The following is a 144179-nucleotide window of genomic DNA, read 5'->3' as shown; positions in this document are numbered from 1 at the left end:
CTTCAACAAATACAGCACTGCTCCTCCCCTCTGCTATGAATCACTGCTAGAGCAGGCTTCTGTTTAAATACTGCAGCAGATGTGTATTTAAAGAAAATCTGTCATTTGATTTCATGTATTATGAACCAAACATACCTTGAGAATGCTGTGGCTACACCGATGCAGAAACATATCTTGTTTAAACCTTGAACTGAGTGGTTCTGCTCAAATATAAATTATATAATGCACAACCTTGGGCATTATATAAAAGCTGGATGCCTACATAACCACATTACACACGGAGCTTTCTGAATGATCCAGACAGGACTAGACAACCTGAGCTGGATGACTTATACACAGCAGCAATTGATTACTTCTGCCTATCAGGGACAACCCAGTGATGAGTATTCTTGGGTTATGCTGGGCGGGACAAGGCTAGAGCAGTGCATAATTAGGGTGAGAAGAAGCGCTGAGCTAGCCAAAGGAGCGAGAGAGCCTCAAATCATATCAAATATCAAATTTTATAATTGTTTTTTCAGCAAAAACACTTGGTTCAGGGATTAAACAAGATATGTTTCTGCATCAGTGTAGCTACAGCATTTTATAGGTATGTTTGGTTCATAATGCATAGACTGAAATGGTAGATTTCCTTTAAGACGTCTTACACAGGAGTGCACCAGCTACGAACCTTCTCAGTCCTGCTGCTACTAACAACACCTACAAAGGTATAGTTACACAGTTCTCCAGGGCAGCTAGCTAAAACAATCTGAGGTTTGACAATCTATAAAATAGTGGTTTATACATTTACTTTGCAATATGATTTTTGCCATACACTTAGTAAAAGTTTTTTGTTTGTTTTACTTTGTTCGGCGGAACCCTGAATCAGGAAGCTGCCCTAAGGATCCTCGAAACCATGATTGAGAAATGTTGCTCCAGTAGTAAAAGGGAGCAATCTTGTATGTGTCTACCAAGGACAATGCTAAAGAAATGTAATTATAAGCTACATGTTATTTATAGTAACGGTTACATGGCTACATCTGGGAAGCAGATAGGCAGGATAACCTATAATGAACAAAACAGTCTCAACTTCAACATACCCTATGTCATCATATCTATCACATATCCATAGGTTGGTTGCGCAGTGTAAGTCATCATTTTTATAGTTAAGAATAAACAAGACTGGAAAAGTGTCGGTCTACATTTGTCTCTATAATATTAATGATATGTTGTATATATGCTTTATTTTAGTGGTTCTGGATAGTTAGCCATGGGCGACTCTACTGAACTGGAAGCGTTAATTTAAAAAGATGTGTTTATGGGAGATGTGAAGAAGGTGATGAAAAGCATATAGTTTCTGTTTTAAGGACAAATATTCATACCTCACGGGTCACTGCTATATTTGAGTCTCTCTGCTTAACAGTTCTGACATTTAAACTATATGAATATCCTGATTTATGGGCTGTTAAACTATTACAATCTGTTGGCAGTTTGGAGCTAGAAACAACAGAAAAAATATTGCTGCAGAAAATAAGACCTTTTTTTACTACAAGAATTCGTAACATGATTATCTCTGAAAATGGAAATAATGTTAAAGTCCTGGGAGGAATAAATGGAATATTGCATAGTTTGTTCTCTTTTCTTTTAGGAACATTTCCAGGCTAATTCAGCTGGGTAAGATGTGTTCCAGTTTTATGACCATTGTGTATTGTTATTAAAGAATGTTGCAATTTTCAGGAAATCTACAAATACTGGGAAAGTGATTTTTTTGCTAAATTGTCCAATGCCCATTTAACCCATACTGAACATAATTGCAAACCACTTTCATATGAAAATATGTTATTTTCCCCCATAAAAGGTGTTAGACTAGGGTGCTAGTAAAATCGTGTGACGAGGGTCAGACATCAAAAGAGCAACATCCCTAGGAGGACCCTGCATGATCTGTAAATTTTATCAAAAACTCATCGCATAAGAAATGTCTTCAATTTACCCAAGTACAAAATGCTTAATGACGTACCATAATTGTCTATAATAATAATATAGGGGGCAATGGATTTTAATATATAAGGCCTCTTCCACACTTCTATGTCTGCTATACCGTAGGACACAGGTAGACATGGGCAGAATATGGGCAGGAATAGCACTTCCTCACAGTGCAATGAGATACAGTACAGTACACGGAGGACACATCACAGCACGTTGACCTTGCTCAATAGACCTTTTATGGGGGCCATACGCTAGCCCCAACTTGTGTGGCAAGCTTATGGCCCCAAACACATCCATGTGCATGAGGGCTCAGACAGAGTTGCCCCCCGAAGAAAATTATTACAGGTTTGACAAAGGTTTTTCTTCTTAAAAGCCTGCAAGAAATGCTGGTGGAATCTATTCCCCTAATGAGGGAGCCTGACTCTATTAGTTACGAAGAAGTCGAGGTGACTAGATATCCCTCACATCTTCATGGTAGGAATGCTGTCCCATGTATTTGCAGACCGGAGGACTCATGAATCTGGGGAAAAAGTGTCCTTGTTGTCTATGTGTGGGACACATCTGTTTAAGATGGTAAAACTATCCTGCTTTCTCTACCTCTTCCTCTACCTCAAAAATTCCCCTTTTACCTGGCCCCCTGGCATAAATGCAGTCTAAATTTCTTGTTTCAAATATTCATATTAGGGGGAAGGAGGGCTTCAGTGGTGAATTTCCTGAGCGTGAAGACACTAAACAAAGCTAACCCTTACCAACTTGGTTACAGCCTGAGCTCAGGGAACATCTGAATAGCCAAACTACTCTATGGAACCTGGTCTGTCAGCGCCACACTCATTCCCTACCTTATTCTATCTACCCTATGAGTGCCTCTCATAGCAGGCTTGGATACTTTTGACAAGGAGGACTTAGCGGCCCTGCGCAAACAAAGGGGATAAAAACACCTCTCCCTACATCTCTTTTTGTCACAATTCTGCCATCTAGGGGCTATTGGTGTATTTAAGATGTGGCGCAAGAGGACATGCAATCTATTTTGAACACCTTGCAGAAAACCCATTTGAGCCTAGGCTGACCTTTTTTGCATAGTGGACACAAACTATGTTTCTGAGTTTCTGTTCCAGATCTTTCCAGGGGCCTCCTATCAGCGGGACCCATTCGTGAATTTACTGAATCAGATTTCAAAGATTTATTCCTGGTCGATTTAATGCATCCATTGTCCTATAAACCCTGGATTTTGCCTATAATAATAAAAATAATAATAATTATTCTTTATTTATATAGTGCCTACAGATTACAAAGTATTGCAGAAAGCTTGCCAAATCGGTCCCTGTCCCCAATGAGGCTCACAATCTAATCAACCTACCAGTATTTTTTGGAGTGTGGGAGGAAACCGGAGGACCAAGAGGAAACCCAAGCAAACACGGAGAGAACATACAAACTCTTTGCAGATGTTGATCCTGGGACTTTAACCCAAGTGCCCAGCGCTGTAAGGCTGTAATGCTAACCATTAAACCACTGTGCTGCCCTACCTTCCCCTTTGGTGTCTTTCCCTAAACTGTACAGAACCTTAGAGCAGTTTTCAGTTATTTCAGGCGAAGATCTTAATCATGCCTAATCAGAAGCACTGAGCATCTCAGTGCCGGACTCAGTTATGAAGCTGCTTGCCCTGAACTTTGAATTCAACTGGCATAAAGATAAATTGGCCTATTTGGGCATCCACTTGTCGCCCTTGATAGAAGGGAGCAAACTGCCCCCCTATTTTGAAATCCCTGGAGCAGGACTTGGCAAGATGGGCTTCTTACAATATTTCACTCTTACCCAAATTATTATATTACTTTTGCACCCTCCAAATTGCAGTCTCCAAACGAGTATTTGATTTCTTCAAAACTAAACTATTTTGCTTTATTTGAGGGGCGCAGGGACCAAGATGTCCACGCCGAACCCTCCTAACCCCAAAGAAATTGGGAGGCCTGGGAGGCACCTGCTTAAATAAGTATTATAGAGCTGTCCAATTAGCTTGTTTAGCCCCCTTGCATAGCGAGACTAGGGCTCCTTTATGGGTTCAGATTGAGATTGTCCCAAGCTCCCCCTGAGTTCCATTTTATGGCTCCCGGCTAGAAAGCTCCCTGCAATCCTCTGCCCTGCCTTATCACACTGTTGAGCATTATGGGATAGAACAAGCAAAGGGAATGCTTTTGTGTCTTCACATTGCCCTTTAGCCCCTCTGTTTAACAATCCAAAGTTTTCCCCCGGTTCTGGAGTCATGGGATTACTTAGCACGTGTAGGCATCAGTACAATGAATCAACAGTAAGAGTCTCTTACCCCTGAGGAAGTCTTCATTTGGAGACGGAACGTGTGGGGAGTTCTCCATTATTACCGGACCGCCCTGTTGATTCATTGTACTGATGCCTACCCGTGCTATTCTGCCTTCTGACCATTGATTTGTAATGTATACTCACCTATTCACTTTATAGTTACACTTTGATTGTCTTGGCAGATCTATCTCCATCCCTCTAGGAGTGTTAGATAGCTTGGGCTTTGTTATCTTTATACTGTATTTGCATAACACTAAGGGCTTGGTTACATTTCATGGAAGAGGTGTTTGCTTGGTGAACCTTAACCGGTTGCGGCAAACACTTGACTAATGTATGCTTTTTAATTGTTTTTAATCTGTCCCTCATGCCTTGATGGAGTTTTTTTTAATACTGTTGAAATAAAGATTTATTGCATTTTATATAATTTTGTCCTTTGGCACACCCCTTTTTTTCTTTTTAAATATTCTATACATACTTAGAATACGTCATCTCTTGGATATTTGTTATGTATCTTAACTATGGTGTGTAACTTTTCCATGGTTAAGATTTGCAATAAACCTTTTTGAAAGATAAAGTGAAAATAAGAAAGAAGGTGTTTCAGAATCAGCACACATTTGCTCCACATCAAACTCTGTTGCACAGTTCACAATGGATTCCTCCGCCATTCCCAAGTAAAGCCCAGAAATGTTGGGTGTATGGTGGAAAGTTACCCATCGTACACATTGCCAAATATTTGAATATTTGTGTCTTGAAAAATAATAAAGAGAGTATACTTAACTATCTCCCCGCTTCCTTTCAGCTGTTTCTGTTTGTTGAATCAGTATAGGCATTGTTGGTGTTGTTTTTCACATCTGTGATTCAGTGATTTTCAGAGATGCCTCTTGGTGTGTCTTGGTGCACTCTTGGTGTGTCTTTAAGCACATTTAAAATGGATGCGTTTTGCTGATAAAAATCAATTTTTCTTCATTTCTGGAAGCAGGGCCGATTCTAGCATATTTGCTGCCTGAGGAGAATATTAAAATGCTGCTCCCCCTCCTGTTCCATTGGCCGCTCCCTGTTTAGTAAATTCTTTAAACTTTACTAACAATTAACATCCCCACAGACAAACTCACTGACACTACAGGTTCTGAGGCATTAGTGGCATCTAGTACCTTATAGATGACAATCTCTTCCATCAGTAGGACTTTATTCCGGGTTTTTTGACGTATCACGGCCAGATATCTTCAGCTTCATGCAGCACAGCTCCACCCGGCCTCCCTAAAAATACCACAATCACTTAGAGTATAAAGTCTCCTGGATAACAACACTGTGCTCCTAAATAATATATACCCCTCACAACACAACTGACCTCACTCTCCACACATATAAAACATTTATAACACTTTATTAGGCACACCTGTCCAACTGCTCGTTAACACTTAATTTCTAATCAGCCAATCACTTGGCGGCAACTCAGTGCATTTAGGCATGTAGACATGGTCAAGACAATCTCCTGCAGTTCAAACCGAGCATCAGTATGGGGAAGAAAGGTGATTTAAGTGCCTTTGAACGTGGCATGGTTGTTGGTGCCAGAAGGCTGGTCTGAGTATTTCGGAAACTTCTGATCTACTGGGATTTTCACGCACAACCATCTCTAGGGTTTACAGAGAATGGTCCGAAAAAGAAAAAACATCTAGTGAGCGGCAGTTCTGTGGGCGGAAATACCTTGTTGATGCCAGAGGTCAGAGGAGAATGGGCAGACTGGTTCGAGCTGATAGAAAGGCAACAGTGACTCAAATCGCCACCCGTTACTACCAAGGTAGGCAGAAGAGCATCTCTGAATGCACAGTACGTCGAACTTTGAGGCAGATGGGCTACAGCAGCAGAAGACCACACCGGGTGTCACTCCTTTCAGCTAAGAACAGGAAACTGAGGCTACAATTTGCACAAGCTCATCGAAATTGGACAGTAGAAGATTGGAAAAACGTTGCCTGGTCTGATGAGTCTCGATTTCTGCTGCGTCATTCGGATGGTAGGGTCAGAATTTGGCGTCAACAACATGAAAGCATGGATCCATCCTGCCTTGTATCAACGGTTCTGGCTGGTGGTGGTGGTGTCATGGTGTGGGGAATATTTTCTTGGCACTCTTTGGGCCCCTTGGTACCAATTGAGCATCGTTGCAACGCCACAGCCTACCTGAGTATTGTTGCTGACCATGTCCATCCCTTTATGACCACAATGTACCCAACATCTGATGGCTACTTTCAGCAGGATAATGCGTCATGTCATAAAGCTGGAATCATCTCAGACTGGTTTCTTGAACATGACAATGAGTTTGCTGTACTCAAATGGTCTCCACAGTCACCAGATCTCAATCCAATAGAGCATCTTTGGGATGTGGTGGAACGGGAGATTCGCATCATGGATGTGCAGCCGACAAATCTGCGGCAACTGTGTGATGCCATCATGTTAATATGGACCAAAATCTCTGAGGAATGCTTCCAGCACTTTGTTGAATCTATGCCACGAAGAATTGAGGCAGTTCTGAAGGCAAAAGGGGGTCCAACCCGTTACTAGCATGGTGTACCTAATAAAGTGGCCGGTGAGTGTATATGCTATATTTATATTCTATCTGAATTATAGCATGCACAGCACAGCGGGCCCCCGAATAGTCCACATTAGAGCGGCAAATTTCGCTGCTCTTTAAAGGGCTCCGCATTCTGCCGCCTGAGGCGAGATTTTCATCTCGCCTAATGGCAGAAGCGGCCCTGTCTGGAAGTGTAAGCAGCTGTATTAATGGTTTGCTCAGCGGCACAGACTTTCAGAAATGAAGAAAAACGGATTCAAACCAGCCAAAGGCATGGTAAACAAGCAAAAACGTATGCGTTTTCAATGTGTTTATCAACGCGCAAAAGAAAAAAACAAGAGTACACCATGTGACTGTATCCTTACTGAGCCATTGTTTTCTATGGGTGTTTTCACATTTCAGTTGTTATTCGCTGTTCTGTGGTCCATGAAAATTTTTAAACCTGTCCTATTTTTTCACGGATGGGTATCATGGAAGTTAATAGAAGTCTATGGGTCCACGAAAAAAACTAATGACAGGTCCAATTTTTTCCACTAATAAGATTGGGAAACAAGGTGAAGGGAAACAAGTGAAGGGAAACAGAGACAAAACAGAGGCCACACGCAATGGATGCGCACACACATGCCAGTCTGAATCCACTATTTGTTTGAGACATTTGGGACAATTCCCAAAAACAATGGCCCACAAGGGTGCCAATTTTTTGCCAGACTTTGTAAGTTCTTTTCAGTGCAAACTGATTGCATGTGTACTTAAGAAGTGACACATTTCTGGTGAACGCGAGAACTACTCTTAATGTGACACAAATTTCTGTACCTAAGGGGGCATTACAGTGCTCAGTTGGACCTTGCACCACATTTAACGTGCAATGTCTCACAGAAATGTGTCGCACTCCTCATGTTAAGGTGCACCAGAAAAAAAATTAATCACTCTGTCGGAGCAGTGCAGGGTGCGCCACATTCATGAAGAATATTACAAAGGCAAACTGTTTGCACTGCACTGTATGCACTGTTCTTAGTAAATGTGCCCCAATATCTCCAGTTGTTTTTGGAGGTTGACTTTCAGACATAGGTTAGTTTTCCAGACATAATAAGCAAATGTGTAATAAAAATATTATTTTCTTTAATATATTGCTGAACTTCAGACACTGTCTAATTCTGATTCTCCAGTTCTAAACACCTGCTAGTAAGTGTTCAGTCTAAGATTAGTAACTATTGGTCTGCACCTTGGAATTTTGAACAACAACCATCTTAAAGTAGTAAAAGTATTGCCGAATAAACGTCCTCTGTCATGATTTGTTTGTTTTGGCTTTAACCGAATGTCAAAAAATAGCTTGTCCTGGAAAATTGGCATCACCAGTCTGATGCTTGTGATTCAAAGCTAAAGCTGGTATAAAAAAAATGTCCTGGACAAGTAGACAACTATGAACTAACTGAACACTGAGGATCTACATGTTTGTTATGGAGGTTATTCCATAAACACTGGACATTCAGGGCGCTTTCTAGACTGCACCTTAAATTAGAAAAACTCTCCTACAAGAAGACATGAAAGGACATCCTTAAGCTACATTCCAACAGGAATAGCTCTCTTTCATCTGTTAAAGTAAGAAAGAAATGCTATAGGTCCACATTTCACACCTAGAACTTAACCCCTTAAGGACGGAGGGTTTTCCGGCTCATTTCTCGCTCTCCAACTTCAAAAATCCATAACTTTTTCATTTTTACGTGTACAGACCTGTGTGAGGGCTTATTTTGTGCGTAACAAATTTTACTTTCCCGTAATGTTATTTATTTTAACATGCCGTGTACTGCGAAGCTGAAAAAAAATTCCAAATGTGGAAAAATTGAAAAAAAAACGCACGTGCGTCACGTTCTTGTGGGCTCAGTTTTTACGACTTTCACTCTTCGCTCCAAATAACACGCCTACTTTATTCTTTGGTTCGGTGCGATCGCGGTGATACCAAATTTATATAGGTTTTATTGTGTTTTAATACATTTTCAAAAATTAAACGAATGTGTACAAAAAAGAAAAAAAATTTTTTGCCATCTTCTGACGCTAATAACTTTTTCATACTTTGCCGCACGGAAATGTGTGAGGGGTCATTTTTTGCGAAATGAGGCGACGTTTTCATTGCTACCATTTTAAGGTCTGTGCGACATTTTGATCATTTTTTATTTCATTTTTTATGTTATGTAAAAAGGTGTAAAAGTCGCATTTCGGACATTTGGGCGCCATTTCCCGCCTCGGAGGTCACCGCCGGCCGTAACCGTTTTTATATTTTGATAGATCGGGCATTTTGGGACGCGGCGATACCTAATATGTCTGTGATTTTTACTGTTTGTTATGTTTTATATCCGTTCTAGGGAAAGGGGGGTGATTTGAACTTTTAATATTTTATTAATTTTTTTTATTTTTTAAACTTTTTTTTTTCTTTTTTTTTTCACTATTTTTTAGACCATCTAGGGTACAATAACCCTAGATGATCAGATCGCTCCTACCATATACTGCAATACTACAGTATTGCAATATATGGCGTTTTTGCAGGTCTTACATTACAATGAGCCACTGGCTCATTGTAACGAACCTGCATAAACCATGTAGCCTCGTGTCAAGAGAAGACCCGAGGCTACCATGGTAACCGATCGCCGCCCCCCGATGACGTTCGGGGGCGTGGGATCGAAAAAAAGATGGCGGCGCCCGCGCGCCGCCGTCTTTTAAACGCCGCCCGCGACTTTGCGGGCGGCGTTTAGAGGGTTAATAGCCGCGATCGGTGCAAGCACCGACCGCGGTTATTAGCGGTGGGGGTTTTGTGCAAAATGCAAAAACCCCCACCTCTGTATGAAGAGGACTCAGCCCGTGAGCCCTCTTCATACATCCCTTATACCTAAGGGGTTAAAGGAAATATACCATTTGTTTTTATGTATTCTAAACCAAACATACCTTGAGAATGCTGTAACTACACTGATGCAGAAACATATCTCTTTTAATCCTTGATCCAAGTGGTTTTGCTAAAAAAAAAATATAAAATTCAGGACCTTGGTAAAGCTGGGTTGCATACTGGCTGCTGAACATTAAACACATTACACAGAGCTTCCCAAACTGTCCAGACAGGACTAATCAACCTGAAATGGATGACTGATACACAGTATCTGGGGGATGGTTCAGCGATTGGTTACTGCTGCCTATCAGGGACAACACAGTGATTACATCATTCTCTGAAGCAGTGCATAATTAGAGGAAGAGGAGAAGCGCCATGGCCTTGTCACAGGAGCGACAGAGCCTCATTATCACAATGTTATCATTGTTTTTTCAGCAAAACCACTCAGCTCAGGGATTTTACAAGATAGGTTTCTGCATCAGTGTAGCTACAGCATTATCAAGGTATGTGTGGTTCACAAAACATGAAAACAAATGGTAGATTTCCTTTAAAGGAAATCTACTATAAAATCATGCATAGTAAACCAGGGGTACATTCTCATAGGTCCAAGCGCTGTGACTGGCGAAATCTTTTTATATTTATTATCCATGGCCATTTTACTTCTAAAATCAAGCCTAAGCCTAAGCTATACTAGCCCCTCTGTGATCTGGCTTTATAGGCTGTTACACTGTTTCACCATCCCTACTGAACTTCAAATTCCAAACATCACTTCAAGTTTCCCTGAGTCTGAGACAGCCTATCCTAACTAGCTCTGCTGGACCCCATACTCAGGCAATATAAGCCACCATAAATTACTGCACACATTTCACACAATGAAGAATAACTACACTCACATAACACATTAATATATAAAACAATATCTAAAACATTGGACTTCACAATTACATTTCAGATGCAATATTAAAGACATGTGTTACCGTAATAACTATATCCCAATGTTTCTCATTAATTATATTAACTTTCTTTCCTACACTGTGTCCCAAATTCTGTAACTTTTGTATATAGAATGTTACAGGTGAATGCCACATAGAGTTACCATGACAAATGAAATAGTTGTGTAATGAACTTTGGAGACACTACAGTAATAAATCAGCTGCCAGAAAGTCTCAAATGTTTCTTAAAAGTAATTCATGAACATATTCATTATGTCAGAATGACACAAATTCTGTTATTTTTGCAGTAATGCATACAACATGCACAAAGTAAATGACCCCATATGTGCTGTATGTCACTGCAGCCAGTAAGCATATCCTCACCGAAATCATATGCAAAAATGAACGATACAAGCTAATGAATAGACTGGGCCCTATTGGGCACATGAAGTTATGTGGATCATGATAATCTCTGTACAGCTCAATGGAATATTATGAAGAAATGTATCAATAAAAAATATGAAAAGAAACAAGACGGTCGTATTGTCTTTACCTACATGATGGGATAGATATCCAGGGCTGGATTATAAGTATGTGTAAGGCAAACAATAGCCACCCCACCATCTAATAACTCACACAAGCCAGTATCCACCGTGAGCACCATAAACAGAAAAACCTTCAGAACAATTCTTTTGATGAAGGGACAGAAGAGGGTGAGCCTATCGGATCTCTAGTGTTGGCTTATACCGGACTGCTAGGTGGACTTTTCTCTACATTCACCTTCCAATTTCCCATTTGCTTGAGCCTCCACCTAAACACTGTGATTGTGTTTTTTTTTAAAAATCTTTCACAAAATACTGCGAGGACTCTCCAGTTAGAAAGGTTCATTAGAGTTTATTACTCAAAATAGTGGTGGAGCAACACTATGCAAAAAGGAGATCAGAGTCCCAATCAGGGTGCAGGTCTTAGATACAGCTGACTCAGTCTCCATAAGGAGGACTCATACTCCCTGACCCTAGTAAAAAGCCTCTCGCTCTGCTAAATCAGTTCCCTACACTGTACTGGAGAGGCAACGAAAAACACTGCTGCCTACTGCTGGGAATCTGTTACTTGTGGAATAGATGTACTGGTTAGGCTTTAACCGGTTCGCGACCGCTGTGTATTCACGGCGGCGGTCGGATCGCGCTGCATGGAGAGGGCTCACGGGCTGAGCCCTCTCAATAGCCGGTAAGTCTTTGCTGCATTTTGCAGCAAAGGCTTACCGGTAACACCCGCGATCGGTGCTAGCACCGATCGCGGGTGTTTTCGCAGCGATGGCTGCCGGCAAAGCTGCCTGGGCGCCGCCATCTTACCTGGGATCGCCGCTCCCCGTGACGTCATCGATCCGTCTTCATGGTAGCCTCGGGTCTTCCGAAGACCCGAGGCTATTTCGTTTTAACCCCTTCATTACAATGTGCTGATAGCACATTGTAAGGAATGAGGAGGAAAATCCCCATATACTGCCATACTGTAGTATGGCAGTATATGATAGGATCGATCAGACAACCTAGGGTTAAAGTACCCTAGGGAGTCGGAAAAATAGTATAAATAAAAATTAAAAAAAGTTAAAAAAAAAAATTATAATAAAAAAACCTAAAATTTCAAATCACCCCCCTTTCCCTAGAACTGACATAAATATAAATAAACAGTAAAAATCATAAACACATCAGGTATCGATGCGACCGAAAATGCCCGATCTATCAAAATATGATAACGGTTTTTCAATGCGTTTAACCCCGTAACGGAAAATAGCACCCAAAGTCGAAAATGGCACTTTTTTGCCATTTTGAAAAATATAAAAAAATCGATAAAAAGTGATCAAAAGGTCGTACAGTCCTAAAAATGATGTCATTGAAAATATTATCAAATTTCGCAAAAAATGACACCATCCACAGCTCCGTACACCAAAGTATAAAAAAGTTATTAGCGCCAGAAGTTGGCAAAATCAAAAAAATAATTTTTTAGGTTTTAATTTTTGTAAATGTATGAAAACATTATAAAACCTATACAAATTTGGTATCCCCTTAATCGTACCGACCCAAAGAATAAAGTAGACTTGTCATTTGGGGCGCTCAGTGAAAGACGTAATATCCAAGCCCACAAGAAAATGTCGCAAATGCGTTTTTTCACCATTTTCATTGCATTTGGAATTTTTTTCCCGCTTCCGAGTACATGGCATGGAATATTTAAAGATCACTATGAAGTGCAATTTGTTACGCAGAAAACGAGCTGTCACACAGCTCTTTACGTGTAAAAATAAAAAAGTTATAGATTTTTGAAGGTGGGGAGTGAAAAATGGATATGAAAAAACAGGAAAAGGCCCGGTCCTTAACCGGTTAAATGGGTTTTTCCACAAAAGAGAATTCTCACATTTCAATCCCCTAGTGATGTTAACACAATAAAGATCATTTTAACCCTTTACTTTACAATGTTACTCAGTTTTATTGCTGTTTTAGCTCCTATAACTCCCTATGCTGCTCAGTGCAAAATCTCAGGGTGTGGGCGGGGCCTCTCTAAGCAGACACATTACTGTATTATCTATCTAGTTCTGTGGGGTGACAATGTGATTAAATTATCAGGGTACAAGGTGTAAATACACTTTCATCTGGCTACTGACATTGTCCTAACGAACTGACACATAGAAAAAGAGATGAGACAGAACAGAGATGCATGAGTTCACAAATAGGCGACAGACCGAGGCTGACAGCCTTTTACACTGTTACACTTTAGCTCTCACAGATATGTGCCTGCCTTCCCCTTTCCCTGGATCATGTATATCCTTATAGCTTGTAGCTTCCAGCCTCTCTCTCTCTCTGCTCATGATCTTCTGGCAGGAAGTGAATCAGTGAGTGTCTCTGAGCTCCCAGCAGGGGGCGTGGCTACAGCCACACAGCAGAGAGACACAGAAATCTCATCTTCATGAACTTACACAGAAATCCAAGATGGCAGCCCGACCCGAAGTCAGAAGTTAAGGGGGAACTGAAATTGTGTACACCAGGACTGATAGAGACATGTTGGATATCTGTGAAATGCTAGAGGGAATTAGAGAATGTGTTATTTTGTTAGCCTGAGTACATATAAGAAACTTGGCTTTGTGGGAATACCTTTTTAATTCCACATCCTGAAAGTCATGCTTGATGTCAAGGGGGAAGCCTAACAAGGTAGCAAAAAGAGGCAATGTTTCCTTCTCCCATCTTGCAAAACATATTTCCATATTTCCCAGTATCAATACACTAATGGCTATAAGTCTCCACACGCCTTCACGGCGGCCTTAATTGTTACAGTCTCTTTAAGGAGAACTCTTACTTCCTGACCCAGGTACATAGAGAACATCCAAAGAACACTCAGGGAAAGATCACTTCTGAAAATTTGTGAGGATTTATTCACCCAAGATCATGGTGCAATATTTCAACTGCTCAATGGAGCTATTACAAAAACATTCTTATGATTTATTATACTGAAACCATAAACAAAGAAGAGGAAATTAGTTACATAGATTTCAATACACATCGTCTAACCATATGTTTTAGAAACAAAATAATAGTTACATTTTGTAGTATGTCCCAAAATGCTGAAAAATATATTAGTGTGATATTAGCCTAGGTATAATACACAGCTGGGGAGTGTGTACGACACTGTAGCATAATACAGCCAGGAGACCATTCACAGTTACATTTCCCGTTAGAATCTGGCAGCCTTTTTCTGCCCTCGGGGTATAGTACTTTGACTCTGACTTGGATTTGTTTGGTGTTGTGGCATCCTCATTTTCAGAATTCCTTTTAGCCCTACATTCCAAAATACCCCAATGCATTTCCAAGCCCAGATGTTGTTCATGAGTCAATTATTTGGTCATGTATACAATTACTGGTTAATGGTTACACCCAATCATTTGGCCAGAAAGAGCAGAACACGTTGTACACCTTATGTGCTTATCAATAGAAATAGAAGAACTTTCCTTTGGAAGATCATATACAATGTTCCTGTGATTTTTGTCACTGCAGCATTGCCTATAAAATGTCAGCACTTCTTCTTTCATTTTGAGTCTACAATCCTTTCTTCATGAATCAGAACATATAATATAGCTTTACACACAGTCCACCTTGTATTAAAACTCCCTTAAAATAAAATGTGGCTTAATGTTTAAAGTAAAAGTAACAATAAAATATGTAAGGTTATCATTAGAGATGAGCGAACACTAAAATGCTCGGGTACTCGTTATTCGAGACGAACTTTTCCCGATGCTCGAGTGCTCGTCTCGAATAACGAACCCCATTGAAGTCAATGGGAGACTCGAGCATTTTTCAAGGGGACCAAGGCTCTGCACAGGGAAGCTTGGCCAAACACCTGGGAACCTCAGAAAAGGATGGAAACACCACGGAAATGGACAGGAAACAGCAGGGGCAGCATGCATGGATGCCTCTGAGGCTGCTTAATCGCACCATTATGCCGAAATTATGGGCAACAGCATGGCCATGACAGAGTGACAGAATGAAGCTAGATAGCATGTAAAACATCCAATAATTGACCCTGACACTATAGGGGACGGCATGCAGAGGCAGAGGCAGCGGCAGCAGGCTAGAGAGTGGCATGGCGACATACCCTAATTGGACTCAGGCTTCAAACCAATGGGTGTCAGAGAGGAACCAAAGGAGGTGAGCAAGAAGCGCTCAAATAATATCGGTACATGATAAAAGTTTGCCAGTATATTTTGTGGATTACACAGCAGGGTGGCGACAAAGTTAACATGGAAGCCATGAAAACAACCCAAAATTCTGCCTGACACAGCTCGTTTGATAAGGGGACCATGTATGCTTACAGTTCATGCCAGTCGCTGCACTGGCTGCCAGTCTCCTTTCGAATACAGTTTAAAATAATAATAACCCTCATCCATAAAGCTCTGTATAATGCTGCACCCCCCTACCTCTCCTCTCTTATCTCAGTCTATCGCCCAACCCGTGCTCTTAGATCCGCCAGTGATCTTAGATTAACCTCTACCCTAGTGCGGACCTCCCACTCGCGTCTCCAAGACTTCTCTAGAGCTGCACCAATTCTATGGAATGCTCTGCCCTGGACTATCAGACTAATACCTAACCTCCAAAGTTTCAAACGTGCTCTTAAAACCCATTTCTTTAGGCAAGCCTATAACACTCATTAACTGCATGAAGTTTTAACTCTTCTACTAACCCGTCCTGTGTCGTCCTCCCATCTGTTATCCAGCAACCAACAGGCACCAGACTTCTCTGCAGTCCCATTCACCCTGGACCTGGTATATAAGATGACGGCTGAGTGGTTCAAGCGACAGCAATTCCATTTATTATATTTTGTTCTATTCCCTAAGAAGAATGGCTTGACCGTTAAATATTCTTTTACCTCGTGTTACCCCATCATCTTCATAAACCGTAAGCTCTGGCGAGCAGGGACCTCACTCCTGTTGTTCCATACAAATGTTGTGCTCTGTTACAATACATTTGTATTTGTTTCCTATGATTTGTAAAGCGCTACGGAATATGATGGCGCTATATAAATAAAGATTATTATTATTATTATTATGGAGGCAGTGAACTAGTAGTAGATTAAAGGTGCTGCAACTATGTTAGTTGGATCTTGGGATGGAGCTGGCGCTCTGCAGCCAGGCGAGCTTTTGCCAATCCAAGCCCCTGTCTCTAGGCTACTCCCCAAACAGCACTTCTAAGAACCTTTTGTATAAGATCAAGTGTAGTAGCGTTCTTATAAGTTTAGGATATGGCGGGTGAGGGGAATGTAAACAGATGCGCAAGAAGCGCTGAAATAATATCCCTAAATGGTAAAAGTTTGCAAGTATATTTTGTGGATTACACAGCAGGGTGGCGACAAAGTTAACAACTTTGATGTGGAATGCCCTGTAATAGCTCTTGGGCGGTGTGCCTTTTATCGCCTAGGCTCAGCAGTTTCAGCACCGCCTGCTGTCGCTTAGCGACGGCACTGCTGCTGTGCCTAGAGCTACCGACTGATGGCGCCATGCCCACGGATGGTAATTCGGAGGAGGAGGAGGTGGAGGAGGGGTGGGAGGAGGTATAGTAGGCCTTTGAGACCTGGACCGAGGTAGGCCCCGCAATTCTCTGCGTCGGCAGTATATGACCAGCCCCAGGGTCAGACTCGGTCCCAGCCTGCACCAAGTTAAGTGTAGTAGCGTTCTTATAAGTTTGGGATATGGCGGGTGAGGGGAATGTAAACAGATGCGCAAGAAGCGCATGATGCGCATGGAGCTGGCGCTCCGCTGCCAGGCGAGCTTTCGCCAATTCAAGCCCCTGTCTCTAGGCTACTCCCCAAACAGCACTTCTAAGAACCTTTTGTATAAGATCAAGTGTAGTAGCGTTCTTATAAGTTTAGGATATGCCGGGTGAGGGGAATGTAAACAGATGCGCAAGAAGCGCATGATGCGCATGGAGCTGGCGCTCCGCTGCCAGGCGAGCTTTCGCCAATTCAAGCCCCTGTCTCTAGGCTACTCCCCAAACAGCACTTCTAAGAACCTTTTGTATAAGATCAAGTGTAGTAGCGTTCTTATAAGTTTAGGATATGCCGGGTGAGGGGAATGTAAACAGATGCGCAAGAAGCGCATGATGCGCATGGAGCTGGCGCTCCGCTGCCAGGCGAGCTTTCGCCAATTCAAGCCCCTGTCTCTAGGCTACTCCCCAAACAGCACTTCTAAGAACCTTTTGTATAAGATCAAGTGTAGTAGCGTTCTTATAAGTTTAGGATATGCCGGGTGAGGGGAATGTAAACAGATGCGCAAGAAGCGCATGATGCGCATGGAGCTGGCGCTCCGCTGCCAGGCGAGCTTTCGCCAATTCAAGCCCCTGTCTCTAGGCTACTCCCCAAACAGCACTTCTAAGAACCTTTTGTATAAGATCAAGTGTAGTAGCGTTCTTATAAGTTTAGGATATGCCGGGTGAGGGGAATGTAAACAGATGCGCAAGAAGCGCTGAAATAATATCCCTAAATGGTAAAAGTTTGCCAGTATATTTTGTGGATAACACAGCAGGGTGGCGACAAAGTTAACAACTTTGATGTGGAATCCATGAAAACAACCCAAATTTCTGCCTGACACACCTCGTTTGATAAAGGGACGATGTATGGAGGCAGCTATATGGACGACTTTTGGAGGTAGCAATGGAGACAACGTGTGGAGGCTGCTATGGAGACAATTTAATTTGGATAGTGCCTGTATGTGGCAGTCCCAAACATTTTTCAAACCAGAGGAGCAGGTAGGTGGCCCTCCAGTAAAATGGAATAGATTGAGTGCCTGTATGTGGCAGTCCCAAAAATGTTTCAAACCAGAGGAGCAGGTAGGTGGCCCTGCAGTAAAATGGAATAGATTGAGTGCCTGTATGTGGCAGTCCCAAAAATTTTTCAAACCAGAGGAGCAGGTAGGTGGCCCTCCAGTAAAATGGAATAGATTGAGTGCCTGTATGTGGCAGTCCCAAAAATGTTTCAAACCAGAGGAGCAGGTAGGTGGCCCTGCAGTAAAATGGAATAGATTGAGTGCCTGTATGTGGCACTCACAAAAATTGTTTCAAACAGAGGACCGGGTAGGTGGCCCTCCAGAAAAATTAAATGCATGAAGTACTATAGCAAGAGCCAGTGGGCCCTGTCAAAAAATAGCCATTTTCCTCTGCTTTACTGTACAAAGAGGAGGAGAAGGAGGAAAATGAGGAGGAGGAGGAGTGGATCAATTATTCAGGTTGAGCTTCCTTCACCTGGTGGAGATTGGAAATTCTGAGAAATCCAGCCTTTATTCATTTTAATAAGCGTCAGCCTGTCAGCGCTGTCAGTCGACAGGCGTGTACGCTTATCGGTGATGATGCCACCAGCTGCACTGAAAACCCGCTCGGACAAGACGCTAGCGGCAGGGCAGGCAAGAACCTCCAAGGCGTACAGCGCCAGTTCGTGCCACATGTCCAGCTTTGAAACCCAGTAGTTGTAGGGAGCTGTGTGATCATTTAGGACGATGGTATGGTCAGCTACGTACTCCCTCACCATCTTTCTGTAAAGATCAGCCCTACTCTGCCGAGACTGGGGACAGGTGACAGTGTCTTGCTGGGGTGACATAAAGCTGGCAAAAGCCTTGTAAAGCGTACCCTTGCCAGTGCTGGACAAGCTGCCTGCTCGCCTACTCTCCTTCGCTACTTGTCCCGCAGAACTACGCACTCTGCCGCTAGCGCTGTCAGAAGGGAAATACTGTTTCAGCTTGTGCACCAGGGCCTGCTGGTATTCATGCATTCTCACACTCCTTTCCTCTGCAGGGATGAGAGTGGAAAGATTTTGCTTGTACCGTGGGTCCAGGAGAGTGAACACCCAGTAATCGGTGCTGGAATAAATTCTTTGAACGCGAGGGTCACGGGATAGGCAGCCTAGCATGAAATCTGCCATATGCGCCAGAGTACCAACGCGTAAGAATTCACTCCCCTCACTGGCCTGACTGTCCATTTCCTCCTCCTCCAACTCCTCCAACTCCTCTTCTTCTGCCCATACACGCTGAACAGTAAAGGACTCAACAATGGTCCCCTCTTGTGTCTCACCAACATTCTCCTCCTCTTCCTCCTCATCCTCCTCCACCTCCACCTCCTCCGATATGCGCTGAGAAACAGACCTGAGGGTGCTTTGGCTATCAACAAGGGAATATTCTTCCCCTGTCTCTTGTGACGAGCGCAAAGCTTCCGACTTCATGCTGACCAGAGAGTTTTTCAACAGGCCAAGCAGCGGGATGGTGAGGCTGATGATGGCGGCATCGCCACTGACCATCTGTGTTGACTCCTCAAAGTTACTCAGCACCTGACAGATATCAGACATCCACGTCCACTCCTCATTGTAGACTTGAGGAAGCTGACTGACCTGACTACCAGTTCTGGTGGAAGTTGACATCTGGCAGTCTACAATCGCTCTGCGCTGCTGGTAAACTCTGGATAACATGGTCAGTGTTGAATTCCACCTCGTGGGCACGTCGCACAACAGTCGGTGAGCGGGCAGTTGGAGGCGGCGCTGCGCTGCCCTGAGAGTGGCAGCATCTGGGCTGGACTTCCTGAAATGCGCACAGATGCGGCGCACCTTCGTGAGCAAATCAGACAGATTGGGGTATGTCTTGAGGAAACGCTGAACTATCAGATTTAACACATGGGCCAGGCATGGCACATGTGTCAGTCTGCCGAGTTGCAGAGCCGCCACCAGGTTACGGCCGTTGTCACACACAACCATTCCCGGCTTGAGGTTCAGCGGTGCCAGCCACAGATCAGTCTGCGCCGTGATGCCCTGTAATAGCTCTTGGGCGGTGTGCCTTTTGTCGCCTAGGCTCAGCAGTTTGAGCACCGCCTGCTGTCGCTTAGCGACGGCACTGCTGCTGTGCCTAGAGCTACCGACTGATGGCGCCGTGCCCACGGATGGTAGTTCGGAGGAGGAGGTGGAGGAGGGGTGGGAGGAGGAGGAGGCATAGTAGGCCTGAAACACCTGGACCGAGGTAGGCCCCGCAATCCTCGGCGTCGGCAGTATATGAGCAGCCCCAGTGTCAGACTCGGTCCCAGCCTCCACCAAGTTAACCCAATGTGCCGTCAGCGATATATAGTGGCCCTGCCCGGCAGCACTCGTCCACGTGTCCGTGGTCAGGTGGACCTTGTCAGAAACGGCGTTGGTCAGGGCACGGATGATGTTGTCTGACACGTGCTGGTGCAGGGCTGGGACGGCACATCGGGAAAAGTAGTGGCGGCTGGGGACCGAATACCGAGGGGCGGCCGCCGCCATGAGGTTGCGAAAGGCCTCGGTCTCTACTAGCCTATAGGGCAGCATCTCCAGGCTAAGCAATCTGGAGATGTGCACATTAAGGGCTTGGGCGTGCGGGTGGGTTGCACTATATTTGCGTTTCCGCTCCAGCGTCTGGGGTATGGAGAGCTGAACGCTGGTGGATGCTGTGGAGGATCGTGGAGGCGACGATGGGGTTTTTGTGGCAGGGTCCTGGGCAGGGGGCTGACTAGCAGCTGACACAGGGGAAGGAGCAGTGGTGTGCACGGCCGGAGGTGAACGGGCTTGTTGCCACTGAGTGGGGTGTTTAGCATTCATATGCCTGCGCATACTGGTGGTAGTTAAGCTAGTAGTGGTGGAACCCCTGCTGAGCCTGGTTTGGCAAATGTTGCACACCACAGTCCGTCGGTCATCCGGTGTTTCCTTAAAGAACCTCCAGACTTCTGAAGATCTAGCCCTCGCCGCAGGAGCCCTCGCCACGGGAGCTTCACTAGTTGACACATTTGGCGCTGATGCACCAGGTCTGGCCCTGCCTCTCCGTCTGGCCCCACCACTGCCTCTTCCAACCTGTTCTGGTCGAGGACTCTCCTCCGTCTCAGAAGCACTGTGTTCACCCGGCCTCTCAACCGAGCTTGGGTCTGTCACCTCATCATCCTCCGATCCCTCAGTCTGCTCCCCCCTCGGACTTCCTGCCCTGACAACAACTTCCCCACTGTCTGACAACCGTGTCTCCTCATCGTCGGACACCTCTTTACACACTTCCACTACGTCAAGAAGGTCATCATCACCCACAGACTGTGACTGTTGGAAAACCTGGGCATCGGAAAATTGCTCAGCAGCAACCGGACAAGTGGTTTGTGACTGTGGGAAGGGTCCAGAAAACAGTTCCTCAGAGTATGCCGGTTCAAATGCCAAATTTTCCTGGGAGGGGGCAGACTGGGGGGGAGGAGGCTGAGGTGCAGGAGCTGGAGGAGTGGGGATTTCGGTGACATGGGTGGACTGCGTGGAAGACTGACTGGTGGTGGACAAATTGCTCGAAGCATTGTCAGCAATCCACGACATCACCTGTTCGCACTGTTCTGGCCTCAACAGTGCTCTACCACGAGTCCCAGTAACTTCAGACATGAACCTAGGGAGTGTAGCTCTGCGGCGTTCCCCTGCTCCCTCATCAGCAGGTGGTGTCTCACCCCGCCCAGGACCACGGCCTCTGACCCCTGCAGTAGTTGGACGCCCACGTCCCCGCCCTCGTCCTCTACCCCTAGCCCTCGGGTTAAACATTTTTAAAATGAGAGTTATAACTTTATTTTTTTTTTTACTTTTTTTTGTTTTTTTTTGTGTTTTTTTTTTTTTTTTGTGTTTTTTTTTTTTTTTTGAGTTTTTAAAACCAAACAATGCTATCCTATTGCTATGGCTATTTTCTAGCCAAGTATCAAAGCACACTACTATGCCAGATGAGATGACACTGAGTTAGTGCCTAATTGAAATCCAACCCCTACTAAATTTTCCCACTTCGGTCTTTGCTATGGATATGTGCGTCACTAAGCGCAGAACACAGCGGTCGCAAGTCTCACTACAAATTGCTCAGAATTGGCTAGTACATGCACTGCAGAAAGTACAGCCACCAGCAGATCAACCAGAAATCAAATATATAGAACGCTACTGTATGCGTAAGTAAGCTCTTTGTATTCTCCTATGGCTATTTTCTAGCCAAGTATCAAAGCACACTACTATGCCAGATGAGATGACACTGAGTTAGTGCCTAATTGAAATCCAACCCCTACTAAATTTTCCCACTTCGGTCTTTGCTATGGATATGTGCGTCACTAAGCGCAGAACACAGCGGTCGCAAGTCTCACTACAAATTGCTCAGAATTGGCTAGTACATGCACTGCAGAAAGTACAGCCACCAGCAGATCAACCAGAAATCAAATATATAGAACGCTACTGTATGCGTAAGTAAGCTCTTTGTATTCTCCTATGGCTATTTTCTAGCCAAGTATCAAAGCACACTACTATGCCAGATGAGATGACACTGAGTTAGTGCCTAATTGAAATCCAACCCCTACTAAATTTTCCCACTTCGGTCTTTGCTATGGATATGTGCGTCACTAAGCGCAGAACACAGCGGTCGCAAGTCTCACTACAAATTGCTCAGAATTGGCTAGTACATGCACTGCAGAAAGTACAGCCACCAGCAGATCAACCAGAAATCAAATATATAGAACGCTACTGTATGCGTAAGTAAGCTCTTTGTATTCTCCTATGGCTATTTTCTAGCCAAGTATCAAAGCACACTACTATGCCAGATGAGATGACACTGAGTTAGTGCCTAATTGAAATCCAACCCCTACTAAATTTTCCCACTTCGGTCTTTGCTATGGATATGTGCGTCACTAAGCGCAGAACACAGCGGTCGCAAGTCTCACTACAAATTGCTCAGAATTGGCTAGTACATGCACTGCAGAAAGTACAGCCACCAGCAGATCAACCAGAAATCAAATATATAGAACGCTACTGTATGCGTAAGTAAGCTCTTTGTATTCTCCTATGGCTATTTTCTAGCCAAGTATCAAAGCACACTACTATGCCAGATGAGATGACACTGAGTTAGTGCCTAATTGAAATCCAACCCCTACTAAATTTTCCCACTTCGGTCTTTGCTATGGATATGTGCGTCACTAAGCGCAGAACACAGCGGTCGCAAGTCTCACTACAAATTGCTCAGAATTGGCTAGTACATGCACTGCAGAAAGTACAGCCACCAGCAGATCAACCAGAAATCAAATATATAGAACGCTACTGTATGCGTAAGTAAGCTCTTTGTATTCTCCTATGGCTATTTTCTAGCCAAGTATCAAAGCACACTACTATGCCAGATGAGATGACACTGAGTTAGTGCCTAATTGAAATCCAACCCCTACTAAATTTTCCCACTTCGGTCTTTGCTATGGATATGTGCGTCACTAAGCGCAGAACACAGCGGTCGCAAGTCTCACTACAAATTGCTCAGAATTGGCTAGTACATGCACTGCAGAAAGTACAGCCACCAGCAGATCAACCAGAAATCAAATATATAGAACGCTACTGTATGCGTAAGTAAGCTCTTTGTATTCTCCTATGGCTATTTTCTAGCCAAGTATCAAAGCACACTACTATGCCAGATGAGATGACACTGAGTTAGTGCCTAATTGAAATCCAACCCCTACTAAATTTTCCCACTTCGGTCTTTGCTATGGATATGTGCGTCACTAAGCGCAGAACACAGCGGTCGCAAGTCTCACTACAAATTGCTCAGAATTGGCTAGTACATGCACTGCAGAAAGTACAGCCACCAGCAGATCAACCAGAAATCAAATATATAGAACGCTACTGTATGCGTAAGTAAGCTCTTTGTATTCTCCTATGGCTATTTTCTAGCCAAGTATCAAAGCACACTACTATGCCAGATGAGATGACACTGAGTTAGTGCCTAATTGAAATCCAACCCCTACTAAATTTTCCCACTTCGGTCTTTGCTATGGATATGTGTGCCACTAAGAGCTAAACACAACGGTAGCAAGTCCCCCTGCTAATTCCTCACAAAATGGTACTAGATGCAAATTAAAATAAAAAAAGTAGAACGTTATTGTAGCCCTAAGAAGGGCTGTTGGGTTCTTTGAGAATCACTCCTGCCTAACAGTAAGCTAATAGAACACCCTAACGCTTTCCCTGACCAGCAGCAGCTCTCTCCCTAGCGGCATCCAGACACAGAATGATCCGAGCAGCGCGGGCAGCGGCTAGTCTATCCCAGGGTCACCTGATCTGGCCAGCCAACCACTGCTATCGACGTGTAAGGGTACCACGTCATGCTGGGTGGAGTGCAGAGTCTCCTGGCTTGTGATTGGCTCTGTTTCTGGCCGCCAAAAAGCAAAACGGCGGGAGCTGCCATTTTCTCGAGCGGGCGAAGTATTCGTCCGAGCAACGAGCAGTTTCGAGTACCCTAATGCTCGACCGAGCATCAAGCTCGGACGAGCATGTTCGCTCATCTCTAGTTATCATTTATTTATTTCATACAAACCTGTATAGAGGTAGCATGGAATAACATAACTGGCTTAACCAGATGTCATAACACAGACTGTAGAGGGACTAGAGGGAGCCGCCCATTGTCTGTTAACACACTTCAAGTCATGGTAAGCAGTTACTAGAGTAAGGTACTGGGGTTAGGTGAGAACTACACAGATTGATGTATAATTTTGTAGGAAAATAGTCAGTAAGACTAGTATTTTATCTCTTTATATCTTTGCTCAAACTTTGGAGCCTACTAGGCAGTCCTACTTAGCGAGTGACACTCGCCGGAATATCCATCGATTTCCAATGTGCGCCGCATTTAGAAGGGCTTTTTGCCGTGCGTGATCGGATTAAGCCGCACCGGGGCCGGCTTTCACACGACACAAAATGGGGCGGCGGGCCATCAGACAGTCCGAAGGATTCAGGCAACGCACGGGATTTAACATCTCAAATTGTGTCGCAAGACATGCACTCACATACATCGGGATGTTGAACTCAGGCGGGCCTCAGCGGGGAAGCGACACATGCAGGATCTCGGGCGCATGATCTTGGTCAATTTCGCCGGACTTCATCCTCGTCGGACAGTCCGTATCGGGGATCGCGACAGGACCGGATAAGAAAATGTTCCCCAATTTGTCAGAACTGATGCATTTGTTCAATTTAAAGAAATCTCAAATATTTTGTTATAAATGTAAATAAATATATAGTGAAAGTTCTACACGCTGTCAGTCCCTTTAGAACTTAAGGGAGTCCCTGAAAGAGATAAATGGAACAAAATACTATATATGAAGTATGGGAAGTACATGATTAGAACCATGCAGAGAAGAAATTATGACATTGTTGGCAGTAAAAACCTGGAATATACACAGAATATGTTTAGGTTTCATAGCATTTACGGTTATTATCTCATCCTAAATTGTATCATTTAGCTTCATGCACTTTTTCTATTTAAGGTTGGCATCAATCCCTTCCTTATATTTGATTTTTTATTGTAAAAAAGAAACCAAATTATTAGCTCTGCTCTCACCATATACTAAAGAAGACAACATGTTTAATAAAGCCTTTCCCTATTCTGCAGATCGTATCAGCTTATAAAATGTTAACAAGGCTAGCCATCGGATTTTCCCATAGAAATGCTTATAAGGCAAATAAAAATTTTGAATACAGTAATTGAAGGCAAGCATGATATAAATAGGGATCACCATTATAATACGGGGGATAGGACTACAGTAAAGACATCTAGATACATATGTGAGCAGAGTTCAAGTAAGATTTGTCATTTATGTCGATCTATTAAAGTCGGTATCAGCCATGGCATGTGTGTCAGGTCTAACACACACTTCTTGGTAGGTAGATTGAGTAAAGCAGAAGTGTAGGATCAGATGTGTACCCCTGGAGACATATAGACAAGAATGTATCTAAGGCTTTTACACGAGAATACTGACACATAAAGGTCAAAAACTTTGGCACAAGATTCATTTAGCCACTGTTCCACTTGCTCTGCTGTATGTAGGTAGGCACGATGTGATGATATCATCCCTGCCTACTGGCTTCACATCGTACAGCAGAAGGAAAGGAGAGAAGAGCTGCTGTGGGGGAACGAGGAAAGGTGAGTATATGTGTTTATTATTTTACTGTAGGAGCAAAATAAGAGAGGGAGCTGCTGGGGGACACTATAAGAGGGGGAGCTGTTGGGGGACATTATAAGAGGGGGAACTGCTAGAGGGGCACTATAGGAGAATGTGCTACTGGGGGAACCTGTTCGGGGCACTATAAGAGGGGGAGCTGCTGGTGTCAAAATAAGAGGGGGAGCTGCTGGGGTTATACAATAACAGGGGGAGCTACTGGGGGATGGGCACAATAAGAAGGAGAGATGCTGATGAAAGAGGTTGAGCTGCTGGGGGGTACAATAAAAGGGGGGAACTGCTAGAGGGGCAGTATAAAAGGAAAAGCTGCTGGAGTCACAATAAGTGGGGGAGCTACTGTGGGAGCACTAGAAGGATCGGAGCTATTGAAGGGGGGAATAAGAGAGGGAGATGCTGGGACGCAACACCCAGCCGCCTAACAAGCAGCTTACAACCTGTGGCACACAGATCCATTTGTTTTGTAGTGACTACCCAGGTTTACTGCAGCTCCAGCCTCTGTGGAAGTGAATTTGAGCTATACCTGCAGTAATCCTGGACTTCAGACATGTTGGGGCACATTTACTAAGGGCCATACGCAAGTTTTCTCTCAGACTTTGCACTCTCTTTTATGTGCAAACTGCTTTTAAGATGTGCCCGCGCCACATATGTGTCGCATGCGTCCCTTTTGGTTGCGGCTGCACTATTCCTGATGCGACACAACTTTCTGCTCTGAAATGGGCAAAGTCGGAACATGTGCCAGATTTATCATGCAAAGACCGACTGAAATGTGTTGCACGGCCCATGTAAAAGGTACACCAAAAAAAAATGATGCACTCTGTTGGGGCAGTCCCGAGGATGCCAGATTCATGAAGTCACAATTCATAAATCTGGTGCACCCTGGATGTTACATAGGCAAACTGCACATATTCTTAGTGTATGTGCCCCGTTGTGACTCGTCAGTCACTTCAGTTGGAGCTCCACATTAATCTAACATAGTGTAGAAGGCAGCAACACTATAGTACTATAGTCGTGTAGACTACGACACAGGCAATAAATTTCCTCCAGCAACCATATTGGTTGTTACCCAGCTTTAAATTTAAAAAATGTAATGGTTCCACAATTTTGGATATATTTTTATTTTTGCTCTCTTTGTATCTATTTTTGCCTGCTGTACTACATGACTGAATATATTAGACCTGCATTCAGTTAGCACCAATGTTTTCCATTTGAGCACTAATGTAGTCCAGACGGCCATGTATCCCCTTTACAGTAACATTATCCTGGTGCTTCCCTGGTGCTACTTCCTCTAAGATGATGGAGACAAGGAGAAGTCTATATTACATGCTCCCTCCTCACCTCACCGCTGGACACATCTCCTCAGCCTCCTGATGTGACACCCATAAACCTTAAAGGGGAGGAGTTGGGGAGTGGCAGAGCCCCGAGACACATATGTATGATGCACATGGTTGCAGAATAAGTTGGAGCCTGTAGGATTCCCCAGTATTTGGCTTTTAGGTAGGAGGTTTTGTCTGCAGATGACAAGTTCCATGAGCTGCCTGTGCTTGAAGTGTAATGAGAGAGTAGGAGGAGGATCAGCAACAAGTCCGGCCTGAGACTTTAACAGCATCTTTCTGAGACTGAGGAAGCTGAGGGCAGAGCCCCTCACTCGTCATCTGCAGCTGGCTCTTTGCAATATGGACATATATTAACTAGGGGACCACCGGGCTTCAGCTAACACCTCATTAAAAACACCTTCGAATTTCCTGCGTTACCCCTCCGTCTGTGCCAACATGAAAGGTAAGGACTGTTCTCACAGCTGCTGGACTTCTCCATTCCACAGCGGAGATGAAGTGTACAATATGTGCACTGACAGGACTGCAGCTCCACACAAGTCCATGTGCGGAGGTAGTAGAGTATGAATCTGTCTTTTAAGTCTTTTCTTCGTCCTTGTATTCACATAGCTAAGCTTAGTTTGTTATTTGGTTCTTTGGTTTAAAGTTGGACTAAGAGTTCATGGATGAGTTTGTCATTTAACGCTGTGGGTGTGTATTGTACAGTAGACTTAGATGGATCTAAATACACTTTTTATGACTAAAGACCTAATTTGCCGTAATAAGCGGAGACCACGCAGTCACAAGACTCACCAAATGTCTCACAGTCGTACTTAATGTGTGCTTCTTATAGTATGATAGAGACTTGCTGTCATCTTCTGGTTGGCTTCCTTTGATTTTCCTTTAAGAACACAATACTGTCACATTAACCTTTTGGCCACTGACCACTAATAACATTCCGTACAATAAGCTAATTGATATTAATAGGCCCTTTTTTCCCTGGGAACTCTGCAATCACCTGGGGGTCGCAGGTCTATATCTAAGACATCTTATCTAAGATATGACAATACAATAAATATTAGTGAACAGGTTTTCCTGTTTCTTAACTTTCCCCCTGTGTGAAGCCTTCCCTTACTTTCCCGTTCTCTCTGCTTTTCCGTGATGTTCTGTTTTCCTCAGCACATCTGGAAATGGTTAGGTGCCAGTGGAGGCAGGACTGGCTTGTGAAATAAATTTGGCATCCATCTATCCAGGATCCACTGACTGGAAAATATTTGCTTTCTTTTACATATGCAAGATCTGAGAGTAAGTGGAGGATACATGTTAGAAACATGCTGGTCCAATTATGTCAGTGAAATACTGAGTATCTAGTCCAGACTAATGTAAATGCTGGTGACTTAGAAACAATACAAGGGATTCTAAGGGTTAGAAACATCATTAAAAACAAACAATGTATTTATTAAAGTAGAATAATGCTTTGATTGTAAGAGTCCTGAGGATATCCAGCCAGTTATATATCAGCCTCTAGACCGCCGAGCTGTCCAAATAATATGTTCCAGATTTCTAAATAGCAAAAATCTTTTGCTTTATTAAGATATCTAGAGAGGGTTAACACTAATGTTTTACAGGATAACCAATGCAAAGCAAAGTAAGCATCTAGAGTTCTGAGCCCCTGCTGATAGCAGCCCCAACCTGTCTATATGACATAGATACAGATATGATGTAACCAGATGCAGAACATGGACATTTTATGGCCATTAGGATTTTCCCTTTGTTTCGTTCACTTTTAGTGAACTTCTCTTATGAATTTCTCCAATTAATATCATAACTATTATTTGTAAAGCGATACGGAATTGATGGCGCTATATAAATAAAGATTATTATTATTAGTGGGCAGCTTATTAATAAGTTCAGCATAAAAGCGGTGGAGTCACCCTGTAGACAGTGATTCCACTCTCGTCTTTACATTAAAGACTATCTATTGGACGCCTATGGCTCGCTGATAGTTTTACAGAGAGTGAATCGCTGCGCATTGTTAAAATTGTTCCTATTCAGTCCAAAAGTTCTATGGCTCCTTTGACCCCTCCCCGAACAGAGAAGGTGAAACCATTGAGACAGAAAAGGACTTGGGCCGTGAGGGGATCCAAAGAAGGGGGAGCATTCTTTTTTTGAATGTCTGCTGCAGCCTCCCATGGTTTTCCAGTGAGCCAGGAAAACCCCTTTAAATGAGCAATTGCTGAATGTAGACCCTATGTAGTTGTTCTATAGTGGCACTATACTCTCCGTATCTTCTTCTAAACAGAAGTATTATGGAAATAATCCATTGTTGCCATCTGCATTCTAAGGAACAACTGAAGACAAGTACTGATGACCAACAGAGGTTCTACTGATCCTTGGTGAGGGTGATGGCTGATAAGACACATTTGGGGAGTTTTACTATAGGCATTTTAAAATTACACTAGATAGACCAGAAGATCTTAACCTGCACCATTTTGGTGCATTGTTGCATCATTTAATGCTACATAGGCCGAACCCGTTTTTTGTCCAACTTTTAACAGTGTCTAAAACAGTGTGAAACACTACGGGGAGAGGATTTATCAGAGGTGTACGGCAGAAAACGGGAAGTGGGCATGGAGGGGGATAAAGGGTAGGAAGTGATTCAAGATTTGAAGGGGCTATAATATTTATACAGTTAGGGCCCATGACACGTTTAATTCACCCCCATATACTGTATGTATATATATTTATATATTTATAATGTATGACTGATGAATTTTGCATATTAGCAGTACATGACCTAGTAACATTCTTCTATAAGATTATAGAACTGATCTCCCCTCTCTAGTCCTTGTGTACATTGCGATATATGTTTTATTTTCACCATTTAATTGGAAGAGCAGGTTGTACTCTTGGCTATAAAGGAAATGCTGTCTGGCCAAGCTTGTACTTCAGCGTTGATCTAACCCAGTAAAGATTGCTAAAGTTGAGGAGAATTTGGCAATGGGAAGACACAGCCATTGTTTTCTATTTGTGTGATTTTTGTGTTTGGCAAACGGCTGTGATCCACCCCACAACTATGTCATCTGCTTTAGTTCAATGGGTCGCTGCGCCTGACTCATTTGTCTTCCAGAAATGGGAAATAATGGTTTAAGTTAGTAAACAGGGTTCCAGTAAGAAGTTTACATATTTCAGGAAAATGCATCTCATTACCTCTCATTCTAATATCTGATTGGAGGGCTCTTTTGACAAGACCACTGGGTCTCATCACTGTCTTTATAACTTTCATGAGGATGAGGAATATTTATGGCCGTTGCATTGAAATTTCACTAAATCAAGAGACATTCTAAGTTTGTGCAAATCATAAAAAATAACCACAAATTATCAACCCTGTCTTGACTCGTGGAACTTTCTCCAGTGATAAGCTTCATACATGTGTCAGAGTGGAATGTGAGTCCTCTGAGCAGAGCCAAGACTACAAGGTCCCCTCCCAGACCTCAACACTAGTGAACCCCAGGTGACTTAACACACGTAATATTTAGCTAACTAGCAAATCATAAGCTTGAGTCGCTTTTGGCAAGGGTTGCATGTATAGCTGAAACTTTTTATAGAGGTCCTGCAGAGGTGAAAAGTTGAGAGACATGTTGCTGCTTTATTTTGTAATTTAACAAATGTCCTACTCACTGAAGTATCAAATGAGTTACGGGTGGATGCCCAGCAGGACACATACTGTACATGTAGATGGAAATTGTTTTTCTTACTTGATTAAAATTATGTGTTGAGCTCATTATTCTGTACTATTAAGCCTGGGACATTGCACAATTCCCACTTGCAATGTGAAACCTGTTTTTTTTTCTGCAATATACTTGTAATTTCGTGGGATAACTGGAATAAACTATAATCCGTTGTTTTTGCTGCCTGAGGTTTTGGATTTAGTTGGCAAAGATTTGTGACTTTCCAACAACTTCTTTTGGTTAGGCCGTTTCACTGTAGTAAATAAACAATAACTTAACCAAAATTAAAGAATGGGTTTATGGTGGCTTGAAATGGGCTCCATGTAATGAAATGTCTCATCAGACTCCTAAATAATTCATTTACCTTCTTATATGTTATCTTATAACATATCCTGTTTTATTATACAAGTAATACCCCAGCATAATAATCCATCTAGGTACTGTACTATATGTTTTTGTTGATTTCTAGGAAAATGTGAAATTTCAAACTTTTAAATACATTGGTCCACATTTATTAAAGTATTTGCGCCAGTTTTCTGTCTGACTTTACACTAAAAAGAACATGCAAACCACTTGCACATGTATTTATACAGTGTCTGTGCCAGTTTTGTATCGCAGCTGCACTATGTCCGTCAAAACAAAAAATGTGCACCTAAATATTCATTCCTTTTAGTACTAAATTGGAATTCATATTTGTTTGAATGTATTCACAGAAATATTTGGATACATTGATTTGTAAACTAACTATATAGCTTGTGTTGTAGCAATTTCATGTATTGTTTCCTGTTGTTTTGTCTGCTTGGTCTGGAACGTACTGATGAATCCAGCCCAGGTATTACTGCAACAAGTAACAAAACTTTGCAAGTCTAGAAAAGGGACTCTCTGGGGGATAGTTATCATACACCAGCATATTGTGTACCAGCGTATTATGAAAGTCCCGCCCCTTTGCCATGTCAGATACATCAGGAGGCTCTGGTACACAATTCTACGGTCTACCCCTGCCTCTTGTAGAATTGCATTATTACCAGCAACCATTCAGATTTGAACACTCGCAGGCTATAGCAAATGCGCCGACTTGGGAGAGGAAAGCCACCACCTGTACCTCCTTCATGCCTTTTGTAGCTCACTTTGCCGTGGAGGTGGCGGAAAGGGGAAAATAATTGCAATTCCTGGAGGTCCACAAGGAATTGTGATTATTTCAGGGCTTGTATGCCAGAAACTGGCGTACATTCCCTCATAAATCTTCACTCTGAGCCTTACAATAAGGTGCAAATAGTTTACTAGCAGCAGAATTACTTAGTGTCAATAGCTGCAATGCCTCTGTAAGCAAGTTGTGGAATCACATGACTCTACAGAAGCACAGTGTAGGTGTAACATTCTGTACACTAAACGTGTGGAAACCTTTCTTCTCTCTGAACCTCCTAACCTCCATTGCTCGCAAGCATTTTCTGCTCTTAATGTAGTATATTTCTCAGGTAGGGCAGCATAACAATTTTATCACTAAAGGTCAACAATAGAACAATGGTAGCTTATTGGGGGTCCAACTCTTGGCTGCTATGCACTGTAGCCAGTTGTGTTTCCATGCAGAATTCAGTCTTTCTCTGACATCCCAGCTAAGGGATGGTCTCTGGAACTCCATTTATTGTCTTGTTTTCTTTACTAGTAATTTGAAGTATTGTAGTCGTTACAGCTAAAATAACATGGTATACTTTGCTAACTGAGCACAGATTTCCACTGGTGACTGAAAAATGTCAGCCTTGAACTAGGTACCAAACAGTAGTCCAAAAATCTTTACATTGACTTTTCAAAACTGCAGAATAGAAAGGAATGTAGGCATCAGCATGTGCTACATAATGCGATTTCAGTTTGTCACTGTGCATCTCCTCCTACCTTTTTCTTAATCTCAGTGGGGCACATTTACTACGAGTAGTGCAAACTGCACTAAATGCAGTTTACCTATGTATAGTGCAGGGGGCGCTAGATTCAGGATTTCTGAAGCTCATTCTTCAAGAATCTGGTGCTCCCTGCACTGCCCCGACAGAGTTGACCAACTTTTTTGTGGTTCACCTTTAACATAGGGCATGTTAGACTTTGCATGATAAATTTGAGCCCTCTAATTTGTGTCGCATGAAGAATAGTGCAGCTGCGCCACAATTGTGGTGCAGACACTTCTTAAATACCTGTGCATGAAGTCTGCCAGAAAACTGGTGCATGGGCCTTAGTAAATGTGCCCCAATGGCTTCATCCAACTTTAGTTGCATTGGATCATGTCACATACTGTACATACACTCACTGTAAAAAACAGATTTTTATCTGATACAAAATTTACCTTCTTATTACGATCAAAGAAAGAGATTTTCTGCCTGATTAGAACATTTAAAATAACAAACTTTTGTTCACATTAAGTTTTAAATTGGGCTAAAAAATAGCTAATAAGTACAAACTTTACCCAGTCTTTCAAAGTGTAATCTCCTACAGTACAGTTGAATGTGTTGGTGCTACCAAGAACACAACAGGACAGACACGGTGACCATCGAGAGGTACTTTGGTCCAATAGTCAACGTAGACACAGTGCCTGAGACACAGGAAGATAGCTGTGACAATCATACCAGCGTGACTCTCGATAGTCACCGTGTCTGTCCTGTTTTCTGTTTGTCTATGGCCTCATTCAGATGGCCGTCTGTGGGGAGGTATACGACCGGTATATATATACCGGTATACGGTATACCAGTATAGGGTATATATACGACCCCATAGATGGCAATGGCGGCACGCATCTGTGGCACCGATCCACACCGTGCACGGGGAAGAGATAGAGAGCATGTTCTATCTTTCCCCGTTTCTGCGGCCATGTGCCTGGCGGGCATACCACTGTGTGAATGCACCCTAAAGTTGTATCTAATATGTCTCTGATGATGCATCAGTTGTGAAACGCGTCAAGCAGGGAACTATTTGTGGTTAGGCAAGAAAGGGGTTTGTTATACACAGTAATAGACTGGCTTACAACTTTGAGAAACTCTAGGTGTTTCCTAATATAAGTGAGGGCTCCTTGTCCTGATACTTTTTTTTTTTTTTGTTCATTCTGTCTTCCCTCGGTATAGGTGTTCTTGGTAGCATCAATGCATTCAACTGTGCTGTAGGAGATTACACTTTGAAAGCCTGAGTAAAGTTTGTACTTATTGGCTAGTTTTCAGCCTGATTTTAATACTTAATGTGAATAAAAGATTGTTATTACGTTTAAAATCATAAATCATACAGAAAATCTCTTATATTCACTCACTGTACATGGGGACTTTAATGTATTACAATTGGTGATAATGTTATGATTTCCCATAAAACTGCCCTGCCAGTGTTTAGGCTGAAAACCAAAGTGTAATATATTTCCACCCAATTCTATATCGGCAGTGCTCTATGTTGATTAATATACAACTTCGAACCACCAGCAAATAGTTTTTTTCTTAATAAAACCATCTTTGGCCATATGTTTTCTTCTCCAGTGATTCCTCTTGGGATGAATATAACAAAACAGTGACATAATCTGAAACTACATTTTCAATTGGTTCCATTTTGACGGATAATGATATGTAGCTGAGCTCAATGTTGGAAGATTATACCTCATTGTTGGATGCTTAATGACAATAGCACAGTGGATATAAATCAAATGTATCCTACTATTACACTACACTACATTGTAGTCATATACTGTGGTAGTTTCCAATTTATTTTGGCAGATTTATAACCTAGCGGATTTGATGATGGCTAGAATCAGGAAAGATATTTTTCAGCCAACATACCTTGCAATATTGACTCCAAACTATTTTCAGTAAATTTAAGGCCAGACAAGCTAGTGATATAAGACACATGTATATGGACACCAGTAAGAATTGGATACTTATGTCATTGTTACAAAAGCACCTTTAAAGGAAATCTACCATGAAAATCCATCATGATAAATCAGGGACAATTACTCATAGATCCAGGCACCGTGCCACAACCATGTCCAAGACTTCTCTCGTACTCTGCTTCTTGCTACCAAAATGTGTCAGACAGCCCCCCAACTTCCAAACCTTAGCCTTTTTTGTAAATTTTGTTGCTCAAGTTAGTTTGTATGGATCATGAGCTAAACCCTTCCATCACAGTATTGCATAATGGTAAAGGTATGTATGTATACATGTAGAGTTTCTTCTGCAAATTTACTAATAGGCTTCCGTTATATTTTTGATCACTGTCGGCAGTATCTGCGGGAAACATTGTTTGTATTGTATTTGTATTGTCTGTACGGCTCAACACCAAGGACTATGTTGTTCCATAGAGACATATTGGGGCACATTTACTTACCCGGTCCCTGCAAGATCCCTGAGGTCTGTTGTCCAATGAGGATGAAGTCTGTCGCAATGTATGTGAGTGCATGTCTTGCGACACAATTTGAATTTTAAATCCTGCACTTAGTCCGAATCAGTCGGGTTGTCTGTCGGCCATGCCCCCCGATTTGTCACATGAAAGATGGTCCAATTAAGCCAAAATCTGATTGCCTGCACCAAAAACCCCTGTTTAATGCAATGTAAAACGGAAATAGTCGAGAAACACGACAGAAATGCGGTCCACGGACCCTTAGTAAATGTGCCCCATTATGTACAAAAAAGCTATAATATGCAGTATACATTTTCACACATGGACACCTACGCATCTTTTTCTGCTTCAGCTTTTACCACACCTCTTTTGCCCCCTTAACACCAAGCATGACTTTTAGGAAGCCTAATGATTTGATGCGGGATTAAAAATAAAAGCTCACCCGCCATGACAGAAATAACTACACAAATGAGATACTTAATTAGACAAGATAGACTAGAGACGTTAAGACACAAAGAAAAACAGACAAAAGGCTTCTTCAAAAAGTGGAGGAAGTTTATTACATCTCATATGTCTAGAACGAAAATTGTGGAGCTGGTGACCCCATTCCGATACACACAGTGGTACAACCGGGAGGAACTGAAAGGGACGTTGGGGAATTTAAGATTACAAACAATGGAATAAAAACCCTTCCTAAATCCTGATTACTGCAAGATACGATGACAGTGTCAGAAACAATGCAAAAATGCCGCCATACATCGAAATTTAAACTGATTGCACAATGTACTTTCAATGTTATATAAAGATAAAATGTTATTTATATTTCAGAAGTATTTTAAGCCAAAACAATGAGCATGTTTATGGATAATACGCAATGTCTTATTGACCTGTATGTTTACTTTTTTTTTTTTTTTTTTTTTATTGTATTGGAAAATCAAATAAAATTTTTTAAAAAAAATAATAATAATAAAAAAAAAATAAAAGCTCTCCTTATGGAGAGTTTGCCAATTAAGGGCACCTTGTAGGTGTGTGGAGACTTACAGCCATTGACGCTCCACTGTGCAATTATGGGAAAATATGCAAATAAGTTTTCCAGGATCGGAAAAGGAAAACCACTTCTCTTTTGCTACCTAAGGTAGGTATCAAATAAGGTGTGATTAGGTATCTACCTGTGGTAGCAAAAAAGGTGTGGTTTTCCTTTTCCCATAGTGGGAAACTTATTTGTGTATTTTTTCAGAATTCCCCAGTGGAGCTTCAATGGCTGTAAGTCTCCACATGCCTACAAGGTGGCCTTTGTCAGATATTACACACTTCCCCAGACACAAGCACACTTGGATTGTATGAGAATAGACTGCTTCCACACAATCGTGATGAACTCAATCATGCGTGCTTTCTTCCTTCCCATGACATAGCTGTTAAAAAAATATCTTTTGGATAGGGGATATCTTGAAAACAGTGATGTGAGTGCTGGAACCTCCACTCTGTACCAGAATGGGGGGCCTCTTAAATCCTTGTCAGGTTGAGCATTGGAACTGCTGCACCTTTTACTAAGGCTACATTCACACTAACGTATGGAGGACGTATATACGGCCGATATACGTCCTCCATTTACAGCAATGGGCGCACGGCGCCCTACGGGAGCGGTACGGTGCAGCACATGTACGGCACCGTACCGTTCCGTACCCGGGAAAAAGGTTGGACCTGTCCTATCTTTACCCATAGTATGGCGCCGTGCGCCATTACTTCCTGTGGAGAGGGGCGGGGGTGAGCTGCGCTCACCTCCTCCTCTCCCCGTGAAACCAGTTAATGGCCAATGTTGATACCACATGTCAAAAGCAAGCATTTCAGTGCAAACAAACAGAGTGACATGTTAAAGGTACCGACTCAATATATAGTTTTTGGAAAAATATCAAATATCTTTATTTAAATTCATACTACAGACAAGTTAAAAACATTTAAAAGCACCAACATGTGCAAATTCATGTCCTATGTAATCAGTCAGATATGTGCAAAATGATGTAAGGATTACAATAGCAGCCACGTAGATATGTGCAAAAAATAAGCAGTGGTGGCTGTAAAACCCTCTCCCCTGTAATGCCCGCACGATGCAATCAATTTCCTAGTATAATATAAAGCATAAATAAATACAGTCAAAGCTCTATATGCTGTGAAATGGCTAAATAAATGAAAAGATATCACCGGGATGACAGGAGGGGGGGGGGCTGGCTCCCTCCTTCTCTCCCCGTGCACTGCCGTTGCCCGCTATGGTATGGTACGGGCGGGCAACGGCAGTGTGAATATAGCCTTACTATGGGAACGCCAAAAACTGGGCTTATCTGCTCCAAGAGTCCGATCCCCATCATTCTAAGTCATTACCTATCCAGTGAGGAAAGCATATAGATTTTATCTGCATACCCCTTTAATATAATTCAACAAATTGGTAGTTAGGTCACTGGGGGCTTTGGCTTGTCTCCCCGAAAGGGTGCGGTCACACGTTGCAGTTGAAACTGCATCGCAATCAGCTTTGAGGTGGTTTTAGGTGAAGTTTTGTTAAGTTAACAGGTGAAAAGACATTTGTGGAATAGGTTTCCCCATCAAAATCAAATTCACTTGTTCAGTTCATGTCTTTCACCTGTTAAATTAACAAAACTGGACCTAAAGCCACCTCAAAACTAATTGTGATGCAGTTTTAACTGCAACGTGTGACCGTACCCTCTGGATTAACACATTTGGAATTTATATAATTTTTTTTGACCACAGAATGTTGGAATATTGTAAATCATTTATAGGAACAATGCTAAATATTACAATTGCATCCTGGGCAGGGCCGGCTCCAGGTTTTAGTGGGCCCCTGGGCGACAGAGCCTTAGTGGGCCCCTCCATGGGCCGCCCTCCAGTGGCCACACTGCGCCCCCTCCCCCTGCGGACACACTGACCCCGAGGACACACTGATCCCCCCCCACCCACCAGGGACACACTGACCCCCCCCCCCCTTGCGGACACACTGAAGCCCCCCTCCCCTGCGGACACACTGTACCCCCCCCTCCCCTGCGGACACACTGAACCCCCCCTGCTGACACAATGATCCCCTCCAGACACATTGAACCCCCCCCCCCTTCCCCTGTGGACACAATGACCCCCCCCTGCTGACACACTAACCCCCCCCCCCTCTCCCCTTGTATACACACGGACTCCCTGACCCCTGCGGACACACTGACTCCCCTCCGGAAAAGAAAAAATAATTTACCTTTCCTGGTTCCCCCGGAGCAGCGCCTGCAGCTGTCTTCGGCCTGGGCCTCCCGTACGCGCCTGCTCTGAAGCCGACACACGTGATCCGATGACATCATCATGTGCGCCGGCTTCAGAGCTGTCGCATACCCTGCGGAGCGCCGCATCGTGTTAACCGGGACAGGTGAGTTTTAGATTCTGCCTCTATGCTGCGCTCCCGACCAGCGCAACATAGAGGCAGAAAAGTGATCGATCCGGATGGTGATCAATTGTACCAGTGTCTTATAGCGACACTGGTACAATTGATCCGGGTTGGCCGGGTGCTGAGCCGGGCCTGATCCTGGATCTGATAAATAACTGGGGTGATTGCATGATGATTGAGATAAAAAAATGAATATTTTAAGTAAACAATTCCTGAAATATGAAACCAAACTCCTACAATTTAGCTAATTACCTGACACCTTAACCGCTGCTGATGTAGAGTAGTAGAGCTGTGTGTGTGGGAGGGAAATAATATCTCAGAGCTATGGCCGAGCCAAGAATAAAGATGAATTTAAAGTTTAATTTGGAAGGAACCTAGAATTTTACATAGTGCTGGCAGGAGATAAGTGTTGGGTGAGGCAGAGTGCTTGGACTCAAGTGATATTTTTCTGTAGTTGAATTTGGAATTGTGATAATGAGAATATATAAGGGATCATTTATCTTAGGCTTTTCTATTATTTTCTCCTTTATTTCGGACTTCTTTTGGGGCATTTCATTGAAATTTTGCAACTTTTCCCCTCTCCTAATAAAGTTCAGTTCAGTAATATGTCAACAATTGCACTAAATGTACAAGGGTGTGACAGATGTATTATCTTTTTTATCCTCTATACGTACCTCAAACTTATGCAATCTATAAATTGGAATACATGCCAGACTATCATGACAGGCACAAATAAGTAGTACTGAGGAATATATAATATTAAGGGCCAGAATGATACAGTAGTTACAATAATATTAATAATGGAGATCTATGTTATAGGCTTTGTATTTGGGCCCAAGACCTTCAATTTACACCCTCATAGAGGTCTCATGACTAGCAATGAGGAGACCCGCTTAAGATAAGCTTAAAAATCCTGTTCAGACCCGGGTGGCGAACCCGGACGAGGACCATGCTCCCAGTTACACCGTCAACGTCTTTGGAAGAGGGGGTGTATAAATAGATACGGAGCATGTCCACTGGTACTATTGTGCCAATAATGCCCGCCGCCACTTTGAGGAGGTTTGTCGCTCCCCGTGATGTCATTGGGAAGCGCCTAAGATCCTAACTAAAATGGCAGTGCGCAGCGTCACTGGCCAGTGATGTCACTGGTGGCATTTAAGCAGATAACACCCGCAATCGGGGCTGATCACAGGCATTACCAACAGGGGGTTTGAGCCAGAGCCCGAATGTCTTATCCCTACTCATGACCTTAACCCCTTCCACGGATGCCTTTAAAAAAAAAAAATTTAAAATTCATAACTATTTTGTTTTTTCATGTACAGAGCTTTATATGGGCTTGTTTTCTGTGTAGCCAATTGCACTTCCTAGTGGCAGTATTTAATTTTCCATGCCATGTACTGGGAAGCAGGAAAAAAATTCCAAATGCATTGACATTGACGAAAAAACGCTTATGCAACATTTTCTTGTGGATTCTCATGCCTGTATCCTAGTTGTGCTCCTGATTCAGATTGTGATACCAGCTATATTCACACGGCAAATAAAGTTTAGATTAGGTTAAGAAGTATTAAAGTATTGGAGAAAGATAGTTTTGTGTTGATGATAGGAGGAACCTAACATCGGATCTCCCTAAATATGTAATTCCAGGTGGTAGGTCTCCTTTAAATGGATAATCTCTCTTATGATCCATGTGGCTGTAAAGAATAGCATAAATCTCATAGCATATCTCTTGATAATATCTCAGTCAACATGGCTGCAGCTTCTATAAAATAAAACATTTACAATCATAAAATAAAAAGATTTAAACCGGAGAATATGTATGGATGTCTGCTTTTTATTAGTAAAGACGTATGCATCCTTTAACTTTCTTTTGTCGCTGAATTCCAGATCAGAACCAGATCACAAGTCTTTAGTCATGAATTACAGCCTCATTTCCTGGACGTCTCCTAACTTTTTCTTTCATGTTTGGTCTTCACATTTTTAGCATTCTATATCCAGGACCGAATTTCTATAGTTAACCTCCAGCATTTTTCTCCCATCACCTTCAGTTTAAAGGGATTGTACAGTCAAACACATTGGACTTAAACATTACCCTTAACGATAATTGAAAATATCACTAATTTAATGTTATAAACAATTCGTAGTCGTTTCTGAATTATAAAATGTAATGTTTTATTCCCAGACAGCATTTGTATACCCCCCAATCTTCAAGGAAACGACAAGGAGACTTACTGCAGATCCAAGTCGCACATGCGTCTTGCAATGTCTTTGCTTACATCCACACATGAAAGGGTGTGTGCATGCTCCACTGCTTCGAGATCAGCACATGCTGAAACAGCCGATCGGGGAACAGTGCATACAGTGTACACAGCTACGTGTGATCCGTGGATACTGGAAGTTGCGGACGTTCTGCGGAGCGCGGTGGCCATGTTTAGTCTTTGTTCCATGCCAGAAGGATAAAACGATAAAAAGCAGTTTAAAAAACTATTTCACAACCAAAAAAAAATTGGAGTGACCTGAAACTGAAACTGAAAGAAGGAGCATCTAACAGAGGGGCTCTGATTTCCATATTTTACCTAGAACGGCCATACAACCTCTCTAAGCTTTTCATGTAATTATTATCATCACATTACATACATTGGTCAAGAATGCTGTAACTTTTCTGTATTTGTCTAATTACAGATAAGGACTTCTGTTTTCGATAGACTTCAGAGTTAATAGGTTATCTGTGGGGGTGCAACAGTGAGTAAGGTCAGACACCCCACTCAATGAAGTAAGTGAGAGCAGCACTTGCAATGAGTGGGGATGGCCATAACATGGAACTATTTTGGGCTCGGTCCATAGTGCACCGGTGTACGTTCTTCAATATTCTGGTACGCACTGATTGCACAATTTTTTGGTGCACTCGGGCATGCACCACAATTATGTCAGACTTTTGACACAAATGTGCTGCTTGTGCAGATGTGCACCAAAACGCCCCTTTAGGTGTACAGTTTTGTGTTGCGGCAGACACAGTGCAGCCGCGACACAAAACTGGCGCAAAGATCACATAAATACATCTGCAAGCAGCAGGTTGTACATGTATTTATGTATAAAGTACGGCACAAAACTGGCGCAGCTTTATTATTCTGGGCCAGGCTCTGCCCACTGTAATTGTGCCATTGTTGGCTCCTGAATGTACAACTAATTTCCACAAGATAAAAAAGTATAATTGTGTTACTATGGTATTGGACATATTAAAAACCCTTTTTTCTTCTTTCTAGACGACTTTGCAGAAGAGGAGGAGGTTCAGTCCTTTGGATATAAAAGATTTGGTAAGTCTTACATTTTCTTCAAGATTGACTGAATTTATATTCTCACAAAGAGAACAAATGCTTACCAGGAATTGAGCATTACAGGAAACCTGTCAGCAGGCGCTGTTCACATCATATTTAACAAAAGTACTGTATATATTTTTGAAAGATATCTGCTGGTTTGTTTTTGATAAATCACATTTAGAAAGCATCTCTATTTCACTTCCAGAGCTCGTGTCATGAAATCACCATTGAAAACACAGTCATATGACTTGGCCTCCAGAAGTGGAATATCTTTTTCTAGATGTTATTTCTCAAAAAAGAACTAGCAGATATCATTTGAGAAATCCATGTTTTGTTGTGTATAATGGAACCTCCAGCAGCATGCCATTAATCTGATATGTAAAATCCTGCTGACAGATTCCGTTTAAACCTCAGATCTACAACTATTGACTATATATTCATTAAATGATGTGACTATGCCTGTCCATTTATTCACAATGGGGGGGATTTACTAATTCTGCCGCAAGGACGACTGACGGCATCGGAGATCAGTTTCCGGAAAGCACAGCCCGATGTATTAAAGTGGCGCACGGCTTTTAGTAATTAATGGGTAGACGGAACTAATCAGTCGTGCGCCGGAGAAATGACGACAGTAATGAAGTGTGCGCCCACCAGATCAAAATTGGTTCACAAAGCTGTGAATGGGAGTGGCAGAGATCGCCGAGTACTGTGCTACAGTATCATACTAATACACAGCAAAAATCATGCTTGTAATGCCACTCCATCGTTTAGTGAGAAGGGATCCCTTTTCTCCAGGTCGCTAGGGATACATTCTTGTGATTGGTGGGAGTCCAAGGAGACAAGTTTCCACCTATCAGATCGTTATCCCCTACCCTGTGGAACACCCATATACTGGCATGAGCCTTCTTTTTAACAAAGTACATGTAAAAACCTTTGAGCCTTAGTCCTAAGTTCTCAATTCATGTCCAAAAAACGTGGTTGTCTCATAAAGGGAGATGTTCTGATGGACATTCAATTGCTCTACAGTATTACTGCATAGGGTAGGGTAACAGTTGCCGGCCCTGTATACTATGCTTATTTTACTTTTGTTGATGCTTTATACGTGATGTGCATGATACTTTTAATGACTTTTTCTAAACATAATGATATATATGTTATGGATTGGAAATGGTAAATATTTACCACTGGATCTTACATGATATGTAATATTCTGGCGGATGACGGAGTGAGTTATGTGTAAGGGTAGAGTAACTTTGTTTTGTTTTAATCTGAGAGACACACAAACTGCTGATCTCACGTATTGCGAGAGCGTATTTAAACTGGCTTTCACTTCTGAATTACAGGCAGATGGAAACATTTGCTGGTCACTTTTTGGCATCATTTGCTCTGACCAAATATCCTCCCTGAAGTTAAGCAAAGAAGTTTATTGTTCAGTGTACAGTCTGTTTAAAAACATTTAGAGGAACAGAATGCCACATAAAATGCATACATTGTTTACACACAGTCCTTGGTCTGTGGCCAGATTGTCTTTACATTGAATTATGGAAAACATCAGTTTTGCTGTTGCATTTGGCTAATTTCCTGACCCTTCAGGTGGGGCAGTTGGAGTTTTTTCATATTTCCTGAAGAGGTGGTTCAATATGTCTGGGACATTTATGACTGCTCTTCTCAAAATAGAAGCTCCAAGGTGCTCCACCTGCTGTTCAAGAGCAGGTTTTGGAAATGCTTTGTTTAGTTATTTTTAATAGAGTTTTTGAGTATAAAACCAGGAATATGTTTTAACCCCTTAAGGACGCAGTGCTTTTTCGTTCATTTTTCATTTTCGGAGCTGTGTAATACGTAATTTTTTCTCAGATAAGCTAACGTTTTCATTGCTGTAGAATTGTGTTTGGGCGTTTTATGTTATGGGGTTCAACGTCGGGAATAACCCTCTTTAAATTTTGATAAATTGGGCATTTTGGGATACGGTGATACCTAACATAATTAGAATTTTAATTATTTTTTTTTATTTTTTATAATTTTTACATTTTTTTTTACATTTTTTTTTTTTAGACCCTCTAGTGTACTTTAACCCTAGATGGTCTGATCGTTCCTACCATATACTGCAATATTACTGTATTGCAGTATATGGCATTTTTACACAGTATTCATTACAAAGACCTGAGGCTGTCATGGCAACTGATCGTCGCTTCCAGATGGGAATATTAGAGGTGGGTGTTTGGAATATGCAGCCCCCCCCCCTTTGTATGAGTCCATGAGCCCTATATATACACAGTTTAGCAGTTCAGTGATGAGACTCCCACAGATCAAAAGAACGCTCCCTGAGATTAATGGAGCAGACAACCGTGCATGATCGTTCTGCTCCATTTATCTCTATGGAGCTGACGGAGATCACCATACCTGGGACCCCCGCCATTCAGCAAACTTACTTGGTGGGAAATTCCGTTTAAGGACACAGCTAGTTTGAGGCTGAGGGTACATTCACATGTGGCGCTTAATGCAGGTGTTTAAAAACGCAATGCAGCAGCTGAATAACGATTTGCTTAATTAAATTGCTGTTAACATTTGCGTTTACAAAACGCAACCATTAACAAATGTGTTACTATAACATTAACAGTTACGTTTTATCCAGATGTTAACATCAATTCAATTCACCTGCCACTTCAGCTGCTGCATTGTGTTTTGGACATGCGTTAAACGCCACGTGTGAATGCACCCTTAATGTGCAGCCCTATTTTTCCAAATCTGACAAGTGTCACTTTATATGGTTAAAACTTTTGAATCCTTAAACTTACCAAAACTGTGAAAAATATAATGTTGGAATAACACTATGAATCACTCCATTTTTAAATCAGCACCCCTCAAACTACTAAAAACAGCTTTTAGAAAGATTGTTAAGCCTATGAAAGCTTCATTAAAATTAAAACAAAATGGAGGTGAAATTAAAAATGGTCTATTTTTCGGTAGTACGTTCCTTTACCCCTAAAATTTACACATTCACAAAAGATACAAGAAGAAAAACCATCTTTAAATTTGTTATTTAATTTCTCCTTTGTACCGAGACAATTCACATGTGGATCTGTATCAGCTATTTCCAAGAGTGCTTGTCTATGGAGCAGGTTGAGGTCTAGTTTTTTGCGGAACATGTTGTACTTTACACCAGTACCATTCTGGAGTAGATACATTTTTTATTACTTTTTATTGAATTTTTTTGATATAGGTATATGGGGTTCATTGCAGGCATTCAATAATGATTTAGTTTTATTGGGTCTTTATGGATGTACCAATATTTAGGGTTTATAGCATATATGTAGGGTTTATGTGATTATTTTCACTTTTTTAATGTTATGTGTCATTTTTATATCTATATATGGGCTTTAGGGGCAATTTTATTGATTGATTGACATTTTTTTTTCACTTTTTTAAGCTTTCACTCTATGGGGCATCTGATTGCTTGTTCATTATAATACCCTGTAATACTAATGTATTGCCTGGTTTTATCACTGTCAGCCTAAGCAATCAATGACAATGATAAGCTCAACTGGCTCATTGTCTAGTTATCTGTCCTTGTTCCCTTTAATATACTTCTGTTTCTGTCTGATCCAAGGCTGGGTAATTCTAGCGTACCCTGATCAGTGTTTGCTAGTTCGTGTTATGTAGTTTTTACCCACTGAAGACTATCCACCACCTGGGAAGAACCCTGAGACAGTGACTGATCAAGCATGCACTCTATTCTCCAATCCTTGTCTATGGCATAGTCAAGCACTGAACTCAATCATCTCCAGCAGTATAATTGACAGTCAGTGAAGGAGCTCTGCACATGCTCACATTGTTTCTTAATTATTTCCTTATGATCCTCCTATAAGTAATTTATGCCCTATCCTTTCGATAAGGCATGACATTTAATCTAGAGAACTTTAACCTTTGACTGAGGATGCAGTCTCTGATGCAGCAGTGGGTTTGGTGCTATCACTTTCCTTGTTCCTCTGTTCCTGCTTAAGCATGGTTACAATTATATGAGGAACATGTGTGCTTTGCATTCTTTGTAGGATGTTTTCTTCTTTAATAAGATTATAGTGGTTATATTTATCCAGAACACAGCTATTTGTATGATATCTCCTCTAACGGTCAAAGCAGATGTGCACAGTGAGGCCGGTGCTATTCCAGTGTGACCACCCATTACAAGGAAGACCTCACATCTGTGACTCATTACGCTCCCTCTATGAGACAGGATGGCATGGAGCACAGATAAGCATTTCACCACGAGGAATGTGCGGTATGTCACTGGTATTAGATTGGAGCAATTACATTGCTTTGAGCAGCCAGGAAATTCATTGAGGCATATGGATTCATTGACAGAGGTACTTAATGTTCTTATGTCCTTCTTTTGTTTAAAAAGAAGAGAACATATTGAATCATTACCTCTTTAGGAAAGATACAGAGTAACTCTACATCACAACAACTTTTAGTGGATCCTCAAAAACACTAAACAGATTCATTCTTCTTATTTCTGATTCTAATTAAAACCATATCACAAAAAGGAAGGCCAACTAATTCAACATCAATCCTCGTCCGCACTTGTTTCGTAACATATAACTTATCAATGCCAGCATTATTATCCGTTTTCTCCTTCAGAGATAGATATCCAGATGTTTATATGAGACACTTACATGACTCCTTATGCTTATAGGCAGTACATTGCCTTCACCACAAAAACCACAAAAATAGTAACCAAACTGGCTTAGGTTCTAACCGTGTAAACAAGGGTTGGCAAATTGTAGATTGTAGATTACTGGTTGCATGTCAAACAAGCATGATATTATTGCCATTGTTGATTTTTAGCTTTTTAAACTCTTGACTTCTACCTGTATTCAGGGGTGTAACTTGAGAAGATGCAGAGGGTTTGGTCACCCCTGAACCCTGGAGGCCATAATGCATCTTTTACTCATATGAGGTGACTAGTAATATAAACAACACATTGCTTCTGCTTGTAGGTTTTGTATCTACATCCACTTTGCCGTCTCTCTCTTTGTTTAAAGACGTTTCTCCCTTTCTTCACAGGATCTGTCATTTGTAAGGACTTTATGTTCCTCAATTATAAAGTGATGTAGACTATATTTCTACAATGTGTCTAATTAAATAATTACATATGTGGGAACAAAGGATCACAATTGACTGTTCAAACATGAGGAAACAATCTAGTGTTGAATTAGGAGACACTACATGTTATATCCAAGATCTACAAGCGCAGATATTAATTGAAACATTTCAGGAAGTTGTCAGACATAAGGACACAACCTGGGTAGGGAAGGGTGGGGATGGGGTAAATATGAGTATCAGTGTTGTGATGGCCGGGGGTTCACCCAATGAAGAGCGGCCTCTGAAGTCATTTATCAGAATTTACTGATTTAATGCCTCAGCTTTTATCATTTGGTCCTAATCTATTTTGTACTGTTTCCTGTGCACAATCAGTTCTGAATAAAAGCGTACTGAGTGTTACTGGTGATCATCATGGATGTTAGAAGGAAAATCTATAAAGAAACTGTAAAAAAAGGAATTCACCTTTTTTATGAATGGTGCAGGGGTAGAGGTTGGCTTGAAGGAAGGCTTTCAACATAGGTTTCCTTTTCCCTTGCGGCATTAGATGATCAAGATCAAGCAGGGCCGGTTCTAGACAAATTGGGGCCCTGGGCAAAACTAAAAGTGGAGCCCCAAAATAAAACTATTTTATGACTAGTCACAATCAGCAAGAGCCTCCCTTTAGTATGGTAAAACAAACTGTAATTCTGGGAGAATTTTATAGGAGATAGATAGATGATAGGGACATTGATGGACAGCACGGTGGCTCAGTGGTTAGCACTACAGCCTTGCAGCACTGGTCAACATCTGCAAAGAGTTTGCATGTTCTCTCGGTGTTTGCGTGGGTTTCCTCCGGGTCCTCCGGTTTCCGCCCACACTCCAAAAAATTACTGGTAGGTTGAATAGATTGTGAGCCCCATTGGGGACTGAGTTGTCAAGCTCTGTGTAGTGCTGCGTAATCTGTGTGCGCTATATAAATAAAGAATTATTAATTAGAATTATTATGGTAGAAGATAAATCTGAAAGATGAAGAGAAATAAAAAAATTGATTAATAAATTGAGAAAAAGTGAGATATACAAATGGTCAGATTATAGGGGATGATAACTAGACAGATGATAGATGTATGGAAAGGAGATAGATGATAAGCATCTTCACCCGGGAAGTCAATCAAGGGGTATTAACCCTTTCTCCCCCTGGCATTTATGGATATTTTGTCGCGTTATTGACCAGAGAAATTTTTTAAATTTTGAAATTACAGCAAAAAAGAATTAAAGTAAAACCCAACAAACCACATCTTTTCTGAAAGCAGAAACTTGCCCCATTTTCAAAATTACATTAAAGAGTTTATAGACATAGGCGTCTTCATGCACCTAAAATTTGACTTTGATGGCAAAAAATGTGCTCCAAACAGAAAATATTAACCTTCACATCTCATAAATGTAATAGATGGACATGTGTAGAGTTCACAAATGTGCCATATTGATATGTACACATGAAAAAATCCACATAATATCACTAAAACTGTAATAACTAGATACTGCATCTGCTTTTCAGCTAGAAATTTTAAGACAGTCACAACCTGCAAAATAAAGCAATAAAACAGAATAAAAAGTAAAGGCGCCATGAATCCTATATAATTTTGAAAGCAGAAAACCAGGTGATGCATTTGGCAATTAACATTTAAACTTTCCTCTAAAATATGTACAAATCCAGAATACTTATATAAAGAAATTATATTTTCCTAAAACAGTAAGAAGTGAGGAGATCATACAGACCCCACATATGTATATTCACCAAAATATGCAGCAAAGGGAACGTTAAATCCACAGGGGCACCAGACAATTTTTGCAGAAAATTGCACTGAGCGTCACACACTGTGCTCCTTACACAATAAATAACTTTACTGTATATCCATAAACCAAGCTAATGAGATAACAAAAGTCACGTTTAGATGTGCGCCATTGTAATATCCGCACAATAACAGAACCCTTCATGCTTCATAAGAATGAGAGTGAGAACATCATAACATAGGTGTAAATAATGGAGGATGGTGGGAAATAAAAACCAGAACATGTGTGTGTTTTTGGTGTTACATATAACTTTATGGACATGTTGTGGGTCGCGGTGTTAATATGTAGCGACATTAGGTGAAGAGGATCGAATGTTCATTGTATCATGAAATAAAAGGCAATAAGAGAGAAAGTGTGTTCTTACATAGTTCTGCATAGAAAAGGATTAAAAACATCAATATTAGTTGACATTATCCCTCATCAGAATGTAGTAACATATAAAGTGAATATTTCCATTATCTGTGAGGTGCAGCAGCTCCTGTGTGCAGCAAATTCTCCCTGGCTATGAATCTGCAGGGGGGCACACTTCAGAGGGCTGTATCTCTGGCTCTGTGACACATAGAACCTCACTTCTTTTTTTCCATGAAAGAGGAGTCTCCTCTTTTATATAAATTTGTTTTTCTAAGTGTCAGGAAAATGGAGATATTAACTGTTAAACTGCCGTCGGAAGTGATGCTTATATATAAAAATGGCATCTGATATTCTCACTTTAAACTTGAATATCTTTGGATCCATAGCACCTAGAAACACAATTCAAGATTCATTTGAAAGAAGAGATCATTTTTTATTAGCATATGATCTAATAAAATTGCTTGCAGATATTTGGGTATATATGTTTGTAAAAGTTCTCACAATTACTGAATAATATACATGACTAAAGTATATGCATGATTTGAGACTGCCGGAGAGATTTCTTCCTTGGTATGTAGATAATATTTATTTTGTGTGATTGTGAAGGTATCCTTAATGTTCTTGGAGTCTAACTGTATACTTTAGAGAATACAAGAATTACAATGACCTTGGCTCCTATGACTACTTATTGCAACTAGAGTTTAAACAAATCAGATTACTGGAATCTCCACGATTTCCAAGTACAGTAAGTTAACCATTTCAGCCCTAAGAAGGATAAGAATAACCGAGTGAAAATTATCTTCCATTCTAACTAAGCAGTTACTTGTTATATGTTTTAATGTATTAAACTAAACTCTCAGTTCTGGGAAAGAATATATCTTATATCACAGTGTCCGATGGTACATGCCACAAATTCTTTTTGAAGCCAGATAGTACAGAAAACTAAAAACCTCTGCACTCCTGGAGGAAAATGGAGGAGTAGAGAGGTTGTACATTATATAAGTCTACTAATTGGGGTAATTACTTGTTTACCTTCAATCAGAACTACTGTAGGTAGCTCAAGGCAAAAGAGGAAAAGACAGTAAATGTCCATAACAATCCATTATGTATGTCCACCTACTGGGGTCTGACCGCAGTGTGGGGCAGCTGGATTGCCTGGTACCTGAGTGTCTGGCTTGTAGTGCAGCCTAGCAGCAGTGTTATGTCATGGGTCGCTTAATCCAGGTGAACAGGCCTCATCCACGTGTATCAGGGCCAGCAAGGGAATGCAAAAAGAGGGGGAATCTGCAATGTACTGGAGTATTCCTCCTGAGGCACTACCGATGTATGTGTGGTGTATGTGTGGTGATTGATCCCTGGGCAGGTGGTAAAAGGAAGGCCCAGCAGCTAGGGAACACACGTCTCTTTATTCAGATGACCGATGCAGCAGTGAGTAACAAGCTGTAATGGTTCCTCTCTGTAGAGTTCCATGAGGCAGTGGTTAGTTGGATCTGTAGCTCGGTTTGGGATAGTACCTAAGCTCTGGTTCAGTAATTAGGGGCTAAGTAGTAGCTTAGGCTTCTTAGGTAGCCATCAGGTGCAGCCTTTGTGGAATTAGGCACATAGAGCCACTGCTCTCTTATATAGGAGCTAGAGACCAGGTCCTGGACTGACAAAGTAGAAAGATCCAAGCAGAAAGACCCAAGCAGAAAGACCCAGAAATCCAACTAGAGGGAATATTTATAGATTTCACCTCTGGGGGATTTCCTAGCGATCCAATGACTGGCCTGCAGGAAAGAATAACAACAAACAAACATTTAATATAAACAGTAAGAACATTAACTTTTAAACTCAAGCACAGCATATGGCACATCACAAAATGTCACTAGATGGTAATGGAAATAGATACAATGGCTAACAGAGCTGGCCAGTCTCCATTAGCTAGCCAGGAAGCCAACTGAAGCTAGTTGGTTTGTAATGTCCCCTTCAGTGGTTCATTACAAATGTATATAATAAGTACAGAACACAGTGACATTTAAATTCATGGCACTATAGATGGAACTTTATGGAAAAAGTTATTTGTTGTGTAGAATGAAAAATGAAATGCTTATCCAGCATCGTTTTTAGGTTTTGTTGTTATGACATACAGTATATTGTCAATTAACATTTACATATTTATTTTATTCGGCAGATCGGTGCACTTTGGATTATTTTACACTTTCATTTTATTTTAGTACTCTAAAAATAAATTTTAAACATTTTTTAAAGAATTGTCATTTAACACCATATCTTCTGGATACTTTTTAATTCCTTTTTTGCAGAAACAATGTAAATGATAAACAGTATTTCAATCAATGTTTGTTTGTTTTTTTTACGATATTCATTTTGCAGGATACATTTACAAAATTTGCTGTCCATAACCTCTACATCTCAATTTGTGACTAATACTGTGGTCTCCTTGCACTCCTCTGTCCTATCCTTTCTGCCAGTCTAAAATAGTAACCAGGACTTACAAAGCTGTATTCTAAGAGTTGTGCAATGGTTTAGAGTTACAAACATGGAATAGTCTTCATAAAATCACACAAGTGGCAAGGATCGCTCTTTTTTGACTTGGGAGGTGAATTTTTGTAGGAATTTTCTAGATCCTGTGGTACCCTATAGTCACTGGTCTTACATGCTGCTTCCTCTACATCAGGGGTGTCAACCAGTAGCCACACTTCCCCCAGCAGTCAAAGTGCCTGCAGTGGCATCTACTTCCTCCATAGTCACACTGCCCCCAGTAGCCAATACTCCCCAATAGTCACAGTAGCAACTACCCCCTCAACCAGTCACTCTGCCCCCAGTAGCCAATACCCCCTAGCAGTCAAAGTGCCTCCCAGTAGCCAGTGCTCCTCTCCTGTCCCACTGTGAAAAAAAACCCTTACTCACCTTCAGGGCCGGCGCTATGGGTAGGCAAAGGTGGCAATTGCCCAGGGCCCCCAGGGAGAAAGGGGAGAATCTCTTCTTTCAAATGAATCTTGAATTTTGTTTCTAGGTGCTATCAGGGGCGCACCTGCCATGAGGCGAGTTGAGATTCTCGTCTCAGGCGGCGCGCCTCCTGCTAGACGAGGGGGCGGCGTCGGGGTCCCGCCTGCCGGCATGTTCTCCGTCCGCCACGTCCCCCGCCCCCCCCGCCCCCCTTCCGTCAGCCGGCACATGGACCTGCCCTTCACATCAACCCGCTCGCTGGCACTTCCCTACGCGGCCCGCCCGTCACATGAACACGCCCGCTGGCCGGCACACTCCCCCGCGGCCCGCCCATCACAGCCACCCGGCTGCACATTTCGCCCCGCATCCCGCCCATCACATCCACCCGCTCACCGGCATTTCCCCTCGCAGCCCGCCCATCACATCAACATGCCCGCTGGCCGGCACACTCCCCAGCGGACCGCTCATCACATCAACCCAGCGGCACTTCCCCTCGCGGCACGCCCTTCACATCCACCATCCCACCAGCCGGCACTTTCCCACGCGGTCCGTTTATCACATCCACCGGCCGCCCGGCACTTCCCTTCGCGGCCCGCTGGCCGGCACATCCACCCACCCGGCAAAGGTACCTGCCCGGTCCGAAGTCCACAATGGTTCCCCACCCCCCGCTCGGATCCCCTCCCCCGGCTCGCTCCCCCCCCCCCCCGGCTCCAATCCTTCCCCCCCCCCCCCGCTCCGTTTCCCCCCTTTCCCCCGGGACTGATTCCCACCACCCTGGCAAAGCCCACCCCCCCACTGGAGGACAAGGCCAACGATGGAAGAAGAAAAAATGTAAGGTAACTTCTTTGTATGGATGTATATTTAAGTATGGATGTATATATATATATTTGTATATTCTGTATGTGGTATATGTATGTGTGTGTGTATATTTGGTGTATCTACTGTTTATAAATGTATTTGCTGTATGTATAGTCAGTATGCATGTGTGTACATTCAGCATGCCACCATGTAAAATATAACATATGGCGGCACGCTGTATGTATTTTATGGTATATGGCGGCACGCTGTATATATTATATACTATATGGGGGCACGCTGTATGTATTGTATGGTATATGGCAGCATCTGTATGTATTATATGGCGGCACGCTGTATATATTATATACTATATGGGGGCACGCTGTATGTATTATATGGTATATGGCGGCACGCTGTATATATTATATAGTATATGGTGGCACGCTGTATGTATTATATGGTATATGGTGGCACTCTATATGCATTATATGGTTTATGGTGTCACGCTGTATATATTATATACTATATGGCGGCACACTGTATGTATTATATGGTATATGGCGGCATGCTGTATGTATTATATGGTATATGGCGGCACGCTGTATGTATTATATGGTATATGGCGGCACGCTGTATATATTATATACTATATGGCGGCACACTGTATGTATTATATGGTATATGGCAGCACACTGTATGTATTATATGGTATATGGTGGCACGCTGTATATATTATATACTATATGGCGGCACACTGTATGTATTATATGGTATGTGGCGGCACGCTGTATGTATTATATGGTATATGATGGCATGCTGTATGTATTATATGGTATATGGGGGCACACTGTATGTATTATATGGTATGTGGCGGCACGCTGTATGTATTATATGGTATATAGGGGCACGCTGTATGTATTATATGGTATATGGGGGCACGCTGTATGTAGTATATGGTATATGGGGGCACGCTGTATGTATTATATGGTATATGGGGGCATGCTGTATGTATTATATGGTATATGGCAGCATGCTGTATGTATTATATGGTATATGGCGGCACGCTGTATGTATTATATGGTATATGGCGGCACGCTGTATGTATTATATGGTATATGGGGGCACGCTGTATGTATTATATGGTATATGGCGGCACGCTGTATGTATTATATGGTATATGGCGGCACGCTGTATGTATTATATGGTATATGGCAGCACGCTGTATGTATTATATGGTATATGGGGGCACGCTGTATGTATTATATGGTATATGGTGGCACGCTGTATGTATTATATGGTATATGGGGGCACGCTGTATGTATTATATGGTATGTGTCGGCACGCTGTATGTATTATATGGTATATGGCGGCACACTGTATGTATTATATGGTATGTGTCGGCACGCTGTATGTATTATATGGTATATGGCAGTACACTGTATGTATTATATGGTATATGGGGGCACGCTGTATGTATTATATGGTATATGGCGGCACACTGTATGTATTATATGGTATATGGCGGCACGCTGTATGTATTATATGGTATATGGCGGTACGCTGTATGTATTATATGGTATATGGGGGCACCCTGTATGTATTATATGGTATATGGGGCACGCTGTATGTATTATATGGTATATGGGGGCACACTGTATGTATTATATGGTATATGGCGGCACGCTGTATGTATTATATGGTATATGGGGGCACGCTATATGTATTATATGGTATATGGCGGCACACTGTATGTATTATATGGTATATGGCGGCACGCTGTATGTATTATATGGTATATGGCGGCACGCTGTATGTATTATATGGTATATGGCGGCACGCTGTATGTATTATATGGTATATGGGGGCACGCTATATGTATTATATGGTATATGGCGGCACACTGTATGTATTATATGGTATATGGCGGCACGCTGTATGTATTGTATGGTATATGGCGGCACGCTGTATGTATTATATGGTGTATGGCGGCAAGCTGTATGTATTATATGGTATATGGCGGCACGCTGTATTGATTTTATATTATATGGCGGATTGTTGTATGTATTTTGTTCTTTATGGTAGCTCACTCTGTTTATAATATAGTACAATGGGAAGCTCTATGTATTTTGCATTGCTTTATTTTCACATTAAACCAATATGATTGGGTCTGGTCCTGACACTCCTTTATATATTACATATATGGAGTGGGGGGGGGGCGTCTTTTTATAGCTCGCCTCAGGCAGCAGAAAGGCTAGGTGCACCCCTGGGTGCTATGGATCCAGAGATATTCAGGTTTAAAGTGAGAATATCAGGTGCCATTTTTATATATAAATATCACTTCCGACGGCAGTTTAACAGTTAATATCTCCGTTTTTCTGCATTTTAGAAACACAAATTTAGATTCATATAAAAGAGGAGACTCTCTTCTTTCATAGGAAAAAAGAAGTGAGGTTCTATGAGTCACAGAGCCAGAGATACAGCCCCCTGAAGTGTACACCCCCCTCCAGATTCTTAGCCATCAGGCTGCAGGGAGTATTAGCTGCACACAGGAGCTGCTGCACCTCACAGATAATGAATATATTCACTTTATATGTTACTAGTACTACATTTTGAGAAGGGATAATATCAACTAATATTCATGTTTTAAACCCTTCTCTATGCAAATCTAAGAACACACTTTGGGCCACATGTATCAATCGTTTTTTTCTGTTGTTTTTGTGCCTTTTCATTCAGGCGCACCATTTTTTGTGCCATTTTTGCGACTAAATGTGACGAAATGCTAGCTGCGCAGCAAAAAATAACCAGCTTTCCCTCATTTATCCTAGCAATCCAGATGTTTTGATGCGCCTAATGATATTCATCACTTGCGACTTTTCATTTAGGCGCAAAAATGGGCGCAAAAACACTCCAGCCCGGAGCTGGCGTTATCTGAGAAGAAAGCACTGAGCCCCTTTGCAGAAGAGCTCATTTCTAGCAGAAAAGCTCATCCAGACACTGCAGACACTAGAACAGATCATACAGACATGAGATACTCTGCAGACACTAGTACAGATAATACAGTCATTAGATACTCTGCAGACAGGAGCTACAGACTCTATTTACACTTCATCACCTTCTATTTACAAAACATTCTGCAGAATCCTGAGCTCAGAGCAAGAGAGAAGAGAACGTTACACAATGTTGCACATAGTACTGACAAGTGTCCCCTGTGTAATTGTGCACAGTATCACCAGTGTGTCTGAGGGGGATACTGTGCAGAATTACAGGGGTGCAGCAGGGGACCAGCACTGGGGGATCCCCTCCAGGAGAAGCCCCTGCTGAGGAGGTCACTGGGTGCAGGGTGTCACACACCTGGGTGCTGCTGTGAGTGTTATCTTCATTCTGGGCTGTGGGAGAAGCAGAGAGGAGCTTGTAGCAGGATCACATGTAAGTGCCTGAATCTAACATTGTGCCTAAACTGCGCCTAAACTGTGTTAAAGTAAAGTGATTAATAAGAGGCAGGAAATTAACTTATCACAGATGGTTGTGCTAATTCTGTAAAAGCTTGTGATAATTCTGGAAAACAGTGCACCAGAATTTAGGCACAACTACTACACCTATGCGCACAAAAGTGATAAATGTGGCCCATTCTCTCGTATTCCCTTTTATTTTGTGATAGTTATTTTTTGTTGGGAAAATTGACTGATACGATGAACATTCAATCCTCTTCGCCTAATGTGACTACACCGCGACCAGAACATGTCCATAAAGTTATATGTAACACCAAAAACACTCACATGTCCTGGAATAAAGTTTTTATTTCCCACCATCCTCCATTATTTACACCCATGTTATGACATTCTCACTTTCATTCTTATGAAGCGGGGAGGGTTCTGTTATTGTGATAATACAATGGCGCACATCTAAACGTGACTTTTATTATCTCATTAGAGGGGTTTATGAATATATAGTTATTTATTTCGGTTACCATTGTGTAAGGAACAGACAATGATAGATCTGTGTGAATTTTCTGCAGTTCCCTTTGCTGCATGTTTTGGTGAATATACACATGTGGGGTCTGTATCATCTCCTCACATCTTACTTTTTTAGGAAAGTAGATTTTCTTTATATAAGTATCTGGATTTGTACATATTTTAGAGGAAATTTTGAATGTTAATTGCCAAATGCATCACCTGGTTGTCTGCTTTCAAAATTCTATAGGTTTTATGGCGCCTTTACTTTTTATTCTGTTTTATTGATATATTTTGCAGGTTGTGACTGTCTAAAAATTTCTAGCTGAAAAGCAGATATCTAGTTATTACAGTTTTAGTGATATTATGTGGATTTATTCATGTGAACATATCAATAGGGCACATTTGTAAACTCTACAAATGTCCATCTATTACATTTAGGAGATGTGAAGGTAAATATTTTCTGTTTGGATCAAATTTTTTGCCATCAAAGTCAAATTTTAAGTATTTTTAATAAAATGTTTCAATTTGAATCAAAATTGCATGAAGGCGCCTATGTCTATAAAATCTTTGAAGCAATTTTGAAAATGGGGCAAGTGTCTGCTTTCAGAAAATATCGGCCCCCCTCCCCAAATTTTTTGGAGTGTGGGAGGAAACCGGAGGACCCGGAGGAAACCCACGCAGACACAGAGAGAACATACAAAATCTTTGCAGATGTTGACCAGCGCTGCAAGGCTGTAGTGCTAATCACGGAGCCACCATGCTGCCCATAAATCTCCCTATCATCTATCTATCTCCTATAAAATTCTCCCATATTACAGTTTGTTTTACCATACTAAAGGAGCCTCTTGCTGACTGTGACTGGTCATAAAATAGTTTTATTTTGGGGCCCCACTTTTAGTTTTGCCCAGGGCCCCACTTTGTCTAGAACCGGCCCTGCTCACCTTTCTTTCCTCCCCCGGTTAAAGTGGCAGCAGCCATCTTCCTTCAGCATGCACAAGCTGAAAGTGAATATTGGACCCTGCCTCTATCCTGCACTTCCGGTGAAGCACATCATATGAACAGGGAATCAAGAGCTGGGCCGAATAACAAAAGGCTGCGGGCCGGATTTGGGCCGTGCTCTATATCATGCCGTGTACTATTCACTATATACCCTAGCACCATCTTTACTACGTCTGTGATTCACACAAAGCTTTACTCTCCAACAAGTTTATTCCTCATTTGATATTCCAGAAGCAAATCTACCACATGGATGCAGTGATTTTTGTTTCTATAAAGTTAAATTTTTTAGAAAAAAAAATGACTTTTAAAATTATGGAAAAGAGCCTCAGGGGCTTCTGGCTTCATCATGTGACGTCAGCTGGCTCTCAGCACGTCTTGCGCATGCATGGTCGTCTCCCGCTTTGTGCTGCCAGCTGCTCTGTGAGGTGAAAACCAGGCATGTGCAGGGATTGAAAAAACCAAAAAGAACCAGAGCTGCAGAAACACTTTTTCTATATAAAATTAATATTCTTGATTGAAAGTGTGACTCTGGTGATTTTCTAGTATTGGTTATCCATGGCCTCCTTACACTTTCTCACCCTGCTCCCTCAACACTTGTGCAGCGAGCACTTCCAGCTGTATTCTCAGTGCTGAGGGTGCAGGGAAGAGGGTGAGACAGTGTACGGCGGCCATGGATAACAAATATAAGAAGATTACTACAGTCACAGTGCCTTGATCTATAAGTAAGCGTCTATGGTTTATCATGATGGATTTTGATGGTAGATTTCCTTTAAAGACGTTTTTCTCAAAAACTAAGCTATTAGTTCCACAGAGTTTTGGTTTAGAAGCACTGCATCCATGTGGTAGATTTTCTTTAAATTAACCTGTAATTGCATTCACATTAGCATCATGGTGTCCTCAAATTAGTGCATTACTGTATACGTATTGAGAATGTTTTTTCCCAACAAGACATAGCAGCCATACAGCATAGAAGACATAAATTGATTAGACCACATATCTGAGAGGTTAAATGGGCAGTTTCATCTAGGCATTGACATTTTATTTAATTAATATAAATATATTTCTTTGATTGGAGGACCACCACTGCTGGAGTGATAGCACAAAGAGACAAATAGTTTTTGCATATGAAGTCCCACAGGCGTTCTGTGGTAATAATTGCTGAATCCTGATGGTCAGGCACCTCATTAGCAAATATGTGCCCACAGTTGCCAAAGTGCGTGGGTAGTCATATCCAAGGACAGCTCATTTCTAATAAACAACAACATGGCAACAATTTTATGGGAAATTATTTTCATACAGATACATTTTTTTAAAATTACATCCTATTGAAGAAATTTAAATATATGTCAGATTAATTAAATGTCAATTCCCCTTCAATCTTGGGAGTGTAAAGCCTCTTGTGTGGTAGTAATGATCATGTTATGAGAAGCTGTGCTAGTTATATCTTGTACTAATAATTCTTCCTGAGGCGGAACATATCATGATGTCATTGGACTTTCTGAAATCTGATTATACCATGGTCTGCACTAGTGGATTTAATAGCACATGTATGTGAGATATCAGGAAAGACTGCTCTATATAACTGCTGTCAGCTTAATCCATTCCTTCTCCATTTCTCTGAATATTAATCTAAGTGTAGTTTGTGAACTATGAGGAGTTGACATGTGAGCATGCAGAGGTCAAATGAATACTTCCCCAGGGTCCGGTGCAGCGTGAGGTTACAAATACCACCAGAGCATATCCTTCTGCACACTAGTGCTCCAGGGACAGATGTCAGGCGATATAATCATATGCCTTAATTATTACTGACTGCAGGATTGTGGTTTGTGTGTGGTTCAACACATTTTCACAGTGTAGTGAAGATGGTAAAAGCTGATCCTTCTCCCTTTTTTTCTTATTTTACATATGGAACAGTGTGAGTATGATCAATCATTTTTTTAAAATGTGCAAGGGCCTTCTGCCACTTTTAATGCCTGATCAAACATTTAAAAGTGTTGTTACATCCTCTGATTTACCACTGCTCTCTAATTTCTGATCCCATGCAACACACAGAAATGACTGCTTAGCTATTCACTTAGCCTCCCACTATTGTTCTAACAACTTTTTGGGGGACCAAATTAAAAATGAAATTTATTCTGTAGATTGTGCCTTGATTGTTAAAACTTTTTTAATTCCTGTAACTTTGGAGTTGGGGACTGGCAGGGTCTCAGTTTCTTTGTTTCCCATATCTTACCCAGGTAATACACACACTGAGGGAGATTTATCTTTTTTTTCTTTTTTTAGTAGTTGAGCAGTTGTGAATTTGCACATTTTTTTGCGACTTTTCGATGTTTCCGTCATGGGGAATCACTCTGGCAGACGCTAGGTAGTAGTGCAGGAAGTAGGGACACATGAAGATTATTGTCCAAACCAAGTGTTTTATTCACACTGCCTTAGCATAGGCATTAACAAAAACAAAACCTACTCGTCTGAGTACTGACTAACACAATAACACCACACAGTCTATACGTGTACCTGGCTACCAGGCACCGCTTTAGTCCAGCAGGATATACCAAGGCACTCAGTTACCTTGGTCAGTTACTCAGTCCAGCATTCAGATAGTCAGGAGGTGCTTGCCCTACTGCTTCTGGCCTGGTGTCTATATAGGGGGCTAACGAGAGTGGTGACCTGCACCTGTGGGCTATACAAAAACACAGGACCGAAGCTCAGGTGAAGTAGGTGCCTCAATACCAACCTACCCTACTTCATAATAGGCAGGTCCAGTATGGACATTGCAAAGGTGTCTATGCTAACTAGGCCAACATAGACTAAACAGATTATTCCTGCTTACTACATGTCTGTATTACTGTATATATCTGCAGAACAGTCCAGGGCTTTTACCAAACACCCTTCATTTGCTTGTATGGCATATACTGGTTATACTGGGGGTTTGACACCTCTCATTTTTTCACTCTGTCCAAACTCGCTGTGCACTAGGCTGAGCTGAACTAGATACGTCTATCTTACTGTTTCAGATGTTTAGACACATTTTGCCAGTAGTGACAAAAAAATGCATAAAAATTTGCCACCACTCAGCTGGACAGCTTTTTTACAGAATAAAAAAAAAAATTATAAAATTTAATATACAAATTGGAATTGTTTTTGATGGTAATAACAACTTACAATTGGACATTAATTTTTCACATGCTATAACATTGAACAACATTTTTAAGACAATAACATTGAGATGTTATAGATTAGCTTGGTTTATTCCTACATTTCAAATTTGCATGCAAAGGAAATGTTTAAAATTGATTTCAAATTTGTATTATATTGTAAATATTATATAAAAATGTTTTTGTATTGTGTCACAGTAATGTTTCTTTAACCCCTTTAAGACCAGACCTTAAAAGGATTTACTGACCAGAGAATTTCTAACGAATTTTTGTAATTGGTTTAAGAGCCATAACTTTTTCTTGTGTGCATTACCATAAACATTTTTGCTGTGTTTATTTCGTGACACAGTTAAAAATAAACATTTTTTATTAAAATAATTCATGTTTATTTTTAAATATTTATTAATACCTTATATACTCGAGTATAAGCCTAGTTTTTCAGCACAAAAAATGTGCTGAAAAACCCAAACTCGGCTTATACTCGAGTCAAAAAAATAAATATATCTAAACACACCTTTCCGGTGACCCCTGTATATCTTCTGTGCGATCTATCTGGCAGCGGCGGCAGGCTATATACACTGGGGCAGGGTCTGGCAGGCTATATACACTGGGGCAGGGTCTGGCAGGCTATATACACTGGGGCAGGGTCTGGCAGGCTATATACACTGGGGCAGGGTCTGGCAGGCTATATACACTGGGGCAGGGTCTGGCAGGCTATATACACTGGGGCAGGGTCTGGCAGGCTATATACACTGGGGCAGGGTCTGGAAGGCTATATATACTGGGGCAGGGTCTGGCTGGCTATATACACTGGGGCAGGGTCTGGCTGGCTATATACTGGGGAGGCTGTGACCAATGCATTTCCCACCCTCGGCTTATACTCGAGTCAATAGGTTTTCCCAGTATTTTGTGGTAAAATTAGGGGCCTCGGCTTATACTCGGGTCGGCTTATACTCGAGTATATACAGTATGTAATATGTATACAGGCAGTCCCCGGGTTACATACTAGATAGCTTCCATGGGTTTGTTCTTAAGTTGAATTTGTTTGTAAGTCGGAACTGGATATTTAATTTAATTTTTAATCGTCAGTGGGTAGTCTGCAATGGGTTAACCTTTTTTGTATTTGCAACACCTCTGCCAATGTATAGGCTAGAGAGTAGTTGTGAATAAGGCCCTCTACCTGTCAGGATCCATCAGGTGAGCCTGCACAACTCACCCAAGGGATATTGCAAGAAGTCTCAGGTAATTTGCAGCTGTAGGTCCTACCTGAACAGGCAATGGTTAAGTGGATGCAAGTTATTGACAAATTGTTGGCTGTATTGTAAACTGGAGTGTGATTGGAGAGATGTTACCACCTGACCAGGAGAATAAAACCCCTGGACAGGGAGGGGCATAGGGTCCAGACCTCATGGTCAGTCAGTGTTCAGAGTTGGAGTAAATAGAGAGAGACAGTGTCAGTACTGACACAGAACCAAATTCCAGGACCAGAGTCAGGAGACTCAAATCCAGAGCTGCAGCTTGGACACAGTTTAAACACAGCTCTATCCAAATTCTCCCAGCCTGCATCTACTACCAGGCTGGTAAGCTATTCCTGAGGACCACTCTCCAGGACCACTCCAGTACCAGTAATCCGGTGGGGGATGTTGCATATGTATAACTTAACATGGAAAGCAAGTTTACTATTTTGAACGTTGAAATGATATGTCAGGCATGGCACACCATAAAACATGACTCTATAAAGATCCATGTTATTTGAGACATGATGTGAGTGTTAAAATGAAAATAAATGATGAATGTCGATTAAAACATTTTTTTAATGTGAATAAAATAAATATAGATTTTTTTTTTGTTTGTCAAGATTTACCTTTGTGCCTAAAATTTCCATCTCAAAATCTTGAAAACTTTTTTTTTCTGACCAGATGATGAAACCTCTGCTTCAGTACACAATAATGAAGGTGGACTATCCATTGTTTGTTTACTAAGTTGGCTATATAAGGATGTAGGGGTTGCATGAGTGGTTGACGTTGTTATGGGCATTAAAGGGGGGAGTCTTTCTTCCAGCAATGCATTTTTTTTATCTGTGTTATTGCTTTTGGATGAGACTTTTTTGCACATAAATTTGTGAGTTTTTTTTTTTTTTTTTTTTTTTAAATCCCAGCCACAAACCAGACAAACATGTTAGACTAACAATGTGCTGTACAGACAGTGTAGATGCAATATACCCAGTGCCTACTCATCCACTACACTGACTTTGCACAGCATTGTGTTTTGATAAAGGCCTAATGGCTGAAACATCATCTACGTTATTATTTGTAGAAGAATATTGGATAGATAAAAAAGAAGCATCACAGATATTGTGCTGAGTCTCTACTTATCCTAGATAAAAAAATATGATTGATTAAACCTGGTCACCTACTTCTGTTGTACCAATTGTAGGTCTGCTGAGTGGTGGACAGCGATCAGCAACGGCACTGTGCCATTGTGGTAAGCTATATGCAAGTGGATAAAAGGAAAAAAAAAGGGTAACTCTGTGACACGTTGTCTTTTTTTCCTTTCACCCCATTTATTTTCCTTTTATCCTCTTGCATATATTTCCACTGGATTCTATCTAGACCGTGGTCCGACGCTGCAACAACCGCCCCCCCCCCCCCTTTTTTTTGTCCTCTTTACCTCTACATATATTTAACATCTGTACACAACTCTAGGCGCCTGGCTCTAACAAACCTCTCTCAAAACCACTATACATACCACCACCCTATTGTGGTAAGTTGGGATGCACTGTGTGCTTTGACAATTTTCTATCGCAGCCAGAATTTTTTTTTAATTGTAGCTTGACTAGATAAGCCAGCCGGCACTCCACTCAGGTATTATGAAGACTCTTACCATCTGATCAGTTGTCATTCCTTACATCACATTTAGTAGGTGCTAACCTATTCATACAATAAACAACCCACAAGACCTACTGTTTTGGTCAGCCATCTTATAATTACCATTTGGCCCAAATCAATGTTGCTCATTTACAATTCTCATTATTGCAGCTTCAAGTAGAAACATTTTTCCTCATATTTCACCCCTTAGCAGGGGACACTGAATAGGTCTTTAATCTTCATGGATTTAACATTATGGATGATTGGTCTATGTATGCTCTTAGAGCAGGGGCGTAACTTGAGGGGGTGCAGAGGGTGTGATCGCAACCGGTCCAGGAGGTTTAGGGGTCCCACAAGGTGTCACTTTCCATAATGAGAAGACTAGTACTATAAAACATACATTATAGTTGGGGGCCTGGCACAGACTTTGCACTGGGGCCCATCAGCTTCAAGTTACGCCACTGATTTAAAGGTAGAAAAACTTGTTCCAGTTTTGCAAGTTGGCAGTTTCATAATAATCATTAAGAATTAACAAGGCTGAACGTGTGCATTTTATGGGCTCAAACAACGACGGACCCAATGTTTGCGGCCTGTGATGTGCTTCAGTGTGTGAGGTTTGCAGGAAAGACAACCTCAGCCACAAACTTGGGCAGGAAAAGCTGCTCTTAGTTTTGAGGCTCTAGCAGTCAGCTCATACATAGGGTGGAAACCGTGGCTGTGTGTGCAAGCACAATGCACAATGCATTGAAACATGTGCCATCATTTGTGTGCATGCGCCCAAGTAGGTAGAATTATGCAGCAATGGTAGTTAAAATGAGACTATCAACACCCACAGGTAAAAGCAGAATTGTCCAGAGCAAAGAAGCTTCTTTTCGTAGTCAAACGATTACTGGGAAAAAGGAAAGATATGTCTGAAAAGCCTAGGTTATGCCATACACATTGCTGCTTTGAGAGCTGGTGAGTGCATAATATGCATGAATATAGAGAAAAGAGAAGTAGAGTTGCGTTCCTATAAATAATTGGCTTTCCAGCTGTTCTGAGCACTATTTAGACTAGCAGAAGTACAACTTTTTCTGGTATCCTCTCCTTGCCACATCTGAGGGATGCATGTAGTGTGCACAGGCACATAAATGCTTTAAGACATCTGCATTTGGAAACTCAGCAGTATCCCACGAGTGTATTAAATCTGCAGTGTGCTGATCTGTTTCCTGGCTTTGTTATGTTTTCTCCTCTGTAACTGAATATCCCTCATGAGCACCAGTGGATAGGAGTTATCTTGACTACAGCTGTGTCAGCAGGCCAACGGCTCTTGGCTTCCACTTCCTGCTCTTGCCTGCACACAGTAAGACTTAGAGCCCCCCACTGGGGGGTTTGTTAATTTGCCAGGTTTGATCTCTTTTGAGTTGGTGTCTGGATCATTCCACACTTGCGCACATTCTTCTCTCAAAAACACATCATTTATTGGTTTGAAATCCTGTTTGAGGCTATTAGATTGGAAAGGGATCAGGAACAGCCACAAGCATGGCAACCTGAAAACCTACAAGACGATCACATTACTATAGCAGTCCCAATGCGATGAAATAAGAGTTCTGGAAACAGCATACTTTTCCCACTCTTGTTTTGCCCCCGCTCCCACCCATCTTCCAAAAACAGCCCACACATTCATTTCAGCAGTAATATTTTCCATCCCAAATATTATTTTAGGACAGCGTTTTTAAGGAATAAGCAGAAGAGGAATAGATTCTGAAGCAGCAGATCAATACTGTTTAATGACATAATTACTATGGTTATAAGTAGGTGCCAACCTCATTAAGTACACATAATCACTGCCTTAAAAATACTATTTACACCCGATTTTAGCCCAAACAAACAACTTTTTACAAAAAATTATTAAACTATAGGGCACAAGGGTCCGTCGGACGCATTTCCGTCTGGTTTCACGATTATTTGCAGATTTGCCCTGAATTGCCATGGGTTTTTGGCGCATGCAATTGGATTGTGGCGCATCGGCGTCAACTTCCATGTGACACAAATCTGGAGGCGTGGACGTTGGACAACGCAACAGATTCGGACAAACCGCGGAATTTAAAAACCAAATTGTGTCGCAAGATCAGCATTCAAATGCACCAGGAAGAAGAAGGTGAACTCCGATGGACCTCAGCGGGGGAAGCGACACATGCAGGAAATTGGACGCATGATCTTAGTGAATCGCATCAGCTCAGAATCCTCGTCAGACATTCTGGATTGGCGGCGTCAACAGGACGGGTAAGTAAATGTGGCTCTATATGATTTTTTCTGTGGACCACTGAATTAAAGGCTGCCCAGCGTCTTGGTCTCTACAAGGGGTAACAGTAAAACTGTTCCATTGGCCTCTCCTCCTATAACATTTAAACATTAGTTTGCAATGAGTTTTCAATGAACTCCATGGAAAGGGAAAACTTGCTTTGCAATTCTGAGGAACATGTTTAGACTGTATAGCAAAGGTTATTAATCCAAGTGCATTAAGGATAACATTTAATGCGGTTTGAAAAATTTTTATACAGGTGGTCCCCTACTTAAGAACACATACTGCCGCCTGAGGCGAAATTATCATCTCGTCGTTTTTTGTGCTATGTTATTCACCAAATCACCCAGCCATAAAAAGAACTTTATGGATTGAGGATGTGACTATACAATGATTTTTTAGGATGTTTTTGTTTCAGTTGCTAGAGCAACTTGAGCACTAACTGCATCTCCCAATGCAGCCAAGAGGGTTAATCCCTATTAATGTTTTGAAAGTTATAAATTACATAGTTTACATCCTTTCCAGCTCAAAATGCAACTTGCCAAAAGAATTCCAGTAAGTAAAAAGTAAACTTAACCTAAAGTAGCCTTTGAATATATGCGCTAATCACAGAGCGTAACATGGTGAATGCATTAGTCGTCCAAAACGTGGTACTAATACCTTTCTGTGCACAGTTGTTCTCTTCTGGGAGTACAATGTTGTTTACACCCACATGCAGCTTGAATCATAATGCGTTTGGTTTATGTAACATCACAGCCTATCATTATGCTTCCAGTATTATTTTTCAATCAGATTTATGCATGGAAAACACATATTTATCTAGCAAGAGTGGAAATTTACAGCTTTAGTCAAAACCTTTTCAGTTTCTTATCATTTACTCAAGAAATTTAAGCAGTGAATATCCTGTTTTAATAGAAAACGAACCACCCAGCAAAATAGTTATCGGAAATATATAAAAAGAGAAGTACTTGCTGGCAAGATGGCATTATCACATTTGGAAAAGAAAGCAGTGTATACAGACAGGAGATAATCATTTTCTATCAGAAATAGGTATATAGCTAATACACTCCATAAGTATTAGAACCATCTAAAAAGTTAAGTCATGTTTGCCATACATGTTAGAAAGCAGTCAACTGAACGGTCATTCATCCGATAACTACCTTTCCCATATACATGGGCATTCATTGGCTGAGCAAATTATTTCTCCTCCGGCAGCAGCAAATCTCACATAGAACAAGTAATTCATGAAACTGACAATTAACTGCCGAATCCTTGTCTCTCCAATATCATGTCTCCCTTACATTGCAGATGCTACATGTTAGAAGGCCCTTCTATACATTAGTTGTTCAGTCCTATTGGACTTAGTATATTGGACTTAGTTGGTTTGAGTAATACACACCTTGGGGGATATTTATCAGGACCTCTGCGCACTATCCCCCACTATGTGTATGGATTGCTTTAGTCAACCAAACCTCTTACACAGATTTGTTCATATTTTCCTCTTGCTATTTTTCAATCTAAGGAGCAAAAGGTCCAGTACTTTTTATATTATTATTTCATTTAGTTTTCTAAATATTCACCATGCTATCTTGTCACCTGGCTCTTGGCCATGAATGAGCTTGTTAGATATTCCCTACTATACCTCTCCATAAAAGCTTGTCGCAAATTTACACTACACCTTGTAAACTCAAAAACCTGTCCACAAAATCATCTCTCTATCCTCTATAACCTCCCATGTATTTCCAGTTTTTCCTTTGCCCTACCTGCTCAGAAATGTGTACCTTCCCTGGCCACAAACAAGTTGGGCCATTTATTATAGGCTTTCTGCCTGTTTTTTGACAGTTTTTTTCCCTGGCTGCGCCTGTTGTGCCTTATTTATGAAGTGTCGACACCACAATATTGGTCCTTTTCCAACACTCACGCCTTTTGTTTCTTTGGGCGCACAATTTGGGAGCAGCTTTAAAATTCCAACGCTTTTCCTGCTGCAATTTTTGGCGCACATTTAGAGCTGCAAAAAGCTGGTCTACAGAGTCCTATTTCACCTTGATGAATGTGAGCTAGTTCTGTTAAGCGCCAATTCATTAACCCCTTGCGCCACAATCTTACATCCCTGTGTAATTTAACACAGACCCTGCACCACTATTGATAATTGTCCCCCAATGTGTCCGCAGTCTGTTGTCTGCATGTTTCATTGTTGTGAGGCCCAGCTACTTCTTTTCGTGCTATTTTACTGTCAGTCCCTCCAGTAGCTGAACATCCCACAAAATCATTGAAATGAATAAAAAGAAGTAGGCCTAGGAACATATGTCCACAACAGCGTCTTTCAAAGGAAGAATCAGATATGTCTTTAAAGGAAGTTTACCATCAAAATCATGCATGATAAACCATAAACCAAACTCATAGATTGCAGCACTTTGCGGCATTTGTTATCCAGCATACAATGGGAGGGGAAAGTGCTCCTGCCCACTGTAACAGCCTGTGTATCTGCATCACAAAGGGTCTCTGGTAACAACTCTAGGAATCTTTCAGGCTCATTAGTATAATTATAAAATTTGATTTTAGAAGAAAGGAGGCCATGCATAACAAATATAAGAACATTACCACAGTCACAGTGCCTGGAACTATGAATAAGTGTCCCTGGTTTATTATGATGGATTTTCATGGTAGATTTCCTTTCAAGGGAACCTGTCAGCAGAAAGTGACCTAATAAACCACTACCATTATGTTGTTAAGCAGCTGAACACCTTCAAGATTGTGTTTCTTTCATGACCCAATGTGGTGGCACCATCCAGAAAATCAACATTGAAGTGAGATGTAAACTGGTTGTATAAAGTCCAGGAAGCGGGGATTTTAACACTGAAGTCAAGCTCTCTCTTCCTCGGAAAACCCCCTTTACTGTAACTGATGGTCCTGCATCCAGAGACATCGCCACCCAGATCTCCTGAAGTCCAATGCATGATGTCAATCACAGAGGAGACTGCGTGCACAGCTTCCCACCTTGACTTTATACAACCAATTTACATTTTACTTCAAAGTTGATTTTCTGGATGATGCCACCACACTGGATTGGTTGTGGTTTATTAGGCCATTGCTGATGACCGGTTCCCTTTAAAGCCTTATCTAAATTTTCTGTGGAGAGAAACTGTTGTGGATATATGTTCTTATAATAATCTTTATTTATAAAGCACCATCATATTCTGTATATCTTTACAAATCATAGGGTACATATACAAATAAAATGATACATTCCTGAGTACAAACATTCATATGGAACAATGGGAGTGAGGGCCCTGCTCACAAGAGCTTACATTCTATGTGGATGAGGGGGTGACACAAGAGCTTGTATAATGGTCCAGCCATTCTTGATAAGGGAATAGAATACAATAATTTAATAAATAAAAATGCTGCTGCTTCAACCAGTCATCAGCCGCCATCTTATATACAAGGTCCAAAGATAATGGGACTGCAGAGAAGCCTGGCTCTGGTGTTTGTATCCCCTGTTAGAATTGGGATGCCTTTGTTCTTCCCTGCCACTAAGGAAATCAAGAAAGAAGAAAGTAGTAATCTACCTGTTCACCAATAAGCCCCCAGGTAAAATCTGTATTGTTTTGTTCATATTCCAGTAGGTGGTGTCAAGAAGCCATAAGTGATGTAGTAAGAAGAAAACAGGTGCACACGCAGGCATGACTATACCCATGGTGTAAGGAATAGCTGATTTGCATAAAGATAATAGTGTAATTATTTCTCTGAAATGATAGATCAATAATAAAGACGGAAGGTATATCTAAAAGGTTTAACAGAATCCTTTTTTTTTAGTTTTGGGCTGATCATAGAGCGTGTAGACTGTTCCCCTGACATTACTGTGTTATGTTGGCTGTGTTATGTTTAGTTCTATATAATTCAATGGTGTATTTTACTTGTCAAAAAATGTAATGGTTCAGCCTCTCGAAGATTATTTCCAGATTTGAAGCTGAATCATACATTCTGTACATTCAGAATAACAAAGATTTTGCTACACTTGCACATGTCGAATGGCACTGGAGATGTAAGGAATGTACAGGAAATGTCACGCAGTTCACTGGAAGTAGACCTTTATTTGAGTGTTTTGTCCGGACCACAGCTCTTTTTAGCGGAGGATAGTATTATCGTGTGATTATCCGATATAGTCTAAAAAAGAAAAAATAAGTTCTCCACCATTATGTCATAAGTGTCATTTATTTATTGGAGACAGCCCTATAGGCACAATGGGGGTTATATGTCATAATTTTTTTTTTGTTTATTTGTGGCATTTTTTTGTGACCTTCCGTTGCACCTAATGAACATAGGACAGTGCAAAGTCACTTAGACATAGACCCTGCTTGCATCAAATGTATTATTTGCATAGACTAGTTTTCACAATATGACTGAATTCGTGATTTATGACCCTTGCTTAGGCATCAGTTGTGGTGTCAATTGATGCCAGTCCCTACCCTGGTCAATGTTCTGCAACTTTGATGTTTTTTTGCTACTTTTTTTGTGACTATCGCGAACAACCCAAATAGCCTAAGACACTGCCACCACTTTTTTTGCGACTGTTGCGAACAACCCACATAGCATAAGATACTGACAATACATTTATTAAGGCCCAGAGCTACTTTAATGAACCTGATAGCAGAGGAACTCCAAAGACAGACATAGAACTGTCATAAGGAAGCCAGTCTAATTTTGCATATATACGGCTGCTTTTTTTTTTGCGTCCGACTGGTAGAAAAATTTAGCAAGTGGGATGGGGAGGGTTTTTAAAAAAAAATAAACCTTTACTCACCTCCTCTGGCGCTCACTGATTGCCAATCCACTGGTCCATTGAAGTTGTGCCCCTGTTTGTTTACAGGAAAATGGTAGCTCTACTCTGGCATCTTCCGGCGGCCTGGCACCGCCACTGTCCCCATGTCTCAGCGCAGCATTAGGTGGCAGCAGTCGGAGTAGATATGCCGTACTGTAAAAAAACAGCGGAAAATAATTATGCTACTTGAGATATCACATAGGTAACATCTCCAGGGAGAAGGACCATGCTTTAGTGAAGCAAATTTAGGAGTTTGATCCCAGCAGCTCCCTTCTATTTTAAGACCTTGAAAGTATTTGCTCTTCTCATCGAAGTGGTGATTTGGACATGAGTCATACAAAATCAATGTACCAAGCCACTGGAGTTGAGGTATGGTACTAAATCACATATTTATCTAGGACTATGTCTCCTCATGTATTCTTCCTCTACTGCACTCTCCCTCCCTTCCCTGCCTGCTCAATGTACATGACAAGAAGTGGGGTGGAGGGGAGGAGACTGACACAGACACCCACAGGCTGCAGCTGACCCTCCCTGGGGACTCACCACATGCTGCTGGCAGGGAGCCAGGTGATGTGAATTACACTACTACTAAAATGATTCAGAATGCTGACATTTTTAAAATCAGCATAGCATAGGCTATAAGAACCTGTCACCAACTAAAAATGACATTCTTGGTGATGGGTTCTCTGTAATGTTAAGAAATCTATCTGACTCCGTAATAAAATGCGTAAAGTAATTTGTGAAATGTATGCAATGTAGTCTTGTTTCCATTGAAGCATGAGGAGGGCTCACGTCTTGGCTCCTTTCACCTGGGTCGAGCCGTTCAGAATTTTTGCAAGGATAAAGCCTAATGATCGGAATAATAGAGGACAGTTAAGTCCATTTACATTGCAAGACAATTCAAGGTTTCAGAATTATTAAATCTTAGAGAGAGAGAGTCCAACAAAGAGATTACACTAATCACGGCGGGATAAGACTAAAGCTTAAATAAGCATTTTGGCAATGGAGATGCATAGTTCAGGTCATATTTTAGCAATGCTGGGAGTGCAGACAGAGGAATCTAGCACTTATGACCTAGAAATACATTGGATGTAGAACAGATGATGCATTATATTATTAGCGGTGATAGGGAAGTTTTGGACATGTTAGCTAGAGACCACTTTCTGCTGCACATGCTGCCACGGTTGAGAGAAAGGAAAGAATTTGCTCTTAAATTAATGGGGAAATGTCATTTCTGAAGAGAAAGTCCAGAATTTTTCTTTTTGGCTACTGTGATTAGATTATAATTTCACTGTCTAGTATAAGATTGAGAAACAACAGGTTTCTATATAGTTTCAACTTTCTTGGTGTCATACCCAGTAAACAATGTTCCAAATTCTTGTGTATTCCAAATATCTTATTTTTTTCTAAAGGCTGCCATGTATTTTAATTGCTATTGGGGTTAATGCTAAAACACTCATTAAAATTGATGACTGATGTCATTATGTCACTCAAACTATTTGCAGCATCAAGACCGTAAGTCAGAAGTTACAGAGTCGTGTCTTGTGTACACCAGGACTGATAGAGAAAGATTAGACTTATATCTGTGAAATCCTGTATTTTTGTTAATACCAGTGAATTAGAGAATGTGTTATTTTGTTATCCTGATTATATTTAAGAAAGTTGTCTTTATGGGAAGACCCCTTTAAGAATGAACCTAAAGAACCTATCTTATATATATCCCGGGCACTTCCTGCATGTTGCCGCCGGGAATAAAACCCACAATCAGTCCTTTCCCAAAAACGTCTATAATGGTATGTCAAATCTAGAAAAAGTTTTTTCAATTATGAGAGTAGCAACTTCCAATTCACGTAACATTGCATTAAACAACAGGGTAGGATCCAAGTATCTATCATTCCTAATTTTATTCTGAAACTGAATAAATTTCCTGCGGAAAGTTAGCAAAAATTATAAGTCAAGTTCTGAACAGAGATCTAATGCATTCTTCCAATATTTACTATATATATTTAGTATAAGTATAGTATATTTTATTTTTATGGAGCAATGCATAGTTTCCTCTACATGCATGAAATAACACACTGTTGTACATAAACTGTGTGTTTTAAATAAAGAGTTTATCAGCTATATGGTTTCGCCAGAAAGAATTTAATGAGGAACTTGAAGAATTTTCTTTGTCTAGATGAAGAGCTAATTTTGCCCTAGACACCTAGTCCACCCCAAAACTAATATTCATTTGTGAATACTTAACATTGTTATGTCTTTTAAGAGAAAAGCACTCATGACAGCGTCTGCTAGACATTCAGGTCAAATACAGTAGCTGAGGCTCCTGTAATTTTACTGCTCATGTACTTCCTTACTTTGTACTATGGGATTATCATAAATTAAAGGAGTATTCCCACAAAGACAAGATAATAAAAAAAACTCATGATAAAAAATAACGCATTCTTTAATTCAATGTTATTACCACAAATACAGCAGCTCACAGATATAATTCCAATCTGTCTCTAACATTCCCAGTGTTTACAATTTTGATTGTCCCTGGATAGGGCTGTAAATCTTCGGGCTATGGTTGGATTAGTCTCATGAATAGCATCTCTTGTCTGCACACTTCAGTGTTCTCTGCCTCCTGCCCCCCCCCCCTCTGCATTACGAAACCAGTATGGACACAGACACTTATAGATGTAAATGAGCAGTGTGCAGAAACTTACTGTACAAACTACAGGAAAAATAAGGTCTTTATCCAGGGGAGGGAGGCATATAGCAGAGCTCACTCTGTGTTATAGGTAAGTTAACATAGCTGAGAATGTCGTTGTGTTTTATATCAATCTCATGGATCTCATCATCTCTCATCTCTGCTCTGTCTCATCTCTCTTTCTATGTGTCAGATACTAGTATACTGTCCAGAAGCTAAATGAAAGTGTAGATAAACCATTTACCCTGTTAATCTAAGCACATTGTCAGTGCATAGCATCCCATAGCACAGAGGGATTACAAAGTGTCTGCTTAGAGAGTCCCTGGCCAAACTCTGCTATCTTACACTGACCATCCCTGATTCATAGGAGCCAAAACAGCAATAAAACTGAGTAAAATTGTAAAGAAAGGAGGTTAAAATTATCTGTATTGTGTAAACATCACTAGGGGTTACAATTTGAGAACTTTCTTTTAATAAAACCTTATAACTGTATCTCAATTTTGCTGAAACTACCAAAATACATAATAAAGAGCTGAAATATTTAATCTTACGTTTTCAGATTTAAAAAAACTATGATGGTAAATTAAAGACATTTGCTATCACATGGAGCACAGTGATATTTTTCCCTTGTCTAACTTGACTGGTACCAGCTGTTTTGCCAGACATCCTTGTTGCCTTCCCTTTATACAGTTGCAATAAATGTGTACTATTTTGCATACATTTCCTAGCAAGCATTGCCTATTAGATTCCCTGCATGCGCTTGGTCTCAGAAAACAGTCATTTCCTATTGCGGATCTGACACATTTTGCTTGCTGTCCTATCTGCAGGAAAACTGCATGTGATAGTGATTGTAGGAAGATATTAGTTTTTTTGCACAATAGTGTCTGTATGAAGAGGATCTAGAGGATGTGGCAAATCAAGGAAATGTTTTAAGAAAATACAATAAGAGTCTATGATATTCTAATTCAAGGAACGGAATGTAACATGTACAGGATGGGGCCAGCTGGTTTCATGATCAAGGCAAAATGTTGACCATTGTTTAAAAACGAGTCCACAAAATTATTGCCACCCCAGACTTCAGACTTGCGGCGGAGCTACAGGAAATTTTCTTCTCTGTCTGTTCAATATTCTCACCATCAATATAGGGTTACATGACAGAACACATTCCGATGTTATAGTTCATCACTACTAGTGCTTATCGGACCAAAACTGCAACGTTAGCATTCGTACCGAACTTTGGGGATTCACTAGAAGTTCTGCACAGTTTTTCGGGATCTGCTCACAAACACCCCCTTCCCCCCCATGTTAATGATCGTTGTTGGCATCAATCACAAGCGTTAAATCATTATATGCTTCTTGCAAAGTCGCAAAGTTTTCCTCATTTATGCGGCACCAGTATAATGTATTTGGGGGTATCCCAACATTCAACAGTAGAAGTCTGGATAAAGAAGGATAGCAATGTTGAACTGCCATATGTCTGATCTTTTAGTTCTTCTTGTAACAAAACTGTTGCCAGATATTTCTGGCAGTAGCTTAAGTCCTTACTTACCCCTGCCCATTTGGCCTTGCCTGCATTTCTATTGGTGGGCATGGATTTAACTAGTAAGATAGTATCCATATGAGGAGCATGTTGTCAGGAGGGTTATGCAGCACTACCTCCATGGTCCTTGTCTTGAGTGGTCAGGAAGAGAACATTGGTCACCGTTTTGGTACCCCACCTCATGGTGGGAAACACAGGTGAGTAACCACTTGTTGCTCTGGTGGACCTGTATTCATTAGTTAGGTACAGCCTGACAATAAGTGGTCATTCTTCTGCGTTTACTAGTGCAATTACACACTGTGTATGGGCATACTTGTGCTGCTGATATAATGTGGACGGGGGCTGGGAGGGGGCAATCACTATTTCACTGTGGGGTCCAAACTTTCATAGTGATGCCCCTGTGGATGAGGGTTAGAAAAGATAGCTGCCAATTGAACAAGCATATGGATAGCAGTACTCTTCTTTCACCCTTATGATTTTACTATCCAAGCTCCCTGGCTCTAATTTAAGATAATAATCTAAAATAAAATGATAGAATCATCTTCAGGAATGCTGTTACATTCAGTATATATGAGTTTATTGGCCTGAACTTCAGCTAAACATCCAACCTGAAGCCAAATTGAAGTCTGGACAGTAATCTTCTTTTCACTTTGCCATGAGGTTGAAGAGTAGGGCTGGCCCAATAATAAAGAAATTGTTTTGCAATCGATTTCTGCTTTTTTATCATTTGGAATTTGATTACAGTTATATCTTATTGTCAAAATACACATTTGTCAACCATCTGTAATAGCTGTTGATCAGAATTAAACTATTACCACCTCCATATTTGATAAAGTTCTCTGTTTTATTTAATGACTACAAGTTCACATAGACCCAGATCTATAACAACTGGTGCGATGTGACTAGTTTTAGTTTGCACTTTCTTTGTGCAAGTAGCGCCACATAATTTAATAGTGTTGCATGCTCTTAGTTAATCCGGTCAGCTTTCAGGATGTGCACGTAGTTGCACCTACTATTTATCGGTGCACTTTGCTTCATGCTGCTGCGACAGAATTGTGGCGCAAAAGGCTCCGGCCTGTTGATATATCCTGTGGCAGATTGCGGAGCTGGATACCCAGGTTCTGCCTGGGTATAATTGCACTATATGGGTACAGGCTATAGTTATTGGGGCACATTTACTTACCCGTCCAGAGGAGTTCACCAAAAGTGTATTGTCCGAATAGATCATGCAACCGATATCCTGCATGTGTCGCTTCCCCGCTCAGGTCCAACAGAGTTCATCTTCTTCCTGGTGTATGTAAGCGCATTGTCTTGCAGCAGAATTTGAAAGTTAAATCCCACGCTCAGGCCAAATCAGTTGGATCATCCGACGGCCCGTCCCCTGATTTCTGTTGCATGAAAGCCAGTGCAGTTAAATACCTGCCACAGCCGTGCAAAACCCGAAAACATCAGAAAATCCAACTAAAGTCCGTCCGCGGACCCTTAGTAAATAATCCCCATTGTTTCGGCCTATTCCAAAGTCCAGCACACCCCACTCAACACCCCTTCACTTTTGCTGGGTGTGGAGGTGGCCTAAAGGGGAAATAGTTACACTTTCCCGGACATCTATGAAGCCTGAATTATATTTTTTGCATATTTGCAGAATGTATTATAAACTACACCTAGTTGCCGACACCAGCATATAAAGAAATATTGAAGAACTGCCCTACCTGTACAAAGGCTAGCGTGTACTTTGTAAGGGGCACTTGAGGACACTATTCTAGACTGATCACATATTCTCCAGAGACAACATTTTGTTGAATGATTAAATAACTTCAACATGTTTTTCTTGGCACGTGATAAGAATACCTATGGTAAACAGATAAAACATGTTCTCAATTAATATATTGCAATACACAGTAAGATATATCTAAAAATAAAAGATATACATATCTATTGAATTATAACCGATTCTAGTGCTGCCAGGTTAAATAATATATGGGACAATGTATGAAAGTCACTTCATATTAGATTAATAAACATAAGACATGAAATAATTTACACATGTTGAATGAATATCAAGTTGCAAGCACAAGATTTCAAGATGTTCAACAGCTTGACAAATTGTGCCTATATTTAGTATTAGTAATGTACATCTGTTGTACATCCATAGTTAGGAATAGTGAATTCATTTCTTTCACACACTAAGGAAACACATGGATACCCCATGTTAAGCCAAAGTCTCCCAATACATACAAAGCCACTGATGTACAGTAGCTGTTGGCGAGGAAGTGCCTGGATTTACTTATTTATGGGAAAGTGATCAATAAAAAAAACCCTGGAGAATTCCTTCGATTGCACTTACTTGAACCTACTGGGTCAATTTAACTAAAAAAATCTGTGCCCAGAATTTCACATCACAACAGTTGCTATTTTCAATACTATACACGAAGAAAATGCTGACAGTAAAGAAAAGCCAGCTGTAAAATCGCACTAGTGCATCATAACTTATCTAGGCTCTGATGGTTCTGTTCACATACATAATGTACCAACTGATAATCTACATCTGGTGAATCATTAGAGGGAAGAAGCTGTTCATACTCCATAAGTAATTTTCTGTAACTGCACAAAAACAAAGGGATCTTCAGAAGTCCAAGAATTCCACTTCTAAAAGATTTTCTGCTTGGATAATATTCAATAACATTCTAGAGAGCTGATAATTCAATGGATGAGTCTAAAAGCTGAAAGAAACTCTGAATATCATCAAAGTAAATCATACAAATTAGGAAGTAAAATGTTTGTCCAGGATGGAGGGAAATGAAGAAATGTGTATGCCCAAGAACACCAGTTACCCATTTTACTCCCCTTGACCACTAGGGTTATAGATATTAAAGTGGTTGTCCAGGTTTAATCTAAAGCAAATAACCGGCCAGGAGGGGGGGATAAGAAAAGGAAAAAGTGATTATATTTACCTTCGCCGGTACTCCCAGCAGTGCTGTGCCTCTGTTTGTTTACAGAGGCACGGCATGCTGACCCGACCACTGCCGCACCGGACCCAGCAATAGATTCAATACTGTTGCCGGCGACCGGAAGTTGTCTGGGACCCTCTAAGCCGGTTATATGTTTTAGATTAAAACCGGACAACCCCTTTAAAAAAGGTTTCAACCCTTAAAATATTGGTGACTTACCCATTGCCTAGTTCAGCAATATCAGAATGGTAGAGATCTGAGGCTCTGAGCCTCTGCTGAACAGTTGTTTCTGGCAAACAGAGAATGAAGCCAGAAGTTCCAACACAATGCTGTCTAGTGACCAGCCCCGGGGCTTATTTTATCACACCAGTGCAATTGGTTGTCATTGTTCTGTCTATAATTTATGTCTTTTACATACTGAAAAATAGTGTCACATAATATTTTAAGTTTAAAATAAATCTGTCGCCACATTTTCAAAAATACACATAGTGACAGGTTCTCATACAGCCCTATTACCTAACTGACTCTTATTTTAGCTTCTTTCCCTTACATCCCCATAAATCAACTTTACATTATATTAGCTGGCATTAAAGCGGGAGTGTCCTACTCAGCCAACCCCTCCCATCTATTCCTTCCAAGCTACGACTAAAACGCTGGCGCCCACCATCAGGGTGCCAGCGTGTCCGCTCTCTTTTTTGTTTTTGTTGTGTGTGTGTGACTACTAGGACCATATGACAATTTTCTCTCATACGTTCCCCTGATGAGTCCATATGTTGGTGGGCAAAACGCGTAGGGTTAATAGAGATGCAAGAGGGAAAAGATATGTGGTTGAATGTTAGACCACATATCAGTAGCAGTACAGGGCAAGAGTTTGTCAGTAGCTAGACAAGGCAGTGTATGAGTGCAATGGTCTTGCTGACAAGTATAGCCCACTGTAATTCTAAATGCTTGCACAATACTTTACTGACAAATAGTTCTAATGAATTCTGTTTATTCGAAAAATATAGGATTAGTTTGACTATTGGACGATCTTGCCCATATAAACATATGTGGATCGTCAATAAAGATTCACACATCACATATGTTGCATGTGGATTGATAACAAAAGATTCACACAACATTTAGGTTGTACTAGACATTTTAATACTTGGGTTTTTTTTATTTTTAATTTGTATACCAATAAAAGTTATATTTAAAATTCCTAAATACTACGTCAGTGAATCCTCTAATAGACAAGAGTAATTGGGACACTTCATCAGTAAAGCGCTTCAGTGAATCCCCATCTACTCCTCTGTATGTTCCATGTATCTTCTCAGCATGCCAGCATGTCATGTGATCAGGGGGGATGTCATCTAAGATCCTATTACATTTGCAATGTCTACCCCAGATACATACATGTGGTAGACGTTGCAAATGTAACAGGACCTTAGATGACATCACCCTTGTCACATGATATGAAGTGCCCAATGATGTAACACAGCATACAGCAGTATATTCTGTAGCAGTACGACCTGTCAATCAGGAACAAGGAGGCAGGGCAATGCCAGTAACCACTGAAAATGCAGGGCCTCATTGCACTCAGTGCTGTTGGCAAGTTACATATAAGTTTACAAACTTGATAATGACTTCATATAGATGGCAAAACGTCGCTTTTTTACTATGGTGGAATAAAGAAATACTTTTTTAAGGAGTGCTGCTTCGCTAGTTTTATACATTTTTCTGGTGAACTTTTGAAGACTTGCACCCATGATTGACCTATACAAGTGCTGCTCCAATTTTTTTGCTTTTTTCCTAAGTTTACAAACTGATTTTTTAACATTACAGCAATTAAAAGGAAGCATTTAGGGCTCATGGAAGTGCTTTTTAATCATAGTTTTTTATGAACTATTGATTTTAGGTGGGTTCATTTGCAAGGCAGGTTCTCTTTAAGCTATGATCATCATTGGTCACATTGATTCTCGATCCTCACAATGCTCGCTGGCACTGTAATGTATGATACTACAGAGATTCTTATTGCCTCTACCGTATGATAGTAAATGATATTTTGGCTCTCAAGTAAAACAAAGCAAAATCAGTGTTTTCTTTCTAGTTCAGTGACATATTATTCTCATGCTTTATAGAGACAGCATCTGTAAATAATCATCTGGAAGACATTTCATGGAATAACATAGCGCAACCTCAAAGAGTATTCATAGTCTGCTACATTTAAACAAGATTTTAAACCCACAGGGAAGCCAATATCAACACAATGCTTCCTGAGTGTAAAAGCCAGGAATTTCATAGCAGTGAGCGTAATAATAGCTCTCACATTACCCTCTATTTCTTCTGCCTTCTCAGACAAAGTTTACTAATCATAGCGGATTGTATTTATATCATTACTAGAGTTTATGTTCTGCTTAAGGCAACTCGCATGGAACCTCCACAGAGAACCCTGTAGAACTGCACCTGTAACTATGGCTGTACATATACAGAGTCATGCAGTATTTACTACCACAACAGGAAAATATTAGCATAGGAGAGGGTTTATTAATGATAGTCCATTAAAGGGATATTTTCATCATATTTATTTAAAAGAAACCTGTCAGGCACATCTAACCCAAAGGTCTGATCTCATTTTCTGTAGTGAGTTGCTCTGCAGGAGAATGTTCAAATGAGTCACTGACTCATGTAAATAATAATATGACCCCCCCCCCCACTCTGCATTGTAATCATGTGATTGAGTTAGCCAAGTGTTCATGAGCTGATCCGTCCCCCCTCCTTCCCGCAACACCCCCTTCCTCCTCTGTCCTCTTGTAAACACGCCCCTGCACTCAGAACCTGCTAAGCTGCAGCACAGAATGGGGTGTGAATGATATTCTCAGGGGACATCTGATTCAGGAACACCTTGCTGAGTAAATTCACAGGATTTTCAATTCAGAGTGGAAGGGGTTTGCAGGTTTTCCTTGTTAGCAGACAGGTACTGGAACCGGTGATATTGGTGCTATAAGGTAAAGAGGTGGTGTGACTTCTGTTTTTGTCAATGCCACGTGCTGGCAATGCAGGTCGTGTGCATGCCTCTAGCCTCCTATTGGTCTGCATGGTGTATTCTGCATGGCCCACTTGGTGCTGCATGGAGGCAGTTGTCGTGCATCAATTCCAGAGGTCAAAAGAATATACACCTCCTTCCGGCCTCACTGGAATTCCACTCGGAGTCACCTCTGGTTTGTGTTGGCGTAGGTCCCAGGATATGTCAGCCTTCGCAACAGAAGACCCTGCCGCAGACTCATACACAGTACCGCCACAAAAGTTGTCAGGAATGCTGGTTGTGGTTGTAGATAACTGGGTGCCGGAAAGAGGCCCCATCGAGCCGGGTGTGGCTACCACTACCAGGGATCCTCAACTGGTCGGGTGGAGCCGGGGGCTGGGTCTCCATGGTCCTGCAGGTGGACCTCTGCCACGTCTCCATGTGGCAGGTTCCGGATGGTTTCAGATGCCAAGGGACTTAACAAAGCCTGAGAAAGGGGGAAAAAGGGGAGAAAGAAGTCAGAGCATAACTATAGACAGCGTACCATGGTGTCATTTTAGAGTTATTACAAATTTGGATCACAGAAGGTATTAAAGCTATAGCATGAACAGTAAAGTATAGCTGAATGATGGTTTAAAAGCAGTTTTACCTTTTTTTACAAATAATTTAGACCAGTTTAATGAAAACATTAAACACAAGCTTGATGTTTTGATAAATATGTTTGCAACTTCCTAATATAAGTTGAGTTTCTATCTATCCCTCTGGGTCAGCTACAAGTCTATTTGCTGTATGTATAACACAGCTATGGCCCAGGAGGGAGCATATGACTCACAAACATAGCCACATAAGAAGATCAGCTACATTATAATAAAGATCATGTACCCTGTCAATGGAGCTGATATTAAAAATGTTTGTGGGACATATGTATGGAACCAGAGATGATATTTGAAGCACCACATTGTAAGTCACACCTCCATTAAAATGAATTAAGTTAAAAAACCCCATCCCCAGAAATATGTTCAGTGGAGGCCACAGATCTCAGTCTCCTCTGAACGTATACCTTTTTTTCCAGCAGTAAGCAGGATTAAATAGTACAGTCTACTACGCTTTTTATTCTGTGTATCCTGCTGAAGAAGGTGACCCAAAGGATACATCCATCTGATAATATATGTCTATGGACATCTTCGGCCTTATATCCATAGATTTATATGCTGAATGTGTCCAAAAAACAAAGGCCCACATTTATTAAGGGTTTGACAAAAAGAAAGTTGGTGCACACTTCTCGAGCAGTGCAGGGTGTGCCAGATTAATGAAGACCGCGCACCAATACTCAATAACCTGGCACACCCTGCACATTAAAGAGGCAAACTGCACATTGTGAAGTTTGCACTACTTTTGATAAATGTAGGCCAGACAGTTAATCTGGCCTTTTTAATTTTCCTCCTTATACCACTTTCACACTAAGTGGGCGTAGAGGGTTATGAAGGTGGCCATGGAGTAGTTGGCCTGTAAAAGCGTAGGTTATGGTGCAATTGTACGCCACACAGGAGAGGCGGGTTCAATCGTACACTGGCACAAAAAACTCCCTCCACAAAATACAATTACAATGACAAATGCACTATGCACTACAAACATTAACGCTATACTTCTCATGCTTTCACATTTACACATTTACTTCCTATTATGTAAAGCATTGCTGGCAGAAAGCATAAAGGACATCATTATAGACCATTCTTTCTAATTGCATCTCAGATAGAAAGTTAGAGGTTACTTACTGAATGGGGATGGGGGGGGGGCAATGCACATGATTAAGTAGCTGGACACACAGGAAAGATACATACCTTGGAGGCGGCCAATTCGAGCCTCAGTACAGACCCAGAGAAGGATCCCTTTATGCAAACCACATTTACCCTCCCAAGCCTCCAAACAGTACCTTTTCCTGTAATATGTACATCCCCTGGAGGTGATTTTAGCATATTTCTAGGTTGCAGCATACATGAAAAATCATGTTTTATTCTTTTGCAGGATGCAGTCAGGCAGTCAAGCAACCCCACCTCCTGCAGTCAGGTAACCCTGTCTCCTGCAGTCAGTCTGCTCTGCCCACTCCATGCATCTGAATTCCTATCCCTGACTCCTAGATCTCCAGGTAGCTGGAGAATAACATCTGAAATAGGAGGCAGGGCCGGGAATTCAGATGCAAAGAGTGGGCATAGCAGACAGACTGCAGGAGGTGGGGTTGCCTGACTGCAGGAGGTGGGGATGCCTGACTGCAGGAGGTGGGGATGCCTGACTGCAGGAGGAGGGGTTGCCTGACTGCAGGAGGAGGGGTTGCCTGACTGCAGGAGGAGGGGTTGCCTGACTGTAGGAGATGCGATTGCCTGACTGTAGGAGATGCGATTGCCTGACTGCAGGAGGTGTGGTTATCTGACTGCAGGAGGTGGGGTGACCTGACTGCAGGAGGTGAAAGATTTTTCATTCATGCTGCAACCTAGAAACCTAAAAACACCTCCAGGGAAGTACATTTTACAGAAGGAGGTACTGTGTTTTGGGGGGGGGGATTGGTGTGGTGACAGGTTCACTTTAAGAGGCTGAGTGAGAAGTAGGTAATAACTAAACAGGTATTACCACTATTCCTCCTCACCCAGGTATTCCTCCTCACCTCTGCTGCAACTGTCTCTGTGTCCAGAGGTCTCAGTTGGAGTTGGCAGCCACATTGGGCCTTGTAACAGCCTCTATGGTTGTGGTTCCACCACTGGCTGTTTATATTACTGGCAATGGATGTTAAAGCGCTTGTCCATGACTTGGCTAGTGCAGCTTATTTCCCCTTCAATTGAAAGGCTTCTGACTCTGTGCCCTGCGCAGGTACAGTGGCTGGGAAATCAGTTTGATGGGAATGCTAAAGGACAGAAATTGACCCAATAAACCACCAGTATGGTGTCAAGCAGCACAACACCTTTCAGACTCTGTTTCTTCATGGCCCAGCAAGGTGACATCATTTAGAAAATCAACTTTGTAGTGGGTTGTAAATTAGTTGTATAAAGTCAATGAAGCAGAGAGATGAGTGCTGAGGTCAAGCTCGCTATCGGTTTTTGGCGCACGCTATCGGATTGTGGCGCATCAACGTCAGCATGCTTGCGACGGAAATCGGGGTGCATGGCTGTCGGAAAACCCGACGGATTCGGAAAAACTGCTGTATTTTTTTTTTTAAAAGTGTCGCTTGACACGCACTTACCTGCACCCAGCATTGGATCATGAACTCCGGCGGACTTCAACGCAGCAGCGACACCTGGTGGACATCGGGCGCACTACCTTAGTGAATCCTCGACGGAGAACGCGCTGCTGGATCGCGACAGGACCGGGTAAGTACATGAGCCCCATTGTGTTAAACCCTCAGTTATCTCACAATGATGACCAATACCAAGGAAAGGCCAACTGGTTTAATAAATTACTGAAAAGCTTCCTCAGGGACTATGACTTGTGTGCTTGTATGATGAGCAGAACCTGATCTAAAACTGTAAAATTCCAGGATTATCAAAGCTGCTTTCTGGTTTGAGGAGGAGTGATGGGAATGTCACAGATCTGTCCTAAGTAAGCCATTGCATTATTCACAATAACATTGTACCGTGGTAACAACAGAAAGGATCAGCTCTAGCAGCCAAGTTAACTTTCAAGATTGGCATGTTTCTTAGACATTCAATGTGCCGAAGGTCACCATAGTCTTGTAAACTGTATAGGATAAATTCCACCACAGGATCTAAACATGTGCTTTCAGTTGGTTTAATGAGTCAGAGTTTGTGATGAAATTCATGATGAAAAGCAGATGTTATAATTAAGTTTTGTGCAAGAAAAATAAAAAAAGAAACTTTTTTCCCGAAAATAAGAGTGATGGAAACTATTTTGTAGGTTTTTAAAAAATGAAGGTTTCTTACGCCTATGATGTTTTGGCAAACTGATAGTTATTGAGGTCCGTGTCCTAATATACGTATACATCTATATATATTTATACCATTATATATATATTGTACTTAACTAATACTTTATATTGTCTGGACCTGCGTGTCCCTCGATTGCAAGTGATGCTAATTTGTTTTATGTTAATATTACAATTGTTCAATAAAGAATGATAAAAAAAAAAAATGAAGGTTTCTGTCTTGTATGAATAATATTTTGGAATCTTGGATCAAATGTTGATGTTTGCGCCCCTTACCATCAATATCTCTAGGAATCTTCTTTCCAGTGATTGGCAGATGCCAATGTTCAAGGTGTCTACCTTGTGTACGCTCATCCGATGCCAGAGACAGTTGCCATACAGTTACATCTGTTCCCCAAAGGATATTATGGTCCCTGTTGACCATATACATCACTCTGCAGCAGGAACCAGGGTAGAAAAATGCAGTTCGCTGGATGTGACATGTACTGGGCAGATAGAGGCAAAAAGGATGCCCCCATGTGCCAGTATAGTCTGTGGCAATTTTCCTAGCAAATGCAGGACCGCCACTAGGAAATTTGGGGCCCCTGACTGGCTAATTTTGCGGGCACCCCACAGAATGATCATTTACCCCTGTGTACACAGTGAGTTCCCTGCACCTGGAAAGGGAGGAGGGTTTTCTGTGACTTAGGGCCCCTTCTTCTTCTTAGGGCCCCCTGAACACAGTCACACTAAACCCCCCATGATGGCTGCCCTAAACGTATGGAACTGTTCCTGGAGTATATACTGAACACTTCCATGGATGTAGTCTTAAACACCTTTTTTTTTTTTACTATTATTTGATTTATTTGCCATCACCAGTGATCTGTAAAATTGCTTTATCTGTGAAATAGAAAGTAAATATCACACATGTAAACTATGACAAGAACCCTGTTGCATCCCATGTCAGACCTATGAGTTTTCATGGTTGCAAACTACAAGCAAACTTCCTCTGTAACCTTCTACTGTCTGAAGGTTAAAGGGGTTTTCCCACGATAGGGCCCAACTTGCTGATTTGTGGGGGTCTCAATGATGGAACTCTCACGGATCACTAGATCATCGCTCCCCAAGATGGGTGAAGCAGCAGGACCAGCATGTCTGGGCTTCCCTGTTCATCTCTATGGAGCTGACAAAGATTGCCGAGTATGGCGTTTGGAAATCTCTGTCAGCTCCTTAGAGATGAAAGGGGCAGCCTGGCCATGTGTGGCTGGCTGCTCTGCTCACCTCGGGTAGTTTGACTGGGGTACATTGAAACCCCCCCCCCCCATTCTTGTGATCTGTGGGGGGTCTCATCTCTGAAGAAAGAGATGAAGAAAAAGAACAAAACCAATCATTTTTGAATGGAGAATAAGAAAAATGAACTTCAAATGTGTGGCTAAAGAAGAGCAGAATGTAATGAGAACAGAATAAGTTTAGAAAAAACACATGGATAAGTAGAAGGTCAAGGGCAGTGCTCAGTAGGGGAGCAGATGTGGCGGATATTACAAAATACAGAACAGTAGGCCAATTGGCCCTGATAGCAAGACTTAATAATGTATTTACTGCAGCAATATTCTGAAGTTCATTAAAAACATTAGTGATGCGATCATGTAACCATGCTGTATACGTATATATAGTAACCAGACTATATATTATATATTGTATATTCATACTATAATATTCCTCTTTTTGTAATACTTCCTTTAAAATGTTTCCTGTTTAACTAACATAATACGACAAAAGAGCATCAGTCATCAGCACCAATCCTTATGGATAGCTCCTGGCACTACCTGCAGTACCTGCAGCATGGGCTAGTAACAGCCACAATGCCTCTAGTTGTAATATTGGAATTACCTGCTTATCCCTCCAAACATCAGATCTTCATTTGTAGCAAAGCGGACAATAATTGAATTGAAACTACAGACGGTCCTCTACTTAAGAACACCAGACTTACAGACGACCCCTAGTTACAAACGGACCTCTGGATGTTGGTAATTTACTGTACTTTAGCACTAGGCAGACATAACAATATTACAGGTGTCTGCAATTAAGCTTTATTGTTAATCCTGGTTCTGATGACAATCCAATATTTTTAAAATCCAATTGTTACAGAGACCAAAAATTTTTTCACTGGGGTTACAATTATAAAGTATACAGTTCATACTTACATACAAATTCAACTTAAGAACAAACCTGCAGAACCTATCTTGTATGTAACCCGGGGACTGCCTGTAAACATAGCAGCAACTAATCATTATTATTCATGTTTCCAGATATGTATGTGATACACTGTAATATTAGAATATAATGAATCTGAAAAATATTAATGATATATGCTCTGACAGTGATCCGTGTTCCAGAAGCAATTCATTTCTATTACCTTACATGACCCATAAGTGCTGAGTATATCATAGCAATATAATGTATTACATTATAAACAGTAGGGAATGATGTATTGCTTTCATTTATGTAAACTTGGCTTGGCTGAGGCTACTGCTGCATGTAAATATTTCATGTCTATTTTAGGCATCATGCATTTGTAAGTGAGAATTATAGCACATTTTATAAATACAGCTGTACCATCCACCACACTATAGCAGCAGCAGTGCCTCCTTGTGCGCCCGCATCGATTGTCAGTCTCCTGTCTCTTCTGGCACCGTCAACAGCTGAGTTCCCCTAAAGTCAGCAGGGAACCAGGAGCTACTGCACATACGCAGGCCCATGTCGCCAGGTTCACACTGAGCACAGATGTACAAGGAGGCGCCTCTGCAGGGCCACTGGGGGCATGTTATAGCCTTAGCCCCTGAAGCTTGCAAAGGCTATTACATGCCCCCAGTAGCCCCAGAGGCAAATTAGCATATTAATAAAAGAATGTTTTTTAGGGACATAGGCTGCATACCAGGGCATATAAAAAATACTTTATGGATGACACTGCCATAGGGAATCTACCACTGGATCTACTTTAGTAAGTAGATTAAAGTTTGTAGATTTCCTTTAACCCCTTCCTGACTGTACTATTACGGCATCGCAAAGTGGGTATGGATAGGCTTTTATACAACATAACCATCAATGTTATTTAGTTGTAAAATAACCCTTCTTGAAGCTCTCTTCTGTCCCTGCTGTGTCCAGTGCCTGAGGAGGGCTATTCCACAGATTGACAGTTCTCATAGTAAAAAAGCCCTGTCACTTATGGTGATTAAACCTTGTTTTCCCCTTGTCTTTTGATTTGATTTTATCTGGAACAACTTAGCATCATATTTTTTCTTTCTTTCATATGTTCTCCCAATAAATGTAGTCCCAAAGTGACCACATGAGTTCTCAATTTAAAAAAAAAATGCAAAAACTTTTGTCTATTAAATCTTCTGTCTGTGACTTATATCTATCCCTGCATCATATACATACTTTATTGTTTCTTATCAGGCATACAAGAAGGAACCCAGTGTACAAAATGCAAAAATAACTGGGCATTGAAATTTTCCATCATACTGCTGTATATTCTGTGTGCCCTACTCACTATCACAGTGTCCATTCTAGGATACAAAGGTATGTGCAAGTATCATAAGTATTGCAATGTTATGTGGCTGTTATAATGTGAGATACAGTAATATGTTTGCTGACATTGGCAATGTGACCTTCATTCAGTGTGTTAGATAACATTCATTACATATGGCTATTGCTAGTCTTGTTGTATTTTGTACTTGTCTAGTCTCATTGCCCAACAGTCACAATTGATTCATTTCCCCTTGTGAAATAATTGCTGTTTTTGTTGTATCCTAATGAGACTCTTAGCCACATGGGAAAGACACAATGCTGAATTTTTATTAGTCGTTTTGGGGGAATTGATGGGGGAGTAGGATCAGGGTCAGCTCCAAGTTTTAGAAGGCCCCTGGGCGACAGAATCTCAGTGGGCCCCTTTGCAGTGAAGTCACATGGCTGTAATTCAGAAACTAAAACTGTCTCCTGTTCCCTAAAATATTCTCTAGTTTATCATCCCAAACAACCCCCATTATGATTATTTTATATACAGCCCCCCATGGGTTCATTAGATTTAGCCCCCCTCACCGCCAATGGATTTTTTTAGATTTAGCCCCCCTCACCCCTGGATTATGTGGGCCCCCCAGCAGGTCTGGGCCCCAGCACTTTCCCAGGTATGCCCAGTCCTGGCACCAGCCCTGAGTAGGATGCTTACCCAGATCCCCTACAGTTTAATGTTATGGTGAAGCATGGGAGCATCCTGCACCACCATCACCATTCCACAGCCTACTTTAGGCCTGTAGCCTTCGAGAAGGGTGCGTGGAAGCACACCTCTTCACACTCCCGATTCCTCTTAAAATCCACATGCAAAATAAACACCCACAATTGGTTGGTAAGCTGCAGCAAACCTACAGTACAACAGGTCTCCCATAAGTTTTAATATTTGCGCAGAAAATATTTTCTGTCCCCCCCTCCCAGAAATAGTTGACCTGCAGGTTTAAAACTCACAGCAGAAGACCCTTTGCTCTAAAGGTTTTAGTTGTAGCATGTGGATAACATATGTTTAAACCTTGTCCGCTATGCTGCTACTGTAACCCTGTGTGACTCCAACTTTAAAGAAACTGCAAATCAGTTCTAATTCACATAAAAAATAAAAACATCATAAAAATAATTAAGTGGAAAAACTTTATTATAATAAAAGGGAGCATGAAAATACTGGTTGCTTACAAGCTGCATGGGTTGTTACTCTCTATATAGATGCATGAGAACAAAGGTGGAGATTTATCAGAAATGTCTAACCTGGAAGGAAACTATGTCTGACTACAGTGGACCTGGGAGGAAACTATGTCTGACTATAATGGATCTGGAAACTATGTCTGACTATAGTGGACCTGGGAGGAAACTATGTCTGACTATAATGGATCTGGAAACTATGTCTGACTATAGTGGACCTACAAGGAAATTTTGTCTGACTATAGTGGACCTGGAAGGAAACTATGTCTGACTATAGCGGACCTGGAAGGAAACTATGTCTGACTATAGCGGACCTGGAAGGAAACTATGCCTGACTATAGTAGACCTGGAAGGAGACTATGTCTGGCTACAGTGGACCTACAAGGAAATGTTGTCTGACTATAGTGGACCTAGAAGGATATTTTGTCTGACTAAAGTGGACCTGGAAGGAAACTACGTCTGACTATAGTGGACCTGGAAGGAAACTATGTCTGACTATAGCGGACCTGGAAGGAAACTATGCCTGACTATAGTAGACCTGGAAGGAAACTATGCCTGACTATAGTAGACCTGGAAGGAAACTATGTCTGACTATAGTGGGCCTGGAAGGAAACTATTTCTGAGTATAGTGGATCTGGAAACTATGTCTGACTATAGTGGACCTGGAAGGATATTTTGTCTGCCTAAAGTGGACCTGGAAGGAAACTATGTCTGAGTATAGTGGATCTGGAAACTGTGTCTGACTATAGCGGACCTGGAAGGAAACTATGTCTGACTATAGTGGACCTACAAGGATATTTTGTCTGCCTAAAGTGGACCTGGAAGGAAACTATGTCTGAGTATAGTGGATCTGGAAACTGTGTCTGACTATAGCGGACCTGGAAGGAAACTATCATACCTCCCAACATTTGGGAAAAGGAAAGAGGGACAAAATGGCGGCACGCGTAGCGTGCCGCGGCGATCCCCCTAAGCCACACCCCCAATCACTCCCTGGCCACGCCCCAAATTTTAGCCATATTAAAATAATAAAAATCATCATTTAAAAAAAAAAAAAAAATTATCCTCATTGGGATTTGAACCCAGAACCTGCAGTGTCCATGTACAATAATAACACAGCGCCTTAACCCACTGAGCTATAACCTCAGTGATTAACAAGGTGGAGAATTTTGGTAACTAAGAACTATATACTGCCTTGGTATATAGGGAGGGATCTTCTCAGATTATTGTAATTATTGAGACTATTATTATTATTATGGAGATTATTATTATTATTATTGAGATGATTATTATTATTTTTACTATTATTAATAATCATCTCCATAATAATAAAAATAATAAAATGTATAATAATAATAATAGTCTCAATAATTACAATAATAACCTCTGAGAAGATCCCTCTCTATACATCAGTGCATTAGTCTGTGTCACCGCATAATAACCCATGAGGTGAATTAGTAAGAGCAGGGTAAAATAATATGTGGGAGAAATAGGAGAAAAAATAGTGGTAGGGCATAATTTATATATATAATAACTATAGTCATACATGTACCCCAATGTCTGACTATAGTGGAACTGGAAGGAAACAATGGGGGTCATTTACTAAGGGCCCGATTCACTTTTCCCGGCGTGTCACCCGAATATTTCCGATTTGCGCCGATTTTCCCTGTTTTGCCCCGGGTTTTTGGCGCACGCGATAGGGTTGTGGCGCATCGGCGCCGGCGTGCACGTGACGGAAATTGGGGGGTGTGGCCGAACGATAACGCGACAGATTCGGAGAAACCGCCGCATTTAAAAAAAAGAAAGTGTCGCGGGACACACGCTCACCTTCACCAAGTATAGGATGGTTCACTCCGGCGGACCTCGGGGAACTTCAGCGCAGCAGCGACACCTGGTGGACGTCAGAGGAACTACCTTAGTGAATCGCCAGAAGACCCGAATCCACCGCACAGAACGCGCCGCTGGATCGCAAATGGGCCAGGTAAGTAAATCTGCCCCAATGTCTGACTATACTGAATCCAGAAGGAAACTATGTCTAACTATAGTGGAACTTAACAGAAAAATATGACATAAGAGATGCAATATTAAAAAATCCAAATATGCCCATACCACTTCAACCAGTTATTAAATTTACAAGCCTACATGTCTATTCCAATAACATTTATTCATGTTTATATAATACTTTTATTGTGATGCAATATTGTGAGTCAATACCATAACCTTGTTCTAGAGTTATAGAGTGTGATAAAATGTAAAATAATTGTGTAAATATGTATTACCATTATAAAGAAGTATGCGTTAACACACCAAAGCTATGGTGACCATGTCCCACATACTGATAAGTGAAGAATCCTAGACACATTAATTGCTACACAAACAGACAGCCAATATATCCCCAGCATTTGTTAGATGCACCAAAGTTCACTAATCTCTGGTATTACAATGTGAACGTGTTTTGTCTCAGTTTTTATTGTCAACCTGTCGGCAGAATCCAGGACATGATCTCACATAAAAGCCGCATGATCCCCGACAGCAGTTACAGAAAAGCCCAATAACCTGCACGTCAGCTAAAGCTTTGTCTTTTTTTTATAGTTGTAGAAAGAATGGATGGCGTTTCAGATGACATAGAAAAGTCACAACTAGGTTACAATAGTAAGATCTCCGAGGTGGAGCAGAACCTGAAGAAACTAGGTAAATTCTAATTCTATTATTGCCTATCCTGCATTATCTGTATCATTCCCAGGCTTATCCTTTTTACCTAGGGGTGGATATGCTTTTGATGCATCCTACTGCATGGGGCCTCAGTGGTGGAATGCAAGTTCTCATGAACAGATGGTGGTATCTGGTACATGTAGATGCACTCTGCTCACATGCTGTAAACCGTATTGAAGTCTTCAAGAAGCTGATACAATTTAAGGCCATAGCAGTGCGGGGAGCCAATTCAGAAGAAAGTTGCGCTTTAATCATTGGAATTCCCAGAATGCCATTTCCACTTGTTTCTACCATTTATTTTATTTAAATACATGCCCCCTTCTATACACCTCATTAAAGTATATCAACATCATAAACTGGAGCTTCTCCTTGGCACCCCACTATAAACCAAACTGACAGCCTACAATAAACAGTGGGTCTTACTCTTAGGCTACATTCACACACACGTATAGGGGACGTATATAAGGCCGACGTATATACGGCCGACGTATATACCTCCCCCATACACGGCAATGGGTGCACGGCACAAGTGCTGCACCGTACCTTTCCATAGCCCGGAGAAAGATAGGACATGTCCTATCTTTCTCCGGAATGCGGCTCCGTGCGCAATGTTCTATACAGTACGGCGGGCACATGTCAATGTGAATGTAGCCTTATAGAGCTAGTAATGGTACATTGTGGGTAATATTAGTGGGTGGCTTCAGAATCTTGCCTAAACCACACCTGCAGCGAATAATGATTGGACCCGAACCCCAAACTTCAGCCAGAATTTTGGGTTTCGGTAACCCTCCTCACCAGTAACACGCGCAATCGATCTTGGGGAACTGGCCGGTTGCATATGATATGATACATAGTGAGGGTTAGCATTATAGTTCGGCACCCGAGCAGGACTTCCAGGTTCGGGTTCAGCTGTACTTGACTTATTCTAAACAGGTCTGCAAATTATTGTTGAAAAAAATTGCAAATAAGTTTTCCTGAGCAAAAAAAGCAAATCTGTTCCTCAGTACTACCTTTAAAGGAAACCTACCACTTGTAGTGGCAGGTTTCTGATGGAAATACTGGGCACCAGCTCAGGGTGAGCTGGTGCCGGAGCTTATTTTTGTTAGTGTTTTAAACCGCGGTATCGCCTTTCTTCCCCATACTGATGCTCGGTTTGAACTGCAGGAGATTGTCTTGACCAAGTCTACATGCCTAAATGCACTGAGTTGCCGCCATGTGATTGGCTGATTAGAAATTAAGTGTTAACGAGCAGTTGGACAGGTGTACCAAATAAAGTGGCCGGTGAGTGTACATCAATAGCATGTGTCTTCTACAGCCCGGAACTCCTGCTCTAGTAGGCGAGTGCCTATCGATACTGCATCACTGTCAGTCTCTAAATACAAACACCGACCGGTGGTAATGGGCGGCCAACTGACAACATACACACTCTTCCCCACCGACAATACACAAGCTCCCTTGCACTGACAACATACACTCTCCTTCTCCACACTAACAAAACACACACAACCCTTCTCCCACTACCAACATCAAAAGCAATCCCTCACTGAAACTCACACCCTTCCCCAACTGACATTTTCAAAGCTTGTCTCCTCAACCACTAAAAACACACATGCTCCTCCTCACTGATAACATACACCCCCAACTGGCAGCAGCCAAGCTCTCCCTCACTGACAACACACACCCCTCCCCCACTTACACACATCCTCACCATTGACAAACAAGATCCTCCCCACTGACAACACATAACCTCACCCCTCCCATACTGACTAAACTCATGTCACTTACTTACCTCCTGTTTCATGTTCTCCATGCTGTTTCTCCATGCTGGGGGTGAGTCTCTTGTACCTGGAGGAGGGATGGTCACTTCTCCAGCTTTATACAAAAATGCAACCACATGAAGAGAGGGTCGGGGCTCGCAGCACTGGACAGAGCAGAGGAGAATCTCCATCCCCAGCTATCAGCCCCACATTGCACATACAACCAGCACTCCCCCCACAGGCAGAGCAGAGGTGGCACACTAGTGAAGGCATACCTCTGCCTACCCCTCGCCCTGGCCCTGCTCACCAGTCTGGGGAACATTCAATAGCAATTCATATCTCAGCTTCCAGTGTGTGAGTGCGACATCACATGATTGAGATGGGTTTGTTTTCTAAGTATAGTAAATCAATTTGTGTACTTTCCTATATCATTCCTACACATAAACTGTAAAGAAAGGAACTTTGCATACATACAAAATTTGTTGTGTAACCTTTTTACCTATTCCTCCTGTTTTTCTAATCACCTGAAGATTTTTTTCAAGGATTTCTACAGGGTGGAATATATTTCAGAATGAGTCACTGAAAAAAGAATACAGTTTATGGTAGAGAAGATAAATATATGACAACATAGGCAATTTAAGATTGTATCATTTCCTATCACATGGTATATATTTTGCAGATGATCAAGCTGGAGAAAAGTCAACCAACACTAACACAGAACTCTCTGGTGTAAGGTCAGATATCGAAGCCATTCGTCAACAACTTCGCGAGATTACAGAAAAAAGTAGTCGAAACAAGGAAACCCTGGAGAAACTGCAAGAAGCTGGTGGTCTTCTGGATGCTAAACAAAGCCAAATGAAAAGTGCTTTAGACAATAATTCTCTAATGATCAATGGAGTCAATCAAACTCTGCAGGTATATAACAGTTATGTTTCTAGCTTACAACAGGACACGAGCAGTCTACAGACAAATCTTCAAAGTCAGATGCAGTCAAGCAATATGCTCACTATCAGCGTAAGTAACTTAAACTTGACACAGATCCAGCAAAGGACAGTTATAAGCACTTTACAGAGATCTGTGGATGACACCAGCCAAGCTATCCAACGTATCAAGAATGATTTCCAAAGCCTTCAACAAGCTGTTCTTCAAACACGAAAGGACACAGACTGGTTGAAAGAAAGAGTTCAGAACCTACAAAGCATAGCAACAAATAACTCTGCTCTTGTTAAGGCCAACAATGAGACTGTAGAAGAAATGAGCAACCAACTCAACAATCTTGGTATTCAGATAGAAAACATTACTGTGACTGCACAAGCAAATGAGCAAAACTTGAAGGATCTTCAGGATTATCATAAAGAATATGAAAATAGGACAAATGACAAATTCAGCTATTTGGAAGAGCGTTTCCAGAAATTTGAAGAAGATATTGTAGGTATCATTTCCAATATTAGTTACACTGCTCATCATCTAAGGACGCTGACTAGTAACCTCAATGACGTACGAACAACTTGCACGGATACGCTGAGTAAACACACAGAAGATTTAATTCAGCTGAATAACTCTATCTCCAGTGTTCAGCTAGACACATCTTCCCTTAGGACACAACAAGATACAATGAGACAAAGACTAGATAATGAAGTAGCCAACTTATCAATAATTATGGAGGAAATGAAGCTGGTGGATTCAAAGCATGGACAACTAATAAAGAACTTCACAATATTGCAAGGTAATATTTTATTTTATTTTCTTCTTTGACCTTGTATCACATTTTCCAACATCAATTCTTTGCATCTCTTAAGTTAGAATATATATGTGGCTGTGGGGGTGTATTAAAACAAGAAACCTAATTCTTACCTCTCTCTTCGATCCGGTTTACCAGCATTATGTGCCATCAGTGACTTGTTTCTGTCTGTATACAGAGGCCAGCAGTGCCATCCTGACCACTGCTCTGAACCTTCCACAGTATTAGTTTCAGGCTACAGTAGGCACATGACAGTGGTCTGGATGGCACTGATGGCCTCTGTATACAAACAGAGATAGGCAGTGACAGACTTCACAGCAGCTGAATGGGAGCGGGGAGAGGTAAGTATGAGAGGTTTATTTTGTTAAAAGAACCCCCTGCTCCTCCAACCATACATAAACTTTATTTCTAATCCCGGACAATTCCTTTAATAGGAATTGCTCTACTGATCCTGGCTAACTGTTCCTGAGCAATCAGTTCTGTTCATTTTATGGGCCCAGTATTGTAATTTGAGTCTCTACTGTCACATGCACAACCCTATTAAAGGACACAAAGAATTAGTGGAGGCCATGAAAGAGCTTTTAGTTGAAAGAAATAATGTTCAGACAACACCTTGCCATAATAAGGGATCATCACTAAGGGGATATTACGTTCACTGCATTTTGTTCTCAGGATGAAAGCACCACAGGATCAAAAGAACAAGGGACTACCCCTTTAAGGAAACATGTAGTGATCATCCGGTAGTGATGTTACTGTAAACTGTTGTTTGTAAACTGTAAGCTGTAAAAAATTACAACATGCATACATAAATCACTCATGGTCTATTACTTTCTAAAATATGGCGACATATATTAAAATGTAAAGATACTCATTTATTTACAATAACTATTGGCCAAATCATCATTCAGCCAACTATACAAGACAAGAGTCTGCCAAAAAACCCTAGTAACATCTAATTCCCTATTGGGCATGATAAAACTAAAGATACCCACTGCTTCTAAGAGTAAAGAAAGGCCAATGCCCATGAGAGAGCCAGCTAACTCTTCTCTTGTGTTTACGAGGACCTTGCATCAAAACATTTTTATTTTACTATGTTGTATTCCACCTACAGACATTTATGGGTGAGTCACAGAATATTCCATAAATTTCATGTAGGTATAGGTTCAGGTCCCTGTCTATCATTTACCAATGCAAAGTGGCAAATGGTTTCATTCATTATATTTTGAACATTAAAATGTAAAGTCTATCGTAGCTACATTGAAGACTTGGTCACAAATTCAGATCAGATCGAAAAAAACAACTTGCACCTTGATAGAACCTTACAGAGCCTAATCAAAGTAAATCAATGTCCCTAAGAGAGGCAGTGGTATGTATCATGCAACAGATCTGGTTATGTATGGAAACCAGAACACAAGTGTTGATAGAGGATACTAGAATTCCAAAGCAAAATCACTAATCAAACTTTTGGTGCACATCTTTTTTTCTGTCTTGTCAGAGACGACACATATAACACACTTCATAAATACATGTTTAAGCAGTTTGCACTTTCTTTTCAGTGCAAAGTCAGACAGAAAATGCTTTAATAAATGTGGGCCAATGACTGTCAGCTTTCAATGAGCTCAGTTGATAAATGAATATTTGAGTTTGGAGCCTATGGTGGCCGGTGTAACCCCAAAAGATAATTATTGTGAAGTTTTTCCAGATTTTTTTACTTAAAATCTATCAAATGTTACTTTTAAGTGTAGAGACTAGAAATACTCACTCACCAGAGGTTCCATGTTTAAATATGAAATGAAACCCCCACATTGGTCCATGATATTCACTAGAGGATCAGTAAACTGTAAGTTGATAGTAGAGACAATCCCTTGTTGTTGAGTTTTGCTATCAAGTGAATCTATTAGAAATTAAAAAGATAATTCCAGAATAAAAACCCAGAATAATTACATACAGACATCTTTATCTATATAATACAGCATCTTTCTGTTACATTGTACTGTTCCACTGTGTATTTTCTAGTTATGATTGATTGTACTATGCTTCATGAACATAAATGTAGATATAGGGATAATACTTTCCTTTTTTATCACAGGGCCACCAGGTCCTAGGGGACCTAGAGGTGATAGAGGCCCCCCTGGTCCCATGGGACCTATTGGACCAAAGGGACAGACCGGGGATAAAGGAGAAGCAGGTGTGCCAGGACCTGCTGGTGAAAAGGGACTTCCTGGACCAATTGGCCCTCCAGGAGAAAAAGGATCAAGAGGTTCGAAGGGCTCACAAGGAAATAAAGGACAGAGAGGATCACCAGGAAAAAGTGGAGAATCAGGACCTAAAGGTGATCCAGGTTTACCAGGACCACCTGGAGCAAATGGACCACAGGGCCCCCCTGGCCCTCCAGGCCCTCAGGGAATTAGAGGGATCATTGGTGAACCTGGTATTCCTGGTATAAGGGGGGCACCTGGCCCACCAGGCATACCTGGCTTACCTGGTTTACCAGGACCTAGAGGGCCACCTGGACCTCCTGGAGATGCTGTAAGATCCTCATCATTATTTGATGGCTACACGTCTGAACTTGAAAAGATTCCTTCAGTGTCCGGTAAGTGAAATGAAGCTATGAAATTCTTTTTTCCACCTTATCTTTTATGATACTATAACTTACCATATCTATTACCTTCCTTTTAGGCTGTCCATATGAATGGATGAATTTTACAGAGAAATGCTATTATTTTTCAAATGGAAAAGAGACTTTTGATGATGCTAAGCTGTTCTGTGAAGAAAAGGGAGCCAAGCTAGTTATTCTAGAGAGCAAAGAAGAACAGGTAAATACATGTTAAAGCTTTATACTGAGTGAGAACCATTATCAAAGTCATTGGATATAAGCTTTATACTAGAGAACATAAAAGGGTAGAAATTCTCAAAGCAATCTCCATAAACCTCTCACGTAGCCAAACCAGTCCCTAGACTGTACTGATGTGGAACAACAATTGTGAAACAAGCTGTCTACAGTTGGGTATCTATTGCTTTTGGAAGAGACTTATTGGCTTGACCATTATCCCAGGTCATGTTACAATGCTTCCTGAAGGTTGACATGGACATACAGGAAGCTGCCATATTTAAAGGAAATCTACCATCTGGATTCTACTTTTCTTTAGTATTCCCGATTGCTGCCTTATCCCTAAACATGTTTTATTAGGTAATAGAAAGCTGCATATCCTTTTTTAAACTTTGTTTTATGTATACTCAAATTACCTTTAGAGGCAAGTCAGGGCGTTGAGTAGTCTCTGTGACCTCCTGGGACTAAGGCTACTCCACACCCCAAGTAGCCTCTACAGAGCCACCCCACCGCCGTGGTAGCACGGCAATCCACATGAACTTACAATTCTATGAATTTCAATTCTATGAATTCCTACCACCACCGCTGCATACCTGATGTTAACACAGTGAATAAAATATATAAGGAAGAAATTGTTTGCCCACCACCACCACAGTATAATGTATTCCAAACCACTGGTGGCGACCAGCCACTGCCACCATTATGTATCCCATGTGCTACTGCACCCTTCCGACGCCAAACCACAGCTCTTCATCTATATCCCTCCACAGGTCTGTTTGACAAAGGCTGTGTTGAATTTAAAATCCAATTTCTTCATTTAGGCTTAGTGGGCTTTGTATTTACGGATTTCATTGTGTGGTCCCCTTTATATTATATGTCCCCTTTATTCTTTGGGTCAGTATTCTCATGGAGATACGAAATGTATATAGTTTTCTTTTGTTTAAGACCTTTAAAAATATTAAAAATTGCTAAAAAAGGTGTCCCTGCATTGAAAATGCTCAATCAACTTTTTCACAAGTTCATCAAAAAGGGACAAGGAGAAGAGATCTAGCTAGCCCAAGTTATGTTGTAACTATTTCCTTGGGTATACAGTGGTCTGACATTATGAGTTTGAAGTCATAAAGTTGAAAAAAAGAAAATATATCATTGATTTTTAAGCCCTTCTGTATTCTGCCTTAATAGACATTCATCAAGAAGCAAGCTAATGGAAGAGGTAATTTTTGGATTGGGCTTACTGACACAGAAGAGGAGAATATATGGAAGTGGTTGGATGGCACAATCCCAACTTTCACGTATGTATAAAAGCCAACCTATATAATGATAAAAATTAGTCTGACCAGAGCTCCTGTTTTTTTTTATTGTCTTTTTAATCGGGCAATTCCAAAGGCTTTCAAACGACCACCCACTTCATTCTAGGATATTGGTACAGTCAAAGGATCCTCCTTTAAAGGAAACCTACCACTTGTAGTGGCAGGTTTCTGATGGAAATACCGGGCACCAGCTCAGGGTGAGCTGGTGCCAGAGCTTATTTTCGTTAGTGTTTTAAACCGCGGTATCACGGTTTAAAACACTTTTTAAACTTTATAGCCGGCACAGGCAGGTACGCGCTCGGCGCTTACCGTGCGCGCGGCTACATAGGAAGTGAATGAGAGCCGCGCGCATGGTAAGCGCCGAGCGCGTACCTGCCTGCGCCGGCTATAAAGTTTAAAAAGTGTTTTAAACCGCGATACCGCAGTTTAAAACACTAACGAAAATAAGCTCCGGCACCAGCTCACCCTGAGCTGGTGCCCGGTATTTCCATCAGAAACCTGCCACTACAAGTGGTAGGTTTCCTTTAAGAATAAGCCTTTGTTCAAACAGCAAACCCTATTTCATGATTTCATCCAATTCTATTTGATAGTTATAGTCGATCGCTAAATAGAAGAGATTCAAACAGACATAGCGTAATACGTTCTTGCCATTCGAGATGTAGTCGTTTAACATATACTCACAAATGTGAAGTTAAAAAATGTGCAAATAAAATCTCAATGCAGACGCCAGTTTCAAATGCCTGTTTCAAATGGCAGAAGGCAGTTGGTTCCGTGTTCTCTACATTGGCTGGTAACAATGACTGCAACCGTGGCTTCTATTCGCTTCAATGGCAACCACAGCTGTAGCGACAGCTACAGTCAATACAGAGAGCATGTTCGTGCTTTCAGATTATAAGATGTGAAAAACTATTTTTCCCATGGCAATGTAAAGCAGCTTCAACTTGATTTTGTGTCTTCTGCTATATATATATATATATATTCATATACCACTGGTGATCTGTGCTTCTCTAATGCATCTATTTTAATGTAAATTGTAGAAACTGGAAACCCGGTCAGCCTGATAACTGGACTCCTGAAATGGGACCTGGAGAAGATTGTGCAGGGATCATATATTCAGGCCTGTGGAATGATTTCCATTGTCAAGATGTTAATAACTTTATTTGCGAGAAAGACATAGACAAAGATAAAGGTAAACTAGCAAATATTAAGATACTCTTTTGAAACTGTTTGTAGTGAGACAAGAAATCATTTCTTGCATATGTAAATTTTAAAATATATTTAATGTTACTCAGAGCTGAACTTTGTTCATACTGTAGATTTATCCCATGGGCGCAGACCAAAACACCTGCTTCATAATAATACCTCATATGATGGAAAGTGAAAATTAAATTGCAAGCTATCAAATAGAATTATCCGGTGGTGTAACTAGAGTCCACTGGACCCCAGGCAAAGTTCCTTAGGGGGCTCTCACCTACCAAAAGTTAGTTAATCCCTGACTCATAAATTGGGTATATCCTCAGTCATCTTGGAGCTTTAGTGTCCTGCTAGCGGAAGGAAGTGCTGCAGGAGGGGGGAGACCTGCTCTTCTCATTGTAAAAACCACTGAAAAGACATCACTGAGGGGCTCTGGAAACAACCTTCAGAGCCCAGGCTTATTAGCATAATTGTAACAGTTGATTTTAGAAGTATGGAGGCCATGGATAGCAAATATAAGAAGATTAACACAGTCACTGTTCCTGGATCTATGAGTAAGTGCTTCTGGTTTTTACCATGTTTGATTTTGATGGTCGAATTTTTTTTAAAGAGGACCTGTCATGGCGATTTAGGACACTAAACCAACCACAGGTCCTTATGGACTAGTGGTTTAGAGTCCCAAATCTCCTTCCATATAGTCCCTCTGTGGCTGCTAGTAAAATAAAAAACTTTATACTTACCTCGTTCCGGTGCTCTGTGCGCCTGCACAGTGAAGCCGATGAGCTACACCGCAGCTTCACAGCGCAAGCGTCATAGTTACAGCGCTTGCACAATAAAGTCAGATTGTAGCACTCCGGCTTTATTGAAGAACTGTGATGGTGTAGAGCAGTGGCGGATCAAGAGTACAATGCGCCCTGGGCTGTATGAAAAGTGGGTCCCCTACATCCCAGAATTTTTAAATAGTGACAAGGACTGAGACTGGTTTTCCTTACTTTTACAGTTTTCTGGCATTTTTCTATAATTGACTCCAGTCCCTTAATGGAGCCAATTGCAGCCTGGTTTTGGCCTTGCCATATAATAGGCACATGTTGCACTTGGGTTTGGGAGGTATTAAGACCAGTGTGACAAACGCTGATCTTGATATATTCCCTTCCAGTAAGTATATAACCACTGTACATACACGATGTAAGAAAGTTGACCAATTTTTTTGCCAATCTCAGAGAAGTAAAATTTGTTACACAGAAAATAAGCCCTCACACAGCTTTGTACACGGAAAAATTAAAAAGTTATGGATTTTATAGCACAACATGCTGCTATGTGGAACATTGAGAGAAAGCTCTGTAAAAATCATTGGCCACTTCATGCCATGTGACCAGAATGACGTCATCTAAGATAACTTCATATTTGCACAGTCTACCTCAAATATGTATCTGATTACATGAAATCACAGCAGTCTCCATGGAGGATGAGAAGAAATAGAAGTCCATGGAGACAAGTTGTGATTATGTCATGATACTGCAATGTGATCAGATATATACATTGGGTAGACGTTGCAAACATAACTAGGTGGAGGACTTTAGATGACATCACCATGGTCACATGACATTCTGAAAAGAGGCATGGGACATAGGGAGTTGTAGATGGGAGGGGTAGGTCGAGCAAGATCCACCCCTTCTGATGCCAGGTAATATGCCATTTATGGGGATGTAAGGGAAACTATTTTTAGCTAAAAAAAATTCCCTTTAATATCCAGTTAAAAAATGTCCTTGCTAAAATGCAACACATCAAATAGTTTTGACCCAGATTACTCTCCTCTGACTACTCTATCCCCCCTCTTTTACTCCACAATCGTCCAGTGGTTAAGCTCTTGATGACTCTACTTGATCACAGCTATGACAACTATGTGTTTGGCTTTTATGACAAAGATCTAGATCATTTCACAAAATTACTGAAAATGTGTTTATGTTGGAGAAATAATCACAATTCTTTGTATATTTTACAGGTCAGCCTTCAGACATCTCCTAGACTAGGATGTTTTCATGGACATGAAATATAAAACTACTTTCCTTTTGAAGGAAAACATGAAATCGAACTGGAGTGTATCCACAATATCAATAAGCACTGAATCTGGACCAAGAAAAAGTTCACCAACTAATTTCTTACAATGTTTTTTTTATGAACTTTGCAGCTGACTGAACCTTGACTATTAACTTAGAGTTAGTTATTTCAACATGGGAAATATTGATACAATTTTTCATACCTATGCAATATCATCTCGAATATACAGATAGATTTTGGATAAAGGTCTACCAGCTTTACTGAAACAGTGTTATGTAATTAAACCAAGTATAGGAGAAACATACTACAGGTTTATAGTTCTTATTCAATGGAATATTTTTGTAAAAGCTTTTGAAAACATTTGTATTTTTGTACAAGATACTTGCTTTTTATTATTTTTGTATTTTAGAATTTATTTGCCAAAGAAAACAATATTGGAGCATATTCATTATGGTATAAACAGCCAATCACTTATAAGAAACGTTATCACATAACTCAAAGAATTTATTCCTAGGAAATTTTTATTGCAATTCTCCAAATTGTTCCGTCTACAGACTGAGTTTAGGCCAAACTATTCAAAAGAAATACAATCCCTGCTTGCTACAGGTTATAGTGTATAATATGGAGTATCCAAAATGTTCACTATGAATTCCAGATAGGATGTGAGCCTCTTACTTTCCCTGCCAAAACATTCCTTTATTACAGACAGTGGTCTCATAAATGTCATTCACATTATACCCTTTAAGTCTCACATTGAAAATGGACTATTACTTTACAGTCTGTCTATTTTAAACAATGGAAGTGGAAAATACAGGAAATATAAAAAAGTTAAAAATTATTTTTGTTTGGATGTTTTGCTTTTTATTAGTATTTTAATGAGTATGTTTAAAATTCAATTACTGTATAATGAAACTTAAGAAGGTAACATGTAACATGTCCTATAGCTGGATTCATATATGGATATGGCTTTTGTCTATAACAAAATATTCAAAAGTTTTCATACCCAACATTTTGATTTTGGGATGTTTACATAGTAAGCACAAGACGTTTAAGGCGTATCTGTGTGTGAGGGCCATCCTCTCTCCTTTCATGACTGCTCTGGGTATGGCAATGTTTTTGGTAATTTTTCTCATAGATTTCTCTTTAAGACCTTATAAAAAATTCAAGTTACAAAGTAAAAAAACATGACCACCCAAAAATGCCACAAAAAATGTATTAATTTTTTAAAGGCAGAAAAAAGTCCCAGACCTCCGATCGATCTAGTGTTTATGTTCATAAAGGGAGACAAATGGCTAATAGATATAATGAGGTCAAGTCATACTCACATTATCCAGTATACAAACATTGTTGCCTGAGAGATGGGAGCAATGGGACAGAATGGGTTAAAAAAGTGGAAATAATAACCTCACTGATCCTCCTTCACCAAAACAAATGTATTTAATAAAACAGTTTATCTTAAAGGAAACCTGCCGCTATGAAAGTGCTGGGTAACATGTGGGAGGCATGTAATGGAGCAGGAGTATCTACGCAGATTAAATGTGATTTTTATGGTAAAACATTCAGTACAACTTGTCTCCTTTTTATCTGGTGGTCCTATCAGCCCACCATGAGCATACCGAAATAATCAACAGTTACTGAAAGAACTTCTCCTTGACTCAGCTAAAGTTTTGGAAACTAAAAAAATTATTTTCATAAGGAAATGCAACTGCAGGCAAAGAAGAAGGCTTGTACAACATTGAAATCCATTGATATTTTGACTATTCCATGATGGCTAGTAGAAGGGAACTTGCAAGTCATTCTCCCATCTATGACTTTCATATCCCATTTTAAAATATAAAACACAAATTTGGTGTAAACAAGCAAGTTTTATGTCATGTATTGTCTGCTACACAAAAAATTAAAATAAAGTACATTATATACAGGGGTTAATGGGAAAAAGAATCAATTAAATGGCGGTCATTAGGGACATTCCTTTCCGCTGTGTGTGTCCCAGAAATTCTCCTTGATGTCCTGGAGCCAACATACAGAATAGAAGAGAATCTTAACAAAGATGAGATTAATCTCTAACTATAATTTCCTCATTTCCAATGGATTTATTCTATTGGAAAAAAGTGTGGTATATGGGTACATTCTCTGCCTAAGTACAAAGACTAAAAAGCCAAAAATAATTCAAAAGTATTGAAAGTATCATATGCACCTTCTGCTGTCTTCTATCAGCTGTCCTCATCTATAGACGCTGTGAAAAATAACAGAAAGGGGATGTTTGTGGCAGGATGTAATGTAATGTGCTATTGGCTCTTTCACTATTCCCATGAAACACATGTAAAAAATACAAATAATAACAAACCGTTGTGGTCGGTACAATGATTGAAAATGATAAATTTGGAAAAGCAGGAAGTATGGCAGGCACTGGATTTTTCATCCTATGTCTATGTGCATCTCTAATAATAATATTACAGGTTTGGCACAGATGATATCATTAAAAAAATAAAATCCTCCTAAATTACAGTCAGTCTGTCTCAAGTGCTATCCGACCTACCATGGCCTTGCCCCCAGTTTAACAATGTCTGATAGTAAGTTGAACTAGTAAAGATAAAAGAATTACATTATTAGAGTACACATTGCGATCAATTCTGCAGGTATTCGCATTGCACCTTTTATCTCCTTTTTTTTTAATAAAAAAATGTTTTCATAATTATGCAAATGAGCCTGAGGGGCTCCATGATGGATCCTGGCAGTACGCAGTAGCCGGGATCCCACAGTAACATCTGGGATCGTGACTATGCAATCTCGCCTGTTTACCCCTATGGACGCCGCAGTCACATTGACTGAGCAGTCTATTGTGCATTGCCGAGATGATCGGCACCCTCCCTGCCGATCATTACCATGGCAATAACCTCGAAAACTGCTCTGTACACAAAATAGTATAAATCTTATGCCCATTGTTACATGGCGATGCAAAAACAAGCAAATTCCTAGCAAATTTCTCCATATTCTGCAAAACATGTTTGCCTTAAAAAAGCTATATAAATGGGGTATCGCTGTAATCTTGATGACCCATGACCCATAGAATAAAGATAACACATTATTTTTATAGTACGGTGAACATCCGGGAAAAAAAATGCTAAAAAAACAAAACAAACAAGAATGAATGTTTTTTCAACCACCACCAAGAAAATTAATAAAATGTGATTATTAGCTATTGAACCCCCTGGAAATGATGTACCTGAAAAGTGGATCTCATCCACAAAAAAATAATCCCCCATATGTCCAAATTACAAAAAAATAAACATTTTATAACCTGTAAAATGTGACAATGCAGATCTGCTCTGAATGGCGCTCCTTCCGTTCTATGCCCGGCCCTACGCCCATACAGCGGTCACCAGCGGTTTCTTATATATGAGAAAAATTACACCCACAATTCTGAAGAAAAGAAAAGCAGAAAATTATGAACTTTGAAAATGAATAATTTTAAGAAATTTTTGCCAAATTTCCATTTTTTTCATAACTAACACAAAAGATATCATCAAAATTTTTCTTTTAATTTGAAGTACAATGTGTGACGAGAAAACAATCTCAAAATCCCCTGGATTTGTTAAAGCATTACAAAGGTATAACCTCCTATAATGACACAGAGCAAATTTTAAAAATCAGGTCTGGTCTTAAGCAGGGGTGAACCTAGCCTTTCTGCTGCCTGAGGCGAGCTATAGAAAGACGCCCCCCACCTACTCCGTATATGTAATATATCAAGGAGTGTCAGGACCAGACCCAATCATATTGGTTTAATATGAAAATAAATCAATGCGAAATACATAGAGCATTCCACCGTGTAGTATAGAATAAACACAGCAAGCTACTACAAAGCACAAAATACATACAACAATCCGCCATATAATATAAAATCAATACATCATGCCGCTATATATTATAAAATACATCCGCCGTCCTCCATGTAATATATAATAGATCCAGTGTGCTGCCATATACCATAAAATACATACAGTGTGCTGCCACATACCATATAATATATACACCGTGCCGCCATATACCATATGATACATACAGTGTGCCGCAATATACCATATAATACATACAGTGTGCCGCAATATACCATATAATACATACAGTGTGCTGCCATATAACATATAATATGTACACCGTGCCGCCATATACCATATGATACATACAGTGTGCCGCCATATACCATATAATACATGCAGCATGCCGCCATATACTATATAATATATACACCGTGCCGCCATATACCATATGATACATACAGCGTGCCGCCATATACCATATAATACATACAGCGTGCCGCCATATACCATATAATACATACAGCGTGCCGCCATATACCATATAATACATACAGCGTGCCGCCATATACCATATAATACATACAGCGTGCCGCCATATACCATATAATACATACAGTGTGCCTCGCAATTTGGAGAGATGAAGCGGCACTGTGAATATGGATTATATCCGAGGGCAGGGTGCAGGCTTGTAAAGGCCCGACTCAAGGATCCCAAACGTCCAATAGGCAAAGAATAGGAAAGCAGCACTCCGTGACAAATAGGTGTTTATTTCACCAGTGGAGATTACAACGTTTCAGCTATCTCAATGTAGCTATTTTCAAGTAATAGCATCAGTGTTACAGGGCGGGTTTATATCCCCCGCAGGATGTGACATCATCAGTGAACATACATAGATAAACAATTCATAATGTGACATCGTGGTCCAATTAGGGTGTACAGATAACAGTAGTGAATATACATATCGTAATAAATCAACACTCAATACCTAGGTAAAGTTGTCGTTGGATCTCACCCAAATACTTATCCCTATCCATGACCACAATTGCACCCCCATTATCAGCAGGTTTCACAATTATTTTATCATTCTGGATGAGTTCAGTGAGCTATCCCATAGCTATCCCATAGCGGGTGCCCCGCACTCTTACCTTTAATACTTACCCATGTACTGGCCTGATGTTCATTTTCCCATACCCAAGATGGCCACTGACCGATGTGTGTGGATCTCGCGAGAGCATGATGATTCCTGGGTAAGTGTTGACGCGAAGTGACTGGGAGGTCTTGGCTGTGCTGGGAATAGTGCAGCAATGAGATCGCGACGTCACAGCGACACACACCGGAGTCTTTCCCCCGCCACCCGTAGGTAAGGCCATGGAGTATTTTAGGGGATTGATGCATCGGAGTATTATAATTGGGTATTATAATTGAGTTATTCCGACCATTTTTGCACAAACGAGTTGCGTCGGGGGTTGCTAAGCAACCACCGTGGACATGCACTGTTTTATTGTATACAAACACAGGACGGCGTGATGGGAAGAGTGCCTAGTGGCAATATTTAGTTATTTACCTAGGGTGGGATGGATCCTTGTGAGCTGCTCCAACAGGTAGAGGTGACAGAAATAGTGACAAAGACCTGTTGACAGGTGTCCTTTAACAGGTGTCTGCGCTGAGACTGTGTCACATACGATTGGATTTTGGCGCAGCTGCGCTGGTTTTCATGCAACAGAAATTGGGGGGCATGCCAACTTATTCGGACTGAGCGCGGGATTTAACTTTCAAATTGTGTTGCAAGACAATGCACTTACATGCAACACAAAGAAGAAGGTGACCTCCGTCGGCCCTGAGCAGAGAAGAGACACTTGCAGGATATCGGGCGCACAATGTTAGTGAATCGTGGCAGAGTGCATTATCGTCAGACAATGCACTTTCAGGGAACTTCGTCGGACAGGTTAGGAAATGGGCCCCAATTTCTGAACACAATTTCTGCAGACAAATTCTAACACGGTGTTGAATTTTTCTGCAACAATACTTACACAAGTTGAATTGTCCTTATTATCCAAGGGACTAAATGTTGTTCCCTCTTGCAATTTAACCTATATAAGGCTCCTTCCACACTATCGAGTGTGATGCGATGAACTCGCATCACACTTGCAACGTGTGCTGCTCGGATCGCATGGCCCGAACGCTGCAAACCGGAACTGAAGTGACATGCAGAGTTCAGTTCCGGTTTGCAGCGTTCGGGCCGTGCGATCCGAGCAGCACCCGTTGCGAGTGTGGAATGGGTCTAACACTATCAAAGACGTGAACAAATTTGCCCATCTCAACACTGTTAAGCATCATTTTTATAATGCAGATAATTCCACTGAGATGAATGCTCCTATGGTTTCCCACACTTATATTGCAGGATCTGCGGTTTTTCCACTGAAGAATACCTTTGCAGACCAACTTACTATGTCACAAATTGTATCTTTACAAGCTGAAACGCTTACTGATGAAAATACTATCCCGCAAACCTCTAAAAATATTAAAAACTCTAATCCAGTTTTTTGTCCTATTAATGCCCGTACCACATACATGGACAATATTTAAGCTGCAGTTAATAATGTAAATATGTAAAAATCATAAACAAATTTTTCCTTCACATTTTCGACCAATAATTTTGGGAACTCTGCTAGATTCCTTGCTCCAATCTTTAATTTACCATATTCCGGGCTACATACAAGACAGCAAACGTTTTATGATTTTTCGTGGTGTACTAACAACTCTTGGGTTTCAGTGGATGATTTTTCGCTTTATACTCATGGCTTAGCTTTGCAAGCTGTCACTCATCATCTCAAAAAATATAGCAACTAAGATGTCATCTTATGTTAATTCATAATTACAGTATTACAATTTTTATTACAAAGTAATATTTTTGCCTTTGATCAACAGTTCTACATAGAATTATTTGGATGTCCCATGGGAGCCAAGTTCTCTCCCTCCCTCTCCAACCTTTACATGGCGTGGTGGGAGGAACTTTATCTCCTCAATAATATCAACCCGTTCCATACTCACATCAAATGGTACGGGAGGTACATTGATTACTGCCTGCTTATTTGGCAAGGCCCAGTCACTAGTGTCCCTTTCCTCATTGAATATCTCAACAGTAACCACTGTAATCTCCGTTTTCTAAATTATCTTTTCTTGATGTGTTGCTCACCAGCAACCTATTAAAACCAAATAAAACCTACATAAATGTGTGATCCCCTTAATCACACCGACCCAAAATATAAAGTTGAGGTGTTATGTGGAGCGCATAATGAAAACCATAAAAACAGAATCCATAAACAAGTGTTTTTTTTCATCAGGTTCACTGCATTTTAAATTGTGCACATATTCCATAGTACACAGCTGAGTCAGCAGCTCAGATAAGAATGGTCAGGAGAGGGCAGGACTGAAATCTCTTATCTCTACTTACTGCCATCTATGTGCACTCTGTATGTGTGTGTATATATATGCTGTATGAGTGTATATTGTACTGTATGTGTGTTTATATGGATGTGTATATGCTGTATGTGTGTGTGGTGTATATACTGTATGTGTGAGTGTATTTGCTGTATGTGTGTATATGTGATGTGTATATACTATGTGTATATACTATGAGATCCCGAAAGTGCATTGGCCGAGGACAATGCACTGTGCCGCGATTCAAGAAGATTGTGCGCCCTATATCATGCATGTGTCGCTTCCCTGCTCAGGTCTGCCAGAGTGCACCTTCTTCTTCCTGGTGCATGTAAGTGTATGGCATGTGACACAACTTCTAAGTTAAATCCCGCGCTCTCTGTCCGAATCCGTTGGATTGTTCGCTGACCCGCATGAAAGCCGACGCCTATGCGCCAAAATCCGATCGCGTGCGCCACAATCCCCTTCTAAGTCCCTGTGCCAGCAGCGCAATCCCCAAAAACTTCGGAAAACGTGACGGAAATTTACCCTTAGTAAGTAAGCCCCTATATGTGTGTATTTGATGTAAAAACACTGTGGAGAGGCATATACATGAGTGAAGAACTGTATGTGTATATATGTAAGTATATAAATGTTTTGTATATATATGAGTGTGATTGTTTGAACATGAGTAAGTATACAAAGGGGGGCCCAATTCAGGAGGCTGTTATGGGTCCCGGCCTCTCCTAGTTACCCCCTGATGAGACAGGTGAGGGCATTTACAATGACTGTTCCACCAGATCCAAGAGAACATTGTAAAATAAATGAGGAATAGATGATGAGCTTGCATCTCCAGAACACCTGCCAAATCTCAATAACCCATAGGTCATAAAGAAAAGAAATACTGGGGCTTATTTACTAAGGGCCCCAGGGACCGCACTTTTGTCGGACTTCCGACGATTTCTGTTTTGTGCCACTGGGACAGGGATTTAAAAGTGATTTTGGTGCACATGGTCGGATTTTGGCGCAATCGCGACGGCTTTCATGCAACACAAATCGAGGGGCGGGCTGGCGGACGATCTGATGGATTCAGACAAACCGCAGAATTTAACTTAAAAATTGTGTCGCTAGCCAAGCTCTTACATGCATTGGGAAGAAGAAAGTAAACTCCAGCGGACCTGAGCAGGGACATGAAGGATATCAGGCGCACGATTTTCATGAATCATGGCAGAGTGCATCCTCCTCGGACAGTCCGGATCAGGGATCGCGCAGGGTAAGTAAATGTGCTCCACTCTGTAAAGTGTGTTATCAACAAAAATGGCTCTGCTGGAGATTTGTGCCTACGCCTTAGAGACAGCTCCCCAGCTATATTTCTGCGTTCTTGTGTCTCTTGCGTTCCTGTGTGTTCCCGTGTATCCTACGTTCCTGCTCCTGTGTGTTCCGGCTCCTGAGTTCCCGTGTCCTGCGTTCCTGTGTGCCTGTGTACCCGTTCCCATCTGCCTGGACCTCCCGTTGCTGACCCCGGATTGGACATGACGTTGCATCCCTGCTCGCCTGCCCTGACCCTGTGCCTGGACCTGACCACGAGACTGTTTCCTGCTAAGTTACCTAGACCTTTGCTGCCACCGCGGGCTAGTCGCATATGTGGAACGGAAAAAATGTTTAGTGGCACTTATCAGACTTATAAAACCGTTCTTATGTGCTACCACCTTAACCCTTAAACACCAGAAAAGGGAAAAGAGAAAATTGTTGGTTTGTGAAATTGGTGTATAGGTGGGCATATGTGGAACGACCTGGAGGTAGCCTGCCACAGCAAGACCATCCCGCTTTGCGGGGGGCTGTGGTGAAGACCGGGTTCCACTTAGACTCCGGTCTCAGGTGTCGGCTAGTAGGATCCAGAGGTTCCACTGATCCGGAATCCTGACAATTCCTGTTGGATTGTAGGTTTGAAGGTTCCTAAACTACCCCTCTAGTTTTTCCCTTTTTAATAGAAAAGAATAGAAAATGCAGTTTTCACATATTGCAAGGCATTAATAAAAACCACATTTGAAAACTAAATAGGTCAAATGACATCCTTAAAGGAAACCTGTTATCAGGAATATAATTTTTACATGATGACAGGTTTCAATAGCTTCTGGCATGCCGCTTTAAAAAATCAAAATAAGATTTCTAAATTTAAATTTAGAAATAAAAAAAGATTACAAAAAAGATATATTTTGCTATCTTGTTTTAAAAGCCAAAAATTTAAAATTAGTGATATGTCGCCTTAAATTGTAGTCAAACAACATGGAATGTCCCAAGCTGTAAGAAAGGTGTCTTGTAAAGGCTCTTCTAGGACCTTGCTTTAATCCTCACACCATGTTACCTTTACTTGGTATGTATACATGTCCCTGAAAGACATGATGAGATGTGTTTATTAATAGGCTATCAGCAGGAGGCAGAACAGCAGGCACATGCACATCTGTTCCAATGTGGCCTCTTAAAAGCAGGGAATCAGGGCAACATACAGGACAACGGAGATGAAGACTCTCTTTAGGTGGCTTCAATAAATAAAATCTAGAAACTTTTGACAGACCACCCTTGTGAGAAGAAATGTCTGTGGGGAGCTTAAACAAATAACCTAGAAGAGGATTCTTAAAACCAGATGGCATAACGGCTGTGCTATCTATGCCTTTGTCCACATGGATACTCTTATCTCCCTTTCCATATAATTCCAATGTTACTTTAATAATACATTTCCCTTTTATGTTATATGCATTAAAGAAATACCGACTAAGTGTGTAATAATAATATTATAGAACATTGCTGGGTCAACACCTGACTTCAGGTATGATCTCTGTGAGTACAAAGAATTCATGATTACAATGGTTTCATAGTTCTGCCACTGATCGGTTTTAGTCTCCAGTTTCGGCCTATTTAGTAATGGGCTCAAACAAAACTATGTTTGAACAAAAGAACTACTGGTTCATGTAGTAAAGGAGTAGGAGATTCAGCATCCATAAAACACACCAACTTTTTTTTTTAAAGCTACTCCTAAGAGACGAGCAGATTATCACTGAATACACATTTCAGGTCATATGACTATGAGCGACTGAGGCCTGAAACATATAAGAGGGGGTGCACAACCTTTACCTCTCCGATGGCTGTACAGTCATACTGCTCAGCTTCAAGGGGCCGCACTACTAACCAGAAACATTGTGCCAAAAACCACACAAATGCCTCCCAAGAAACCAAATAACTAATAGACCTCAGAGCAGACTATAAATCCAGTGCACACACCAGACAATAATAAAACTGGAGACCTATCCCCAAAGCAGACATATAATAGAGGAAACCCTCCCACTCCCCCCATAGAACCATATAATACTGGAGACCCCTACAGCATACCTATAATAAAGGAGACCCCTGACAGACATATAATACTGGAGACCCACAGAGCAGAACTATAATACTGGAGACCCCTTCTGGAACAGGTGTATAATGCAGGGGACCCCAGAGCAAAGAAATAATACTGTAGACCCCCAGATCTAGCTATAATAATAAGCCCCTCTTCTCCTCCCTGCTCCATAGTGGACTTTCTTTCTTTAATCCCACTGCCCTGCCCTGTTCTGTTTCCTGACACTGGTTCTATGTCACCAGGAGCCAGAGCAGAGCGGTGCCCGCAGCAGTAGAGGACTCCAGAGTGTACTCCAATGAGTACAATACACCTGACATGTACTCGCCACACCTGCTGTCCTCTCTTGGTCCGAGCGCTGCACTGCTCTGGTTTCTGATGCATGTGTATAGAGCCAGTGTCAGAAGCCAGAGCAGAGCAGAAGAGGACGCGGCAACGGTGGGAAATTCTCAGCTGTACTCACCATTTCCCAGCCTCCTGCACCAATGAACGCTTCCATCAGTGATGGAAGTGCTCATTGATCTCTGTGGGCAGCAGAGTTCAGGCCACAATCCAAGCTCTGTGAGCTGCTGGTTGAGCACCCCTGAATTAAAGTATTTCATTATGGCTGGATAGCCTAAAGTGTCTAAGCACTCTACCGAAACATACAGCAACATACAAAAAATGAGCGCCAATAGACCTTGCAGCACCTTCACCAACCCCAGCTTTTTGTAACCTTTTAAAGAAAATTTACCATCAGAACTAAGGGAACAACAGGGATCAACTTACTCATAGATCCAATCACCGTGCCTGTGGTGATCTTCTAATATTCGTCAAGACTCGCACCTGACACCAACAAAAACCTTGAAAAGAGTATAGCTGCCAATCACCTTGGGTCCAGGACCCCGGAAAGATGATAGCGTGATGAAAAAGACCTGAGAAAAGGGAGGATAGAGCGGCACTTCAAATCTCACTTGGAAAGCAGACATCAATAGAGGATGCTTTATTGTGACACGGAACAGACTGGCCGTACTAACGTCACTGTACCCCAACTTTCCACCCGGCAAGCGGACAAAAACACAGACTCGTAAATTGGGATAAAAAATGGGGGGTCGGCCACAGCTTTAATCTTTAAACAAATTAACTGTTGGTCCAAATGAGGAACCCGAGACCCTCCTCTTACCACCTCGCATGCCAGGCCCCGCCTCTGCGGGGGCATGTCCTCGTTGATTCGTCAGGTGATTGATCTCATTCCCGAGAGGATCAAGGATTCCGCCATAGGCCAAGCTGTGACTTCCAATACATAATAAACAATGAAAGAAAACAAAACATATTAACAAACACTTACAAAACAAAAAACAAAAAAGGGGAGGGTGGGCGTTATCTTTCCTGGCGCAAAGCCGTCCTGAAAGAGGACGGGATGCTCCGCACCAGGGAATATATATCCCGGACCTGCACCCCCGTGTGGCCAGCTGAAGCGCTGGCCCCAGCAGAGCTGCCGGGTGGGAGGGATCGAGGGGCGGGCTGTGCTCAAGCAATAGAGCACGGCCAGTCCTGCAACAGCAATGAGTTTCAGCTCCGGATCGGAGCTATCATCAGGAATCCTATGTTGATTGATGTCTGTTTTCCTAGTGAGATTTGAAGAGACGCTCCATCCTCCCTTTTCTCAGGTCTTTTGCATCATACATAGAATATTATGTGTACTCAATGTAAGTCTATGATAGAATGTTTTGTCATTGTGTGTGCTGAAAGGTATTTACAGAGAACAATCCAAGTCCCTAGTGTTTTGGAGGAGAAGACTACCTGAACAATTAGAAGAAGCTGGGACAAGGATAATCTGCCATTGACCTTTGGCTCCAAGCCTTTGGGGAGGGTACCAGCCTTCCGAGAATGACAGGGACAGTTAGCCCTTGACTTTACTCAGCGTAGAACACTTCTTCTGTCAGGTAGGACTGGTGGACTGAGCACAGCACTTGGGCCGCCTAAAACCCGGGCACTGCAGTTCTACCAGTAGAGAGGTGAAAATAATGGCACTGATTGCTCAGGAACAATGAGGGCTAAAGAGAAAATTCCAATGTTGGAATTGGTGCATGGACACCTATTAAAACAAATATTTGATGGAGGTTGTGAAATGTTCTTTTTAATAGAAGAAACTGAATGATCAATGACAATATGTGATAAATCCAGATAATCTGCACCTGCTAATATGATGAGTGCCAGTCACTAATGTACACTTAAAGGGGGTTTGGAGTTTGAAGGATCCATTTTACAAGGCAAAATTCCTGTTTCCATTTTACAAGTAGGTGACGTAACCTAAATGTTCCCCTATGGGAAATGATGTTTACACTCTTGGTAAAAGAACATTCTGCTGCTCCAAGAGTTATGCAACATTTTATTTATAGCTTCTAAAATACAAACAGAACATCCAAATGCTCTATAAATTACCTCCCACACAGCATTTTGAGCTGCATATAAAGCTATTTATATGTACACTGCATGACGTGACTAATTAGATAAAGCCTGTTAATTGGAAATTGATGTCACCTTTATGGGGAACGACAAGTTTGGAATCTTCTAATGGGAATTTCTGTTCGGGAATGCCTATTGATTTTCCTAAGAGTTTAATGTGATTGGATGGATAGCAGAAACATGAGTCGCTCATTTTCCCAGGGGCTTCTTTAAATCCACATATGGAGCACATCTGTGTTTAGAAAGCTGAAGCTGCATTTTTTTCATGCTTGAGGTCAATATCAAAGAAAATGAAACTGTGAGTTTAGGAAGAGAACCACTTGTGTAGATAGAGGGCTTTGTTAAACATTTCTTGAGTAACTTATGGTGCTCAAAGATCATAGGAACATAAAGTACTAGGTGAATGTAAATTATATTATTGGTAGCTACAGTAAATTAAAAAAATTCAACAAAATCTGATGGTGGTGGTCAAGCCTCAGATATTTTATTGTTGTCTGCTACAAAATGGTAGAATTTCAATTTACTCTAAAGAAACAAATATTGAGGCATATTTACTAAGGGCTATGTGCCAGTTTTCTGTTGGACTTTGCATGTTCTTTTAGGTGGTGTTTCGGTGCTCATTCGGACGTGCGCCAGATTTAGCATTCAAAGTCCGACAGAAGTGTCTGTTGGGGCAGTGCAGGGAGCGCCAGATGAAGAACAGGCGCCAGAAATCCTGAATCTGCTACAGCCTGCACACTACACGGGCAAACTACATTAAGTGCAGTTTGCTATACTCTTAGTAAATGTGCCCTATTGTCTTCCAAGTTGGACAGAGTAAGCCAAGTTAAGTAGTGGCATATCCCAATAATATTTGTCGGAGTCCTGCTTACTCTAAAGGGTCAATCTGAAAAAAGTCCCCCCACACCACCCAGAAGTTCTAGAAATATAAAGGGGCACATTTGCTAAGAACAGTGCAGTCCATACTATGTGCCGTTTGCCTTTGTAGTGTGCAGGGGGCGCCAGATTCAGCATTTGTGGCTATGGCACCCTCTGCACTGCCCCGACAGAGTGCACCACTATTTTCTGGTGCACCATTAACATGGGGCGTGCAACACATTTCTGTCGGACTTTGCATGATAAATCTGGCGCATGGTCCGACTGAGCACTGGAACACCCCCTTTAATGCAGAAATTTGTGTTGTGTGAAGTTTAGTGCAGCGTGTGCCACAAAGTGTCTCATGCGCCAGAAATTTGTCTCACCAGAACAATGCTCACAACATCAATACAGCACCAGAACTGGACTTACCTGGTACAGTCGCGATCCCCGATTCGGACGGTCCGACGAGGATTAAGTACGGCGCGTTTCATGAAGATCATGCGCCCGAGTTCCTGCATCCGTTGCTTCCCCGCCGAGGTTCGCCGGAGTTCACCTTCTTCTTCCGGGTGCTTGTGTCTTGCGACACAATTCTAAATGTTAAGTCTTGCACGTTGTCCGATGGCACGCCCCCTGATCGTGCAAATCCGATCACGTGCGACACAATCCCCAGCACGATGCAGGGCAGAACAGAAATCGCCGGGAAAACCGACCAAAATGCGCTCCGCAGACCCTTAGTAAATGAGCCCCATAGTGTCTCCAATGCACTAGCATATGAATGCTTGCAAATGTATTGGAGGCACATTATAGATGAAAATAAATTGAGCAAACTGTATAATAAAACACCCTCAATGCTTTTGCATATATGTACACAATTCCCCATGGATTTTACATCCCCCAAAATAAATGTTTTATACATATAGTCATAGCTCCCAACCGTCCCGATTTTGCCGGGAAAGTCCCGTTTTTCTTACCTCTGCCCCTCGTCATGGGCAGCTATGAGATTGTCACGGATTTTCCCCCCAGGTCCCGCTGTGTCCCGGCACTGTGTCCCCATAGTAAATACTTTGAAAGCCAGAACTCACAGTACAGAATGGCTTCTACAGACATCGGGCAGGGAATCCTTTTCAGAGAAGTGTCGGGCTTAGCGGAGAGCAGGGACCACGTCATCGGGCAGGGAATCCTTTTCAGAGAAGTGTTGGACTTAGCGGAGAGCAGGGACCACGTCATCAGGTCAGATCAGCATCTGTCCATATATGGTCTCCAGGGCTTCCCCAGACACAAGCTCTTTATTTAATTAAATGAAATAAAGTTTTGCCCAGGCTGAGATTCAAACCTGGGAGCCTCTGCACTGCAGACAGGAGCTTAACTAACTGAGCTATAAGCCCAGTGATACAGAGCTGAGGATTTCTGGTAACTAAGAAGTGTTATCTGCCAGTGTTACACTGTGACACAGACTTACTGCCCTGATATATAGAGAGGGATCTTCTCAGAGAATATTATTGTAATTATTGAAACTATTATTATTATTATTATGGAGACGATTATTAATAATAGTAAAAATAATAATAATCATCTCAATAATAATAATAATCTCCATAATAATAATAATGGTCTCAATAATTACAATAATCTCTGAGAAGATCCCACCCTATATACCAAGGCATTAAATCTGTGTCACAGTGTAACAGTAGTCATAGTTCTTAGTTACCAAAATTCTACACCTAATAACAGAGGTTATAGTTATATAAATCTGTTCACCAGCATTTCATGGAAATGCAACTCAGACCCCAGATCTTGTTGCACTTTCCTGCACTGTGGTTGGATGGGTTGTGCCCTGGGCAGAGAAACCTCTAAAACAACAGCAAGCACGTTTCCTAAAAACAACGGCCATGTGTGGAGGTTTTACTCATTTTCTAATCTTCATGAAGCTGTTCATCCAGTGGATTATAAAAGAAAATGAAATAAGAATGCTAAGCAGCAGTACTGAAGCTGGACCTAAGTCACTTGACTACAACCGATAACTAGATTTTTGACCTTGACCTACATCACATTTTGATTAGACAGAACCAAACAATAGGGTATATTTATCAGTGCCTCTGCACCACGTCAGTGGCGTAGAGGCCCTGAAATAATCCCAAATGCTAGCTTATTGCTAGCACTTGTGATTATTTGCCCTAATCCGCCACCTTCATACCAATAGGGCGTGAAGGGGGGACACAACTGGCTGATCGGAGGGCGTGGCCAGTAACGCCCTGCATCGGCACACTCACTGCTGCCGGCAACTTTTGACTTATGAAAAGTCCCTGGCTGTGAAACGCTGCGCAGCATCCTACCCGATACATCAAGAGGCGATAGCGTCTTGATGTATCTCACTGCGAAAATGCAGTGGCGGGGCTATCATACCCTGTCACACGAGCGCTGGCACATGATAAATATCCTCCAATATGAAGAATTTGCTATAAAGGGTGTGACAGATCTGTGTTCAGCAAAAGTATTTGAGATACAAAAAACTGATTTTTCGCCTACTAATCTTTCCAAACCACTAACATTATTTCTGGAAACCAAAGCTGCTGCTGAATCCTGTAACTAGTTTTCCTTTGTATTCAACATTTGCTTAAAAAAATGTTTAATAAAAAAACATTTATCAACGATGTAATTCCTGCATAGTATACAGGGTGAGTCTCATGTATCAAATTAAGAAAATGTATAACCTATTATCTACAGTAGAGTGCCATTTTTTTACCTTTTTTTGGATATACTGTAGGATAGGATAATATGTACTCAGCCAACAGTATAGAGTCCTCAGTGAGTCATGTAGGGTATAGAACACAGCAAAGCCGTAATTGTCTAAAAGTCCTTTAAAGGAAACCAGTCATCCTAACCCCTTAACGCCAAAGCCACTTTTCACCTTCCTGACACGGCCCATTTTTTCAAATCTGCCCTGTGTCACTATAAGTGGTTATTAATTTGGAACGCTTTAACATATGCAAGTGATTTTGAAATTGTTTTCTCGTGACACATTGGGGCACATTTATCAAGTGTCTGAAAGTCAGAATATTTGCCCATGGAAACCAATCACAGCTCAGCTTTCATTTTACCAGTGCTCATGAATATTTTAAAGCTGACCTGTGATTGGTTGTCACTTGATAAATCTACCCCATTGTACTTCATGTTAGTTAAAACATTTTGGTGGTATGTTTTGCATTTATTTATGAGAAAATCAGATATTTGGTGAAAATTTGGAAAAATTCTCAATTTTCGAAATTCAAAATGTTCTACTTTTTCCACACATAAATAACATAACAGCAAAAAACGTAATAACTAACATTCAACGAATGTCTACTTTATGCCTCCGTGGTTTTTTATACATACTATCATTTTTGTAAGCCGTTATGGGGCTTTGAACATCAGGTGCAATTTTTCACAGTTTCATAAAAAACACAAAATCCTGCTATTGAGGGACCTGCTCAGGTTTGAAGTCACTTTGAGAGGCCTAAATAAAAGTAAAACCCCATAAATTACCCCATTATAGAAACTACACCCCTCAACGTACGTAAAACTACTTTTATGAAGTTTGTTAACCCTTTAATTGCTTTACAAGGGTTAAAACAAAATCGGATGCAATTTCGAAATTACATTTTTTTTGGCTAAGTGAATGTGTTTTTCATAAAATGTACAAATTCTCAGTGGATAAAATGCCAAAATGTTCCACAAAGTTTGATAACCAATCTCTCCCGAGTATAACAATCCCCCATATGTGCTGGTAACCTGCTGTTTGGGCACATGCCAGGGAAGCTGCGCCATTCAGAGCAGATTATGCTTTGTTACTTTATAATGGCTATACAATCTTTTTTGGCAATTTGGACACATAGGGGCAGATTTATCAAGCAGTCTGAAAGTCAGAATATTTCCAGTTGCCCATGGCAACCAATCACAGCTCAGCTTTCATTTCACCAGTGCTCATGAATATTTTAAAGGGGAGCTGTGATTGGTTGCCATGGGCAATTGGAAATATTCTGACTTTCAGACTGCTTGATAAATCTGCCCCATAAGGGCTTATTTTTTGCGATATGAGATGCACTTTGCAAATACTTCATTTTAGTGGGTCTGTAGCTTTTTGATGAGATTTTATTAACTCTTTAATGTATGGAGGAAAAGAAAATTGTCAGTTTTGGGTTTGGTTTTTTTTGTATCTTTTTGGGGTCGTACACCGTACACTAAAAATACTATAATATCTTTATTCTATAGATCACTACGATTATGGTGATACCTCATTTATATAGTTTTTATACATTTTTACAATTTTACTGGAAAAAAAACGAATATAAAAAAAATCAATTTTTTTTGCATCGCCATCTTTTTGGAGATATAACTTTAATACTTTTTGGTTGACAGTGCTGGTTTAGGACTTATTTCTTACGTGTTTTGTTGTCCTTTTCAGTGGTAGCATTTTGGTGCACATAACTTTTTTTGATCACTTTTTGGAACATTTTTGTTAAGGGACTTGATGAAAAATGTACATTTTTGGCGAGTTTTTCGGGTTTTGTTTTTACGGTGTTCACCGTACGGATCCAATAATGTTTCTTACTTATTGTACAGATTGTTACAAATGCGGTGATACCAAATATGTGGGGGTTTTTGGTTTTTTTACTTTATTAGATGTGTATAGGGAATGTTTTTGTTTAGGGGACTTTAACTTTATTTAATTAATTATTTTATTAAAAAGTGTGTTTAATTAGTGTTTTTAACTTTTTTTCTTTACTTTTACAGGTTGGCTTAAACAAGCGATCCTCTGATCGCTTGTTCAAGCTATTCTTCACCAAATACAGTGTAATACAGATGTATTACATTGTATTATGTGACACACTGAACATGCTCCGGCTCCTCGGAAGAGGATTGCCACGGACCCCCCGTGAGCGCTGTCCAATTCCAGTTAAATGCCCCTGAAGGTATTTAAGGAAGGTTTATATGATGGTGGACCTTAACCACTGTATGATCATTTATATGCAGTGGGGCACATTTACTAAGGGTCCCAATCACGTTTTTCCGCCGGGTTTCCCAAATTTTTCTGATTTGCGACGAATTGCCCTGGGATTTTGGCGCACGCGATCGGATTGTGGTGCAACGGCGTCGGCTGTCACGTGACAGAAATCGGGGAGCGTGGCCGTCGGAAAACCCGATGGATTCAGAAAAACCGAGGAATTTTTTTAAAAATGGTGTCACAAAAATAGCACTCACACCGAGACAGAGAAGGTGAATTTCGGCGGACTTCAGCACAACAGCGACACCTAGTGGACATCGAGCGCACGACCTTAGTGAATCCCGGCAGAACCCGATCAGCGCAGGTGAATGGGTAAGTCCGGCGCTGCTGAACAAGCAGGGGTGCACTGAGGAACATGGGTGCACCCACGATCCGAGACAGGGGAGCACCCATTACACCTTCCTTCATGGTGGTTGCAGGTACAACATCCTCCCACCAGAGTCTGACCTTTTGGTATGGGGTTGGCTGGTACCTGAGTGGCTGGCTTGCTGCGTAGCCTAGCGCTAGGAGTATGACGGGTAGCTTGGACCAGGTGAACAGGCCTCTTTCAAGCCAGACAGGGTCAGAGGGGGGATGCAAGAAGAAGGGGAAATCACAAACTATTGGAAGGTCCCCCCTGGGGCACTTTTGGTGTATACGTAGTGAAAGGATACCCGTTTAGGTGGTGAAGGGGAAGCCCGTGATGTTAGCGGAAGCCAGGGATCACACGTGGAGTCTGAGTTGATGAACATATAACTCACAGGGGGACTTTTGCGTTCTTTTTCTTTGTTTTGTGAGACTTTTTGTGCGACTTTTTGCAGTTTGTGACTTTTTAGGCGCAGAATCAAGCAGGGTGCCAAAGTTAGCTTCTTCAATGATTTAATGCATTGTGTTCTATTTATCTGTGTAGCTCAGATGTTTGTTAAACATGTGCAAGTTTTGGGATTGGAATTGTCTCATTCTTCCACCTAATAAGTTGCAAAATAGAGCATGCTAGAACCAGACTCACTTTTGGTAAAATCCTACTTGGGACTAAAAAATCACAAACCACAAAATGTTGCAAAAGTGAGACTAAACAGGCAACTCGTCTAGAGATGGGCGAATTTGTTGGAGGTGGCCGCAACCTGGTAGGCCACAGAGTGGCACAATGACAGAGTGTGGAGGTGGCGGCAGAAGCTGGAGGACACAGAGTGGCACAATGACAGATTATGCAGGTGATTGAAACATGGTAGGCCACAGCAACATGGTAGGCCACAGAGTGGCACAATGACAAAGTATGGAGGTGGCAGCAACATGGTAAGCCACAGAGTGGCACAATGATAGAGTTTGGAGGTGGCGTCAGTAGCAGCAGGAGCCCATAGAGTGGCACATTGGCAGAGTGTGGAGGTGGCCGCAACCTGGTAGGCCACAGAGTGGCACAATGACAGAGTGTGGAGGTGGCGGCAGAAGCTGGAGGACACAGAGTGGCACAATGACAGATTATGGAGGTGATTGAAACATGGTAGGCCACAGACAGCAACATGGTAGGCCACAGAGTGGCACAATGACAAAGTATGGAGGTGGCAGCAACATGGTAAGCCACAGAGTGGCACAATGATAGAGTGTGGAGGTGGCGTCAGCAGCAGCAGGAGCCCACAGAGTGGTACAATGGCAAAGTGTGGAGGTGGCCGCAACCTGGTAGGCCACAGAGTGGCACAATGACAGACTATGGAGGTGGCGGCAGAAGCACGAGCCCACAGAGTGGCACAATGACAGTTTATAGAGGTGATTGAAACATGTTAGGCCACAGAGTTGCACAATGACAGAGTATGGAGTTGAGAGCAACATGGTAAGCCACAGAGTGGCGCAATGGTAGAGTGTGGAGGTGGCAGCAGCCCGGTAGGTCACAGAGTGGCACAATGATAGAGTGTGGAGATGCCGTCAGCAGCAGGAGCCCACTGAGTATCACAGTCACAGAGTGTGGAGGTGGCAGCATCATGGTAGGCCACGGAGTGGCACAATAACATAGTGAGGAGGTGGCAGCAGCAGCATGAGATCAGAGAGTGGCATGATGATAAATTCTTTAGGTGGCAGCAACATGGTAGGCCACAGAGTGGCACAATGACAGAGTATGGAGGTAAGAGCAACATGGTAAGCCACAGAGTGGCACAATGATAGAGTGTGGAGGTGACGGTAGCAGCAGGGGCCCACAGAGTGGCACAATGACAAAGCGTGGAAGTGGCAGCATCCAGGTAGGTCACAGAGTGGCACAATGATAGAGTGTAGAGGTGGCATCAGCAGCAGGAGCCCAGAGATTGGCACAGTGACAGAGTGTGGAGGTGGCGGCAACATTGTAAGCCACAGAGTGGCAAGATGACAGAGTGAGGAGCGGGCAGCAGCAGCAGGAGCCCACAGAGTGGCACAATGACAAAGTGTGGAGGTGGCAGCAACCTGGTAGGCCACAGAGTGGCACAATCATAGAGTGTGGAGTAGGCGTCAGCAGCAGGAGCCCACAGAGTGGCACAATGACAGAGTGTGGAGGTGGTAGCAACCTGGTAAGCCACAGAGTGGCACAATGACAGAGTGTGGAGGTGGCAGCAACTTGGTAGGTCACGGAGTAGCACAATGATAAAGTGTGGTGGTGGCTTCTGCAGCAACAGGAGCCCACAGAGTGTCACAATGACAAAGTGTGGAGAAGGCAGCAACCTGGTAGGTCACAGAGTGGCACAATGATAGAGTGTGGAGGTGGCATCAGCAGCAGCAGGAGCCCACAGAGTGGCACAATGACAAAGTGTGGAGGTGGCAGCAACCTGGTAGGCCACAGAGTGGCACAATGATAGAGTGTGGAGGTGGCAGCAACCCTGTAAGCCACACAGTGGCACAATGATAGAGTGTGGAGGTGGCGGTAGCAGCAGTAGTAGCCCACAGAGTGTCACAATGACAAAGTGTGGAGGTGGCAGCAACAGGGTAACCCACAGAGTGTCCCAATGACATATTTGTGAAGGGCTGGCACTGCCTTTTTAGAAAAAAGATTTTGGCTTGGAATTCTCCACCTCGGTTCGGCACAAGCCATTAGTTCTCTGAAGGGTGCAGAGTCCACAACTTGGAAAGGGAGGGACTGCAGTACCAACAACTTGGACATAAGCACGGTCAGCTTCTGCACCTTAGGATGGCTGGATGCATACAGTTGTCTCTATGTAATCGCCTTGTGCAACGACTGCTGCCGCCATGTGTAGCGAGGAGCAGGAGCATCTGTACTGGGAGATGATTTCAAAGACAAACAGCTTCCTTCGACATTGACTGGCTGAAATAGCACATGTGCCACTTGATGCTGCTGCTGTTGCTGCGGTGCCAGGATGGACCTCCACATCTGTACCCAGGCCATTGGATGGTGATGGTGCATGTGTTGACGCAGAACCGTGGTGCCAACGTTAGCTCCCTGGCCACACTTCACTTTCTGCCCGCAGATTCTACATATACACATGCTCGGCTCCTCTGGTGTCTTAACAAAAACCTGCCAGACCGCCGAGGTGGTGATTTTAATGCCAACACTCTGCACTGAGTGACTACTAGCGCTGCTGCCTCGTTGAGCCCCTGTGTCACTGCTTACTTGGACCTGCAAAGTGAGGTTTGTACCCCGCGGCTGTTTGGCTCCCATTCTCGCACTGCTGCCACCCTGCTGACTCACGGCCACAGTAGCGACTTGCTGCTTGCTTCACAAGCTGACACCCTCTTCTGATGATGAGGCTTCCAAGTGAGATTGGCTACATCATCATCGATTTGTGTTTCCCTGTCACTGTTATTCTCCTCAACGGTCTCAGTGTGCATAGCCCGAATACTTCCAAGTGCAACATGACCTCCCGTGCCACTCTCCACATCTCTACTTTCCCGCCTACTGCTCAAAGCAGCGGATGTCTGCCCCACCTCTCGTCCTCGCTGTATAGTGGCGCTGAGCCCAGACCACCTAGTAGATCTCTGGCTGAGGGAAATGAACAGGACAGAGGCTGATTGAGGATAGGGGAGCACCGCTGACCTGCTGCTGGGCCATGCCAGCTAAGTTTTGTATCTGATGAACCCACAGACTCTTGGCTGGGGTTGTCAGATGTCATCTGGGAGGAAATGGATGACCGAGTCAACCAATCGACAACCTTTGGGTTATTTATCAACACACTGCAGCCAGATGACAACAGCAGTTCTGGCCTCACAGAGTCACCTCTACCGCGACGTCCCCAAACTTTTCTGCGACCTGTGCCTGCTCCACCTGTCACCTCTCTATGTGACATATTGGTTTATCAACTATGTTGATTTATCACGGATCTACTTTATCTACCAGAAAAACTTGAAATTTAGAGTATACAAAAGCACAAGAACTGACACCCTGGGAAATGAGCAGAAATCACTACAGAAAATTTGTGGAATTTGCACAGATTTCTTCCTATTCACTTCATCAACAAAAAAGAACTGCTATTTGGGGTATACAGATCCCCCAAAACGAACACCCTAAAAATTGGAGCAGAAATCACTACAGAAAGTATGTGGATTTTACACAGATTTCTGCCTATTCACTTCAGCAACAGAAAAGAACTGCTATTTGGGGTATACAGATCCCCCAAAACAGACACACTGAGATTGGAGCAAAAATCACTCCAGCAACTACGTGGATTTGACACGTATTTCTTCCTATTCACTTCAGCAACAAAAGAAGAACTGCGATTTGGGGTAAACAGATCCCACAAAACGGACACCCTGGGATTGGAGCAGAAATCACTACAGAAAGTATGTGGATTTTACACGGAATTCTTCCTATCCACTTCAGCAACAAAAAAGAACTGCTATTTGGGGTATACAGATCCCCCAAAACAGACACCCTTGGAGCAAAAATCGCTACAGCACAGTACAGTTAAGAGGAAAGTTTAAAAGAATCGGATATATTACTCTCAAGAAGAGAGAACTATGGGTGAGGGATATGATTTTTTTTTATATAAATGTATAAATGGTCAGTATGTACAAAAAGGGCACTGTCTCCGTCTTTCATTTCCATAGGTGACAAGACTTATTTACCATAAAATTGTGAATATATGGAAAAACTAACTTCAGGAGCTTGTTACAGCAGAGACAGAAGAAGGCTTCATAAAGCGTCTAGTTGCCTTCTCATGAAATATAAAAAATTATACATGCAGTCCCTAGGTTACGTACAAGATTTGTTCTGTAGGTTTGTTCTTCAGTTAAATTTTTATGTAAGTCGGAACTGTATATTTTATCATTGTAACCGCAGCCAAAATTTTTTGGTCTCTATATCAATTGGAATTAAAGACTTTTGGATTGTCATAAAAACCAGGATTAACAATAAATCTTAATTGCAGACACCTTTGAAAACTCTCACAGCTAATCATTCAGCCTGGGACTGAAGTACAGTAAATTACCAACATTCAGAGGGCCATTTGTAACTAGGGGTCGTCTGTAAGTCAGGGTCTACCTGTATAACTTTAGAATTCTGTTCCACCTGATCCCTTCCTTTCTTTCCTTCCTTTGCCTTCCTTGCTTGAACTTCATAGACACATATCTTTTTTGTACTATAAAATGTACTGATGAAGGAGCCCACCAGATTTCCCCCAGCTATTTTAGTTTAAAACTCCAATTCTTGACTCCAAGAAGGAGCCAAAAACAAGTTGATACTGGCCAGAAGTAGGTGCAACATGGACAATCTTGCTGGAACTGATAAGATTTTAGATTAAAAAATGATGTGTGTGACTTGGCATATATTGGCACAAATCCATAGAAATGTATAGGCTTAATTCTGTGCAAATAAAAGGAGTACTTGAACTACCTGTCTGAGTATCATTTGTTTCTCCACTGCAACACATCTACCTGCAACCCATGGTGCGATACTTTTGCAGCAGACAATGGGTTCCCTTTCAGAACCCTTAAAGGGGTTCTTCCACCAATCAAGTTAGGCCCTATCTCAGGATAGAGCCTAACTTGCTGTTCGGTGCGGGTCTCTGTGTTGAGACCTCCACAGATCATTGGAAAGGTGGGTCCAAAGGGGTCCAAAGTACCTCCGTCAGACCCCTTGTCGCTCCCGGAGATGAATGAAGCATACAGGGGGTCCGATTACTGAGGCCCCCACTGATCAGCAAGTTAGGCTCTATCCTGTGGACATCACCAATTTTCTATTGTAATAGGCTGGGTACACATGTGGAAACATTCTTCAAAAACTAAACAAAACAGCCAATATAGCACACAGATAACAAATGTTTGTTTTAACCTTTAAAGAAAATAGAAAAATTTTAAACAAAGGAAAAAAAACTATCAGGAACTGTATGCCAGTTTTATGGTGTACAAGCCTAAAAATAATCAGAAATTGCTAGTAACAGCCTTCTAAGTGGGTGTGGAGGGGCATGAAGGAGGCATAGCTAGTTGGACGAATGGACCGGCGCAAGGCATTCCTGCCCTGTGCCTGCAAATTAGCTTTAGCCTGCCAACATTCAGGTCTGAAATTTCACAGGCTATAGCACAATTCTACGCCAGGCAGGACTTTATGTGTAACTGGCCTCTAACACAACCCGAGGGGGGTTTGGGCTACTGAGGGCCTGGCTGGAGTTGGGCTATTTAAACATAACAAACATCTACTTACCTCGTCCTGCGCCGCGGTCCGTCTCCTCTGTGCGCCGGTCTGTTTACATGGGCGACAGGGAGCTTCCGGCCGGCCGGAAGCTCCCTTCCGACACCATCTTCCAGTGCTTACAACGCTAAGGTAGGGACGGATGGGAGGAGCCGGCCACATCGCCGACCGGAAGCTCCCTGTGTGCGTCTTCTGTGCCCCTGTAAACAAACAGGCGCCGGAGGAGGTAAGTACATGATTATTATTTTTAAATAGCCCAACCCAGCCCGGCCCTAAGTAATTTTTAACACCTGGATAACCCCTTTAATAGATTCAATGGGGCTTATATATCATACGCCGGCCCTCGTGAGCATTTGCGTTTGTTTTAGGGCCTAATAAATACCCCCCAAGGCCATTAACATGGTAAGACTTTAAGAAGATTTAAATTATGAGTACAATATAGATATTATATTGTGTTTAAAAATAATTTCTTATCCAGAACATTTCTAAAATTTTATTTTACTAATTTATTCCTCTCATATTTCTGTTAGTTATGGCCAACTGCATATGTTGTTTATGTATTCAGAGTATTAAATAATTCAATACATTATGCAAGAACTATCTGCTAAGGTGAATAGGAATAGAGAAATCAATCTCATCAATAAATAATGTGAAGTCATCCATACACATTAGATCCAGAGCTGGTCTGTTCACAAACAAATATATGTGAGGTATGCCGGGCGCCTTTTGGAGACCCTTCTTGGAGATTATGACGCTATCAGCAATTTTAGCAAGTAATGAGAGGTCAGGGTTAATAATTGGGTTTGCACTTTAAAAAACTTTTTGCAAATAGTTATCCTGCATCTATGGTTGAATGATTTCTCATGTGATGCCTGTTAGGATCTGTTAGGTTGCTGCTATTTCCAGTGCTTATAATTATTTTTCATGCTACTAGAATTGCTCTCCATGCAATCACACGTTATCATCGAAGAACACCTGTGTGTTTTTAATATTTTTGTGCTTTACTAAACTCTTTACCCCTTGTATTATTAATTTGTAGACTAACTATGAAAATGTTCTATGAAACATGCCATATGTTTTGGGGCCATTTTTTGGGGGACAGGTTTAGCATCAGGTGATACATGATAGAAAAAATAATTAAAAAGGCAAGTCATATTGTGGGGTGTGAACTTGAGAGTTTTTTATCGATTGTTGAGCTGAGGATGGTCGCCAAGTTTAAAACAATTATTGGTAATAAAAATCCTCTTCTCTATGCGTTGATTAATGGTCAGAAAAGCTCATTTAGCTTAAAGGGGTCATCTGAGAGTAAAATAAACTCTGCAGGTGGGCTGGGGGAGGCTATACCAAAAAGGGGATTGCTAGAACACGCCCTAACTAGGACCGATTTAGTACTGTCCATATTGTATACTGTCATGTGTGTTTTATGTCAACTTTTTTTGGTGAATTCTTTTAATGCTGTGGCAACTTAATTTCACTCTGGTGATTAATAAAGTTTTCTTGTAATGTATTGTATTTTTCTATTAAAAAAAGTTTAAAGTTTAAAAATAGTATTTATCAGAGTATGGATTTTGTCATGGCCGCCGCTTAGCTTGCCTAATAAAACTAGTTTTGATATCACAATCCCAGCAGCTTACTTGCTAGTACTTAAATTTGCTGGAAATTTGGGGTTCCAATGCAACACACAGGTTGAGTGCCCCTTGTATCCAGTTGTATACAGTACTGTCCAAAAGGGAACTTGCTGAAGTGAAGATGTTGTCCCCTAGTCTTTTTCAAGAATAACAAAAGATTCTGTCTTGGCATTCTGGTTACATCATAACACAAGGGCATTGAGAACGTTTTATTCAGTCGTGGTGACCATTACCATAAGGTCCTATTAAATTGTAAAGGCTATTGGAAATTTAGTTTAAAAACTTGCACCCCCGATGGTCTGAACTGGTACCACACATAAATTCTCTATTATTGAGTAAGTTATTCTGTATATACTAATGGATTCTTGGAGTCCTGCACCTTCAGCTGGTTATGGTCGATGGAATTGGATCACTTGTTTTTCTTCAGATTAGTGTGAAAATGCGGATTACTGTAGCTTTCAAACAACCATAATGGGAAAGATATCATGCACACTTGGCAATAATATCACATGGATATGCACATACACTGTGGATTTTCATTTTTTGCTTTGAATCTGTAGCAGTTTCCTCCTCTCTCAATAGGTGAAATTCTAGAGCAGAGACTGGATAAAGGTCCATGATGAATATGCATGTGCACGTATTAATAGGGTTTACAACGACAGAAAATAGATAAGCAGAATCTAAATGCTGCAGATTTACAACTTCAGCGCACATGTCAAAATTTACATCCACAATGCACATTTTAGTACACACTGCTGATTTCATTTATACTACTGTTTGCACACACATGATGACACAAACCCCATTCTCATACAGACTTGTATGTATAAAGCTGAGTGTATGTGTGTATGTGTATGTATGCATGTATGTCCGCTAAAGGAATCTGCCCCATCGGGTTTACAATTTTGCACAGCTGCTCTCTGTGACTCAGGGAACGTCATACACCAGGTTTTGAGCTGAAATTTTCGTGGGCCAGAGTAGGATTGCCCCGCCGCTTGCGCCTCTTGATGTATCGGGGCAGCCGGCTGCGCGTTTATCCTACGCCCCTCCTACGCCTCTCCGCTCAGCCAGCCGCGACCCCCCCCCCTGCACGCCCCACTGGCGTGAAGGTGGCGGATAGGGGCAAAGAATCGCAAAAGCTAGCAATAAGCTAGCATTTGTGATTTCAGGCTGGCGTGGCGCAGAAGTCCTGATAAATATGCCCCAATGAGTATAAGTATGTGTGAAGTAAGATGGATAGGTATACAGAGATAGGGGGAGATTAATCATAAATGTCTGAGGTAAAACCGTTCCAGTTGCCCATGGAAGCCAATCAGACATAGACAAAGTGACAGTTAGAGACAGAGAGAGTCACTGGAATGAGAGTGCCAAGACAGACAGTCACTGGAATGAGACTGCCCATGACAGACAGTCACTGGAATGAGAGTGCCAAGACAGACAGTCACTGGAATGACAGTTCCCATGACAGATAGTCACTGGAATGAAAGTGCCCGAGACCGACAATCACTGGAATGAGAGTTAGTGAGACCGACAGTCACTGGAATGAGAGTGCCCGAGACCAACAGTCACTGGAATGAGAGTGCCTGAGACCGACAGTCACTGGAATGAAAGTGCCTGAGACCGACAGTCACTGGAATGAGAGTGCCCAAGACCGACAGTCATTGGAATGAGAGGCTAAAAGGTCGGAAGAGGATTCTCAGCTGAACAAGGGCTCTCCAAAGTTTCATGGTTTGAGCAAGAAACAACGTTTGAGGTTCTATCTCTAGGTGTTGGGGGGACACCCATGGTAGAGCGCGTAGTGCTCTCAGCAGATTATAATGAATGAGGAGGAAAATCCCCATATACTGCCATACTGCTAAAGTACCCTAGGTAGTCTGAAATATAGTAAAAGTAAAAAAAAAAGTTTAAAAAAAATTATAATTAAAAATTCAAATCACCCCCTTCACTAGAACTGATATAAATATTAATAAACAGTAAAAATCATAAACACGTTAGGTACCTCAGCATCTGAAAATGCCTGATATATCAAAATATAATACAATTTTTTCACTGCGTTTAACCCCGTAGTGGAAAATAGTGCCCAGCGTTGAAGATGGCCCTTTTTTGAAATTAAAAAAAAAAAAAAAAATCTATAAAAGTGATCAAAAGGTCGCACAGTCCTAAAAATTATAGCAATAAAAGCATCATCAAAAGCATCATCAAAAATGACACCACCCACAGCTCAGTAAACCAAAGTATGAAAAAGTTGGTGCCAGAAGATGGCAAAATCAAAAAAAATATTTTTGTATAGGAGGTTTTAATTTTTGTAGATGTATGAAAACATTATAAAACCTATACAAATTTGGTATCCCCGTAATCGTACCGACCCAAAGAATTAAGTAGACATGTCATTTGTGGAGCACAGTGAAAGCTGTAAAATCCAAGCCCACAAGAAAACGGCGCAAATGCGTTTTTTTCACCATTTTCACTCCATGTGGAATTTTTTTCCCGCTTCCCAGTGCACAGCATGGAATATTAAATACCATCACTATGAAGTGCAATTTGTTACGCAGAAAATAAGCCGTCACACAGCTCTTTATGTGTAAAAATAAAAAGTTATAGATTTTTGAAGGTGGGGATTGAAAAATAGAAATGAAAAAACAAAAAAAGGCCAGGTCATTAAGGGATTAAAATTGCTCAGCTGACTATAGGCTTCAAATTTTTGGTGATGGGAGTGAGATCCTTGATTGAGAAATATATAGTAGCTGATCATCCGCGAATAGTGCCGCCTTGTAGTGACGCTGACCTAATTGAACCCCATGTATGTTGGGATAGTTCCTAATAGTGTTTGCCAGGTGTTCCATCACTACCATTGGTACCATTCCCAAAGTGTATAGGAGCAGAGAAAAAGCCGTTGGCTCTGACTCTGGCCATAGGACTGTTATTGAGGGCCAGGATTCTCCCCAAGAACTTAGGACCCAATCCCAGTTGCGAAAGGGCCCTAGCCAATAAGTCCCAATGCACACTGCCAAAGGCCTTTTCTGCGTCTATAGACAATAGGCAGAAGGGAATCAACTTTTTCTGTGCCTGTGCCATCAACAGGCTTGTTTAAGTTGTCCCTAACCTATCTACCTCGGACAAATCCTACCTGGTCTGTATTGATTACCTTCAGCAGGTGAGGGGCCAACCTATCCACCAAAATTTTGAGAACAATTTCCATGTTTAAGAGAGAGATAGGTCTGTAACTGACCGGTAAAAGAGGATCTTTGTCTGGTTTTAACAGGACACTGATGTTGGCCTCCAGCGACTGAGGATGAAAGGCTACAGATGAGGAGATGGCGTTAAACACCCTCATCAGGATTGGATAGAGTTCTGCTCCAAACAACTCTGGGGAGAGGGTGTTCTTAATGTCGTTGAGTGTTTCCTCTGCATTAAAGTCTGATTCTAATGTTTATTCGAGTGTGCGTACAGGTGCCCTTTATACTGCATGCGTTGAGCCTGTCTAGTAAGGCCTGAATCTTGTTTCTAATTGATGCAACTGCTGTAACAATGAGGTGAGCTTGGCAGAATTCGCTTTCTTCAATCTAACCCCGTGCTCTGCGAACCGGCTATGGAGTTCACATTTGAGGGCCTCATTGGAAGGACTTCCGGCCTCAGGTCAGGGGGGAGTAGATAGGAGTCAATGGAGTTTTTAATGTTTTGTACACAGAGGGCGTCTTTTAGTCATTTAAACGCCAGGACCACGGTCGCTTAGCAACGGAAGGGACAGCGACCGACAAGTAGATTGGGGCATGGTCAGAAAGAACAATGTTGGTGGCATTATTTTTATGAGGAGAATTACAAAAAAAACACCATACAGAAAAAAAAGGCAGCATTTTTCAGCCCTGACAGAAAACATATTAACCCCTTCATAACCATAATCATAAAAAACACCATCTGAAGGGATTGTGCCACCATGTATCCCCTTCCAAATAAATTCTGGGGCCCCTATGCATTTTACTAAAATACCACTCTGACTGAGTCTAGATGAGTTTCTTTACACTTAAAAAGGTGGTCTGTAAATTTCCTGGAAATGTCATGTGACTCAGCATTTCCAGGAGATGGAACCAGCTTTTTAGCAGGGCTCCTACTTGGGAGAACCTGGACCAGGAGTCTGCAGTGGGAGGATTAGTTGACGACAATAAGAGGATAAACTTTCCTCTACACTTTGGCTGGCATCGCTGATGGTGGTGGTTGAGTGGTTAGCGGACTATTTGCTTGACCAGTGAGTCTTTGAGTAAAGCACAATCTAAACCCTTCTCTACTTTGCTGCCTACTTGTGAAGCTATAATAATTTTGGAGCCTATTACAGTTTGTTTTTGTGCTCCCTACCAACTATTACCTGCTGAAGCATTTTCCAGCTCTCTTATTACCTGCTTTATTGTAGCTGCAAATCCTTGGCTCTTCTAGATTTGAGACTTTCTTTGAATCTGAATATGAATTATATTCACTTTTACCTTCACATTGTACTCTATGGGGGTCATTTACTAAGGGCCCGAATCGCTATTTGTCAGTACGTTTCCCGAAAATTATCGTTTTGCACTGAATAGCCCCGGGTTTTTGGTGCATGCGATCGGATAGTGCCGCATCGGCGCCGGCATGCACGCGACGGAAATCGGGGGGCGTGGCCGTAGGAAAACCCAACGGATTCAGAAAAACTGCCGTATTTTTTTTAAAAATGTGTCGCTCGACACACGCTTACCGGCACCCAGCAACAGATGGTGAACTCCAGCGGACTCCAGCGGACTTCATCGCAGCAGCGACACCTGGCTCACTACCTTAGTGAATCGCCGGAAGACCCGAATCCTCGACTGAGAACGCGAACACTAGATCGCGACAGGACCGGGTAAGAAAAACTGCCTCTATGTTGTGCCTTCTATTTTTGGCCTATAGTTCTTGGAGCCTTCTAGTACTTGATTTGGCAAGCTCTGTGCAGCGCTGCGTAATCTGTGTGCGCTATATAAATAAAGAAATTATTATTATTTATTGCAAACTACAACACTTCACTTGTTACCCTTGTTTTCATAGAGTAAAATGTCCAGGGGCTTCCTGCACCAATGCTGACACCTGCTGTTTGCTTTAAAAACCTTAGTATAAATCTGTATAGAAGCTTTTTTTATATGCTTTTTCCACACACTGTTGTAAGTTTATCCTATGTACTGGATAAGCTCCAAATGAATAATCTAAAATGATGCTAGAAAACTACAAAAAGGCTACAAAAAGGCACCCCACCTACACACCATACAATAGTGTTAAATATATATATATTTAAATTAACCATTAAAGTTTGTCCATGCAGTGTATCCCACCAAAGTGGATATGAGGTGTGTAAGCCTGTGTTAGCCTGTAAACACAGACCCATGTGCTGGTCCGACCCCACTGACTGATGCGCATGGTGGGAGGAAAATGAAGCTTATGGGCCATGGCTTTGATGTGCTTCAGCACCTCAAATGGACCCAGGAAACGAGGACCAAGTTTGTAGCTGGGAATCTTCAGCCGGACGTACCTAGAATACAGCCACACTTTATCACCTGGAGAGCAGACTGGAGGAGGCCTGTGTTTCCCGTTGGCCTGGGTTTTGGTGTGGGCGGACCCACAAAGTAGAGACTGACGCTTTTGCTGGCAGATGGACCTGAGGTCTTGTACCAGCTCTTCCACGGCAGGAACATCAGAAGGCAAAGGAAGAGGTGGGCGTGGATGTCGTCCATAGACAATAAAGAAGGGAGCCGCATCGGCAGATTCAGAATCCAGAGAATTATATGAAAATTCCACCCTAGGTAAAAGGGTAGACCAATCTGGAGACAAAGTGCCATAGATAGCAGCCCAGAGTCTGGTTGACCCTCTCCACTTGCCCGTTAGTCTGCAGATGATATGCAGAAGAAAAGTCCAGCTTAACTTACAGTTGGCTGCACAAGGAACGCCAGAACCTGAAAACAAACTGGACCCCTAGTCCAAGGTGATGTGTTGAGGAAGTTCATGAAGCCGGAAGATGTGGAGGCAGAACTGGATGGCAAGACGAGGAGCAGACGGCAGACCCTGCAGAGGAACGAAGTGGGACATCTTAGAGAACAGTTTATGGCTATGTGAGTCCACAGGCAACTGGGTACCGGCAATGGCAGGAGCAGGAGCAGCTGGCTTGAAACGTGACAACTTGTAACGGGTACAGGAGGTGCAGGTACAGATCTGGCCACCAGTAAAGACGAGATATAAGAGCAACAGATCTCTGCACCACAGGGTGCCAAGCCACACGAGAGCAATGTCCTATAGTCAGCATCCTCTTCCGGAGAGCTGGTCAGACATAGGTCTAGCCAGGAGGAAGCTGCCATAGATCCACAGGAACGGCAACAACCAGCCGTTCAGGAGGAACAGTTGGATCTTCCCCAATTACACCTGAGGCACGAGAAAAAACATAGGCCTTGACATTCTTCTCTGCAGGACGGAAATGTATCAGGAAGTTCAAACGGGAGAAGAGGGACCAATGACCCTGTCGTGAGATGAGACAATGAGCAGTCTGGAGGTATAGCAGATTCTTGTGATCTGTGTAGATACAGACCGGTTGACAAGCTCCTTCCCGAAGACAACGCCATTCTTCCAAAGCAAGCTTAATGGCCAGAAGCTCCCGATCACCTACGGAATAATTTCTCTCTGCAGCTGAAAAGGACTTAGAGAAGAAGCCTCGAACTTTTGGCCCTTTCTGGGTGAGAACGGCTCCAGCATCAACCGAGGAGGCGTCTAGCACGAACGGTTTCTCAGTATCGGGTGAGAACGGGAGCAGTGGCAAAGGCAGACTTCAGCATGGAGAAAGCTTCTTCAGCCAAGGGAGGCCACAATTTAGGATTGGAGTTTTTCTTTGTCAGTGCCACAATAGGAGAGACAAGGGAGAAGAAATGTGGTATGAACTGCCGGTAGTAATTAGCGAAGCCCAGAAATCCCTGGATAGCACGAAGTCATACTGGGCAAGGCAACTGAAGTACCGCAGTCAACTTGGCAGTATCCATCTGTAGTCCCTTGTCAGAAATAATGTATCCGTGGAAAAGAAGACTCTTTCTTTTGGTGGAATTGGCACTTCTAGAGCTTGGCATATAGGCGATTGGCCCTTAGGCACCTAAGAACTTGCCATACATGGGCCTGTATTATGGTGAAGGCTATGTTATGTGAAATATTCACTGAAATCAAATTGAAAAATTCATCCTCGTGTGCCATGTTCTCTATATGGATAAAGTTGGATTGAGAATTCTCATTAAAGGAAACCTACCAGTTAGAATGGTAGGGGTAAGCAGTAAGTACCGAGCACCAGCTCAGGGTGAGCTGGTGCCGGTGCTTAGTTTCGTTAGTGTTAATAACCGCTGTATCGCGGTTTTAACACTGTTTAAACTTTAGAGCAGAAGAGGCTTCAGCGCTGCGTGCGCGCGCCTACATAGGAAATGCCGGAGACGTTGCGCGCGCACGGTCGCGCGCAGCGCCGAAGCCTCTTCTGCTTTAAAGTTTAAACAGTGTTAAAACCGCGATACAGCGGTTATTAACACTAACGAAACTAAGCACCGGTACCAGCTCACCCTGAGCTGGTGCTCGGTACTTACTGCTTACCCCTGCCATTCTAACTGGTAGGTTTCCTTTAAGCACCACAACTACAAAGAGTCAGTCACTATTCCTCTACATGTGATGTTAGTATGTCACATGTCTGTCACAGGAGTATGTAGAGGACTCATGGGCTGAGCCCTCTCCATACAAACTGTATGTTTGCTGCATGTTGCAGCAAGATAGAATGCTAAGAAGGACATTTTATACCCTGTTATGTGACAATAATTTGAGTTATCATATGTTTATGCAGTGTTACTACTAATGACAATTAAGAAAAAGCACAATTAATATTATTATCATTTGTCTAACGAAAAACTAAGTAAAAAAAACAAAACATGGAACTAATTAAATCAATCTAGCAAAAAAAACATAATGTTATAAAAAAACAACAAAAATTGATGTTGCAAAGATAATGGGGAAATCAATTCTAAACGCCAGTCTTAAATTTCACCCCCGCTGGCAGTCCGGAGATACTAAGAGGCTGCAGCCTCAGAGGCTCACTAAATGATTGATTTTGATAGTAGAATTACTTTAAAGGAAATCTACCATGTGAAAACTACTTATTCCCCATGGTAGATTCCCCATCCGGGCACTAGCTGCATCCTGCTTTTCCCTTATTTAGGAATGCAGCTCCTGCAGAAATAAAGTTTAATTCTTCAATATGCAAATTAATTTCTAAGGCTACTCGGGGCATGAAGTAGCCTGAGAGAGCTCCTTGGGCGCCCCCAGAGCCACCACTCTACCCGCTCTGGCATAATTTGAGCTCTGTGCAAGTGCAGTAGCTCGCTGCTGGCAGACTGCTGACAGACGAATGGGAGTTACGGGGTCCTGCTTCCCAGCAGCAGGGCTGTTGCTGCCAGGCACCTACTGCTTCTGCGCAGAGATAAAATGAGAGGCAGGTCAGTAGTGGCTACTGGGGGCGCCCTGGAGCTGTCTAAGGCTACTCCATGCTGCCATTAGGCTTAGAAATGAATTTCATATTGAAACATTAAACTTTTATTTCTGCAGCAGCTGCATCACTGAATTAGTGAGAAACCACAGGGAATCCCTCCAAAAGTAGATTCCCTATGGTAGATGGCTTGTTTGAATCTGTTTATCTTCATTTCTAGAAGTGTAGGTAGCTGTGAAACAGATTAAAACCAGTATGGTGAAAAGTTGTTCCATATAAAATCCTCTTAACAGACAAACAGCAGTCTATAGGTGTCAACCGTTTCAAATGTGAGTATTCATTCTACTGCCCCTTTTTTATTCAGGTAAGAAATTTGACCCTGACTACATGTGTTTACACTTTTACTTGCCATTTAACACCTACATTCCTAAGATCACCTTTTTAGGACCATGAGATTTCTCCGTACAATTTTACCATAATAATCATATTACCATAGAGTGCGCTCTAGTCTGAACGTTTTTTGATGGATTATTCATAGACTACTTTATTATGGTCTGTAAAATATGGATCCCAGACACATGGCCATAAAAAATATATGTTAGCATCCGTTTTTCATGGCTTATTTGTCTACCTTTTTGTGCAGGTAGTCTTACTCCCCTCATGATTAGAGTATCCCTGCCTAGTTCTCTGCATCCCCTGTACCGCCGAGGAGCATAGAGCTCCACAGGCTGCGGCTAGAGCGTCACTCGCTCACCGGACGTTCTTGTTAGACTCCCCTGATGTCGCTGACGTCATCGGGATGCGTCGTGGATCCTGAGACTCCTCCATAGAACATGTCTCCGCCGTTGTTTAGCCTTCCGGAGGCGAGAAGTAAACTCACTGCAAGTGACTTTTCTGCGTCTCCCGATCCTTCACACCCGGTGCCCGCCGTACATGCAGCTAACGCCATGTTCTTGTGTTTTATCAGAGCGCCACCAGGGAGGCTGTGCCCAGCAAGAACATCAAGCATCTCCTGAGTGTGTTCAGCCAAGTCCCTGGAAGGTACGGGCCTAATCCCCGGACATGCTGACACCATTGTGTCCTCTATGTGTGGCCATTCATTGTACAATGTCCTGTCTTACAGCGAGAATGAGAAGAAGCTGACCCTGGACCAAGTCTTCAGAGTTGTACTGGAGGAGGAAATTGTAAGTTCTGGAAGCGGTTATTAGATCAGTTATGCAGAGAAGGGAACAGTGGGGTCACAGTACATATACAGGTAGCGGCCTCTGTGGAACCAAACAGTCCTTCATCCGGGTGGTAGATGTCCTTTAAAGAGGACCTGTCACCCATAACAAAAATACTAGGAGCTGCTTACTAAAGTAAGTGCTATCCCCGATGCAGCGTTACACTGCTAGCGTTATCCCCAGAATGCCCCGCCCACTCCCTAGGCCAGCATTGACTGCTGAGCTTCATGCGCCCCTAGCTTCGCCCCCTCATGAACACGCTGGACCGCTTTGAGCGCAATTCGGCGTTTCTAGTGTACTTCACAGCAGTGTTTGCTAGTATGATTGAAGGGTTCTGATAACACTGCTGCATCGGAGATAGCGCTAGGAGCTACTTTACCTAGTGACAGGTCCTCTTTACATGCACAGAGCTAAGAACACAGGTGATGGACCTGGATCTGTCAGACATACTGTACATGGCACATGATGAATAAATGTCTTTGGTCAGAACACTTTAGAAAGATATTATGTAGAGACTCATCACATTTAATATGTTTCTCATGTACTTTGTGTTTCAGTTTTACAGCTGAGTGTAGCTGGAATATAATATCCAGTATAAACCATCCATTACTGGTGCTGCTAAAAAGAAGCTGCTTTGTCTGCCTCCTTTTTTGAAAAGTTTTCTATTCTCGATGTGGTTTACTCAAATTCTGCATTTATATCGGTGATGGTTTAGTTGCCTGTTGCTGTACCCAGTCAGGCTGAAGTGTGAAGCATAGGGATGGATGGTGGAAATCACGCTACCTCAGACCGGTCATGTCTCTGCAGCCTGCACTGGAATTTCTCCCACATCTGCCTCTGGGGGTAAAGATTTTAGTGTTTTTGGATTTACAGATTATTTTGTATAAACTCTATTTTCTTTTTTTAAATGCAGATAAATCACGCATCATGTGAGACCTGCCTTGCCATTATTTCCCTAGCCATCAGTGGAGTTACAGAAGGTAAGAAGAATATCTAGGCATTGTAGTAAAATGTAAACAGAATGACAAAGTAATGTAACTTTATATAAACATCATAAAACTAACTTGCCTGGTTTATCTTGAGGGAATCGCTGCTGAATCTCTCATGGTGCTCCCGGGCTCTGTGATGAGTACCATGTGAATGTTTTAAAATAATCTCTGTCTGTACACTAGGCCTATGCACAGCTACCACACCATTTGTGCTGCTGGGAGATGTCCTTGATTGCCTCCCTCTAGATCTCTGCGATAAAATATTCACGTTTGTGGAGAAAAATGTTGGAACCTGGAAATCTGTAAGTCTTTTTTTCCATGTAGGTTATTACCTCTTGGTAATGATACCATTCCTATCATCTTTGGAACTGCACTATGAACATATTATGTAGTGCTTGTGTTATTGTTCCTGGATATGAATACATAAACTTACAACTAGGTGTAACTGTTCCCTTTGTTGACAAAATATGTTCCTACACTGACAAGGTGAATGTAAAGCTCTATTCCTTGGACTGTGATTAGTGAAAACAACCTAAGGGCAATCGGCCTCCTAGACATTTATTCTGGATCCCATTCACTCATTGATACAAATCTCCATTACATAATTTGCATGCTCCACCATACACACTTATTCCCTACCCTCAAGATAGGGAATAAGTGTTGGATCTATGGAATCTGACGACAGGGACTATTTTGTTTACTTCTTTTGGGGTTGTCATAGATCACAGTCCTAGAAGTGCGGTAGAAGTGAATAGAGTGACAGTCATGCTATAGCTATGGTGCCTCTATTGCCAGGCAAATTCATGCTGACTTTTAGTTTCCTAATCTTTTGATTCCTGGGGTCCTAATGAAAGGAACTCAGCAATCTAACATATAGAAGTGTCTGTGGTGGGTTAAAAACTGGGATGAAAATTACATAATTCGTGTAAAATATTACTGCATTTATTTATATTGGCATAAATCCAGTTGGTATTATCAATTATTATAGAATATACTTTTCCTTCTCATTTCAGAATACCTTTTACTCGGCTGGAAAGAATTACTTGTTACGGATGTGTAATGGTAAGACCCCATTACTGGAAAGCGCTGGAGATGTTCATTGATGCATATATATATATATATATATATACATTATATCTATCTCCTTAATAATAAACCTGCTTTATTAAAAATTGTTTTGAAAATGACTTTGCAGATCTCTTAAGACGACTCTCTAAATCTCAAAATACTGTGTTTTGTGGAAGAATTCAGCTGTTCCTTGCACGCTTGTTTCCGCTCTCGGAGAAATCTGGTGAGATTTATATTATTTTACAATCAGAGCTACATATAGTTTTTATTTATTTTTTTTAACACTGGTTTGATTAAAACTTAAAAGAAATTGCATAAATCAATAGTCCATTATCTTACACAATGGATAAGGCTGTATTTTGTGCACCAAGTGACTTGTAATATCATTGGAAAGAGTAAGGTGGGCATCAGAAATAAAGTTAAAGGGGTTTTCCCCTTTAACAATTAATGTTATTGTTTATATCATCAAAATTTTCCAATATACCGTCTGTATCAATTCCTCATGGTTTTCTAGATCTCTGCTTGCTGTCATTCTATAGAAAGTTTCCATGTTTACTACCAGTGGAGAGAAATCTGCCCATGATAACACAGGTGCACAGCTCTCGCCTGCACCTCTGCACCTGTATGACTATGGTCAGATTTCTGTCCACTGGTAGTAAACATAGAAGCTTTGTATAGAATGACAACAAGCAGAGATCTAGAAAACCATGAGGAATTGATACAGAAGCTATATTGGAAAAATGTATAACTTTTCATCATACAAACAATAACATTTAATTTTCCGAAATGGGAATACCCCTTTAAGCCTTTTGGACATGTGAAAGATGTGTGTCATTTGTAGTGGATGACTGGGATGGATCACAAAGCAAATGCTCTATCATGGGCAGAGGGGTAGATGCCCTATAATGTGCTTTTTTATGTCTTTTATAGACATGGATATGCATAAAAGTCTTTCTCATTTCCTGAAGCTTCCTTCACCTTTCCAGCTTTGTAGATGGACTGATATCTGCTACGATTCAGTTCCAAAAAATCTTTATTGTAACATCATCCAAGCATAAAAATTGCAACGTTTCGATTCCAGTTGAATCTTTCTCAATTCTTGAGAAAGATTCAACTGGAATCGAAACGTTGCAATTTTTATGCCTGGATGATGTTACAATAAAGACTTTTTGGAACTGAATCGTACCGGGTGCTGTGGCTCTCTCCATTCCTTATGCTGATTATGGGACTCTGAGCACCGGATCCCCAGCTGCGACCACCACTCGAATCATGATTACCTAGGATTGCTGTCTTTCCCTCTCCCTCTCTGGACTGATATCTGAACATTGCTAGTTTTAATTTGCTTCTGTCATGTGACCTATCTAGCAATTATGTTATTTATTTTCTGTTCATATGACAAACCA

At 41.6% G+C, this 144179-nt stretch overlaps 2 protein-coding genes and 1 long non-coding RNA gene across 4 annotated transcripts in view; 2 read left to right on the top strand and 1 right to left on the bottom strand.

Annotated features, from left to right (window-relative positions):
- The first annotated feature begins 27584 nt into the window (after positions 1 to 27584).
- Positions 27585 to 104659, top strand: COLEC12 (collectin subfamily member 12). The gene is made up of 10 exons (XM_072152102.1): positions 27585 to 27921; positions 42227 to 42277; positions 88936 to 89058; positions 92812 to 92910; positions 95368 to 96414; positions 98519 to 99022; positions 99109 to 99245; positions 100442 to 100551; positions 101607 to 101758; positions 103766 to 104659. The coding sequence occupies exons 1-10, from the start codon at positions 27915 to 27917 to the stop codon at positions 103786 to 103788; spliced, it is 2253 nt and encodes a 750-aa protein (XP_072008203.1). The 5' UTR covers positions 27585 to 27914; the 3' UTR covers positions 103789 to 104659.
- On the bottom strand, positions 81321 to 99211 carry LOC140132834 (uncharacterized). Of its 2 annotated transcripts, none has more exons than XR_011855724.1 (3): positions 99086 to 99211; positions 98196 to 98323; positions 81321 to 82056 (listed from the first exon to the last, which is right to left on the bottom strand). It is a non-coding gene; the product is annotated as an uncharacterized lncRNA (long non-coding RNA). The 2 variants fall into 2 exon arrangements; XR_011855725.1 differs by lacking the exon at positions 81321 to 82056 and adding an exon at positions 97003 to 97209.
- A 35522-nt stretch (positions 104660 to 140181) lies between the features above and the next one.
- The window catches only part of THOC1 (THO complex subunit 1), a 12442-nt gene continuing 8444 nt past the window's right edge, over positions 140182 to 144179 (top strand). Inside the window, exons 1-7 of the mRNA XM_072152101.1 lie at positions 140182 to 140377; positions 140464 to 140537; positions 140620 to 140680; positions 141633 to 141699; positions 141892 to 142010; positions 142722 to 142770; positions 142904 to 142999. Coding sequence (XP_072008202.1) covers positions 140330 to 140377; positions 140464 to 140537; positions 140620 to 140680; positions 141633 to 141699; positions 141892 to 142010; positions 142722 to 142770; positions 142904 to 142999 — 514 coding nt within the window. The 5' untranslated portion in view covers positions 140182 to 140329. The remainder of the gene's footprint in view (positions 140378 to 140463; positions 140538 to 140619; positions 140681 to 141632; positions 141700 to 141891; positions 142011 to 142721; positions 142771 to 142903; positions 143000 to 144179) is intronic.

Source organism: Engystomops pustulosus, chromosome 5 (genome assembly GCF_040894005.1).
Source record: "Engystomops pustulosus chromosome 5, aEngPut4.maternal, whole genome shotgun sequence".
NCBI lineage: Eukaryota > Metazoa > Chordata > Amphibia > Anura > Leptodactylidae > Engystomops > Engystomops pustulosus.
This window is presented reverse-complemented; position numbering and strand designations above follow the sequence as displayed.

What these genes read in the sequence shown, in the direction of transcription:
- COLEC12 (XM_072152102.1), top strand. An exon ending in GAACTTCACAATATTGCAAG is followed by an intron (nt 96,415 to 98,518) that starts GTAATATTTTAT and finishes TTTTTATCACAG; the next exon opens with GGCCACCAGGTCCTAGGGGA. An exon ending in TAGAGAGCAAAGAAGAACAG is followed by an intron (nt 99,246 to 100,441) that starts GTAAATACATGT and finishes CTGCCTTAATAG; the next exon opens with ACATTCATCAAGAAGCAAGC.